Raw genomic sequence first — 144,179 nt, 5'->3', positions numbered from 1 at the left:
ATCGAAAGTTTGAAGTGAAGAAAATGAATCCTGGAAATTGTCCTGAAAACAGATTCCGGGACCAAAAAGGTATAGTTCTTGAAAACTGCCAAAATCACCTTCAATCATATCGAAAGACCTTCGATGCATCGAAGATCATATCGAAGGTGGAATCGAAAATTGCAGGATTTTTAAGCCAATTTCGCTGGACAGTTCTGTACCAATTTCGATGATATCGAAAGACCTTCGATATATCGAAGCTTATATCGAAGATCACATCGAAAGTCTTTCGATGCATCGAAGTTGTTTATATGGAGCCTACGCGGAGTAAAAAAATTCGAGGCGGTTTCCAAAATTTTCAAATCTCTTTGAAGGAGGGAGTTCCCCACTTATAAATAGGGCTTCCCAGGACATTCCTAAGGATCATTCAGAGCATTCAAGAGCAAGATTTACGGTTTTTAGAGAGTTTTCAATTTTATTAAAGTTTTGTAAAAAAAAAAATCTTTTAGATTTTTTCTATTTGCATTTATTTCTTTCTTGTTGCTTTTTTATTTTTTCAATTTAGTTATGTTTTTCTAGTTCCCTCTAACCCAAGCTAGAAGGGAAACACATTGGTTTAATAATATCATAATTTATGATGATTGATTATTTTTAATGATGAGATGAATGATATCTGCATGCTATCAATTATCTAAGTTTAGATTTTTTATTCTCATATGAGATCCATATGTTTTCATCATATGATATCCATATTGATGGATATGTTTAACCTAGATCAATTAGATATATTAGGTGAGAGATATTCTCAACCTACTATATTTTTTTAATTCATTATCTCACGGATATTGAATGCTTAAAATCACTAGCACTTGAAGAAAATGAATTAATGGTGTTAATTCATGATTTTCTAATCTTTTACATCATTTATTAAAATATTTAAACTGTTTTTTTTTTCCAATTAGACCGACCATAGTGCCCGGATCCTTGTTGTGTTATCAAAGTCATCATGACTTATGGAACATTAACTTATGTGTGGAACTTTGAAGCTTGGGTGTTGTTTTAATTTTGTTAAATTCCATACCTTCAAAACCTTCAAAATCATTTCATTTGTTTAGTTTCCATTACTTAGTTAATTTTATATTTGATTTTATCATCTCCCTATATAATCAACCTTGTATTCATAGAATATTATTTACGAATCTTTGCACTTGAAGACAAGCAATCACCCAGTTGCTATAGGACTCATGTTAATTGTGTCCACCCAGTCCATTATGTACCCCCCTCATGCTCACCTTAGAAACCAAAAATTAGGTTGATCCAAAACTTAAGTGAGCCACGATGCAAACGGCAGAGCAAAATTATGCGTAAGACCTCTAAATTCACAAGGCGTGCCCAACTAATTCTTGGGATGCGTATTTTTGGTACGGTACTTTATTCTACTGGGACACGTCTGATTTATGAACTAAATGAAACAATACGACGAGCGCCATAAACCATTGAGGAGGTTTCCTTAGCTAGATGTTCCCTCCCAATTGTTTCTCTTACTGTAGCTCACCTGAGTTTCCATTTTGGTTGGTATTTGGGCCATGGCCTAGCATCCAAGTGTACATTTAGTAGACATGGGATCTGATGCAAAGTTGACAGTGGCCCTACCAATACACCGGTATGAGTACCACACTAACATCCGTCCTGTTAAACGTATGCACCACACCATGGTGATAATACTAACAAATCATCAGGTCAATCAGATTATCAAATGGGGCACACTTGAATTTGTATGTTTTGAATGATATACATTATTTTTTATAGATTGGCTGACCTTATGATCGGATCCACCATCCATATTTATAGAGTGACCCATCTAAGAGTTGAATGGCCCTAATTTTTTGAATCAAAGCCCAGTAAGATGTAGCTTACTTGATGGATGGCATAGATTTTATGCATATTTAGTCATTTGCCCCATGTTAGTCAAAGAAAACTTAGAGGAATCCCAGGCAAGGTGATCGATGTGCTCATATGGTACAGCTGTGGTTACATCTTGCAGTGGTGCCCAACTGCCGGGGGGCTCATGTTAATTGTTCGTATTGTCCACCCTGTCCATCATGTTTGAGAACTTTAGTGGCCTACAATATTAAAAAGAAAAAAATTATGCCTAAGGCTTCTAAATTAGGGTGGCCCACGGTAAGTGAAATGGCTTATTTTTGTTATCTCACTTCATTTATGTACGAAATTTTTTGTTTTAAATTTTCAATTTTAAAATGTTAATGGGTTGGCCAAGTTACAGCTTTTAGATGACTAAGTCTAAGCCAACTTGCTAAAAAAACTTGCCCCGAGTTCTGAGCCTAATCTAAACTAAAAACAAGCCAAGCCCACAACCCATCAAACCATACCATCACATTGATAGCCCAACAAATAGGGGCATACATAAAGTTGAACCAAGTTGAGCTGGCCTCAGCTCGACTCGGCTCAGCCACTAGCTGATCCCAGCTTGAACTCGGCTCGGCTCGGTTCAGTCAGCAACTTGGACCAGTTCAAGCCAAGTTCGAGCCGAGTTCACCTGTGCAGCATTTTTACAAACACATAAACTGCACCTTCAAAATCTCACTGTATGTAAAACAACAACATTGGTTTTACAGGTATTTTATCAAATAACTTCTAAGCAACATAAAAATCAAGAAAAAAAGTATTTGTTTCATATACATATCTTCCTTACCACCTGCCACACTTCGTTGAGTCATTTCATCAAGCATTGGTAAGCAACATCAATATCAAAGTAACTGAGTCACCAAATTGGTTCGATCCAAGTTTGATTTGAGTTGGGGCCAACTCAAACTCATTCTCGAGTTCAAAAAATCAGCTCGGACTCAGCTTCGAACCGAGTCCAAATGAGGTTTTTCAAGTCGAGTCGAGCTAGCTCAATTCCTGTACACCCCTGCTAATAAACCACCTAGCAGGTTTTCTTAGATGGGCATCCCCTCCTAATAACTCATGAGGTCATAGGTCACCTGGGTTTCCATGATATTTGGTCCATGACATTAGTATCAAAATGCAAATGCGCATCTAATAGACATGAGATCTGATGCACGGTTGAGAGTGGCCCCACCAATAGCCCAGTATACGTATCACACTAATGCACCTTCATTTGGCATGCATGATAATAAATCTATTCTTAACAACTTCTCAGAGGTTTTATTGAGATAGTATCGGAAATATTTTGTAAAAAATAAAGCATTTATTATAATTTATAAATAAAATTTTAATTTGATTATATATTTATATTGTTTATTACGAGATTTTGAAAATATGGGGACACAGACCCTCAAGAAAGCAAATATTAGAATCCTCTCGAAGCTTCTAGACTCCTCGATTTATTCTAGACCCTTCGTCCCTTCTCCATATAAATTGCTCAACCCGTTCCCTCCAAAACCATCCGTCAGAATTCTAAATCGCGATCTACCATACCAAAGGCGCCTAAAATACAAAAAGGAAGGAAAAAAAAAATTCATGGTCCACGTCACCGCTCACTAAAAAAATTAAAAAATTAAAAAACAGCTTCGGACGCCAAACCATTAGGGTAACAGGAGCTCTCTGTTGACCTGATAACAGAGGATCCCGACTCGTAATTTTTGGACTTGAAAGAAAAAAAGCAGTGTTTTCTTTTTGTGTTTATTATTATTATTATTATTTAAATCGTCCAAATTGTGGACATTTATTTGTGAATTCGTGTTTTATTTGGGAAAATAAAGTTTTTTTTTTTTAACTTCATGGTCGAGGTTTTTTTACTTTATGATCCATCCGAAGTGGATGCAATGATTTTAACGGTACAATGGTGTCGACTGGTTTATCAGTCACGTTTGTCCATTTTGTGGCCCCACTTTCGATCGTCATCGGATGCGGATTGTGTCCTACCCCCAGCTGGGAACGGGCTGGAGCTTTGAGTGGCCACTGTGATGCATGGGTCTTATCCACACCGTCCATCCAAATTTTTTTTTTCCCTATCATTTTAAGATATAACCGAAAAAATAGCCAGATCCAAGGCTTAAGTGGACCACCTATAGTGAGCAGCAGTGATAATGGTTCTCACGGTTGAAACTTTTCTAAGGCCCATTGTCATGTTTATTTTCCATCCAACGTATTTATAAAGTCACAAAGACACGATGAAGAGAAAACACGTATGTCAGCGCTTTTGTGGCCCTAGGAAGCTTCCAACGGTAAGAGTTTAATCCCAATTGTATAGTCGACATATACCTATTTTGGGATTATATCTTAAAATGTTAGAAAAAAAAAATGGATAAACGGTGTGGATAAGACCATACCTGGTTAGATACGGGGCGGTCGTGTCAAGGGATTTGTGGGGCCACCGTAATATGTGTTTTGTCCACGCCATCCATGAAAAAGCGTGATAAGCCCATGATATATGTGTTTTATGCACGCCAAAAATGAAGTGGATCGAATGCTCAAGTGAACCTTATACATGCAACTTGTTTACTCACAGCTATAAAATTTTTTTTTAAAAAAGCTGATATTTATGTTTTTCATTCATCGATGTCCGTGTAATTTTATTAACAGGTTAGATGGCAAATAAACATTTTGTTTTTCATTCATCGAAGTCCATATTTATGTTTTTTTTTCTAGATGGCAAATAAACATAAGGTAAGTCCTGAGGTCTCAACGGTGGGATTCATTGTGTACGGTCACTGGTCTTTCAATCTTAACTCCTTTCTAGGATCATGCCCTAAAATGATCTTAAAAAATGGATAAACGGCTTGAATTAACTATAGATATCATAGTGGCCCCATGGAGCCCCTGACAGGACCGTCCGTTGTAGCTAGGTCCTATGGGGCAGTACCCAATCTCCCGTGTAACAAAAAGCTCAAGAGGCTTTTGTTATAGGGACCCCACGTGCAAGTATATGGTTAAGGGTTAGAATCTGGAAAAATTGATGCCTAAGAATACCTGATTTGATTTTTGGAACGGGAACCATCACAATGCCACTGTGCGGTGAAGTAGCATGTTCCTGTTTTGTTGGTATCATTTTCATCTGTAGATGGTATAAAAATTTAGAGCTGCGATTCTTTGTGTCCACAGTGATCAAAACCATGATGGCTTATGGCTCACTGGTAGACAGCACGGAGGTCATGAGTTCCAGTATCCATATGGTGTGTAAAAAAAAGAAGCGGTCGACAGGGATGGCCCAATGGTGGAACAATTTTGGGCTGGACAATGGCCTAAACACTTGGCTAACTAAGCCCATGCCTGATTTATTATGTCCGGTAATTTAGACCATTGGTCTGGTGTGAATTTAGGCCTCAGTCTGGTAATTTAGACCACCTGTCTGTGGTGCCTAGGGCCGATGGATTTTGGCTCAAAATAAGGATAATTGTAATCTACTTTTAGGGCGTGTTTGATTTTCTCAATTACACTAAAATTACTTACAAATGGCTGTTATGAGTTCTGTTGAGGCTAAAATCTGGTTCACCCTCACCGTGCTTCTAGATCCGAGCACCTGCACAAATGAATGACAATGGAGACCCTGGGTAGAGCAGGGGACCCTCCGATGCCAAAGTCAGGCCTGGAATCTGGGTCTAAGTGGTGTAGATGGGGTTTAGGGTGAGTGATTTTGCATACCTGTTCCATTAGGTTGAGCTCATATTTATACTGTTTGGTCGAAGTGGACGTCCGTTAATCTCGGCACGATCTCCGCCATTATGCGAGAACAAGCTTTCTTCAACCGTGCTCGGGCTACGCCAGCTCGACTGTGGGCGGCCCATAGCAGGGCCAGTAGGGTATGACTTGATTACTTACCTAAGAACGGTTTGGACTAACTCATCCGACCCCATATCTTTCCATGCCATAGCTCGGACCTATCTTGCTCGTTGGTCCCTTTCGATAAAGTATCTCTGGAAAGGTCGCTTGTCTGGTTGAGCCGACCTTGGAGGAAGTTCGGTTGAACCGTCCAAAGACATGGTTGGCTGAGCTGGCCTCTATTATGGTCAGATCATATTTTCCCATAACAAGTTCTTTTTCCTCTCCCCTTAAATAGTAAATTCCACATGTTTTAGTATTGATAAAAACCATGGGGCCTACTATGATGTATATATGTCATATCCATACCGTCCATATGTTCTACTAACTCATTTTAAGGCATTAGTCAAAAAATAAGGTAGATCCAAAACTAAGTGGACCATACCACATGCAATAAGGCATGAGTCCACGTGCTGTCCATATGCCTCATTTTTTTGATCTCCCAAAACATTTTTCCACTCTGTTTTGCACCCAAACACATTAGTTGTTGCTCGACATCAGCTTTGGAGTAGCTGCCATAATCACAAGCAACAACAACTTAATTACATTGCATTTATGGCGTAAATAAAAAATAAATATGTCACGCTCCAAACCCAGAGATCGGACTCACAAGAACCCCGATCGCCGAATCCGATGTCGACAGCCTCCATAGTATCTCATTCTCGGCTCCCAGCGCCTATATGCCAAATTCTGATCCTAGGATCCTACAAGGAGAATTTTTCAGTGTATATTTATCTCGTAATAAGTATAACCACAAGTATACCCAAATCATAAAGGCAACATTATCATCACATATCCACTAAAATAAACAGTTGAATACAGTACTGAAAGAGAGATACATATGTTAAAAATCAAAACTCGATAAGTTCGCTGCACGCTCCAAGCTCAATGCTACTGCAACCTAACGCCACCTGCACGTATCTATCGTGCATAAGCTTATAGAAAGCTTAGTGGGTAGTGAAAGTGTGTGCACAAGGTAAGTGCCAAGTAAGTAATATCCGAGTAATCAAAGTAAGCAGAAATACTGACAAGCCCATAAATCATACAACATCATAATTAATGTGAAAACATGCTACTATGCCCATAAATACCATCAGTCTTATCCATGCTATGCGATGCAAAAATATAATCAAACAATATCATATACTGATGAAGCAATGTAGATCAGTTATGCAATACAGAGACAGTAAGTCAAATATCAGATGCTGATGATGCAGTGCAATATGCGGTGCGAATAAAATGACCAAGCTGGAGTGAAGGCGGGATGACAATACGTAGTATCGCAGGCTATGGGGTCCATCATAAGGGACTTCTATCCAAACCAGTCCCATACCTAAATTTGGATAGCCAGACTCAATGTAATAGACTCCTAATCTCTGGTTAGTCGCGCGTCCAACCGAAATCCATACCATTACGAAGGTACACAACAAATAGTTGCGCATCATCATCCCAAGTGGATAGTGAATGAATGAATGAGTATGCAACTCCTACTCAATAAGTTCACATATCAGTATGGTTCCTCCCTGAAAAAATCACCGCGGTCTATTACACTCCAAACCAGATTACCACCCCATCGAGCGCAATAAGGTGAGTGGAAGAGACCTCACTATCCGCCTGCCAATATCGGACCCAGCTCATCGGTAGCGGACCCATTCCTCAAGCTGGTCAGACTCAGCCTAGCATTACCCCCTCCTCTCGGGCAGGCAAGGCCGTACCCCCTTCCAACCGACCACGACACAGTGGGAGATGCGGCCTAACGGTATGTGGCCCTCATGCGCTCATGCATCCACTCGGTCTAGACGTTGGAGCAACGTTTAGAACCAAGAGGGTTCTGGGACTTTCACCCAAGGATATCTATAGCGCCCCATGTAGAACAGAATTTCGGTGTCCCATCTGGCCATCCACGAAATACCTGTGGAGGCTACGACCCTGATGTCGCTAGGGCGTATGGTGGCCATGTCACACAAATATGAGATACATGAGTCACACAATCCAATCATGCATCAATCCTGTGCATACCATGCTCTCATGTGGGGCAACTCCGCCTATCAGGGAGCCCTAAGAATAACCTGCCTAATGGCATATGCAATGGTCAATCACATCTCATAACAAACATGCAGATGATGTGTATGGGCATGTATTATGATGCTATGCTGTCACATACTCATAATCGGCATTAATAACCGGCATCAACAATTGGCCTCGACAATGTGGACATTTAACCAACATTGCTCCCAAGGAATGGCCACATAGAGCTAAACATATAATGGGCCCACAGCCTCACACAAAGGCCTAATATACAACACGATGGGCCTTACTTAAGGGCCACATATACACAACAAGTGGACCCTGCTTATGGGTCTAATGCATATCACAATGGGCCTTCCATATAGGCCATGAATACCTCACAATGGGCCTTGCTCATGTACCATGAATACATCATAAAGAGCCTTACCCATGGGCCATGAATACATCACAATGGGCCTTGCCCATGGGCCTCAAATACATGACATGTGGGCCCTACACATGGGTCTTGAATATATTAAATGGGTCATGCATCATGGGCCTAATACGTGTCACAATGGGCCTCAACTACGGGTCGCATGTATATCATATAGGTCACGACAATCGGCCTTGACAATCGAGGTCGGCCTCAACAATCGGAATCGGCCTCGACACTTGGCCTCGACAATCGGAATAGGCCTATACAATCGGCCTCGACAAATCAGAATCGGCCTCAATATTCGGCCTCGACAATCGAAATCGATCGATAATTGGAATGATGAATCAGTCACGTCAATCGGAATGGACAATCGGCCACAACAATCGGGATCGATCGATAATCAAAATCTGCAAATCGGTCCCGTCAATCGGAATCGGCAATCGATCATGATAATCGCCCTCGATCGCTAATCGACAATCGGTAAATCGGTCATGACAATCGGAATTGGCAAATCGGCCAAGGCAATCGGAATCAGCAATCGGCCTCGATCGCTAATCGGCAATCGGTAAATCGGTCACGACAATCGGAATTGGCCTTGATAATCGACACCAATGATGGTATCGACAATCGACACCAATAATCTGCATCGATAATCAGCACCAACAATCAGAATCGGTAATCGACACTGACAACCAGCACATAAACAAGGCGGGGTCCATAGATGAACAGCTGATCAACCCTAATATTAAGATTGGCCCTCGGCCGTGGTTATATTAAATCCGGTAGCACAAAGCCAACCGTCTATGGTGAATGGGGCCCACTGATTAGGGTAACCCACAAGTGAATGATGAGAATGAGACTATCAAAGCCTAAGGGAAGGTCACGATGTGGACATTCAACCATCATTACCCATTGACGTGGACGTCTAACCAACATTGCTCCCAAGGAGTGGCCCACATAGAGCCAAACGTATAGTGGGCCCATGGCCTCACACAAAGGCCTAATATACATTGCAATGGGCTTCACTAATGGGCCATAAATACACAATAGATGGGCCCCATCACATGGGCCAAAAATACAACAGATGGGCCGCATCAATAAGCCGTACCAATGGACCATCATATACATCAAGTTGGCCGCACCAATGGGCCCTTAACCCATTTAGAGGTCAATCTAGCGCATTTCCAAAGGAATAAATCGTATCGAAAGATCATCTGGACCAAAACACAAATAGTAGTGGAGATAATGATTTTCACCGTTATAAAAATTCCAGGGCCCACCATCAAGTTCATTTCCCATCCAGTCTGCTAGTAAGGTCACAAGGACCTGGGTGGGAGGAAAAACAAATATCAATTTAGTCAAAGACTGCCATGGTCCAAAAGGACTTCAATGGTAGGCGTTCATCTCTCCACTGTTTTTTGTGGTGTGGTCCACCTGATAAATCTGCCTCATTTATAGTCTTAAGCCTAAGACGGGCTTGCCAATAGGATGGACGGTGTGGATCACCCAAAAGATGGACGGTTTGGATGGAACACAACCATCAGGTGGGGCCGTAAATGGCACCGTCCAAATGGGCGATGCAGATGAAATACATACACTGTGGTGGGTCCCACCAGAACTTGCTGACATCAACTTCACAGCAACGAGCTGTGTGAAGTACGCCAACCAAACCGTTCATCAGGTGGGTCCCACGTACGTGGCCCACCATATAGTATTATTAGTACAGTAAATATTAGATAATATAATATTATATATTATATACTGCATAATGGCAGAAGGCTGCCCGAACTCACCGTCCAGATTCATCTGGACGGTGCAAATAATATATATATTAAAGGTGGGTCCCACGTAGGAGTGGCTCACCATTCATTTATAATATAACATATTATATTATAAAAAAATTATATATCATATATGTATAATCACACACGTGTGTGCAAGGGAGGGTGAAAGTGATAGCATCCAGACGGACGGCTGGATTAGAATACATCCAGCAAGGTGGGCCCACCCCACACGTGCAGGGTGGGTCCCTAAAATGCCATAAAATGATCTCTTCAAGTGGCTGGACGGTATGGATGTAAGGTTGGTCCCATGTGCATAGAACACGTACACATGAGGTGGGTCCACATGTGTGGACCCACAGCTTTGGAGGAGGCTGATATTTGTGGTTTCCAATGTCCAGCAGCGGTGCGTGTACAGCACCAGAAAATGGTGGGGCCCACCTCAATGGACGGCTTGGGTATACATACACATCACGTGGGACCCACAAGACCTGCTACGTCAGTTGGCAGGTGGGTCCCACCGTCAAAACGGATGGTCAGCATGGTGAAACACATACGCCAGTGGGGACCCACAGAACTTGCTGACGTCTATTACAGCAGCAACATAGCTGGTGTGTGGCGTACAACAGCCAATCCTTTTCCAATCTAGGTGGGTCCCAAGTGGGGCCCACCATAACGTTTATATGTCATCCAACGGTTGATAAGGTCACACGGACCTGGATGAAGAGGTAAAACAAATATCATTTTGATTCACAACTTCTCTGACCTAAGAGGGTTTCAATGGCAGACTTTCAATACACTGTTTCCTGTGATGTGGGCCACCTGAGTCACGTATAAGGCTAAGTTTTCGAGGGACCCACTATTTAAAAGGGACCCATCAAATGCATGGTGTTGATGTTCAACTCACATCATGGTGGGGCCTGAGGTGGGGTCCACTGACCCTGTGCCAATCCAAGCTGCGGATGCTGCTTGCTACAACGTCCTCTGGACGCTGACAGCAGCAGCGTCTGCTATTTTTTAAAAAAAATTATATTTTTTTTATTATTTAGAGATTTTTATAGGGGGGCCCACATCAAGGGAATCCAGTCCGTTGGCTAGATTCCTTAGCTCAAGACGGGTTTGACAAGCCGGATATTAGGTAGGTTTGATGTATAGAAACATCGCAGTGGGCCCTATCAATTTCTCACTATTAAAATAATTATTTAGATGGTGTGGCCTACTAGAGTATCGGATTAGCCTCATTTTTCGGCTCAACGCCTAAAATGGGCTGAGAAATAAGGTGGACGGCGTGGATTTAATCTATACATCACGGTGGGGCCAGCACGAGTAGTCCATAAATTATTGTTAGCCACACCATGTCAGTTCACACTTCACTATGAGGCCATGTCCAGCGTCCTTAGACGCTGGACAGTTTGGATACCACACAGCATCATGGTGGGTCCCACATGTACGTGGCCCACTTGATGGTATAATATACATATAATATATTTATTATATTATATTTAAAAGGAAGAAAAAGAGGGTGGTTGGGTGGTACACACTCCACCATCAGATCTCACTTCTCAGTTAGCTACACCCCACTGTCAGTTAACACTACACTATTAACCACCACCACCAACAGACGGTGTGGCATATGCCTCATCAAGGTGGGTCCCACATGGACATGGCCCACCTGATTTGAATCAATCTGATATTTGTGTTTTCCACCACCATGAGGTAGGGTCCACATGACTTGGACGATTGGATAAAACATACATCAAGGTGGGGTCCATCCAAGTGGGCCACACATCACACAAAAAATGAGAAAGAGAGAGAAAGAGAGAGAGAGAGAGAAGCACCCACCTTAGGATCTTCTTCTTCATTCTTCCACCAATGCGTTGTAGAGCTTCAAGGGAACAAGATTCAACGGTTGAGATCGATTTTAGAGGTTGGGATTGGATGATAGGAAGGTGGGCCACACATGGCTTCTCCATGGAAGCCATGGACGATTCTTCTCTTAGGGTTGCTTGAGAGAACGAGAGAGATGAGAGAGAGAGGTGTAAGAGAGAGAGATGGGTGTGATGGGTGTTATGTGTACTTGTGTAAGAGAGAGTTGACTTTAGGGGAGGGGTGGTTGTACTTGGGGATGGGTGAGTGATGGAGTGTGATGTGTACTTTAATTGATGGGATTAATTCTCGGGATTGCAATGCGCGGCGTTCTCCTCGAACTGAACGCGGGCCCACATATCCTGGCACGGGTATTGCCTCGGTAAGCGAGACATGGCGTCGGAACCGCGGCGATGGCGCGGTCGCAAGGGTACAAGTCTCGGATCGAGCTGACACTGGAATACAGGATATGACTCAGGGTTGCACGCAAACGTCGATAACAGATCGCGGGTCACCGGAATTCGACCGGTAAGACCACGGAAGCCTATAAAACGGTACGGGCTAGGATACGGGCCTTACAAAACAATCCCTTATAATCGATGAGGGCACTTTTGGATGATAAGTTACTTATGCCTCAAGTAACTCATCTTGGTTTCTACTTAACAATAGATAAGTATATTTGGTAAGTATGTTTTTTACAACACCGTGTCCAAAAAGCTCATTTGCTTACAAAACACTTAATCCAGCAATCCTATGACAGTGGGGCCCACCTTAATGTATGTGTTATATATCTATTCCATCCGTCCATTTTGCCAGCTCATTGTAAGGCATTGGCCCAAAAATGGGCCAGATCCAAATCTCAAGTGGACCACACCATAGGAAACAATGGTCGTTCAATGCCCATGATTAAAAACATTTTAGGACCTACCATAATGTTTATTTTCCATCTACTTATTGATAAGGTAACATAGACCGGGATGAAGGGAAAATACAAATACCAGCTTGTCCAAAACTTTTGTGGCCCCAAGAAGTTTTTAATGGCAAGGGTTCAATCATCATGTTTCCTATCACGTGGTCCACCTGAGATTTGGATCTGCTTTATCTTTTGGCTTATGGATATATACAACATGCCCTAAAATGACCTGGAAAAATGGATAGGTGACATGGATATACAACAGATACATCAAAGTAGGTCCACCTTCACCACTTGATTGGAAATGTTGTTAGCCACTTTGCTCGACCTTGATTGCTGATTGAACCAAACTCTACATGCCTAGGGCCCACTTTGATACTTTCTTAGAAATTCACCCCGTTCATACATTTTACCGGACCATATTAGGAGGACACACCAATTAAAATGAGTTGAAAAATTGATGGGCATGGTGCATTTTTCATTAACATTATAGTGGGCCACATGACAATGGACAATGTGTGTTCAATAATATTGTTGCAGGTTGTAGCCCATTTGAGTGTTGGATCTACCTCATATTAAACCCACCCCCTCAAATGATATGAATAAAAAATTGACGGGATGGATTTCTCAAAAACATCATAGGAAATATTGCCCAACATGGCACATCCATTCATCAAGCTCGCTCCAGGACACGCATGCTGCTCATAATAACCTGGTATAAGTTACTTAAAAAAAAAAAAAAAGACAACGTGTCCCCATCCCTTTTGAGGCGAGACAATTCCATGTAGATACAAGCAATCACTCACAAACAAGTGTATGAGGTAATGCGAGGAGGCGAGTCGAACTCACACATGTAGAGATCAAACCTGCTATGATGGCCAAGTTGAAAAGGAAAATAAAAAACTTATTAGAATAAGTTACTGATGTTAATTAACTAAACTAACTAATTAAGAAAAGTAGCTTTTTTTTTTGAAGACACAGGGTGTCCCCACCTCTTTTTGAAGTAAGACTAATCCCTGCAGATACACGCAATCACCCACAACCATGTGTATCGGGTAAAGCCAAGGAGGCAAATCGAACCCAAAGTTTAAAAAGCTACTTATTTGTTGGTATCCAAACTGGCCCTACCAATTAAGTTACTTAACTTATGTTAAGTAATTAAGTTACTTTTTTACTTAAGTTAGTTTGGTAAGTATATTCTAAAAGTAACTTGTGTGTCAAAAGCTACTTATATTGGTAAGTACTCAAAAAAACAAAAAACTAAAAAAAACTAAAAAAAAAAAAAACTTTTAAACTAATGACTTTTCTACTTCTCTCTCTCTCACTATACATGTTAAAGGAGGCTCTCTCACACTTCCATATCAAAGGAGACCCCACGCAATAGACCATCCATATTGAATGTGGGGCTCACACTAGGGCTGAAAGTTGGGTGGGTTCAACCCAACCGACCCATGACCAACCCGACATTGGGTTGGGCTTGGGTAAGATGTATCGAGTTTGATCTCAGGTTTGGGCTATTCAGACACCAACCCGATAAAACTTGGGTCGGGCTCGGTTTAGGGTCTTCGGTTGCCCGACCCAACCCGAACCCGATCAATATATAAGTTACTTATAAATTATAATTAAGTGTAGATCGTCTGTGTTGAAGACATAGGAAATTCTAGTGTCGTTGGGTCTCATTAGTCCACATCATTTCCGATGGCTCAAGCTAACAAGATATGCTAGATTTCTCTCCCCCAAATAGATTGGGTGCTACACAACACGACTTTTAAATGAGTAGTTGTCATGTATTTTAGCTTGTTTGTTTAGAAAAAATAAAGTTCTTTACAATAAATAACTACATATATAATTAATAAAATCATAAATATAAAAAGTAAGACGTGTATTGAAGTATAATAAACTAATACAATCATGAAAATATTAACACGTATCCACCCGATCAACCCAACCAACCCGACCGAACCCGTTTGGGTTGGGCTTGGGTTGAGAATTCCCAACTCGAGGTTGGGTTAGGTTGGGTTAGGGTTAAGGTATAGGAACCTTGGGTTGGGCTAGGGTTGAGCACCAATCCGACCCAACCCAACCCAACCCAACCCAACCGACTTTTAGCCCTAGCTCACACGGTGGACGGTCCACATCAAAGGTGGGCCCCACAAGATGGATGACCCCATATTAATATGGGAACACAAATATGAATGGTCCACGTCAAAAGTTGGCCCATAATGATAAAAAGCCCATATCCAAAGCGAGCTGGTATGATGGACGCCTCACTTCAAGGTGGGGGCCTACATATGGACGGTCCACATCAAAGGTAGGCTCCACATGATGGATAATAGACATTGAAGCTAGGCCCTACATAATAGATGGCCCATATTGAGGTGGCCCTACATGTTGGACGGTCCACATCAAAAGTTAGCCCCTAATGATGAATGACTTGTATCCAAGGCGAGCCCTGCATGACGGGCAACCCACATTGAAGGTGGGGCGCAAATGATGGATGATCCACATCAAGGTGAGTACCGTATGATGGACGGTGCACATCAAGGTAGGCCCCACATGATGGATGGTCCACATCAAAGGTCAGTCCTAATGATGAATGGCTCATATCTAAGGTGAACACTGAATGGACAACCCACATCAAAGGGTGGGGCCCACATGATAGATGGTCCACATAAGAGGTGGGCTCCACGTGATGGGCAATGGATATTGAAGGTGGGTCCCACATAATGGATAATACCATTGATGGTGGGCCCCACTTGATGGATGACCAACATCAAAGGTAGGCCCTACATAATGAATTGTGCACATTCAAGATCGGGCCATAGTGATTAATGACCCACATCTAAGGTGGGCTCTGTATGGTGGACGACCCATGTCAAAGGTGAGGCCCAAACAATGAATGGTCCACATCTGATGTAGAGCGGGTTGCGAACACTTTCATGTCCAAGATGGATCAGAGAAGGCCTCAATTGGAGGCAGAAGTCATCAAGACCGTCAAAACCTTAAAACAGACATATCTTGCAAACCGGAATGAGTTACTCAACGTACCATATATGATATTGGGGTAGGACGAGCTACTTTAGCCAACCAACCCGACTATGTTGGGTTGACCAAGCCGAATTTGTGAGATTCCATAGTATCAGCAGTCAAATTCCGTGTTTAATTCCTTTTTTACTATAAATAGAAAGTTTTAGTTTGCTTATAACTCTTCACCCATTGGGCATTAGGAGTTGCGCTGAACATGAAAAGTGTTTAGAATAATTAGGAAAATAACGTGGTTAAACCACATAGGACACTTACTATAAATAGAAAATTTACTATTTATGGTAAGTTACAAATTTTAGGGAGTTTTAGTTATAGTTTAATTCCTAAACTTATTTCAAGTCTTGGTATCCCTATTTAAAGGGTTGTAGACTCATTTATTTCATCTATCAATCAGTCAACAAGTTTCTTTCATATATCTTAAAATTATTTTTATTTCTTTTTTCTCGTGGATTCGAGAAGTCTCTGTGAGGAGTCCGGAGAAGCTCCATGGATTTGGAGTAGTTATCCTTGAGGAAGACGGTGATCGACCTCATCATGTTCATCCTTGCGTCGGCATCAAAGGTTGGCACCCCATAATGGATGATGGATGTGAGGGGGACCAAATAAACTTGAAGGATGATTGCATATGACGTTGGAAATCAAACATGCTTTTCAACTTTTTGGTTGATAAGTATGTTGGTTACCAAACATACTTACTGGCTGAACAAGTAGAAATGAAGATAAGCTACTTATGGCATAAGTAGCTTATCCAAAGTAACTTAATATTTGGATCTAAATGAGAGGATAGTTAGTCATGTGTGTAACACCCTTATATACATGTTTTTATCATCGACGAATGACTAGGTAGTTCCTCTGGGAAATTTACAAGGGGTATTATACTCAACCAAAAGTCCTAAAATAATTCATGATTTAAAATAACAGGAAAGCTTAAAATAATTGATTTTGAAAAAAATATATATATAGTATCAAACATGAATTTAACCTTTCAATTGTTGACCCTTGATCACGGGCCTGCAAGCATTTGATCAAAAAGTAATCCTTAAGAGGGCATGAGCCACCAATGAAGTGTCCCGTGAAATTCATGGTCCAGATTGATAGTGGGAAATATTATATAATTCAATTTGAAAGCAAGCCTAAAATATATTCTACTGGCTTATTTACATCCAAAAGCTATTCTTTTTAGGCCATTCTTTTTCAAAAGATAATAGCAAGAAAGTCATTGTCTTACAAACAAAAAGAGGGGATCTGTTTAGAATATTTCTTAACCAGAACTTTTTTTTTCTTCTTTTTTTTTTAAAATAATTTGTTAGCTTGTTAGTACACACCCACTGTCAGTACACACTCCACTGTTAGCCACCCCCACTAGGGAATCGAAACCAAGACCTCAATGTTGAAACTTTTCTAACTAGAACTTGTTACCAAACATCATTTTACAATCCCATGCACCTAGGGTTTGAAAGACATCATATTGCTCATAATAACAATGATGGTCACTCTATGCAGTCCCATGTAATGCAAATTGGTTGTTAAATAACGGGTTTGATCTTGGCCATTTTATGATACCTTGTGCTATAAAATCTAAACCATCCTTTACCAAACAGCTATATATTTAATGATGATTTTACCCCCTAATAACCAAAGTTACTAAGACTAATTGCAAGAGCAAAAATGCAGATAACTGCCATTACATGTGCTCAGTGTTCGAATTATCTTTATCTCCAGCTCAGCGATACTGATAACACTGGTAGCGATACTAGTAATGCTGGTAGTATAAAAAATTCTGGGTATTAGCAATGTATCGCTAAGTATCGCCAACGTATTAATATAACTAATGTAGTCACTGGTATTTTCAACTATGTAATTCTAGGTGTCACTTGTATTGCCAATGCATCAATATTGCCAGTATTTTCGACTATGTAAATTCTAGGTAATGCTTGTATCAAAGTGTATCGACGATATTTCAATAGTAAATTTATATTTCAATTTTTTTTCATGGGCACATGGTTGCATGTAGTGTTCAATTTGTCATTGATAATATTGATAATATCTCGATATTATTGATATTGCACAAGATATTATCAATATCGCAACATGCGCGATATTGAGACCACAATCTTTGATTTCTTGGTGAAATATCATGTGTTGTTGATATTTTGCAATATTGATGGATGTTTGGATGGAAGGTTGGATGGTTAAACAGGCCAGATGGGATGGTTGGGCTAATTTCTTACAACAACACATGCTTTTAAGGCCTAATTAAATGAAAACTTGTTATGTATGTATTCTTTTTACAATTTTTTTAATTTCTAAATATGCAAATATATCCATTTTAACATCTCCTAAAATTTTGTTGAAAATTCCACCATTTTCCCCATGTTTCCCTGCATTTCCGGTTATCAGCGATATTATCGACGATATCAATATTGTTTCCATATTCCTGGCCAACAAAACTTGTAGCGATACCAATACTTCGAACACTGCATGTGGTATAGATAACCAAAGCCAATTGATGATGTAAGGGGCATTAGTGGTGGCTTTTACATACAAGTAAATAATTTTTCATCAAAATTTAATAAATAGAAATATCCAATATTTTCTGTGAAAAAAGTGTGGCATAAGAAGAGTTTAGTCATGGGTTTGTGGTCCATACGGTTAGAAAGGAATGATTTTCATTTTAGGAAATGGCAAGGAGAGGTCTTAGAAGTTTTCAAAGGGTTAAAATCACATGTAATGGATTGGGCGATTATATTGAAAGTTATTTTCCAATTCCCAATCATTTGGCTTGAGTTATAATTTTCCTTTCTTTAGTTTTTGGTTCTTGTATATTTTTTTTTACTCCGACCTTTCATTATTAAAATTTTCATCTCTAAAAAAAAAAAGTGTTAATACATTGAAATGTTTTTCACTCACTAAAGGAATAAACTTCACCTATAATTGACCACCTCAATTGTTGAGTTTGTTAACAGGTTCAATTAGGTTGATTTGGACACAACCCAAATGGAGAAAGGACCTACTCAGGATCCACCACAGAGAACCTTATTTTTTATTTTTTTAATCTTCAAATAGAAGACATAATAAGGGCCTATTTTGGTAGACACCTAAAAATGAGTTCCATCTTGTTATCATTAATCGCAATTATGTGTTAGGGATTATAATTCTTTTTGGTAAGGATTAAGACATAATTATGATCACTAAAAATGAGATGAGTGTATGCCAAACAGGCCCTAAATAAATATAAAAATTAAAGATTTGAAGATATGGTATATAGTTGGGAAAAAAAAAACTACTGGCTCCTTTACAAGTCCTCAATGAATAAGCTTATTCTACAAGAGTTGAGCATGAGGCCCACCTGGTGTGTGTATGGCATCCAACCTGTCCAGCAGGGTTGCCGCACCATGAAAGTTGCACACCCCAAAATTGGGGCGATTCAACCATCAGTAGGTCACCACGTGAACTTGGAGGTTTTTGTCTGGTTATCTATCTCTCTATGGTGTGCCCCCCCTAATAAGTTGGATAGGCCTGATTTTTGGGGGCATCCCATCATCATGGTGGGGCTTGCTTCATTTAATGCACAAGTTGGATAGCGCATGCACAACATGGTGGGCCCCATATGCAATATTGCATAAGCAAGTGAATAAGCTGATGAATAACCAGGTGAACGACTCTTACAGGTAGGTGAATAACTTTTAGAATAAGCCTACTCTACAAGGACCTATAGAGGAACCAGCCTCTTTTAAATATAATAATGAATCACGTATAATGAATAATGATGCGATTATGATAATAACATGACAACATATTTGTAAGGACTGTATCCTAGACCGTTCCGTTCCGTAGACTCTCGCGATCCTCCCCGTTGAATTTCGGCAATCCTTGACCTGTAATCGGCATTTGCACATGACCCTAAGTCGTATCCTGTAATTCTGAATTGACTCAACCCGAGAATTGTACCTTAGCAACCGCGCTATCACCGTGGTTCCGACGTTACATCTCGCACACCGATGCGATACCCAGGCTAGGAGTTGTGGGATTGCGTATTTTTCAAAGAAACGCCGCGTGTTGCGAATTCTGAGAGAATCTCTATAACCCATTACATCAATCAATCAAGTACGCTACCCATCATTCAATCCATCACACTCATACCTCACACATCACCTCTCTTACACAACCCATACCTCTCTTACACAACCCATACCCCTCTTACACAAGCTACCCCAAAGTCAACTCTTACATCACTCCATCCATCACTCAAATCCATCACTTCTCTCTTACAACCACCCTCTCTCTCTCTCTCTTTCTCTACTCACTTTTCCAAGCAACCAAAGAGGTTGGTCGTCCAAGCAATTCGAAGCTCCAAGAGAGCTAAGTGTGGCCCACCTCCTACCTCTCTCATCTCCCATCTCAACCCTCCAACCTCCATCATCTTCCATCAAAGAGAGAGCTAAGGAGTTTGACATTCCATCGGACCAAGAAGATCCAACGGTAGGTGTTTTTATAGGCCTAGATTTCATATTTTGATAATGGGCCAAGTGAGGCCTACTGATTGATGGTATGGATCCCACTTTGGACCATAGGTGTGGCCGATGGCCCACCATGACTCACATAATCATTCCATGATGGGGCCATTCTCTATGGACCCCATCATCATGTTTATTTCCTAGTATGAAAAGGTCATCTAGACCTTCCATTTTGGTCTAGATGATTTGATTGGTGGGCCCACATGTAATGGGACCCACTTGATGTATGTTGTAATGTATGGAAGGGATGGCCCATAGTGCCGGGTCCCTCCATCACATCGCTCTCTCTCTCTCTTTTGTGATGGCCTATGACCCACCTAATGTTTGATCCAGACCATCTACCCGTGGATCCCACCTTGCTGGCGTCCAGCAGCTGGCTAAACGGTCCAGCACTGCTGGTACCATCCAGTAGCCTTGGACAAAAGGAAAAAAACAAAGTTCAGCTTGATTCAGAATGTTAGTGGGCCACACGTGTGGACCGACCTTGATGATTGTATACATCCACACCGTACAACCTATGGACGGTGGGACCAGATTGGCTGGAGCATCTCACGCCAGCTGATATATGTGTTTTATCTACACCATCCACTAATTGGGATGGTGGGCCCCACCATGAGGCATGTGTTACATCCAAACCGTCCATCTGGAGGTGGAAATGTGAATCCCACGCAGATGAATAGCTGTTGTTTTGACATAAGCAACTTCTGTGGGTCCATCATGAGATGCATGTTATATCCCAACCGTCCGTCTGTAGGATGTGCGACCCAACTGTAATGTATATGTTATGCCCAAACCATCCATCTGATGGACGAGCAGCAAGGTGCTGCTATGCATGGACGTCAGCAGGTCCGTGGGAACCACCTGACCATGAAGTATGTGTTATATCTTAGCCGCCCGTCCGTTCTGGACGGGCAGGGCCCACATTTGGTGTGTTGTATATGCACACCATCCATCTGGACGGTGCTGCATGGGCCACCCCATGATGTATACATTGATCCACACCATCTATCAGGTGGACCACACCGTAATAACAGTGGAGAGTTGAACGCCTACCATTGAAATCCTTTAGGGATTACGGAAGTTCTGGATCAATATGATATTTATTATTTTTTTCCTCTTCAGGTCCTTGTGACCTTATGAACAGATTGGATGGAAAATAAACGTTATGGTGGAGCCCACCTTGATGTATATGTTGTACATCCATGTTGTTCATCTGGTGGGCCCATTTGGAATGTGCAGGGCCCACCCCAATATGATGTATATGAGGCCCGTTTGATGAGGCCCAGGTGATGTATTTGTGGCCTATTTGGTGAGGCCCAATATGATGCATTTGGGGCCCATATGAGGAGGCCCGATGTGATATATATTGGCCCATTTGTTGAGACCCATTGTGATGTATATGTGGCCCATGAGTAAGGCCCATGAGATGCGGCCCATTGAGATTGTATGTGGCCCATTATGATTGTATAAGGCCCGTTGTGATTATATGAGTCCTGTTGTGATTGTATGAGAACCACCGTGATGTATGTGTTATACATACACTGTCTACCCATTTTAGGCCATAAACCTCGTCGACTTATGTAGGCCCACCTTGTATGAGTGATGGGCCCACGCCGTCTATCCATCTCCTAGATATTTGGAGGGCTAAGGGCCCCATTACGATTCCAATTTCCAAATGGGCCACACCTTGGGAGCAACAGTGATTAAATGTCCACTGTTGGGAATCATCCTAGGGCCCACCATGAAGCCCATCTCCCCATCCTCTCTTTTACCCCAACCTTGAGTAGAGTCCCACCATAATGTATGTGTTATTTATATGTTGTTCATCCATTCTTCCAGATCTCATAGGGCCATGGACCCCATTGAGAGTTAGGTCTAAATCCCTAGTGGACTGCATCATAGGAATAGTGATGGTTAAACATCCACCGTTGAAAACCATACCTTGTAGGGCCCACTGTGATACCCAATTTTCAACCCATCTTTCCTTATTGGGCTATCCCAAATCATTGAGCCCCATTGATGCTAGTGATACCCATCCTTCCCTTGTTGGGCTATCCCAAACCGTTGGGCCCCTATTTGATATTGATGCTTTCCATCATACCCTGTAGGACCACCCAAGCCTTGGAGCCCATCTTGTGTTCGTACCAGGCCTTCCATAGGGAATTTGGCCCACCTAGATGCATGTGTTTGTCTAAGCTTAGTAACTCAAACCTGAGGCCCCACTTAAATGATGAGCAAGACCATTTGTAGGGTTACATAGTCTTGGATGTGTGGATCCTACCAAGGCCCACCTTGTATTCGTATCAGGCCCTCATAGGAAAGCCTAGTTGTTCATGATAAAGGGAGCAAGGAAGCTCACTTGTTGTATACCCGCTTAACTCACCCCGTGAGATGTATCCTACCTTGTAATCGATTGTAAGGACCTCGTGTTATGTATGTATCATTCCCACTGTCCATTTACCTTCTTAGGACGAGTGTGAGGCCTATCTTTGATATTAGTACATCATCATCACCTCCCTTGCCATAGACGGAAGAATATGCGAGATCAGATTTAGTATATCTACTGTGTAGAGCCTATCTCGATGTATGTGTTAGATCCACCGTCCCTCTATGGACCCCGCCTTAGGATATATGATATGTTAGTACCTTGAATAGGTTAGGATAGTTTATTGTGGACCAATCCATATAGACTTCTACATGTCTAGTAGGGCGTATCGTTCAGCCCCTACACTCGTAAGTGACATACCAGTTAAGACCGGTCGTTGCCTATTATATCTGATAATCATGCTAGTACACTTAGCTTAGTAGGACATACTGAGATCATGCTTAGTATTACATCATGATATATGTCCATATGCATCATTTGTATGCCTGTTGTGAGGAATGGTTGATCATAGCATTGCCATTGGGCTGAGTTATTAGGAGACTCCTTAAGAGACGAAGTTGCCCCACACGATCGCGCAGTACGCGCAGGTTTGATGCATGACTAGATGGTATGACTCATGCATCTCGCATTTGTGTGACATGATTACTTAGCGCCCTAGCGATATCTGGGCTGTGGCCTCCACAAGTTCATCATGGATGGCCAGATGGGATACCGAAAATATTTTGGTTCTAGTACTGTGGGCACATATGATGTCCTTGGGTGAGTCCCAGAATCATCTAGTACCGGAAGATACTCCAACGTCTAGACCGAGTGGATACACGATCGCTTGGGTGCCGAATACCAGTAGACGGCGTCTCCCACTGTGTCGTGATCGGTTGGAAGGGGGTGTGGCCTTATCCACCCGAGTAAGGGGGTTGTAAGATAGGCTGAGTTTGACCAGCTCATAAATGGGTCCACTATCGACGAGCTGGGTAGGTATTGACAGACTACTAGCTAGGCGGATAGTGAGATCTTTTCCACTCGCTGGTTATACGGCTAGGGAGGTGGCAACCATTGTGGAGTGTACTAAACCCCGGTGATATCCTAGAGATGAGTCATACTGACATGTGGACTTATTAAGCAGGAGTTGCATACCCAGCATTTTACTCATTCATTCATTCATTCACTATCCACTCAGGCTGGTAGTACGCAACTAATTGTTATGTACTTTCGCAATGGTCAGGATTTCGATTGGGGCGCGTGACTAATCAGAGATCAAGAGTCTACCACATTGAGTCTTACTATTCAAATTTAGGTATCGGACTGGTTTGGATAGAAGCCCTTGTGATGGACCTCATAGCCTGCGATACTACGTACTATCATCCCGACTTCACACTCCAGCTTAGTCATTTCATTCGCACCACATATTGCATTACATCCGCGGCATATGACATTTTGGGTTGCTATGTTTCTATATTTATATGGCCTAAATGAGGTTGACGGCAGGATTTGCATATTGCATTATTTCTTCAGTATATGATATTGGCTTATTATGTTTTTTTACATTGCATAACCTGGATAAGGTTGATGGTATTTATGGACTTACCAGCATGTTTCTGCATTGCTCTGATATTGCATACTTGACACTTACCTTGCACACACACTTACACCACCCTCTAAGCTTTCTATAAGCTTATGCACGATAGATGCATGCAGGTGGTGTTAGGTCGTAGCAGCATTGAGCTTCGAGCGTGCAGCGGTCTTCTGGAGCTTTGATTTTCGATATATGTATATTTTTCCTTTCAACACTGTATTCAACTATTTATATTAGTGGATATGTGATGATGATGTTGCCTTTGTAATTTGGGTAAACTTGTGGTTATGCTTCTTACAAGATAAATGTATGTTGAAAAATCTTCCTTGTAGGATCTCATGATTGGAATCTGGCGTATGGGCGCTGGGAGCCGAGAATGGGGTACTACGGAGGCTGTCGGCAACCGGATTCGGCGATCGGGAATTCTATGAGCCCAGTTTCTGAGTTTGGGACGTGACAATATCTAAATTTAAATTAGAGTCATGTACATGGCCACAACTAAAGGTAAAAAGAAAAAGAAAGAAAAGAAAGAGATAATAAAAGAATGTAAGAGTCTAAAATCTTTCCTGGAATCAATTATATTCACCACCTTACCCTGACTATCGATGGTGACAAGGTAATGAAGAAGATTTTCTTCATAAATAATGTTCCGCTGGAGCCAGCCCAACCAAATAGGAAAAGGAGCACGCCCCCTTCAAAATTTTGGACTTCAATCCTGGATGTTTTGGATGAACCAAACATCTAACTTTATGGCATTGAAATCTCCACGAATAAATTTTTTTTGAAACGTTAGGATCACCGACGTTGCGACTAGGCCCTTGTCAATTTTACTTTGTTTGATAAGAGAATAACCGTCGATGTCTCTCCTCTCTCCCTTGTTGCAAAGTTTGCACATTGCTGCTGAAAGGGACCGATGTAGCGATACAATCCTACAGGAAGTAAACCTCTCTATTTTATTTAACCATTGTTTATCAACTTCAAACAATATATGCAATTGGAAGCATATATTTTTCAATGGAAACAATATATTTCGGTGATAGATACATATAAGAAAGGATAATAATATAATAGAACAAGGATAGTGGTAGATAAAGATTTAAGGATAAAGTTGTAGATGTTAGGAGAGTAAGTGATAGGATTTTATTAATAAAACTTGTATTGGGATAGACAATAATCAATTTTATTAGTGCATATGCGCCATAGGTAGGATGATAGAATCAAGAGACAATTATGGGAGGATATGGATGGATTGGCAAGGAATTTTGAATAGAGAGAGGATATTTGTAAGAGGAGACTCAAGTGGTCGTGTAGGAAAAGAAAGTAGAGGATATGAGAGCGAACATGAAAGATATAGTTTTAGAAGACGAAATGAGATTAAGGATGCTATCCTTGATTTCACCATAATGTACAATCTAGATCTAGCAAAAACATACTTTAAAAAGATAGAAACATTAAATAACTTTCGAAAGTGGATCATATATAAGCCAAATAGATTTCTTTTACTCACAAAAAGACAACGATTAGTATGTAAGGATTGCAAGGTTATACCGAGAGATAGTTTGACTGCGCAAGATTGGTTATTGGTTATAGCTGTCTACATAAGATATGGAAGAAATAAAGTCAAACTAATAGGTAACAAAAAACTACGTGGTGGAATTTAAAAGGAGAGAAAACAATGTCAAAACATAAATTGATGGAAGAAGAAAAGTGAAATGTTGAGGAAGATATAAATGTTGTGTGGAATGAGATTGTTGGGTGCAAGCGACAAAAAACGTATTAGGAGTGTTTGGAGGGAAAAGCAAATCATGTACAAAAACTTGGTGGTGGAATGAAGATGTAGAGCGAGCTATTCACGATAATGTTTCAAACCCTAGCAAGGGTCTATAAATGAAAGTTTTGAACAATCTAGAAATGGCCAAAAAGCTTGCTAAGAAAGTACTAAGGGAGATAAACTTAAGGCCTATGGGGATCTTTACAATAGATTGGGGACAAGAAGGTGAGAAAGATGTCTTCAAAGTTGCAAAAATAAAAGAGAGGAAGGGTAGGGACCTAGATGATGTTTGATGGACTAAGAGCAATAACCAAAGCGTACTAGTAAAGGACAATGAGATCAATGAAAGGTGGATAAGTTATTTTCATAACTTGTTAAATGACAACCACTATGAGAGCATAGGGATATAAGGAACCAAAAACTCAAATGACATTAGAGACCATAGGTACTTTCATAGGATTAGGATATCTAAAGTGAAGGAAGCTTAGAGAAAGATGAAAACAGGAAAGGCCCTTGGACCATATAGCATAGTAGTAGAGGTTTGGATGTGTGTAGGAGATAATTGGTTATTTTTATTGACAAAGTTGTTAAACATGATTGTAAGATCAAATAAAATGTCAGACGAATGGAGGAAAATTACTATGGTACCGATTTATAAGAATAAAGGAGACATACAGAGCTGCACTAACTATTGTGGGAATAAACTTATGAGCTATAATATGCAACTTTAAAGGAGAGTGATTGAGCAAACACTAAAGCATGAGATAAATGTAGTAGAAAATCAATTTGGCTTCATGCTTGGGAGGTTGAAGCTATTTTCTTACTAAGATAAATTGATGGAGAAACACATTGCGAGGAGTCCACATGGTCATTATTGACTTGTAGAAAGCATATAGGTAGGGTCACTGGAGAGTTAATCTGAGGGGTTTTGGGGGGAAAAAAAGAGTTTAGGGGGATATATTGACATGATTAAGGATACACATGAGGGAGCAGTAACAAATGTGACGACCACTATTGGAGAGAAGTTAGTTCTCAATTATTGTAGGCTTGTACCATAGGTCGGCATTGAGCCCATACCTTTTTGCATGGGTTAGGGACGAGTTGATGAGGAATTCGGAGGAAGAGATCCCATGGTGAATGTTGTTTGCAAATGACATGGTTTTGATTAACAAGACGAGAGGACGTAAACACATAGCAAGATTTTCGGAAGGATGTTCTATGTTAAAGAAGAATTTCTATCTTTCTTAAGTTCGATTATGTTAGCTTATTCCAAGCTGGGCCTCATTAGGATGCTCCAGCTTAAGTGTGAGTGTTGAAAGATTGATAGTTGAATAAAGCCCATTGGACACAAGTCTCTCTCTTAGGTAAATGGATGTGGAGACTTGGGACCAAAAGCGATTCTCTTTGGAATATTCTAGTCAAAAGCAAGTATGGATATTCAGAAGGGGGATGGTGGATAAAGGAGACCTCCAATTAGAAAGCCTCGGCTTTGTGGAAAGGAGTTATATCGATCAAAGAGGAGATTCTTAAAGGCATTGGTATTGCGATTAGGAACAGTGAGCGAACCCATTTCTAGGATGACACGTGGGTGGGTGATGAAGCCCTTAGAGTTGCTTTTCCGCGAATTTATCGGCTTGCCCTCAATCGGGCTTCTACCATGGAGGCTTGCTATTCAGTTATCAGAGGAGCAGTGGTGTGGAATCCAAGGTGTAGAAGAAATCTTCGAGATATGGAGGTAGAAGAATACGTAGCACTTCTTAATCGCATCCACAACAGTATTCCGAATTAACATAGCATGGATAGACTTATTTGGCGTCCTGATAAATTTGGAAATTTCTCGATAAAGTCCTTTTACCGTTTCCTTTCTAGGGCCCTCCCTTCAATGGAAGAGGATTCACTTTCCTGTGTTTGGAAATTTCAAGTTCCCCCCATGATAGCGGTTTTTGGGTGGTTGGTGGGCAAAAACAAAGTTCTCAAAGTGGACAACCTGCATAAAAGGGGCGTGTGTATCACAAATATTTGCTTGTGCTGTATGGCAGATGAAGAAACAGCGAACCATCTTTTTATTCATTGCATTTTCATATATCAAATTTGGACTCAAATTCTATCTCGTTTTCAGGTCTCTTGATCTTTTACTGTTTTAGCCCGTGAACTTTTGTTGGCTTGGTACGGTTTGAGGGTTGGAAAGCTGAGATCCAAGCTTTGGAAAATGGCTCTCTTGGCAATTTAGTGGGTAGTGTGGGAAGAAAGGAATGGAAGATGTTTCAATAGTTTCTCTAATTTGGTCGAGTTTATTGTGCAAAGGGTGACTCATCTCATAGTGGAGTGGGCATCTTCCGCTGAAAAGCTTAACGATTGTAATCTATTTTATTTTTATTTTTTTGGCTTTTTAGTTGGTCTACTATCTCAGCAGCCTGCTTTCCCTTTCTTGTTGCTTTTATCCTTTCTTTTCTTATAATAGTATCATTTCCTTTAAAAAAAAAAAGGCCTATAGGCCCCATTCACATTCTATTATAAATAAGAGTAGAGGGTTGTGGTTTCAATAGACCCTAAGCATCTCTCTCTCTCTCTCTCTCTCTCTCTCTCTCTCTCTCTCTCTCTCTCTCTCTCTCTCTCTCTCTCTATGTAACGTCCTGGATTTTCACTGTTTAGGATTTCCAAAAATCCTTAAATTTTTTTTAAATGTAATTAACTTATATTATCACTTAATAACCATTAACACTCAATATTAGTTTATACACGGGTGGTACCAATAAAAAACCGCACAAGTCCGATTAATCAACCGTAGAAAGCCAACGAATCCGCCCGATCACTTAAACACCGAATTTAGCCACATGATTTGCTCACATAGAGCCTAAATCTAACCGACCTACCACTGATTAATCAAGACAATCGTAACTAAATTAAAAGATCTACTCGAAGCCGAATTAGATAAGGCCCAGATCTTGACTAATGGACCAAATCAACCCCATCACTCTTTTAGCGTAAAATCGACGATTTAGAGTAATCATGACCAAATCTCCACTTTCACTAGTTATAAATAAGCTACACTATGAACATAGTTAATCCAAACCCTAATCATTGCCCACGAGAAATTTCAATACCTAATTCATTCTAGAAATGCCTCGATTTTTCGAACAAGCTCTAGGCCGCTCGTTAGTGGGCCATTAGTTCTAAAACTATAGAATAATGTCTGTCTTACTGGGGTCAACGTCCATCACGAGAGTCGAACCTGGGTAGTTCCAGAACCGCTCAACTTGAGCCGAGGGACGAGTACATGAGAAGTGTAAATACCCTAAAGGAATAAGCTGAAACTTAAGTAAATTGGGTCATCCACTCCTACGCAAAGTTGAGAATTGGACCGTCGGTTTACGACCAAACTTCACATGTAGAGTAAAGATATTTTCCTTCTCATATCCGTATAGCCGCAGCCTCGATCGACCATCGGTGACCGTTGAATAGACTCCTAATCATATCTGTCGATCGGCGCATCCAAACGATAGGCCGATCATGTCCATACGTAGATCATCATTAGGGCTAACTATCCTACGGTGCATATCAATATGTACACCCATAGTGGGCCCTAAAGGTTAGAAAAACCCTCCCACAGGGCTAGTATAGTAAAAACCCAACCCTTGGGGCCATTTACACCAAATCTGGCATTATAAAAGGGCCTCATTTGGGCACCCCCTTCTCCCATACGAATTTCATGCCCTAACTTGGTGAAGGAAAAGAGAAAGAAGAAGCCAAAGGAGGTAGAATCTTGTAACCCCATCTTCCCTCTTCCTCAAGAAACCCCCTATGCACAACTACAAACACGATCTTCAATCGATTGGGTAAGTAACCACTCTTCTCCTTTATAAACCTATTATGTTAAGCTAGGCCTTGTATGTATTCTAACGTGCAAGTAGGTTTGACTCAGGATCTTTACAAATCGACCCGCGAGTTCGGTAACCCTAGGTCGATTCCTCAAGCTCTCAACGATCCATAGGTGCGAACCATTATCCTTAGGTGGCCAAGTACCAATTTTAGGCTAAATTTAATGATTTTAGATGCTAGATTGATGAACATACGAATTCTAAGGAAAAACCTTAAATTAGGAATCCATATGATAAGTACACCCAACATGCATGAAATGATAAATGGATTATTTGATCGTTATTCTCAAATTGTTTGGGCAAGAGATTCGTGTTGTGTGTACATTCTTGCATCTAACATCTTTGCACATTCTTCTATGTTGTATGCTTGATTGTAATTTCCTATACTATGGATAATGTGTGATCTTTGTTTCTTAAGTAGTTCAACGCCACCCGCACACATATCTAATTTATGCTATTAAGAGTAGTCACATGCATGTTAATATCCTAAAATCTTATGCTTGGATGTGTTGTACGTTTTATTCCTTCTGCACTTGAAGATAAACTCTTGACTGCTTATAATATTATTAAATATAGCCCACCCTCTAGGTTAGTCAGGAATCTGAGATTTGTAAGGGTAGTCCCGTTAGTTGGGCCGCCCTGTGACTAGACTGACTAGTGCGGGCGAACGCGAATGGGCGACAGTGGTAGGACTACATGGGTTGTTTGCACCCAATGTCGTGCGTTATGTGTTCGCCTGAATTTGGACAGTCTGGTCCACTGACTTACCAACTATGCTTGTTAACCATGTTTGCTCACACCTATCTGGAACCTGGAACACCCCTCGCCCACTGACAACAACTAGAAACTGATCCACAATCTCGTGAGCCTGGCATGGTGGAATGGGACACTATGTCCGAGTTGTCGGCCTACGCTGGGGTGACGAGCCTCCCCGCAGTGACCGCGAGCGATCCTGCTTTCCAACACTCCCCACGTGCTTGCAATCGGTGGTGGAGACTCCGATGGGATCAAGGATCGTGGGGTCTTGGCCTCGCACATTAAGGGGTCCTGGCCTCGCAAATGAATAAGGGCATTGATATCGTCGGGGTGTACCAGTTTTCCCAACCTACTGGATGAACGGAATTAACTAAATACTCAGTTAACATTATTCATACATTGCATTAGCTAGGATTTGACGACTCGGCAGTTGAGGTCACAATGAGGGAGTATTGGTCATGCGCAACCGTGAGATGAAGTTGCTCGACGGAGTGTTGTGGGTGAGGTCATGCATCATACATAACTCATGCATACGCATTAACAAAGACTAATTAGTGATTTATAAATTTATGTTTTTCATTAAATTCATCATGGAATTGTTATTTGATGTAACTCATGGCTAATGACACCCACTGAGTTAGCTACTCACTCTCACTCTGGGACGATATTTTAAAACAACAACCAAACCCTTTACTAGATGCAGGTGAGGTAGAGCTCGACGAGCCGAGTGGAGTGAGCATGGATAAGGAAGAAGAGCTTCCCTGCTTCCAGACTTTCGGCGGATCAATTCAGTTTGAGTTCGGGCTACCGCGAGGTATGGGCCAAGGCTCTAGTCACTTTGGGTCATGTATGGGTGGGACTAATTTCCTATTTAGATGATTTTGGATTTGTGGTTTGGATATTTTTATATTTAGTGGCACTTGATACTGCTTTATGACTTACTTATGCTTCATGCCTTGCTAAACTCTCCATTGTCTATAAGATCATCCAAATGTAATTAAAATTTAAAGCCCATTAGGGCACCTGTGGCACCTAGGAATTTGGGAGGCGAGTTCCTACACGGCCCCTGAAAACCCGGGGTGTTACTCTCTCTCTCTCTCTCTCTCTCTCTCTCTCTCTCTCTCTCTCTCATTGTTTCTCTTCCATCTTTCTTCTCATTTTTTTCCGTCTTCTCATTGTAGCTTCTCATTGGCACTCAAGATTAGCACGATGTAGCCGTTTAACATAATATCAGAGCCTAAGTGCTCCTAGGGTTTCTTCTTCTTCTCTCTTTTCTTTTTTTCCCTTCATTTTTTTCTTATTCTTCTTCAATTCTTTTTTTGAAGATTTTCTGAAGGACTTTCTAATTTTTGTATTGCCTTGACTAAGGTTTTTTCCAGTTGAAGCAGATTTTTATTTTTCCTATAAAAGCATATTTTTATTTTTCTTGTTAAAGAAAATTTTTATGTTACCTTGACTAGGGTTACTGGATTTTTTTCTGTTGAAGCAGATTTTTGTGCTGCCTTGACTGGTTTATTGGATTTTTTCTGTTGAAGTGGATTTTTTTGTTGCATCGATTAAGAGTTTGCTGGATTTTTCCCATTGAAGCAGATTTTTATCTTGCCTTGGCTAGAGTTTGCTGGATTTTTCCTATTGAAGCAGATTTTTATGTTGCCTTGGCTAGGGTTTGCTGGATTTTTATTTTTCCTATAAAAGCATATTTTTATTTTTCTTGTTAAAGCAGATTTTTGTGTTGCCTTGACTAGTTTATTGGATTTTTTCTGTTGAAGCAAATTTTTATGTTGCATTGGCTAGAGTTTGCTGGATTTTTCCTATTGAAGCAGATTTTTATGTTGCATTAGCTAGAGTCTGCAGGATTTTTTCTATTGAAGCAGATTTTTATGTCGCCTTGGGTAGGGTTTGCTGGATTTTTTCTGTTAAAGCATATTTGTGTGTTGCCTTGACTAGGATTTGCTTGAATTTTTCTATCAGAGCAGATTTTTTGGTATTTTTGTGTTTTCCTTCCTAAGTGGTTCCCCTCTTTCCTTCTTTTTCTTCTTCTTCTTCTTCTTCCTCTTAACTCTATTAATTTTATTCTTCTATTCTAATCCTTCTCAACAAGTAGCGTTTCCCTTCCTAATCTTCTTTTCCTCTTCTCTTCTCTTTCCCTCTTTCCTTCCCTACACAACTTCTTCTTATTAACTCTTTTCCAATTCATCCTCCATTCTTCTTTTTCATTTTTTTTTTAAAATTTTTTTTTTCTGTTTTGAGCGTCATGATGCCTTCTCCTCACTTACAGTCATTCATGAGAGGGGTGGCTTGGAATTTTTGGGGTTTTAAATGTGTGGCTGGATTTGAAGCCCATTTGTTGATCGGTTGAAGTTTTTGATGATCTGATTCATGTGTTGCTGGTTTTGAAGCCTCTTTGATGTGTAGTTGAAGCCCTTGCTAATTGTTCCATTGTTTGGTTGGAGGTATTTGATTGGATTGTCTCTTATTTTGTGACGTGTAATCACCTCTCCTCCACCTCCTCCCTCAACGACCTAGTAGCTTCTTCATTTCAGGCTCTCCTTGTCAAGATGTGTGATGTGTAGTTGAAGCCCTTGCTAATTGTTCCACTGTTTGGTTAGAGGTATTTGATTGGATTATCTCTTATTCTGTGATGTGTAGTTACCTCTCCTCCAACCAATGTTTTAAATATCATTATCACATAATGTATCGCACCCTTAGGATACGGATACATATCGGTTATCGCATACGATATATTGGTTGTATCACGTAATGTATCATTGTTGTTGGGAAACATGGGAATATTGGGAAATTGGTTGATTTTTTCAATGAAACTTCAGAGATTGTTGAAAAACACATCAATACACACTTAGAAATCAAAACATTACAAAAAGAAAGTGTACATAATAGGGGTTTCCTTTGTATGGGGTCCTAATATATGCGCTTTACTACTGAACTGATGGAAGTATATTCAAAGTCTATTCATATAATTTATAAACGTAAGAAAACATGTACGGAAACACAAGCAATACATTCAAAAGCAAAAGAAGAATCACTAGATCAGGTTACATACATGTTTAATTTTGTGTTTGGATATAAAGATTGCAACTAATTTGTGAGAAATTGAGAAATTCCAAATTTTCTCAATTTTTCGCAACTTGACCCATCTCCCCAAAATTTTGAAATCGAAGTTCCAAATCCATGATTTTTCATGAAAAACATGAAGAATGATAGATTTGTAACCATTGGACACTGGTTTAACGTGATTTACAACAAAAAACATGGATCTAAAATCGAAAATGCTCACTAGATCGAATAGGTGGGATATATTGGCACTACTCGTGCGTTTCGTATCGCATAGGTGGGATACAAGATATATCATAGGCTATATATCCGCTGATATCGTTGATATTTAAAACACTGCCTCCAACTCCTCCTTCAACAACCTGACAGCTTCTTCATTTTAGGCTCTCCTTGCCAATATGTGTGATGTGACCAGTATTTATTCATGGCAATTGGCCTTACTCATTTATGTACCTAGTTGGCACGAACCCACTTATGCATCGAACTATTGGTTCAAGCTTGTTTAAACTGGGTAATTGTCAGAACCTTAACTCATACTTATTGTACTGGGCTTGTTAATTTTGACCGGTTGGCTCAAATTCAGTGTTTATATTTGACAACCGGTCCATTCTTATCTGTTTCCGGGTAGTCGTCCAAACTTATGATTGTGTTGGGCAGTTGGCCCAACCTTGGTTGAGTTGGATAGTTGATCCAAACTCATTTATATTGGGCAGTTGGCCCATTCTTATTTGTTATGAATTGTTGTTTGAACTTATGATTGCGCTGGGCAGTTGCCTCCAACCTTGGTAAGCTGAATAGTTGATCCACGCTCGTTTGCGCCGAATGGTTGTTCGGGTGGCTCACATCATTGAAGTTACATAAGTGCCTGCTCACCTGAAGGTATTGGTGGTCTCATAGCCTCCACTTCTCATAAGCTCGTTCACCTCTCATCACAGCCAACGCTACTCATCTCCACATTCGTGCTACTTTTTTTATTTTCTGTTTTTATAAAATCTTTTATGCGCCTCTCCAAACTCAATATGCTCTTTTAAGGGGGGTGTTAGAGAAAAATTTCTTTCTTAGGTTTGATTACGTTAGCTCTTATTCCAAGCTACGCCTCACTAGGATGCTCCAGCTTGAACTAAAGTGTTGAAAGGTTGATAGTTGAATAAGGTTCATTGGGTCCAACTCCATGTAATAAGGCTCATATGTCCCATTCATGTTTTTACTATTATAAATAAGAGTAGAGGGTTTGGGTTCCAATTAGCCCTAAGCATCTCTCTCTCTCTCTCTCTCTCTCTCTCTCTCTCTCTCTCTCTCTCTCTCTCTCCATCTTTCTTCTTCTTCTCATTGTAGCTTCTCATAGGCCCTCAAGATTAGCACAATGTATCCGTTTAACACTCTAGAATCTAAAGGATTTAAAATTAGTCGGGCTATAGCAGAGTATATGGAGTGTAATTTCGGTAACAATAAGAGTGAAAACGAGGAATTTGTTAACATTGTTGTCAAGAAATTTCCCAAAATGACCACTATCAACACCTTGGGTCAATAATTCATGAGAGTGGAGCGATTGAGAAGGATGTTGCCCATATAATTCATAGTGAGTGGAAGAAATGGAGACGCGCCTCTAAAGTTTTATATGATCGTCATTAGAGCTGGGCATAAAGTCGAGTCGGACCGAGTTAGGGCTAACCCGACTCGATCCGGTTTTGAAATAGGCCTGACCCGAACTCGAACCGACTCAGTATCGAGTCCAGCATACCTGACCCAACCTAGACTAATCCGGACCGAGTCTGACCCAGTCACAAGTATCAAGTCGGGTCGAGTCCGTACCAAGTCGAGTCGAGTGCAGTGGTCAACGCCTGATTCACTTGCCAGAATTGCAGCCTCTCCATCAGCTACACGACATCTCAGATCTGAAACGTCATATCTGATTTTTATAATATATATGTACAAGTCGAGTTTTGGATCGAGTCAAGTCAGTACTGAGTTGGATTTCTGGTCAAGTCGAGTCGAGTTAATGGGTGACTTGAACTTGACTCGGTTTGAGTTCGGATTGGACGAAGTCAACTCAATTCGGATCAACTCACCCACTCGGTTTGGATCGAGTCGGATCTGAACGAGTCGAATGAATCAAGTTTTCCGAGTCGAGTCGTCCCATGTCTAGCTCTAATCGTCATGTACCACTCCAATTGAAAGGGAAGTTTTATAGGATAGCTACAAGACCAATGGGACAACATGTTCAAAGGATGAGTGTAGCTGAAATGACGATGTTGAAATGGATGAGTGCAAGATGAGGAAAGATAGAATTAGAAATGAATGCATTCGAAGGAACTTAGGAGTAGCACATAGCTAGGTAGTAAGATGAGGAAAAGTAGATTTAGATGGTTCGGTCATGTGCAACAGAGATCGAGAACTACGCCGATTAGGAGTTATACAAGTTGAAGGCTCTAAAAGAGAAGGGGGACGGCCCAAAAGGATGTGGATAGAGGCAATGTTTTAAATATTGACGATATCGGCTGATATATCCCACGATATATCTTGTATCCCACATATGCAATGCAAAACGCATAGGTAGTGCCGATATATCCCATATGTTCGATCCGGTGAGCTTTTTCAATTTTCGATCCTTTTTTTTATTGAAATTATGTTAAATCAGTGTCAAATGGTTATAAATCCATTGGTTCTTCATGTTTTGCATAAAAAATCATGGATTTGGAGCTTTGATTTCGATATCCATTGGTTCTTCATGTTCATTATGTTTTTTTTTTTTTTTTCAACCAGTTGTCAATTGATACTAATTTCGAAGTATTTAGGAGTATTTGATGAAACGATCATCACATACACTCTAATTTCAAATTTTGAGTGTAGGTGGTATGATTTGGGGAAAATTGGAGAAATTCGAAAATTTCCTAATTTCTCCCAAATTGCTTGCAATGTTATACTCCATACATGAAATCAAATATGTATGAGGGCTTATCTATTGATTTGTTAAGTCTTTGTCAATTTTTGAAAAATAAAAAATATTTTTAATTTAAAATATTATACATTTTTTTTTGAAATTTCCCTTCAACCAACTGTCAATTGAGACTAATTTCGAAGTATTTAAGAGTGTTTGATGAAATGATCATCACATACACTCTAAATGTTATGCATGACCCTATACAAAGGAAACCTATTATGTGCACTTCTTTTTGAGATGTTGATTTAAAAGTGTGTATTAAGGTATTTTTTTAACAATCCCTAAGTTTCAGTGAAAAATTCAACCATTTTCCTACTGCTTCCCCATGTTTCCCAAAAAGTGTGATAAATTACCCGATACAAACGATATATTGCGTGCGATAACTGATACATATCTGTATACCAAGGATGTGATATGTAACGCGATACCAATATTTTGAACACTAGATAGAGGTAGTAAGAAAGATTTGATAGCCTATGGTCCAACTAAAGGAATGGCCCTTGATAGAGAGGAATGGTAGAAAAGGATTCATGTGGCTGAGCCCAAGTAATTGTACTAAGGCTTAGATGATGATGATATTTTTAGTTGTTGATGGATGATTTCTGCAACCCAAGCGCCTTCTAACCCATGCAAGAGTGTGCATTGATGATGCATAGCAAGTGAATGGAGAAATGAGAAGATTGCCATCCCTCTCCCTACAATAATCCTTGAATCTACAAGGAGAGAAATCTCTTAAAACAAGAATAAAAAATAATATTCGTGAACGAAGTGTTGCTTACAACTTATCTGATGTGTTTGTACAAGAAAAGATGCCCTATGACTCCTAATCCAATGCAAACTAGACAACTTTCCCAAAACAGTAATGTTTTACAAAATAGTAAACTTACGAAAAATAGTAAAAGGCATCTAACCCTCCCAAACTCATAAAGAACCCTTACCAAAATAAAGACTTTGAACCACAATCAAACTCTTAAGACTCTAAAAATATCCAAAAAGGTACTAAAAGATAATAATTTTTGAACTAAAACAAGAATTTGACCCAAAGAACGCCTTTTTTTTTTTTTCTTTTGAGAAATTCCTCAACGCCAATGAACTCCATCAGCTGCTAGGTTGTAGAGCTTGTCAACAACTTCCAGGCAACATATTATACGTGTGAGTCAAATAACTAGTCACAAAGTTACGGCCGTCGGTAATACAGGGACATTTTCACACCAGACTCGAGTGGGATGGCCTGTGGGATGTAGGGGCACATTGGGGGCGAGAGGCCCATGTGAGGTGAGTGGCTCGTGTGAGGCGGGTCCTACTTGTGTAAGGCGGGTGGCTCGTGTGAGACAGAACCCATGTGATGTGGGGCCCACGAGGGAGGTTTGGCTGACGACCTAACCCATGGGATGTAAGGCCTGGGCTATATGAGATAAAGGGATTGATTCATCATGATCTATCGGCTTGAGCTTTTAGAGCAAGTGGTTAGTTGTCCTACATCAAAGTAGTATCAAAGCAGCAAGTCTCATATTCGAGACTCTTCACTGGGGGTGATTAATACAGGGGCATTTTCACATCGGGCTCGAGTGGGGTGGCCTGTGGAATGCAGGGGCACACTTGGGGCGGGTGGCTTGTGTGAGGCGGAACCCATGTGATGTGGGGCCCACAAGGGGGGTTCGGTTGAGGACCTAACCTATCTTCATGCATGTATCCACATGTATGCAAAACAAGTGCACATTCACACACTGTGCTCGTTACAATAGCCCCTATATCATTGGGAGTATTTTCCATCATGCAGTTTTTGTTTCTTTACTTTTCCATTATACAAGAACAAATTACAGTCATATACAAGAGCTAAGCCGATCCTTCTCTGATTGCCAATCTCATGCATATGCACATAAAATTTGAAAAACAAATAAAGATTTATTTTTTTTTTCCTTTTTTTTTTAAGATACATTACATATTAGATGACCCGAGGAGATTTAATTGTTTTGAAAATTTTGAATAATATACTCATCCACAAACCTGTTTGGGGAAGAGGTAGGTTAGCAGCATGCTTTCAGCAAATCCAGCTTTGCTCATCATGGATGGCCGGTGTCTCTAGATAAAGTGCCACAGTAATTCATCAGCCATGCAGATGCAGATTTCAGGACTCGAAGCTCTCCCGAAAGCAGATCTCTTGCCATTTGCCTTCGAAGAACAAATTGCCTGCTGTTGTGAGAGTTGGGGGAATCCAGCGACTACAAACAGTGAAAAATCCACCAAAATTAAGTGGTGTTTGTGGTTTCTATAAGATATGCCTTAATGTGATTTTCTATGGAATGAAAGCTGATGTCAAAGCCCTAAGCTGAAGCTTTTCTATTTTATTTAATTTCATGTGAGCTTTTTGTCTGGTGAAAATTGTGAGCTTCTGATGAAATTTGGGTGGGAATTACTAATTTTACGAGGTTAACTAAACTCCCGTGCATCTGGCATGTGGGACTCCAAGCCATATGCATCAGGTGGGCCTTACCAGTTGATGACATGGCTCAGGATCAGCTGCCTCGACCACAATGTAGGGATGGCAACTTCTCAAATTGTCCATTGTTTTTTGTACATGCTGGGCCACCTGGTTCCTGGACCAGGTCGCCAAGGCAGACAGGTTGGATGTGTCAGTTAAGTTTGCATGTAGAGTTGCTTGTGGGGTTAGCATAATATTTCAATCAACCAAGAAAATTTTGGTTGGTTGTTTACCTTAATGGAAGCATCATATTCTCGAATCATGTGTGTAATTTGTGAAAGCAGCATGTGATGTGCTCCAATCTCACGACTCATGTCCTTCAATGGAAGTCTTGCCAATCGACCATCATTCTGAGCAGCCTCCATGGCCAAATCTTTCAGCTCTGAGGAGGGAAATTTCATCAAGAAACCAAGTGCAAGAATGAGCATAATCATCAACAATAAATTCAACTGTCACTTAAAAAAAAAAAAAAAAACCAAAATGATAAGAAACTGAAAAGGAATAGAACCACACCTTGAGCAGAGGTGGCAAACAAAACGCGAGCAAATGCACGGAGTGCCTGCGGCATGCCCTTTCCTTTTCCCTTAGCAGATTTCACTTCCCTATTCACATGTCAAACTTAGGGCATGTTTGAATACGGGGAATCCAAGGGAATAGAAAGAAGGGGGGGGGGATTCCAATGTTGAGTTCTTGGGTAGCAAGTGGATATCTCATATCCCTCTCACAATGCTCACCTAGCTTCTTGTGCCATGAGAACTAGTAAAACAAGGATTCAGTTTAGAGTTCTTTGCTATCCAAATAACACAAATTGTCACAGCAAAGGAAAACCCTTTTCCATTGTTTGGCATGGATCCATGGTTCCCATAGCCTTAGGGAAAAAAACAATAATTATAAAGAAATGAAATAGAGCACATATTGATTATTGCAGATATAAAATGGAAAGCTAAAATACAGTGTCACACTAGTACTATGCAGCTCCCTCTTCACAGCAGACATTGCAAACGTGTTAGGTGATTGGGACTGTATATCTGAAAAGCCGCTACATGTGTCGGTGATTTTCCAAAAACACAGGGATTGGACTGCAACCCATCTTGGCCTGAAAAAGTAACAGTTACCTGAGTACTAGTGCTGCAACTTGATTCGATTCAACTCGAACCCAATTAACGCAACCCGATTTCAGGTCAGATTGGGTCAGGTTGTCAACGTCCTCAGGTTGGGTTTTGGTTGGGAAATGCCAACCTGATTTGAATTCGGGTCGGGTTCGGGTTGAGAGAATTCAGACGTGTTAGACCAGTTTGGGAATAATCACATGTATTTGGGTCGGATCAGGTTGGCTCGGCTCGGCTGGGCTCGACTATAGAGGACTTTGGGTTGGGTTCATGTTGGGCACCTCAGGTTGAAATTTATGTCGTGTCATGTTGCAGGTTAGGTCCTCTGAGGACGGGTTGGGCTCAGGTTGACCCTAAACCTGACCCAACCTGCCCAAGTTGCATCCCTACTGAGTACAGATATGAGGGATCCTCAAAACCAAAACTCTCATAAGAATTGTATGCCAAGGATTGGTTACAATTCATTAGTGTTAAAATGTTTCCGAATATTCCAGTTAAATATTTTCTTGTATTCCTATAAAAAAAAGTCAAACAAAATGATCTTATGGTTAAGATGGCATATGTCACATTTAATTCTAAACAGCTAGTAGGTCTAGAGTTCAAATCATGCATAGAAGGCAGAGACCACTCGAGTACCATAGTCTAGTACTCAAAAAGTTTCAAACAGTTCAACATGAAGATGAGCTTTATTGTCCACATCAAGCCTAAAGCGTCTTTCGGTCCTTACTCTTGATTATTAGTAGTTAAGAGGTTCATGTAACTTTCCTCTTTTAGTCTTTCCCTTTACCTTCTTTGTACTTGTAGATGAAATAATCACTAGTATACAGGAAAAGGTCCCTTGATATATGCTGTTTGCAGATAATGTGGTGTTGGCTAACGGGACTGGAGAGGGGTCAATGCTAAATTTGGAGGTTTGGAGGAAAGCTCTACTCTCTAGTCTAGAGGCTTCAAAATTAGCAAAATCAAGATAGGGTAATTGGAATGCAACTTCAGTAGAAACAGTTAATAGAGGAGACAAGACTTCAATTAAATGGGCAGGCGACTTCTCAAAGCAACTTCTTTTAGGAATTCCAAAATTTTATTCACTAGGCTAAAAAGATACAACTGGATAACTTTTAACAAGCAGTCGCAAACGCGCGCGCACGCGCACACGCATTCACACAAACACACACACAAACCCCCTTACGTAGGACATGAAAATTAAATATGATATGCATGATCTCGAGCTTTAGATTATACTAATTCAGAAACAATCACATAAAATTCCACATCCCACACAAAAGTTCAAACATTCAAACAAAGAGAATCTGTGTGGGTCCAGGCCTACACAGGCTAGGGCTAGATTAGTAAAATTATGGACCAAATGATACTCAAAGGGAAGTAATAATCATCCACACATGCACAACAATCAGTCTCTAATTCAAGGGATTCACCAATTTCAATTCAATGAACCTTAGGGTGAGAAAAGGGGCAAATAAATTAAGGATAATGCAATCTAGGGTTAGGGTTTATGATAAACAGGTATGAGAGGGTAAAATAAGAAGAAACCTGAACCGGAAGACAGTTCCCACGTGCGGACAGCAGGCCAGGCCTGACGCACTTGCGCGAGGGCCTGGCCGCACATGCGAGGGGGTTCCACACCTGGAAATCGGCTCCTTCGCTCTGGTCAGCCAGGGGTGGGCTCCAAACCCCCCAAGTTTCGGGTCGATCCAAGCTACGGGCTATGCGTGGTGCTCCGCCGAAGTTTCAGCCCTCCTGCAAGGCCAGATTCTCGAAACTAGCTGTAGGGAGAAAATCTGCTGCAAAAACTGATGGATTCGAGGCGAGGATGGCTGTAGAAGATGAGAAGTATGGACGATAGGCAATAGGGGCGGATTGGGATAGACGTGGCTTCGCACCACAGTAGTTAGCCCTTTGATGAAGGGAGGGCTTCACACCCAATTGGATTTTTCCACAACTCAGGAACTCAGATGAGTAGAAAAAACGTAGGAATTTTTTTATTAATCTTCTATTGAATAAAAAAGCTACAAGGGGTGCCTATTTATAAGAAAAAACCTATACCCCAAACTCGCGCCATGTGCGAAACCTATTACTTGGTGATGAAATAAACCAAAATAAAAACTAATTAAAGAAATTTAATCCATCCATGATATTCTAAATAACATTATTAAGCAAAACCTAAAATATGAGATCAATCAGACTAGTGGGCCACAATCATGAGATCTTATGATGGGCTTTACTTGACTATCAGGCCCCAACAAACCAAAACTCCGTCTTCTGACTAGGAGGCCCTCTCTGGACGTCGTCATCAATCCAGATCGTCGGTGGGACCCTCCTTCTCCTTGCGTACGTGCGTAGGAGGGGCGACATGCATGCGCGTGTGCACGTGATGTCCCCATCACCCCTCAAGATGATCAGCAAGTTGTTTTGTTATAGCTCTATAATTCAAAAGGATAGGAAGACTGAATAGCATGTTTCCAATAGAATTAGAGTCAGGTGGATGAATTGAGGATGTTCCTCTGGAGAGCCATGTGCTTGCCTCGTGCTAATCAAATTCAAGGGAACTTCTAAAAAAATGTTATTTGACTAGGTACGCTATATAGGGCAAAACTTTAGGCAATTAGGAAGTAGCATGAGTGGAGAATGAGCATTGCAAGGATGAAGGTGTCGAGATAGATGTGTGGTAAGACAAGGAGAGAATCAAGAATGAGACTGAAGCAGTGTAGGAGTAGCCCTATAGGTTATCAACTGATGAACTGCAAATTCAGATGGTTATATCATGTGCTACAAAAACAGAAGATACCGCCAATAAATAAGAAGCATTGGTCAGGGTTGAAGGGCCTAAAAGGAGGATGAGGGAAAGACCAAAAAGGATTGGGATCAAGGTAATGAGAAGGGAAATGAAGATGAGTTCATTTACCGAAGATGGGCCTTAGGAATGATTGGAAAAACATGATTCTTGAAGCCGCCCCAAATAGCTGGGGCAACACAATTATGATTATGATGACGAAAACCTGTCTCCTAACTAACTTAATATCTCTCATTTGCTCAATACAAATCTATTTACTTTGGTTCTTGAAGCTAAACAACATGTTTCTAATATTATATTCAAATAGTGAACACAAACTTCCAGAGAAGTAAAAACAAGCATGGAAAATAGTAAAGAGGCACGAAATCAATACCAACTTGATCGTAAATGAATTTCCAGAAGAGTCAAAGCCATGGCCTCGTGTAATGGATGGCTTCCAGTGTTTATGCAAAAGTTCCAATTTCATTGCACGTAAAGGATCATGTTGAGACACACTCATCCAAATTTGAACCTGGGAAGAACCAACATTGATTTGTCAAAGCTAGAGGCATCTTTTAGAGAAGCTAAAGGATAGATTCAGCCTCAAACACATGCCGAAGATAATGCATTAGATCATATAGTGTTGCTGTGCACAGTATGTGATTTACCATGAAAGGAAAGCAAAAATACTGGGAAGATCATAATAAGAAAAGAACTTAACATTGATGAAACTAACCGAAATCCTAGGAAGACATAATAAGAAAATGTATTAACAATTTAACATTGACAAAATTAACCAGACACCAGGAAGATGTAATAGGAAAATGAATAAACATCGAAACTAACCTAGATATGAGGAGGATGTAATAAGAAAATGAATAAACATTGATAAAATGAAGAACTCATATCGTTGATGCTGTAGTTATTTTCATTCAACAAACATTCCAAAACGGGACGTGAAAAGATAAAACCTATGGACCAACAAAAAGGTGCAGTCAAAGTCAAGATGAGGATATCATGACAACTAATCTATGAATTGAACTACTTTGAGTTTGAAGCATATAAGCACTAGTTTTTTAGCAACCCCTAGGCATCGAATTGCTATATTTGTCAGCAAAATTCAAGCTAGTCAGAGATTAGTTCATTTTCTGAAAGTTAAAAGTCATGGGGACAAAAGCAGCAGCCAGTAACTATCGAAAACTCATAAGCATTGTAGGTGTATGTGCATGTGGGCCTACAACTGGGCCCAATGTTCATAGTATCGGTATCGTTACATGTATTGCTGGCTGGGGAGACGGAAACATTCATCAATATCGCTGATAGCTGGAAATGTATCACTGGCTAAGGGAAACATTGGGGAAAGAAGAGGAATGGTGGAATTTCTCAATGAAACTTCAAGAGATGCTAAAATACACATATTTGCATATTTAGGAATCAAATAATTGCAAAAAAGACGCATACATAATAAGTTTCTCTTTAATGGGGATCTAAAAATATGTAATGCCAACTCAGGAAAACGTTAGAGAAACGTGAGAAAAATGGTGAAAATTTTCAATGATACTTAAGAGATGCTAAAATACACATATTTGCATATTTAAGAATCAAATAATAGTGAAAAAGACGCATATTTGTATATTTAATAATCAAGTAATAAGGTTCCCTTCAATGAGCCTAAAAGCATGTATCGTTGACTTAGGGAAACATTGGGGGAACATGAGGAAAATGGTGGATCCATCCATCCATCCATCCATGCACATACATACATCCAAACACACATGCATGATCCATCCATCCTTGCATGCATGTGTACACACACACACACGTGCGCGCGCACACACATACAACCATCCAATCATCCATGCACTCGTGCATAATACATGTACACACATACAAACATGCATTTCATCACAGAACTATGCTCCCATAAAAAATTTTGAAATGGAAATTGTTTTAATAAATAGTTTTTTTTCGATATCGAAATATCATCAACACATTGGCGATACAAGCAACACCTAGAATTTACATGGTCGAAAGTATTGGCAATATCAATACATTGGCAATATGATGCAGGAAAATTAACCACTTGCTCTAAAAGCTCGAACTGTTAGAGTATGGCGAATTAGCCCTTTATCTCATAGCCCAAGCCCCACATCTCATGGGTTAGGACCTCGGCCGAACCCCCCTCGTGGGCTCGTGGGCCCCAAATCACATGGGTCACTCACTCCGAGTGTGTCCCCGCATCCCACGAGCTACCCCACTCGAGCTCGGTGTGAAATGCCCCTGCATTAATCACCCCTGGTGAGGAGTCTCGAACACGAGACCTCCCCGCTCTGATACCAATTTGATGCAGGACAATTAACCACTTGCTCTAAAAGCTCGAACTGTTAAGAGTATGGCAAATTAATCCTTTTATCTCATAGCCCGGGCCCCACATCTCATGGGTTAGGACCTCGAACGAAACCCCCCTCATGGGCTCGTGGACCCCAAATCACACAGGCCGCCCACCCCAAGTGTGTCCCCGCATCCCACGGGCTACCCCACTCGAGCCCAGTGTGAAATGCCTCTGCATTAATCACCCCCGATGAGGAGTCTTGAACACGAGACCTCCCCCGTGGGCCCCAAATCACATGGGTCACCCACCTTGAGTGTGTCCCCACATCCCACGGGCTACCCCACTCAAGCCCAGTGTGAAATGCCCCTGCATTAATATACTTAGCAATGTATCGCCAATAACTGGAATTTCTGATATTACCAATGTTATTGGTATCGTTGAGCTGGAGATACGAATGATATTGGGGATATTATCGATAATACAAGGGGCCCACAAGTACATACACCCAGGCCTTGTGTTATGGGCCTTAGTCTTAGCCTTTTCTCTTTATTTTATGCTTTCTTTATTTGCCCTCTAGTCTTTCTTTAGTTTTTCCTTCATAAGAAGGGCATATATGTCATTGTACCTTCCCTCCTATTATTATAAATAAGATAGGTTGGACATCCCAACCCTATGTGCTCTCTTTCTTTCATATTCTCTCTTCCTCTATTTCTCAAATTCTCTCCTCCTTTGACAAGCACCCCCACCTCTGCCACCAATGATGATGACCATAATCATGTATATAGATGATTACATGTGGTTTGTTCACACCATGGATGCTATACTTTATGTGTGGGAAACTTACACTAGCTATGATTTTATGGGTTACAAGGAGGGATTCCCTTGGTTGTCCTAGGGGAAGGTGAGTTTGGATACAACAACCACTGGCTAAGGGGAAGTTGTGTTTCACATATCTTAGTACCCTAAATTGCATGACCTCAATAGCGGGATGGGCAAGCTGTAAAAGGTTAAGTGGTCATCCTGTGTGTAGGAACCACAAATGAGTATGGATGGAAGGTTTCAATCATTGGGTTACCCGTGTCTTGCCCTACCCCACATGGGAGTGTGAGTGTTCATGGATGCAGGCTCTTGTGTTTAGGCATGGGCCATGGCTAAGCACTTGTGTTGGAGGATTGCATCGTCTTTGATCTAGGAGACCCATAATACCTAAGGACATATGGGGAGTTCGAGCTCATGGTACTTTGAGCTTTAATGTACCCTACATGGCTACATTAGTGGCTAGCAAATAGGTGTTGTTGGGTACGTGTATCAAGGATGCAGTCATGGTCCATATGCTCCAACATGGGACCACCGGTTACCTAGGGAACTTATTTGTAGCCTAGATCTTAGTAATCAGACCATCTATTAGGTGGTTTTCTAGTTGTGCCTGATACTTAAAAAGGTTTTAAATGTTTAATCAAAGGTTTTTAACCATTGATCTTTTGTTTTAACTGTTAAAAGTGTTTTATTGTGCTTAATGGATATTCGATTGTTGAGATCTTGTAGCCCATCTCGTAGAATGGCATGGGATTATGATTAAGAGTGAATGTCACGTGACAGTGGAAGATTGAATCATCTCCCTTCCCCATCGGGACATCCGATGTGTGAGGGAAATGAGAAAGGAAAAGAAGGTTAGAAGAAGAGAGAAATCTCTCTCCACCTTTGATCATATGTGTGAATGTGTGGGGTCCCACCCTGTGGACAACTCTCTAATGCACGCGCCTAGCCCTATAGTGGCATGTGACACGGCTCTATGCTCTCTCTCGTTTCACTAGGATAGATCAAGGAGAAACCTCCTATGTTGGAGGATCGACATCAGTCTTCTGTAGCAATCACGGTACACAAATCTAAGTAACATCTTGGCCATTGGTTTGTGTGTTTTAGGAGAAGGGGATCATATATAGATTCTAAAATATGGAATTTTGCAGAGTTTTACGCTTCCATGTTACCACCACCACCACCCGTGAATTGTAAAAAAGAAAAGACAAACCAATCCAGCACCAATTGAAGATCATGAAGTCCTAAACACCATATATTTCTCGCAACTTCATTAACATATCAAAGGTGATTGACATAATACTAATCTGCAACACGAACTAAGGAGACCTCCCAAAGAAAATATCTAGATATGTGAAAAACCTAGGTCCTAAGTAGGCTAAGAATAAAATTAACATTGAGATCTATATGCCAACCCACTCTCCTAAAAAGTGGATTAAGATAAGCAAATCAATCATAAACATGAGATTCCATCACTTCAATATCTATTATTCATCATGGACTCAGTCCAACTTCCAAATAGACATTGAAGTCTCTAATAAATCGGAAGCAGCACAATAAGTTTTCAAGAGTTCAGTGCCAATTGACTAATAGCCCAATGATCCCATCAAGAAAGTCAGCACTTAACAAATGATCAGGACTAGAGAAAGAGGTCACTGTTTAGGGTTTACTCTTCTAATAGGTAAGTTTTAATATCAAAGTGCCCTCATCAAATGTTAAAAGGCAATAAATAGACTCCTTCAGCTTGTAATGACACGGTGGGTCAAAACTTGGCCAAGTTGAAACAACAGACCTGGTTTGACCATAACTCAGACCAAAAAAGTTTTAAGTTTGAGCCAAGACGTGAATCTCCATTATGTTTTCCCATTTTCCAAAAGTTTTGGTGAGTTTATTGAACCACATGACAGAATCAGGGATATTTCAATCATTTCGAAAATTTCTTAAGCAACTCCCAAGACCAACATAAAATTCTTAAAAATGCAGCAATACATTTGGATGATAAGCTGTAATTTTCTTTACTTAGACTGTTCCTTACTACATCCCAGAGTACCCACATAGTTTTGTTTATAATGACCATGAAATTTGAGCTACAACTCAGAGCATCACCTTGATTCCTTGCTTTATTTTATGATACCAAGTCGATTGATCCATTCTTCGCTGAAGAATAACAAGTTTTCAGTTGTCTTCACATGGTGACCAATCACTTTGGGAGGCTCCAATCCAACATTGATCTCAAAAAAAAATTAATTTCCTTTCTTTGTTGAGATAGTTTTCATGTTTCGTTCTCCTACAATCCAAACCCAAAAAATGAAAGCCATCTTTGCAACCCAAAATCCCAGATAAAAAACACTAGCCAGCATCAAATCGTGTATTCTAGATAAAACAACAATCATCCCACCAGAAACCACAAAAAGAGAAAGGGGAAAAAGCACAACAATAGAATGCGTCACTTTTGGAATTAAAAATGAATTAAGGAATACTAGAACTTCTGTCCTTGCATGAATCGCCTCTTGAATCTCTCCTTACACAAATCGCCCTAGAAATTCTGTCCAATATATTATTGATCAGGTCTAAGCATAAGCAGGGACAATCTGTTCCTGTTCCTGTTTCTTTTCTTTTTCTTTTTCTTTTGGAAGGGTGAGGACTCTGTTCTCTTCTCCTTGCTGGAGTCAGTAAGTACCGAAGTTGGAGCATTGTTGCACAACAAATCCTAGCCTACTCACAGGTAGTGATTAAAACAGTCGGAACCCAAGTAAAAACTTAAGTATAACCAGATATGCACATTGATAATAGTTGCGAAAAATAGAAGCTTGAGAACACTGATCTTTGAAGCACTTCTTAGAGTAGAAACTTGAGTCAAACCTGATCATAAACGTTATAAGGAAGGGTAAAACCAAAATCCAGTAAAAGTGTAGCATTTGGGAACTTCCCATAGCTTATTAGAACCTGAAAAGGCAATCAAAACGCTTTAACAGAATTTCCAATATGAAGAACCCATATTTTATCTACCTAGAAAAGCAACAAATAACTACAAGGCAGATGATGCGAAAACAGAAAGTACATGACAAGACTGGCATAAGATAATCATCGTGATTAACCTATTTGACAAAAAACACTGACACAAGATCCATAATGAAGAAGCAATGATGGTCAGCAGTTGAGCAAACCAAGTTTTTTTCTTGTACAAGTATGATGGTGATTAAAGTGGTACTAATTGAGGAATAGACCAAAATGGCTGGATGAGGAAAAATGCATCGATGTGGGACATTCATCAAGTAAGAATTCAGAGTTAGTCATACAATGAAAAGGAGGATCCATATAACATACCTGCACAAGATCATGTGGAAAGGAGCATCAGCCAAAGAGATTGGCTAAGGTAAATAGTTGTATATGGGGTTGGATAAATACTAGGAATGAGGAGCTGACTGTAGATAAAGACTTCACTTGCAGGATAAAATGGTGGCAGTTATGAGAATGGATTATAAACTAACTTAGTTAAACTGGTTTTGGGTAAGACAACATGAGAAAGACCGGTAATTTCTCAGCAGCATCGAATGATGTATAATTGAACCAAAGATTTTTCCAAGCATTATCTGACCTGTTCACCAGTAGCATAATCCCGGTCAGCGACAACCTGCAAAAATAGTAGTAAAGAATAAAACCAAGGAATTGCTTCTTTTTCCCCATAATAACTAATTTCATTGTACATGCACGGGGCACAGAACATGAAGAAACTATCCATTATGGTCAGTATATGGTTAGAATCAACTACAATAGATATCGAACAGTTCCAGAGTATACCTTATCTCAAGTAATTTTATTGTGAAACACACACACACACACACACACACACACACACACACACACACAGAAGCAACATGAAAGCAGGGCCCAAAATTCATCAAGCTTGGGTTCCTAAAATATTAGTCAAAGCCAAGAATCCATGAGGAATCAATTTGAGAGAAGTCAAACTTGTGATTACCGCCATTTAAGATCAGGCCCTTTTTTGGTGTAAAATTTTCACTTGAGACATTACAAATTCTGTAACATTCGGAACCTTACAGATTCACCTTTCTAGCAACCCCAAGAATGTGAAATTCTGCAAAGAGTTAGCTAGTAATGAGAAAATTACAGGCAAGTGAGGAGAATTACAATACTTAGAATCGTGATTCAATATGGTTAGGATTAGATTGATGCAGGGTTGTGATTGGTTTATTGTTCCGGAATTGGCAGGATTTAGTGGAACTAACTTTTACGAAAGGGGTTTTTTTATTTTGGGAGGGGTAGACCAGGCTTTGCAGCTCTGTTTGTTTGGCGGGGGGGGGGGCGGGGGGCGGAGACTAGCTTTGCAACACTTTCTGTGGGTATTTTTACAACTGATCTTCTCCCTTTTTAATTATTGCAAGTGGATGTTGAAATATTGCTGTAATATCCATTACTTGCTGTAAGACATTCAATTTGGATATTTTGTGGACTATTGCGAATGTTGCTCAATCTATAACCCAATTTGATCTTTGGCTGCATCAAAAGTCAAAAAAGAAGAAGAAAAAGAAGAAGAAGAAAAGAAAAGAAAAGAAAAGAAAGATGCAAGTGAATTCTGATAACTCAGTCTCATTTTGTGTATACTCTCTAGTGTATATTTAAACATCACCATAGAGAGCAGACAATAGTCTTCTTCTTTTTCCACAAATGTGTATATTTAAACATCACCATAGAGAGCAGACAATAGTCTTCTTCTTTTTCCACAAATGTGTATATTTAAACATCACCATAGAGAGCAGACAAATAGTCTTCTTCTGTAACGTCTCGGAAAAATCCGTACAAGGACCCGAGTACCACCTCAGACAGAAATCACCCAGGACCGAAACCTTTAGAAATTAGGTTAATATTAGCAAGTGCTAAACTAGAGTACTTATGAAATTAACACTAATCACTTTAAATATGATCTGCAAGACCCAAACCGTGCAGAATCATTGACGCTACATTACCCTGAAATCTAGAATCCATCCCTAAACCCGGTTGCTCTCGGGAGCACACCGAAACTCCGTATCGGACCTGGACCGTACGTCGAAAGTCCGATAACCGCAAAACTATACAGCTATGACCACATTATGGACTTGACAACCCCCTCGGAAAACAAGTCTTAATTGTGTCTAGAAATGCACAACTTGAGCCCGGAACAAAGTGTGTGAGAAACGTGAATATCTTTAGAAGTAAAATTCGAATTGAAGTAAACTGAGTCGTGTCGCTTGCGGGCCAAATATAAGGATTCAGACCGTCAGAATCTGACCCAAATACACCTTCGAATCAGGAAAAATTTCCCATACATGGCAATGTACTTGTGGCCCTGATCGAGTGACGGTGACCGTTGAACTGAAACTGGTCCGCCATGGTCGATCTGTAAACCCGATCAGAGCGAAAACTCAGCCTGACCTAGATCCATGGTCATAGAGCTTAAGTCCGACCGCACGTGGAAAAGGGGTCACCAGAAGTGCTCCGTTGGGCTGAAACAGACGCCCTTTGGATATAACCTAAATATACCTTGGCCCAAGGGCCATTTCCATCAGACCTGGGCCTATATAAGGGCCTTAAACCCTCCCTCTTATATTCCATACGAATTTTAAACCCTAAGAAAGAGAGGAGAGGAAAAGGAAAGGAAAGAGAGAGAGTTGGAGATTCATCCTGGGATTTGATCCCGTTGCTCCACGCACTTAGCCACTCCTCAATTGTCATCTCTTGTGGTAGATTCAGCAAGCAGCTGGTAGGCTAGTACTCAATCATTCAAAGAAGCATGTATTGGAGTTGTACATTCACCCATCCAACCAAAAAAATGGATGGGTTGTGTTATCAGATTCTCCACTGGCTGAAACAGAACTCTACTCAAAGTGTGCCCTATCAGTATGGTGGATTTTAAATCATTTCTTTGGAATCGATTCAGATCTGGACAAACACAAGGTGGGGAAACTTTCTACCTTTCTGGGAGAAGCCAAATTGGCGAAGCAGTCAGAATTCTGGAAGAGGGTTGGGAAGACAAGGAGGCCTGGTCTCCAATCGGCAACATTGGGATGATCAAGTGGGGATGTCAGGTAGATCAGTATGGCCAAACCTATTGGGGGTTCCTCTCCATGCCGAGGATGAGGAGACATTCAAGGCTCTAGACCCCTGCATTGGAACTGTTCTAGAGGTAGATTCGACGAGGGTTTGCAAAGAACATACAGACATAGGCAGAGTTTAGGTCATCATTGATGGGTCTGAATGTCCATCCCTTTGATTGTGTAAGGCAGATAATACACAGTCAGCAGGGAAGACAGGGAAAGCTCAGATTCCTGTTCTAGACAATGTCCATCTCTGGTGCCAGTGTAATTCAGAAGTGCCAGCGGTGAAGCAAAGGGTATTGGTATCCTTCCATGTGCAGGAAGGACAGAAGGGATAGAGACAATTAAGTGATGTTGCCAATGACACATTATCCTGGAAACAGGAGCAAGGAATGGAGACGTGGTTCAGACTCAGAAGAAAAGGCTGTTGTGAGTTGTCTCATGGGGCAGGGATAGCACCACATGATGATGAAGACGATCACAGGCAGATTCTCTATCACATTACAGGCACTAACCCTTACAAAATGGCAGACACGTGTCTTAGTGGGGAGGCTGGCAGCACTAAATTGGACCCATGTTACAGCAGTTATCTTATTTCATAACTCAATAAGGTTCTATTTTTAAAAGGCCTTTGTATCATGAGAAGCTCGAGATAGTTATTGAGGGTATGATATCAAAAGGAGTGCAGGATGATGGCAGCAATCACTATATTTTGGGATCGAGTCTGGGCTAACTTGCAGTTCCGAAAGCAAGCTCTCCTCCCCATAGATTCTCAATATCTCAATCTCATTGAAGTTCTTGTGAAAATGTCTTTAAATAATGTTCCAAAGGATGCCTGCCCGAGTTTAGAAATGAAGTAGTTATAAGATGAGGCCATACCCAAAGATTTATTTTTTTTTTTTTTGAAGTCATACCGGAAGAATTTTTGACGTACGTTGATGAAGACCTGTCCGTGGTAGTTCAACTTTCATCTATAGTTGCATCAAGCTCGAAGTGAAGTGGCAACAAATTTGGGTGCTGGAACAGGAAACGTCTCTTTCAAAATGTAGACATGTGTAAATAAGTAGGAAGCAGGAGCAAGATTGACAGTCAGAAGCAGGGATTCAAAGTGGCAGCACCACCTAGTTAGAAGGATTCCATGACTAAGTTATCATCTCCTTCCATTGATTGTTCTCCTCCTGCTAGTCATCTCATATCCGAGACCTCTTCGGGTGAAGTGGTGCCTTCCACTCCCTCACAAGGTGTGCTCCCAAAGATGGTTGCCGAGAACAACCTAGTTCAAGCTTTATCCTCCTGAAAGATTTCAAACCCTGCTATTGAACCTGCTTTTGTCAATAGGTCTCTCCTCCCACTAACCTTCATGAAGCTCCCTCACAAAGTGTGCTCCCAAAGATGGTTGCTGAGAACAACCTAGTTCAAGATTTATCCTCCGGAGCAATTTCAAACCCTGCTATTGAACCCAGTTTTGTCAGTAGGTCTCTCCTTCCACTAACCTTCATGAAGCTCTGAACATCTTTATTAACCCGGACCCATCTCCTGACCACCCCTTCGCTGCCACAAATAGAGGTGCAAACAGCGGCATTATCTCCGTCGTCTATTCGGCGCTACCACTCCATACCTCTGCCCCATCTTCCACTTGCCACACTGTAGCCACCGCCATTACGAACCCATCACGCTAGCAACACCGCCATTAATACCCACTGAGCACCACGCATCCATCAGCCAATAGGACCTTTGTAAGTCGGGCCTCCACCTCATGCCATCGAGACACCTACTAGATTCGGTGTCCCCAAACAGAGGATCGACTGCCACTACCCATGTATCCCAAGGGTGCAATACGTAACGCAATACCGATATTGCGAACATTGCTATGGACTACCATATGTTTTTCCCTTATTAGTTGATTAATGCAAATTGCGGAGAGAGGGGAAAGATGTAGCCCTAATTTCAATTAACCCTAACAATTTGGAATCGTCCGGCATCACAACTAGGCCATCATCTCCGTTCTGTTTTTAGAATTGGCATCTAGAGAATGATTTTTTTCTTCAGTCGCCTCGTGGTGGGAGAAATAAAAAGTCCAAGGACAAGTAGAACTCAGAATTATGGAAAAAAAAAAAAACTCAAATCGAAGGTGAAAAAAGGTGACATGAAAAGGGAGGATATCCTCAATAAGATAGAATCTTCAAATAGGAAAGAGCAAGGATGTAAAGAGAAGTTCTCAAGTTCATTATTAAGCGATCCTAAGGAAAGAGGCAGTGGCATGGACGCAAAAGGCTAGAGCCCTAGAGTTAAAGGAGATGAAAATGCCACTTTTTCCCAAGCCAGTGAACGGAAGAAGAAGGCAGTCACATTTATAAGGTTCATATGAATGTTGGAGAATCTTGCTAAAAAGTAGAAATTGTCAACTTTTAGTCCCAACTGAACTCTAAAGAAGAAACACCTCAAGAGTCGAGACCAAAGCTTAATGTCATGCCTTCGAAACAAATCTCCCAATATAGCATTGACTTGAAAGGGAGTTTGATGAAGAGGAAATTAGATTGGTGTTGTGGGCTATGTATAGAGGTTGTAGACACATTTGTGTAGCTCAAGTGGGTTGTGGATCTTGTCCCTCTTATTCCTCTTATTCTGTTTCTTTCTTTTTGGTTTTTTACTTTTTTCCCTTTGATACAAGGACTCTTTCCATCACATTTTGTTTAGCTAATAAAGAAGCAAAGGTCAAGTACAAGAAAATTTTGGAAATGGTCCAAGAATGGGAAGCAAAGGTCAAGTAGAAAAAAAATAAAAATGGAAGCGGTCCAAAAATGGGAAGTTTAGCTTCTGATCTTCCCCTGATTCTATTTCCTCTTGTGGTTCCAGCCTTTAACGCTTGTTGTAGTTTTGAGATCCCCTCCTTACAATTTCGGCTGCCGCATGTGGTGTGCCCTATTTCTATGTCAATTTGGGCCCCAAATCTAGCCATTGAAAGCTTATCAAAAAGTAGGTTTTTATTTTTATTTTTATTTTAAATAGAAGAAGAAGAAACAGAAAAAAGGTAGCACCAGCACCTCTAGCCGAATGTCTTTTCAAAAGATTTCTTCTTAGCATATGCACAAAGAACATGCTCATACATCACGACTTTCAAAATGCCTCTAAACCAGTTTTAGATCAAGGGAGTTTAAAGGGTATCCAATACAATGGACCAATCCCTTTCAAAGCATAATTGATCGAATAATTCTCTCCCATGCTTCATAATCAGTAGGATCAGTAAGACCCCTCTTATCTTTTTATTCATCAAAATTAGCTTGAACATAGCCAGCTATGTTGCAGTAGTGAGATCCTATAAATATACCTGCATACAGAGGCGATCTAGTCAATCATAGTAGTCTGTTTGCTAAGTGTTCAAACAGTGGGGGATCACAAATCTAGGGCAATAAACCAGCAAGATCGATTGTCCTGGATTCCCTGCCTTCATTGTAGGCAAACAAGTTATCTTTCAGACCGACCTGGGGTATCACATCCTACAATCATCTCATTTCTTTGTTCCGCTTTTTGCTTCCTTTTCTAATAAATTGAGTTGCCATTCACAAAAATAAAAGCAATCATCCCATCTCCAAGTCTTGAGTTGGAGATGGTTAGGAGTGAATTGATTCAAGTTGAAGGCTCTAAAAGGGCAAAGGGGAAAGCCCAAAAGGGCATGGTGGAGGTTGCAAGGCAAGACTTGAGGACCTATGGTTTAACTGAGGATATGGTCCCTGATAGAGTCACAAGGGGGAACACGACTCGTGTAGCTAACCACAGTGATTTGGGATAAGGCTTCGATTTGATGGTGATGATGATGATCCCATCTCCAGATCAATGAATTCAAACACTGAAAGCCGTTGTTCCAGTTTAGATCTCAATACCATTATGGCACAAACTTTTCTAGGATACCAATAATTGATGCTCATCCACACTCACATGCACTTGTTCATTTGATCAATGAATATAAATTATGTGCAACCAGTACATGTTAAAAGCCTATGATGGATGGTTAAGATGCTTTCTCTGCGACATGTAAATGATGCATGCTCGATGGCCAAGATTCCCTTGTTGTGACATGTAAAAGATGCATGCTGGATGGCAGAGATGATCTCTATGTATCCACGTGCCTTCCACAATAAGCTTGTATACTGTGTTCATTAATTTTGGAGTTTAAAATAGCACCACACAGTACACGTTGATATCAAGGTCTCGCTTAGTTCAAAGAATTTTAATCAGATGATTAAGTAGCTCATGTTGTGCAGATTGGTCTACCCACAGCTCTCAGTCCTGCTGACATGATGCAAGTCATTTGTTCATTTTGGTTGAAATCATTGTTTCATTTTTTCTCTTGAATGCATAGAGTAGGTTCTCTTGTATGATCGCTGACCTCACACATCTATGCCAAAACAGAAGTACCATACTCATACCCAGTGTTTTAAAAATCAACGATATCGGCCGATATATATATATATATATATATATTTCCCACTTGTGCAATACAAAACGCACAAGCAGTGGGATACATCCCACATGTTCAATCGGTGAGCATTGTCAATTTTCGATCCTTTTTTTTTCTTTTGTAAATCATGTTAAATCAATGTCAAATTTTTACTAAACCATGAAAAATCATTGATTAGGAGCATTTCGAGATTTAGAGGAGATGGATCGAGTTGTGGAAAATTGAAAAAAAAAAAATCAAAATTTTCCAATTTCTCGCAAATCGGTTGCGATCTCTGTGTCTGAACATCGAATCAAACATGTATGTAACCTGACTTAGTGATTCTTCTTTTGCTTTTGAATGTATTGCTTGTGTTTCCACGTCTTCTTACATTTATAAATTACATGAATAGACTTTCAATATACTTGCATTAATTCAGTTAGGCAGCATATAGATTAGGACCTCATACAAAGAAAACCTATTATGTGCACTTGTTTTTTGTAATGTTTTGGTTTATAAGTGTCTATTGATGTCTTTTTTTAACAATCACTGAAGTTTCATTAAAAATTCGACCAATTTCCCAATGTTTCCCCATGTTACCAACAACAACAATACATTACGCGATACAACCAATATATCCCATCCGATAATCGATATGTATCCGTATCCCAAGGGTGCAATACTTAAAGCGATACCGATATTTCAAACATTGATCATACTTTCTAGACACTACTTTAATTACATAATTTAATAGAGAGGCACCTCTGAGACTTCTTTATCATCATCACTTAATAAGAATGCCTCTGAAACCCCGTTATGATTTAGAAAATCTGCAAAAGGAATCTACAAAAGGATGAAAACATTATAATAGATGTGAATACCCTTTAGCTCTCTGTACCTAAAAAAATTGACGACTCAAAAATTATGAAATGAATGGTACCAAGGATTGACCCTTTGATGTTTCCCATGCACGAGATGCAACTGTAACATTGACAAATAACTCATCAGCTTACATCCAAAAAACATAACAAAAACAAAGTGAACAAAATAAAGAAAATATTACTTAAAGCGTCATCTATAAGCATAAGGAGGAACAACCAAAACAAAAACAAGAACATCGAGAAAGCTGTATGATTTTCATGTTAAACATAAGAGCATAAACTTATCGTATTAGGACAAGAACTTAAAGCGTCTGACTTGAAAATATATCAACTGAACATCAGTTGCGCATAAAAACACAAAATGGTGCTTCTTCATCAATGAAATATTTAAAAAGCGTGATGGAATAAATGATATCTACATCCAACTAACATAATGACTTATACAAACATGTAATATCAACTAAATGCTGCCACCATGGACACATAAATATATGACAATTGACAACAACAGCAGTAATACGTAGCAGATAGCACCAAAAAGAGCACATCACTTGCGACTGCTGCTCGCACCAGACAACTTGACAAAGAACAGAATGTTATAGCCCATCCTAAAACTCAAAATAACAGATAACAATTTAAAATCATATCAGATGGGAGCGTACTAAAGTGGTTGATGACATTCAGTGGGGCTGACCATCTCAGTGATGATAACTTTTCCAGTGTTAGTTCCAGTGAACCTTCTTCCATCCAGCAATTGTGACGTCAGTTTTGAGTAACCTCCAAGACGATTCATTTGTCAGAGAATGAAGCTAATAAGTGGGTGGAGTCTGTAATTGTTGAAGAAGGTCAAATAAGCAGTCGCTCGATTTGCAAAATCCTTTGATGAAGTGTGCTCTCTCTTTGTTTCCCACTTTCTGAAGGGATGGACAGAGATAGATTCTTTTGGCATTTTGACAGGTTTAGAAAGGTATTGAAGTTCCATTGCCGAAGAATATCAACTACTGTTATTAGGGGTTCTGGAGGCTGATCTATAGAGGCCCACACTCATCAACATATATTTTTTGAACTACAGTCATCAACATATATTTTTCCACACCAAGATTGCGATTTTAAAGGATGAAAACAGAAGAAAGTTGGATTTTCCCAATTTATTCTGTTTTCACCTTCAAAACAGAAATTTCCTTCTTGAAATCTATGACAATGCATGAAACTCATGCATAGTTATGGATTTCTACTCATTTTCTTGCTAATCTGTTTAAACAAATCAAATATTTCTCACCTTTGGGATTGCCGCCCGATATACACCCCTGGATTGTGATTAGGGCTGAAAGTCAGACAGGTTCAACCCGACCAACCTGTGACCGACCCGACATTGGGTTGGGCTTGAGCAGGATGTATCGGGTTTAGTTTTGGGCTTGGGCTATAAAAACACCAACCCGATAACACTTGGGTTGGGCTCAGGTTGAGGTCTCGGGTTGCTTGACCCAACCCGAACCCGATCGATATATAAGTTATAAATTATAATTGAATGCAGATACTCTGTGTTAAAGGCACAGGAAATTCTAGTGCCATCAGGTCTCATTGGTCCATGTCATTTTCGATGACTCAAGCTAACAAGATACACTGGATTTCTCTCCTAGATAGATTGCGTGCTACACAACACGACTTTTAAAGAAGTAATTGTCTTATATATTTATCTTATTTGTTTAGAAAAAATGAAATTATTTACGATAAATAACTACATATATAATTAATAAAATCATAGGTACGAAAAATAAGTCGTGTATTGAAATATAATAGACTAATATAATAACAAAAAGATTGGCATGTATCCACCCAACCAACCGACCGAGCACACTTGGGTTGGGCTTGGGTTGAGAATTCCCAACCCGAGGTTGGGTTGGGTTGGGTTAGGGTTGAGGTATAGGAAGCTTGGGTTGGGCTAGGGTTGAGCACCAACCCGACCCAACCCGCCCGACTTTCAGCCCTAATTGTGATTATCCACCAAATTCATGTTTTGATGCAAAACAACTCAAGCAGAGTTGTTAAAACACCAAAAATGCAATCCCCAAAACAGATATGGGAAAAAAATTAATTAATTTTTTGTCAAATGTCGCATCATTGATGTCATCAATGTTCGAAATATCGGAACCGTGCAATGTATCACACCCTTGGGATACTGATTTAGAAAGTGATTGAAGTTCCATTGCCAAAAAAATTTGACTACCGCTATTAGGGGTTATGGAGGCTAATCTATAGAGGGCACACTCATCAACATATATTTTTTTATAACTACAGTCATCAACATATACTTTTCCACACTAAGATTGCAATTTTAAAGGATGAAAACAGAAGAAAGTCGGATTTTCCCAATTTCTTCTATTTTCACCTTCAAAATAGAAATTTCCTTCTTGAAATCTATGACAATGCATGAAACTCATACATAGTTATGGAATTCTACCCATTTTCTTCCTAATCTGTTTTAAAAAGTCATATATTTCCCACCTTTGGGATTCCCACCCGATATACACCACTAGATTGTGATTATCCACCAAATTCATGGTTTCATGCAAAACAACTCAAGCAGAGTTGTTAAAACACAACAAAAATGCATTCCCCAAAAACATATATGGGCAAAAAAATAATATTAATAATTATTTTTTTTGTCAAATATTCAATCATTGATGTCATCAATGTTTAAAATATCGGTATCACGCAATGTATCGCACCCTTGGGATACATGTACGTATTGGTTATCGCACGAGATGCACCATTCGTATCGGATAATTTATCACACTTTTTGAGAAACATAGGGAAATATTGGGGAAATGGTTGAATTTTCCAATGAAACTTTAAGGATTGTTAAAAAAAAGTCCTTAATACACACTTTTAAATCATAACATCTCAAAAAAAGTGCACATAATAGGTTTCCTTCATATAGGGTCCTGAGCTATGTGTTGTTTGACAAAACTAAGGCAACTATATTCAAATATAATGCATAAAATTTATGAATGTATAATGTATCAAAACATGTATGAAAACACAACCAATTAATTCAAAAGCAAAAGATATAGTAGAAATTGAAAAACATACTTATCAATGATGTGACTGTCTATGGCCTAAACCCACATAGAGTTGCATGGTGGCTCGTAATCATTGTTTCCATCTCGATGGGGCTAAGAATAATAATGTTGCTCCACAAATCGACAGTATTGTGCCTAAGCCATAGTAGAATGGTACTAATTAAAATACTCCCTGACATAACATTGGTACTCATTCTTTCTGAACTAAACAAATACGTCCATTTGTAATTAGTCTGTGGCTAATATGGATCTAGGATAGGCATAGATACAGCTATTGGGTATGCATATTGCCGCTCATATACCTACCCATATGCAAAAGTGAAGTTTTGACTGTAATCAAAAAATGATGAGCCATAACCCCCTCCATATATCCACTAGCTTCATATCCATACCCATACTGTGGCACAGAACATAAGCTATTCTCATGTGTCTGTGATCCGTATCCATGTTGTTGCCTGTAACTCAAGCTCCCCTCCCTCATTTGAAATCCAAATCTAGATCCGCCTTGCTTCTCATGAACGCATGTGCCCCTCATGTATGTTGCTAGTAGCTCCTCAAATTTAGAGAGCTTCTAGGTCTGTTTTTTCTTCTGTAGCCTATGGCGCTCGTATGCCATATTGTAGATAAGATAAGGCCGTGGTTCTCCTAGAAGAGAACCATAGTCGAGGTCCTGTGTGGCCTCTGAGACTGACTCCCACCCTCGCTGCCACCATCAACACCATCATCGCTATTGTCATTAGAGTCAACATCACCGGACCAAACCCACCCCCTGCATTACTCTCGATGTCGGACAATGTCTCCCTACCACGTGTCCCACGTGATAATGATGGTCGCGAACTGCCCTCCGGACTCCTCGTCAATGAGTTGAATGCCTCATCAGGAGATCTCTACTGCTCCACATATATATCAATATCGATCCCTTGTTTCTCTACATCCGCTCCAACATGCAGCTTCAGTCACCCATCCGAAGTATCTAAATCACCCAACCTAACCCACTGATAAACTGGGTCCTCGTCCTTGTCCTCAATATATGAATGATGTCCGATCGCCATCAGATCCAGTGGGTCCTATGATTTTATTCTTCTTTTGGATCAAAGCAGCCTCTCTTGTAGCTTCATATTGTAGTGGCAATACAATAGCTTCTGAAGCCTATCGCACCACAGTCTGTTGTGCTTATTTATGTGGATGAGGGAGAATTTGCTCAAATTTCTTTCACAGGGTGAGGAGGAGACCATCTGCGCGAGTAAACAAACAACCAGCCGCTATAAAACCTCGCAATCAGTCCCGTACATGGCCCACCATTCGCTTACAAAATTTAAAGTTATTTCGTTAGTTTTGAATTTGCAAAAAATAATATGAAAACTAACTTTAAATGTAACGGCTCACATGACATCATGGTAGTCCTCGACATCCTTGCGGTCTAGTATCCGAACATTCCCGTCACGTCGCGGAATTTAACAATTTGTTGATGGCATATATCAGCCAAGGGCAAGTATGAAATCGTTAAGATGCAAATATGGAAAATGTAAGTGCGGAATATATTTACCTAAATATCTAATGTGCCTTTCCCCAGACAATCGGGGAATAAGTGTGCTCGTACATGTCATGTACAACACTCTGCAGTGTATTGTCAGCATAGAGTTTCCGACCGTAGTGGTATTTTGGATTTAGGAAATACACTGAAAATAAACATTATTCAAATATTTAGACATCAATAGCAAAGTACTGAAGGAGATAGAAAAAAAAAAAATCATATAAGTACTTACTAGGCTTATGTAGTGGGTGGGAAAGTGTTCGCTCCCAACGATTGTTTATTATTGCATGCACCCACTTATATGCATTGTGGGCTTTAACCTTGATAGCATCTTTCAACGATCCCATCGATGGATTCATCTTTGTCCACCATCATCAACACTACATAAATGGGCTCCAGAATACCCACTACACCACGCACGCGATCCCAGAACGTATTGCTCAACACAAGCTCTTCGATTCTCCAGGTTACTCTATTCCCTCTCCTATTTCAATCTGTGTAGTCCTGAGAGGTGAAAACGTCCCATAGCCCTTGCTTGTGTCTGAGGAGGCTATTTAGGGTGATATAATTTGTGGCGAACTATGTCGCCCCGGGGTGCACTATATCCCCACCACACTCCCCGCACATCGCGACTAATAACCATGTGTGGTTGTATATGAAGGTAGTGATGAGCCGTGAATCACTAATAACGGTCTTCACAGACGGCCTATCCCCGATCGCCTCTAGCATGAGATCAATACAATGTGCTGCGCATGGGGTCCAACACATATGATATTTGTTCTGTATGTCCTTCCCCGCCTTGAAAAGTGCACTCCCATTATCTGTAAAAAATTACACAATGTTCTTCTTCCCAACATCTTTGATGACACAATGCATTAATTTGTAAATGTGGTCCACATTTTTAATTTGATCGCTCACATTTACGGACTTTAGGAACATTTCATGTCCCGTGCAATAGACCACAAAATTTGTGACCGACATACTCATTGGTCCGGTCCAACTGTGACACATGACTGTGAAGCAGTGCATCTCCCATGACTACTTACGTGAATCCACATATTTCTTCATCCCCTCGTGTTCATCATCCAAATACTTCCCAACCTTTTTCCTTCCATTCCCTCCACTAAACATGTCCTCTAATTTTTTTAGTTTTTTTTCCCTCTCGCCTCCATGTACATCCTCGAAACTTACTGTAGATCTGGCATCTGCATGCTACCACTCGAAACGGACCGTTGGGAGAGGACTACGCAAATTAGAATAGGAGGGGAAATAGAGTAACCTGGAGAATTGAAGAGCTTATGTTGAGCAACGCGTTTTGAGATCGCATGCGCGGTGTAATGGGTATTCTGGAGCCCATTTATGTAGTATTGAGAATAGTGGACAATGAGACAGATCCATCAATGGGTCATTGTATGCCTCCATACAACTGATGAAAGATGTTATCCATGTTAAAGCCTCCAACGCATATAAGTGAGTGCATACAATCATAAACTACCGTTGGGAGAGGATAATTTCCCACCCAATATATAAGGCTAGTAAGTACTTATATGATTTTTTCTATATCCGTCAGTATTTTGTTATTGATGTCTAAATATTTGAATCATTTGGCTTTTAGCGTATTTCCTAAATCCAAAATACCACTACAGTCGATAACTCTACACTGACAATGCACAAGAGTTGTACATGACATGTACAAGCACTTATTCCGCGACTATCCAAGGAAAGGCACATTCAGTATTGAGGTAAATATATTCTGCACTTACAATCTCCATATTTGCATCTTAATGATTCCATACTAACCCTTAGCAATTATATGCCATCAACAAATTGTTAAATTCCGCAACGCAACTGGAATGTTCAAGTGTCAAGCCGCGATGATGTCGAGGACTACCATGATATCGTGTGAGTAACTACATTTAAAGTTAGCTTTCATATTATTTTTTTTCAAATTTGAAACTAATGATATAGCTTTATATTTCGCAAGCGAATGGTGGGCCATATACGAGACTGACTGCCAGGTTTTACAATGGTTGGCTATTCGTGTGCTTGTGCAAACGGTTTCCTCCTCACCCTGTGAAAGAAATTGGAGCACATTCTCCCCCATCCACACAAATAAGCACAACAGACAAGTACGATAGGCTTCATAAGCTAGTGTATTGCCACTGCAATATGAAGCTACGAGAGAGGCTACTCGATTCGAATGAAGAAGAAAAGCACAAGACCCACTAGACCTGATGGTGATAGGACAACATTCATATATTGAGGATGAGGACGATGACCCAATTTACCAGTGGGTTAGGTCAGATGACTTGGATACTTCTGATATGCCATCAAAAGATACTTAAATTCCGCAACACGGTAGGAATGTTTAGATGCCAAGCCGCTATGATGTCGAGGACTACCATGATGTTCTGTGAGTTGTTACATTTAAAGTTAGCTTACATATTTTTTTTGTGAATTTGAAACTAATGAAATAACTTTAAATTTTGCAAGTGAATGGTGGGCCATCAACAGGACTGACTGCAAGGTTTTATAGCAGCTGGTTGTCCGTCTACTCACGCAGATGGTCTCCTCTTCACCTTGTGAAAGAAATTTGAGCACATTCTCCCTCATCCACACAAATAAGCACAACAGACGGGTACAATAGGCTTCAGAAGCTAGTGTATTGCCACTACAATATGAAGCTACGAGAGAGGTTGCTCTGATCTGAAAGAATAAGAAAATCACAAGAGGACCCACTGGACCTGATGGTGATCAGACATCATTCATATATTGAGGATGAGAACAAGGACCCAATTTACCAGTGGGTTAGGTCGGATGATTTAGATACTCCGGATGGGTGACTGAAACCGCATTTTGCGGTGGAGGCAGCGAAAAAAGGGATTGATATTGATGCACATGTGAAGCAGCAAAGATCTCCTGATGAGGCATTCAACTCATTGACGAAGAGTCCGAAGGGCAATCTACGGCAGTCACTATCACGTGGGACATATGCAGGGGAGACATTGTCTGACACCAAGAGTAATGCAGGGGGTGGGTCCGGTGATGGTGACTCTAATGACAGTAGTCATGATGGTGACAGGGATGGTGGCAGTAAGGGTGGGAGTCAGTCTCAGATACCTCTTAACCCTTTCACTGGGGAGGGCGATATCAGTCATGCCACACAAGACCTTGACCGTGGTTCTCGTGTAGGAGAACCACGGCCCCATCTTATCTACAATAAGACATGAGCGTCAGAGGCGACAAAAGAAAAAACAAACCCATAAGCTTTCTAATTTTGAGGAGCTACTGGCAACATGCATGAGGGGCGCAATCATTCGTGAGAAGTGAGGTCGCTCTAGATCTGGATTCCAGATGAGGGAGAGGAGCTCGAGTTATAGGCCACGGCATGGATATGGATCACAAAGACATGAGAGTAGCTCGAGTTATGTGCCATAGTATGGGTATGGATATGAAGCCAGTGTTTTCAGTGGCGTATGGATATGAAGCCAATGTTTTCAGTGCCGCTCGTAGCATAGCATGTAGCGTAGCTAAAATGCTATGTAGCGTACACAGGTAGCGTAACTCCCTGGTAGCGTAAGCTACAGGGCATGTAGCGTACAATACATGTTCGCTCGTAGCGTAGCATGTAGCGAACGCTAAGTAGCGTAGCGTACGCAGGTAGCATAACTCCCTAGTAGCGTAAGCTACAGTGCATGTAGCGTACGCTAAATGTAGCATAGCGTAGTGTATAACGTAGATAGCGTAAGCTACTTGAAATCTCCTTCTTAAAGTGTTTTTCTATATTAGTTTATCACATATTTTAAAATGGTGATGACTTATCCCTATCACACGTAGCACTATATTAAATTAATCCAGACCATCCAAATTATGGTCCATATCGTGGATAGAGCATTTAGATCAATCCGGACCATCCAAATGAAAAAAGAGGTCACACTTAGATGTCTAAAGGTAGAGAGAGTAAAAAAGATTTTGCATGGAAATATGTGGTTGATGATTCAGATTCGTAGTCAAGAACTCATAGAAATTATGCATTTTGTAAATTTCATCATATTTTTCTATTATTTTAATTAAAAAATATTAAGTATTATGTAGCTTACGCTACATGCTATATAGCTTACGCTATACACTATAGAAGGCCAAACGCTACATTATATGCTACACATTATTTAAAACATTGTATGAAGCCAGTGGATATGCAGGGGGCAACTCCTGCAGTTATGGCTCATCATTTTTCGATTACAGTCAAGACTCGCATACGAGCAGGGATATGAGCAGCAATATGGATATGGAGGGCGAAATGGATAACCCAGTAGCTGCATCTATGCCCATCCAAGATCCATATCAACCACAGACTGTGACTATTGCACAGTACCCACGGATGGGAGTATTGGTTCAGTTTGGAGAAGATGAGTACCAATGTTATGTCAAGGAGTATCTTAATTGGTACCATTCTACTATGACCTAGGCACGGTAATGTTGATTTATGAAGCAACATTATTAATCCCAGCCCCGTCAAGATGGAGACAATGATTACGAGCCACCGTGCAACTCTGCGGGTCTAGGCTATAGCCAGTCACATCATTGATAGGTATGTTTTTCAATTTTTACTATATCTTTTGCTTTTGAATGAATTGGTTGTGTTTTCATACATGTCTTAATACATATATAAATGTTATGCATTATATTTGAATATAGTTGCCTTAGTTCAGTCAGACAGCACATAGCTTAGGATCCTATGCAAAGGAAACCTATTATGTGCACTTCTTTTTTTTTTTTGAAATGTTATCATTTTAAAAGTGTGTGTTAAGGTCTTTTTTAACAATCCTAAAGTTTCATTGAAAAATTCAATCGTTTTCCCCATGGTTCCCAAAAAGTGCGATAAATTATCCGATACAAACGATATATCCCATGCGATTACCGATACATATTTGTATCCCAAGGGTACGATACATTGCGTGATACCGATATTTCAAACATTGGTGATTATCATATGTAAAATCGCTAAAACACAACGGCGCATATTGGCAAAATGGAAATCATCATGACACCATGGCCACCGTTGTGTTTATTATGCAAAGCGGATACAAAGCAAAGGCTTGTGGAAGCCCAAGTCTTTAGAAAAAAGTTTAAAGTATCAACTAAGAAGATGTAGTTTCCCAACCAATCAATGGCATTATAGGCATGTAATTTGCGTAGTACTACCACTACATGTAACTCTAACCATTCCTAAAGCTTTTAAATTTTACCAACCAATTATTTTCTTACCTATGCCTTGATTATAACCCTCTTGTAGAGTTTCTCACAAAACATGTGAATTGATATTTGAATATGGACACAGAACACAAATCTGAAGAAATTGTAATCTTAAGTGATGCTGATGGGGACATCATGCGCACACGCACACGCACACCCCCTACGCACCTACGTACGCAGAAGGAGGGCCCCACCATCGATCTGGCTCAATGACGACGTCCCGGGAGAGCCTCCTAGCTAGAAGACGAAGTTTTGGTTCAAAAGGGCGGGCCCGATAGTTAAGAAAAGCCCATCATGGGATCTCATGATCGTGGCCCACTCATCGGATTGATTTCAAATTTTAGGTTTTGCTTATTGTTATTATTTAGAACATCGTGAACGCTTTAGATTTCTTTGTTTGGTTTTTATTTTAGTTTACTTCATCGTCAAGTAATAGGTTGCACACATGGTACGAGTTTTTGGGGTATAGGGTTTTCCCTATAAATAGGCACCCCTTGTAGTTCTTTTCATTCATTGAAGTTTAATAAAAATTTCTGTTTTATTTTTCTGCTCTCTTAGTGAGTTGTGGAAGAATCCAAAAGTGAGTGCGAAGCCCTCTAACTACCGTGGTGCGAAGCCACATCTATCCCCATCCTCCCCTACCCTCTTCCATCCATATCTCTCATCTTCTATCATCATTATTGCTTTGAATTTCTCAGCTTTTGCAGCTATTCATTCCCCTACAGCCAGTTTCCAGAATCTGGACCTGTGGAGGGCTAAAACTTCGGCGGAGCACTACGCCTCGACCTTACGTCGGATCGTCGTCAAACTTGGAGGGATTGGAGGTCTTCCCTGGTCGACCAAGGCCTAGGCGTCACTTTGGGGAGGCGGACTTCCATCACACGTGCGGCCAGCCCACCCGCGCACGTGCGTCAGCCCCGGGCCACCATCTGCATGCAGGAGCTTTCTCTGGATCAGGTTTTCCTCTGGTTTTCCTTTTTTCATTCCTATTTCCTAAACCCTAGCCTTAGTTTGCATTAGCCCTAATTTATTTGCCCATTTTTTCACCCTAGGGTTCCTTGAATTAAGATTGGGGAATCCCTTGGATTAGGGACTGTTTGCTATGCATGTGTGGCTGATTTCTATTTCCCTTTGAGCATCGTTTGGTTTATAAATTTTATTGGTCCAGTCTTAGCCTGTGTAAGCCTGGACCCGCATAGATTCCCCTTTACTTAAATGTTTGGACTTTTTATGTGGGATATGGAATTTGTGTAATTGTTTCTGAACTAAGGTGATTTTAAGCCTGAAATCTCACACAGCATGTTTAATTTCATGTCCTGCATCGAATTTGGTATCAGAGCTTAGGGTTCTTATAGGGGAATACATTACATGTTTAGGGTTAGTTTGTTTGAGTCCATCATGCATTCAGTTCATCATATGCAAGGTGTCCCGTATCGGTATCGGTTGGCGTAATGGTGACCTCGGGGTCATAACGGCGATACGGGGGCGTAACGGCCCGAAACGGCGTAAAAAAAAAAATTTGCCAAAAAAATATAAAAAAATATGTATTAAATCCGGAATATTCTAAGCATTCCAAATATGCATTCATTTATAAATTGGAACATGTTTATGGTGGTGTAACGGTCCACTCTTTGGTGAGAAGCTGTATCGGACTGTCTGATTAATTTTTGAACCAAGTAACCTGAATTTGACTACAAAATGTATATATTTAATTTTCTAAATATCTAATTTATATACGTAACAATTTAATATCTTTCTCCTTGTAGTTCTTTAAAAAAATGAAATTAAATTCAGGTAGATGGCGTTGCCAATTTCGGGCTGACTTGGAGGACCAATCTATGCCCCAAATTAGCCTCAAATTCATGCAATTTATTGTCATTATCCCACTTATGTATTAGTGGACATTTATTGGATAGTGAATCATGAAAAAAATCAAAAGGCCCTATTTTAAAAAATAAGAGTACACAAAATAACAATTAAAACTATTCAAATAATTTGATTTTGGCATTGTGAGTTAGCAATTACAGTTTATAATTTAATTGGTAAATTTTAAGTTAATATATGTCTTTCGTACAATTTTTTAAGGGCACAAATTAGGCGGGACTCGGATTGTGAAGTGTAGCACACATGTCAAAGTTTTTTGGGCCCCACCCATGATGAATGTGTTATATCTAAACCGTCCATTCATTTGAAGAGATCGTCTTAAGGCTTGACACGAAAAATAATACTGATCTAATTATCAAGTGGACCACACTGCAAAAAGCAGTGAGGGATTGAACATCTACCATTGAAAACTTTTTTGGGATCACAGAACTTTTAGATCAATGTGAAATTTGTTTTTCCTCTTCATTCAGGTCTTTTTGACCTTATGAACAGATTGGATGGAAAATAAATGTTACGGTGGGCCTACAAATTGTTTAATGGTGAAAATCATCATCTCCGCTGCTATTTTTGGTGTGGTCCAGACGATCTTTGGATACGATTCATTTTTTAGGTAATGCTCTAAAATAATATTTTAAAATAGATGAACAGTGTAGATATAATACATACATCACTGTGGAGCCCATAAAACTTTGATCTCCTTTGAACCGTTTGTACAACTCGGAGCTTGAGGAGTGTCAACGCTCGTCTCAGCGTGACACGTACCTACAGCAGCTTACACCTACAAAAAAAAAAAAAAAAGAGGGAGAGAGGGAAACCGAAAAGAAAAAAGAGGGAAAGGAGAAGAAAAAAGAGGGAAAGAGGGAAAGAACAGAGAGAGAGGAGGAGGAGGCCGCAGCCGCAGCCGTGGCAGGGCCGTAGCAGGCCGAGAAGAGGAAGAAGAAGAAGAAGAAAAAGAAGAAAGAGAAGAAAAAGAGGAAAAGAAAGGAAAAAGGTAAGGTTTTTTTTTTTTTTTTTTTTACGCCCATAACGGCCGTTACGTGTACAAAAACGGGACTCGGCCGATACGGCCCCATATCGCGTAACGGGTACCACCGTTACCATTACGTATCGGCCGTAACGGCCGATACGAAACCGTTTTAGGACACCCTGATCATATGTAGCTTTTAAGAGTCCATAGTCCCTGATATTAGTTGCTGAAATTTCTGTTAGCAAGAAGTTAGCAATTTACATTGTTATAACTTTCTGTTATTCCTTTATTTTGACAACTATATTACTGGATTTTAGTAGCACTGCGTAGTTTCCCTCATATAAAGTCTCATAGGATCATTTAGTCCCATATAGTCGTCATAGAAAGTCCTTAGGTGGAGTTACAAGTTGTACGCCCACATGTACGGGTCATGGTTTTGGATAGCACCCTACACTAAACATGGAACAACTGCTAGAGTCACTAAACAAGCTGTCCCAGCAGATCGAATCTTGGGGTAAGCGCTTGGAACAAGACATAGATCAACGCCCTGACCAAATAGAAGCCTCCCTCGGGACAAACCCCACCATTAGGGAAGATGGCCAATCTCAGGCAGGTGGCAAGGAAGATAGACTAATGAATGAAGGTGGTCAATGAATCAGTCATGGGCGTGCACACGTACCCCCACCCCATGAGGGACATCAAGACCATTATTTTGAGGGGTACAACATGTGCGGCCTCGTGGCTAGAGAGAGTGCACCAGAGGCTAGTGTAGAGTTACCTACTGAAGTCATTCTGGTAGTGGATGAGTTTCATGATGTCTTTTCTGATGATCTACCGGATGAGTCTCCCCCTAAGAGGGATATAGAGCACACCAGAACATGGTAGACCGTAATACCTACAGCCGAGTTTGTGTTTAATAGTTCTGTCGATAGGTCCACAGGTCTCAGTCCTTATGAAGTCATTACTGGTTATAAACCTGAGAAACCTATTGATCTTGTCCCTATGTCACTATCCCATAGGCCGTCAGAGTCTGCAGAGTCTTGTGTATCACATTCATTCATGGCATCAAAAAATCAGGCAGAAGATCACTACTAGTAATGAACATTACAAATTTTCTGCAGACCAACATAAATGTTTCAAAGTATTCAATGTAAGGGACTCTGTGATGGTCCGCATCAGGCCCGAGCGGTATCCTCCAGGGGCCGTTCATAAGTTACACGCGCATAGTGCTGGACCCGTCAAAATTATAAAACGAAGCAGTCTCAATGCGTATGTGGAAAATCTTCCACCCTCCATAGGAATTAGTTTTACATTCAATGTGGAGGATCTAGTTGCATTTCAAGGGGTCATTGATGCATTGTTCAGCCTTTCGCTTAACCATCCTAATTCATCAGACCTTTTCATTGATCCATGGCCCCCTCCCGACCCATTTTTCCAGCCTCTACCTCCCATACCTATCCGTCCCGACCCATCTTCCCAGCTACTACGTCCCATACCTATCCCTCCCGACCTATTTTTCCAACCTTTACCTCCCATAACTACCCGTCCGGACTTATTTTCTCAGCCTCTACCTCCCATGCCTATTTGTCTTGACCCATCTTCCCAGCTACTACGTCTCATACTATCCTTCCCGACCCATTTTCTCAGCCTCTACCTCACATACCTACCCTTCCCACACCTAGAGAGGAAATAGAGGATATTCTGAACCATCAAATAATATCCACGTCGGACAGCGGGTTTCAGAAGCACCTGGTTAAATGGAAGTCACGCCCAACTTCAAACAACACGTGGCTCACTGAGGAAAAGCTTGAGAGACTTGATCCTGACATCATTGATCGGTTCAAAAGTTTTATTTGGCCAGTGGTGAAATCTTCGCAGCCGGGAAAAATTGATGAGGACATCATGCGCACGCACGCACGCACACCCCCCTACGCACGTATGTAAGCAGGAGGGCCCCACCATCGATCTAACTCGATGACAACATCCAGGGAGGGCCTCCTAACTAGAAGACGAAGTTTTGATTCAAAAGGGTAGGCCCGATAGTTAAGAAAAGCCCATCATGGGATCTCATGATTGTGGCCCACTCGTCGGATTAATTTCATATTTTAGGTTTTGCTTATTGTTATTATTTAAAACATCGTGAACGCTTTAGATTTCTTTGTTTGGTTTTTATTTTAGTTTACTTCATCGCCAAGTAATAGATTGCGCACATGGTGCGAGTTTCTGGGGTATAGGGTTTTCCATATAAATAGGCACCCCTTGTAGTTCTTTTCATTCATTGAAGCTTAATAAAAATTCCTGCTTTATTTTTCTGCTCTCTTAGTGAGTTGTGGAAGAATTCAAAAGTGGGAGTGAAGCCCTCCCTTTTCGAAGGGCTAACTACAGTGGTGCGAAGTCACATCTATCCCCATCCTCCCCTACCCTCTTCCATCCATATCTTTCATCTTTTATCATCATTATTGCTTTGAATTTCTCAGCTTTTATAGTTATTCATCCCCCTACAGCCAGTTTCCAGAATCTGAACCTGTAGAAGGGCTGAAACTTCGGCGGAGCACTACGCCTCGACCTTACGTCGGATCGTCATTAAACTTGGAGGGATTGAAGGTCTCCCCTGGCCGACCAAGGCCTATGTGTCACTTTGGGGAGGCAGGCTTCCATCACACGTGCGGTCAGCCCACCCGCGCACGTGCATCAGCCCCGGGCCACCATCTGCACGCAGAGCTTTCGCAGAGCTTTCTCTGGGTCAGGTTTTCCTCTGGTTTTTCTTTTTTCACTCCTATTTCTTAAACCCTAGCCTTAGTTTGCATTAGCCCTAATTTATTTGCCCATTTTTTCACCCTAGGGTTCCTTGAATTGAGATTGGGGAATCCCTTAGATTAGGGACTGTTTGGTATGCATGTGTGGTTGATTTCTATTTCCCTTTGAGCATTGTTTGGTTTATAATTTTTATTGGTCCAGTTTTAGCCTGTGTAGGCCTAGACCCGCATAGATTCCCCTTTACTTGAATGTTTGGACTTTTTATGTGGGATATGGAATTTGTGTAATTGTTTCTGAACTAAGGTGATTTTAAGCCTGAAATCTCACACATCATGTTTAATTTCATGTCCTGCATCAGATGCTTTTGCCAAGAAAGAATCGATTGATTCAGCTTTGAAATCTCCAAATCTCAAGAACTCTCTAAGTTCTTTGACATGTTGAAAAGTTGACTTTATTATTAACAAACTAATGACATTAAAAAGAGCACTAGGATACGAAGTACAAACTAGCTCATACTCCATAGGCAACATAGCAGAACGGAAGCAAGGCCCAATTTGAGTTGTTTATAATGCATCACACCCAAGTCATGGTTGTCTAGAAAAACCACTACCAAATTTATCTAGATGTCACATGCGACGAAAACGCAACAAGATTCAAATGAATCTTAATTCATCCAGAACATAATAATTAAAACATCTTGCAATAAGAAGAATGAAAGATTTCACCATAAGTGAAAAACTTCAAGAATGGATACAAAAGCAAATGAAGACAAGGATGCAAGTGGAGGAGACAAGTACTATAACAATTGCATGCCTAGAAAGGAATCGAAGAAGATTTTGAATTCCATGTGCAATCACATAAAGATTCATACCTGTCGCATATGCATGCATGAAGCTCTCGATTGTTACATCTTCGAAATTTTGATGGAAGTGTTCAAGAGCCTGAAGCATAGGACATGACTTAATACTAAACCAATTTAGTTTGCCATTTGCCACAAAAATCAATTGAGAAGTGAAAGTTCATGATATAAGAGAAAGAGAAGAGGCAGCATGAGGAGGGAAAAAAAAAGAATGGAAAAGAGGAGAGGTTAGGGTTAGACACCTCTTGTTTTTATTTACTCAAGTCATAAAACCAAAATACCAAAAATACCCCATACTTTATACAATTTACATTATAATCCCCTGAAAATATAAAATATGCATGAGGAACTAAAGGATGGAAAGAGAGGATTAGTTGTGTCGTAAGACCATACGACCCATATTACTTAGCTTTAACACTTCTCCTCAAGCTGGAGCATAGATGTTATCGAGGGGATACAAAAACCCAAAAATCTAGTAACTTCCAGGTTTCGCCCGATATATCGCATTGTATCAACAAATATCGCTGCGATATTGAAAATATCACAGTCAAATTCTCCCCCGTATCAACGATACCATGCGATACATTCCAACCACAAGTCCCCTTTATAGCTTAAAACAATCTCAAAAATGATAGTTTTTCCTAAAATCTTTTGCTGGTAATCCATTCCTAAGCTGACTTTAACCAATCCTCTTCCATTTTTTAGAGAAATGGGGATATTTGGGGGCGGAAATTAAGATTCAAGAGCAAGTGGGCCTGAATTGCAAACAGTGGAGTTTTTTGGATTTTAATCTTTCTTTTTACTGTAAATCAGTTGGAATCAGTAGAATGAAGAAGAAAATCCATGACTTTGCATGTTTTGCATGCTCAATCATGGATTTCAACCTCCAATTTCCAAAATTGGAGAATTTTAGAAAAAATCCAAAACCCCAATTTTGCCCATTTAACTTGCAATTTGAGAGTGGAAAATCACATTAGAGTGGCTAAAGGCTGATGTATAGATTGACGGAAGTTTTTGGAATTTTAGAAAAAATATATATATTTTTTTTAATTAAAAATATCAAAAGATAATTAAATTTTATTTTTTAAAATCAAATTGATTAGGGGTTATTTAGCCTTAATATTCAAGTGTTTTCGAGTATTTTCATAAGTTTTAGATTGATCAATAACTATTCTCAAATTTGGGGAAATTGGGGAAAACTGGGGGAATTCCGAAAGCATCGCTTTAGAAAAAAAAATATTTTTAAATTAAAAATTTTAAATAAATAAATAACTGACAAAAATTGGATTGACCAGCAATGACATATGCCTAATATTTACGTATTTCGTATATTGAATGTGCTAACATCATGTTTGCTTAATGTAGTTTTGCAGGTAGAAAATGTTTGGAAAAGGGAGTCCACCCAACATAGACTAACCTCACTTTTTGACAATCGACACGGATCCAACAGTAAATATTGTGGGTATGGGTCAAAGAGCAGAGGGGTGTCCTTTGAAGGAACACCTAGTTGGGAGTTTGAAGGGGGGGGGGGGAGGGGTTGGGTTTCGGAATGTTGCCGAGGGGTTCCAAAAGAGGTGAGAGCGAAAATAAAGGAGGTATTGAGGAAATGGGTGAAAATCATAGATGACCATGTTGGGCATGAGGGGGAGGTTAGAGAGGAATTAACATGGCTACGGCAAAGCCTCAAGGAAGTAGAGGAGGTGGACAAGTATAAGGATCCCAACCATAGATGTGCTATTGATGAATCGCTATAGGAGAAGAGGGGTTGGATCAAATGAGGCGGTGTGAGACGAGTGTGCCACTTTTGAGGGGTCTATGTAAGAGGTTGGTAGGGGTAGTAGCAAGGAGCAACAATCGAGGGAGTGATGGTAGTAGGAGGGGGGTTCAAGGGTTGGGTAATTTTTGCCGCGGTGGTAGTAAGCAATGTCGGATATACCTTTATATCTAGCAATGTATAGAGAGGAGGGAGGAAAGCAGAAGTAGCTGAAGGATTTTTTTAGTGGAGAGAATGTGAGAAAGAGGATAAGGAAGTTTGTGACAATTTTTTTTTTTTAATGACCATGTTCCAATCAATGCAATAGAAAGCCCGCACTTCAAGAATATGGTCACTAAAGTGCAGCGTGGGGGTGAGGGTGTGGTGTCACCTATGGCACGTAGGATTATGAGGCAGTACTTAAACAACAAGGTTGATGACATGCGTCGATATATTAACGGGTTGAGCCATCTGGGAGACATGAAACAATGCTAATGTGTGACGGGTGGAAGGGAACAATGAAGATGTCCATAATAAATTTTATGGTCTACTACAGGGGAATGATCATATTCCTAAAGTCTATTGATGCATCAAATAAGATAAATAAATAAAACTCAAGTTGCATCTATGGGCTGATGGAGGTTGAGAGAGAATGTGGTACAGTTTGTCACAAGCAATGGGAGCGCATTTGTGTCACAAGCAATGGGAGCACATTTGTGAAGGTGGAGTTTATGAAAAACTACAACCTATACTAGAACCCGTACACAGCCCACTGTATTGATTTGATGCTTAAGGAAATAGGTCAGAGGCCTACAGTTAAGAATGTGATTGTCGATGCTCGAGCAATTACAAATTTCATCAACAATCACACATAGCTGTTAGCCGAGATGCAGGAGAGGTGTGGTGGCAATTTACTACGTGACACGGTTCACCATAAATTTCATCACCTTAGAAAGCCTCCTAAACACAGGCAGGGCTGAGAATTGAGATAGCACTTTAGCTCTATGGTGTATTCGCAATGAATTCAGAATGCCAAAAGGGAGCATGGAGGATTGAAGAGATTGTTCTGAGACCACATGTGTGATGTGGTGGGTATTTTAGAGCCTATATATAAAGAGCTAAGGACGGTGGATGATAAGACATCCATTGATAGGTTCCACATATGAGTCCATGCAATACATGAAAGAGGCCATCAAGGCTAACTCCCCAAATTCATATCAATGGGAGAACAAAATAATTGATGACCACTATAAAAGGATTCCCAAGCACCCACTGCATAAGGCTGGTAAGTAATTAGATTTAATTTTCTATATGTTTCAATACTTTACTAATTACTTGCATAGTATCGACTTGTATTGTTCTTTTCTTGACACTAATACGTAAGTATGTGCACCATATTGGGTTTCAGCATACTTCCTGAACTTCAAGTACAACTACAGTCATAGGCTCAACGAGGATAATAGCTTAAATGGGGCGTTGCAGGAAATCTACAAGAAGTTGTTCCCCAATTCTATGGGGAAAGCCCATTTCAAGAACGAGGTAAACATTTTTTTTGCATTTAAGTCTTTGCTAAGTTCCTACAATGCTTGACACTGACAATTACTATTAAACTTCATCAAAAGGTTATCACCTTTCAGGATTGCAGAGGGCATGTTTAGGTGCGAGGCCGTGAGAGAGTTAAGGAAGACGATGATGCCATACGAGTTGTTGCATTAGTTAAAAGTTAGTTTTCATGTTTTAAAATTACATGTGACTGTAATAGAAAAAAAAAAAAATGATCAATTCGATATTCACATACTAGCACAGACGGTGTCTTCATCACTATGTGAGCAAAACTAGAGCACATTCTCTCTCATTCACACGAAGGGGGGGAATGGATTGGGTTATGAGAGGCTCTAAAACTTAGTATTATGCCACTACAATATCAGGCTTCAAGAGGGGTTGTTATGGGCAAAAGGTGCAAGAAAAGAAAACGAGAGCCTGTTGGATTTAATGATGATCAGTCGTCATACATTCTACGAAGGAGATGAAGATGGCCCACTTTTCGAGTGGGTTAACTCAAATGACCCGGATCAAGCAGCTGGTCGACCAGAATCGAATATGGTAGAGGAGGCAGCATCACAAAGTATCGACGTTGATGCAGTTGTAGAAGAGCCTAAATCTCCCCTAAAGCTTTCGCCCACTGACGACAAGTACAGAATGCAGCCAGCAATAATCACCATCTCATGGGATATGTGGTGATCATACTCTATCTGACACCGATAGCATGATATGAAGAGCAACGGAGGAGTCGGGCCTGGTAGTGGTGATGAAGTTGGTGGTTGCAAACTTGCAATGACGTACGTGATGAGAGTCAAACTAAGAGACTCAGAGTCGGACTTGGACTCGGGCCTCTTAGCTCCTTCACTAGGGAAGAGTGATTTTGAGAATGCCACCCAAGACGAAGACCATGGTTCTCATTCTCATATTGTCCAAAATAGGGCTTACAATCATCATAAGAAGAAGTAACTGAGTGGCACTAAGGACTTTTTAGCATGGAGCATGGAGTCCATGGACATCGATAGCGGGGCAAGGCAGCTCTAGTTCTATGCCACAATATGATTATTGATCACATGGTTATGGACCACATGAATATGCGACAAGCGACTCCATTATAGTACACATTATTTGATTACGGGCAGTAGAAGTATTTAGGAGCTTCATATATGCCCACCTCATATCCAACTCCAAATTCATACCAATTATAAACGGTGATGATTGTGTGGTGCACACAGATGGGAAAACTAATCCAGTTCGGAGAGGATGAGTATCAGCACTATGTCAGAAAGTATCTTCGTTGGTATCATTCTACTATGTCATGTATGATTATGGATCATATAGATCATATGGTTATGGACCACATGGATATGCAATGAGCGACTCCAATAGTACACATTATTCGATTATGGGCAGAAGTACGCTTCCACATACGGGCACGGATATCCAGTGTATGGATATGGGCAGCAAATGTATTCAGGAACTTCATATATTCCTACCTCATATCCAGATTTAAATCCATATCAGCTATAAACTGTGACGATTGTGTGGTACACACAGATGGGCATACTAATCTAGTTCGGAGAGGATGAGTATCAACAGTATGTCAAACAGTATCTGTGTTGGTATCATTCTACTATGGCTTGGGCATAGCATTGTTGGTTAATGGAGGAGAGATATTATGTTCAGCCCCGTCAAGATGGAGATGACTTTGAGCAGCAGCGCAACATGTGGGTTTGAGGCACAAATGCACATATGCATTGAGGCACATCACAAGTATATTTCTACTTCTTCTTTGGCTTTTAAATGTACTATTTGTGTTTTCATGCCTGTGTTCTTAGATTTATAAATAATATGAACTGGTTTGAATATAGTTGCATCACTTCTGTCAGACAACACATTGTTTAGGACCCTATACAAAGAAAAATCATTATGTGCACTTTTTTTAGCTTCGATTTGATTTCTAAGTGTGTAATGATGTCTTTTTTAACATCCCCTACAGTTTCATTGTAAAATCGACCAACTTCTCAATGTTTCCTAAAAACAGTGATAGATGTGTATGCGATACCTAATATGTTTCCGTATACCAAGGGTGTGATACATCTCTCAATACTGATATTGAAAACATCGATCATGTGTAGCCTACACTACACGATACATAGCTTATGGTACACTCTCCTCAGCTTATGTTACAATTTATTTTTCACTAAAACATTAAAATCAATCAATGTTTTCTATATTTGTTACATTTTTTATTTTTTAGTAAAAAGTAGTTAATCTTTTCAATGATTTTAGTAAAATAATATAAGTAAAAGTATTAAATCAGTTAGGTTGATCTTTCTTTACCTTTATGCTTAATTTTTGCTTATTCTATGATTTTATATTTTTTTGTTGCACCAAATGTCATAAAATTTCATTATTAATCAAACTAATTTAGTGCAAAATATCATCAAATTTCACAATATTTGGCACAACCTCAATAAAAATCTAGAAATAGAGCACTTAAGCCTCACACTTCAGAGGAGGGAATGCTATGCTACACGCTATTCACTATTTAAAACACTGGTTTCCAATATGAGCTATTGCTTATCATAAAACAATCGTATTGGCAAAGTTAAACAAAACCCATCTGTTATAACACCTTTACCCTTACAAGCTCACATATGGTATGTGCCATGGCCTTATATTCTGCTTCTACATTGTATTTTGCTACCACACTTTGCTTCTTACTCTTCCACATGATCAAATCTCTTCCCACAAACGTACGATATCAAGTTGTAAACCACCTATCAGAGAAAGAACTTGCCCAATCAGCATCAAAATAGCCGGTAACCTAGAGATGATTTTGTCACTAATATAAAATTCCTTAACATAGAATTCCCTTAAGACACCACAAAATCCGAACAATTGCGTCAAATTGTGAAATTCTTAGAAAACTCATGAACTGACTAACCACACTAACAGCATATGGCCTGACAATTGTCAAGTAAATAAGTTTTCCAACCAATCTTCTATAACTTCTTGGGTCTTCATGATGGGGACATCTCGCGCATACTTGCACGCACGCCGCCTCACCTACGCGCGTACGCATGGAGTAGGAGGGCCCCACCATCGATCTGTCTCGATGACGACGTCCAGGGAGGGTCTCCTACCTAGAAGGCGAAGTTTGGTTCAAAAGATTGGGCCCAATAATCAAGAAAAGTCCATCATGGGATCTCATGATCGTGGCCCACTCGTCGGATTGATTTCATATTTTAGGTTTTGTTTATTGTTATTATTTAGAACATTGTGAATGCTTTAGATTTCTCTGTTTCGTTTTTATTTTAGTTTACTTCATCGCCAAGTAATAGGTTGCGCACATGGTGCGAGTTTTGGGGTATAGGAATTTTCCTATAAATAGACATCCCTTGTAGTTCTTTTGATTCATTGAAGTTAATAAAAAAATTCTTGCTTTATTTTTTTGTTCTCTTCGTAAGTTGTGGAAGAATTCAAAAGTGGGTGCGAAGCCCTCCCTTTTCGAAGGGCTAACTACCGTGGTGTGAAGCCACATCGATCCCGATTCACCCCCATCCTCCATCATCTTTTTTTTCCATCTTCCCCCACCATCCGTACTTCGAATTCGTCCTTTTGTTGCGTCAGATTTCTTCATTACAGCAGGTTTCCAAATTTCGGCCCACAAGTGAGCTGAAACTTCGGCGGAGCACCACGCACAAACCATACATCGGATCGAGCTGAGATTTGGGGGTTTTAGAGACCATCCCTGGCCGACCAGGGCCAAGGTGGCCTTTTTCTGAATAGTGGGCCCCACACACGTGCGGCCGGGATCACACGCACGTCCGTTTGGGCCATTGTTGCTATCCACACGCGGGATAGTCGTTTAGCTTGGGTTTTTATCCTCTTTTATCCTCTCATAGCCGTTTTTCATGAATCCTAGCCCTAGATTACGTTTTCCCTAAGTTATTTGTCAATTTTCTTACCATAGGGTTCCCCGAATTGGAATTTCTGAATCCCTTGGATTAGGGACTGATTACTATGCATGCGTGGATGATTATTTCTTATCTTTGAGTATCGTTTGGTTCATAATTTTTATTGATTCAGCCCTATCATGTGTAGGCCTGGACCCACATAGATTCCCATAATTGAATGTTTGGACTTTCATGTGGGATATGGAATTTGTGTAATTGTTTCTGAACTAACGTGATCTTAAGCCTGAAATCTCGAATATCATATTTAATTTTCATGTCCTGCATCAAATTTGGTATCAGAGCCTAGGGTTCTTGTAGGGGAATTCACCACATATTTAGGGTTTAGTTTGTTTGAGTCATTCATGCATCCAGTCCATCATATATAGCTGCTAGAAAACCGTAGTCTCTGATATATATATGGCTAAATTTTCGTAACAGTGTGTAGTCTCCTTCATATAGAGTCTTGTAGGGTCATTTAGTTTTTAGACGCATATAGTCGTCATAGAAAATCCTTAGGTTGAGTTAGCCAGTGTATGACCACACGTACAGGTCATGGTTTTGGCTTGCACCCTACACTAAACATGGAGCAACTGCTAGAGTCAATGAACAAGTTGTCCCAGCAAATCGAGTATTTGGGTAAGTGCTATGAACAATATATAGACCAACGCTTTGATCAATTTGATGCGCGCATTACCCAACTAAAGGCCTCCACCAGGACAAATCCCAGCATTGGGGTAGATGTCTAATCTCAGGCAAGTGGCCAGGAGGATAGACTAATGAATGGAGGTGGCCAAGGAATCAGTCATAGGCATGCACCCGTGCACCCATCCCAACAGGGGCATCAAGACCACTATTTTGAGTGGCACAACACGTACGGCCTTATGGCTAGAGAGAGTGCCCCAGAGGCTAGTATAGAGTTACCCACTGAGGCCATTCCGGTAGTAGATGAGTTTCGTGATGTCTTTCCTGATGATCTACCGGATGAGTCTCCCCCTAGGAGGGATATAGAGCACACCAGAACATGGGACACCGTGATACCTACAATCGAGTTTGCGTTTAATAGTTCTGTCGATAGGGTCCACAGGTCTCAGTCCTTATGAAGTCGTTACTGGTTATAAACCTGAGAAACCTATTGATCTTGTCCCTATGTCACTATCCCATAGGCCGTCAGAGCCTGCAGAGTCTTTTGTGCATCACATTCATTCATGGCACCAAGAAATCAGGCAAAAGATCACTACCAGTAATGAACATTACTTCTGCAGACCAGCATAAATGTTTCAAAGAATTCAACGTAAGGGACTCTGTGATGGTCCGCATCAGGCCCGAGCGGTATCCTCCGGGGGCTGTTCGTAAGTTACACGCGCATAGTGCTGGACCCATCAAAATTATAAAATGAAACAGTCTCAACGCGTATGTGGCAAATCTTCCACCCTCCATGGGAATTAGTTCCACATTCAATTTGGAGGATCTAGTTACATTTCAAGGGGCCATTGATGCATTGTCTAGCCTTTCGCCTAACTATCCTAATTCATCAGACCTTTCCATTCATCCATGGCCCCCTCCCAACCCATTTTCCCAGCCTCTACCTCCCATATCTACCCGTCCCAACCCATTTTCTCAGCTTCTACCTCCCATGCCTATTCTTCCTGACATTTCTTCACAGTCACTCCCTCTTATACCTAACCTTCACACACCCAGAGAGGAAATAGAGAATATCATGGACCATCAGATAGTTTTAATATCGAACGACAAGTTTCAGAAGTACCTGGTCAAGTGAAAGTCACGCCCAGCTTCAGACAGCACGTGGCTCACTGTGGAGGAGCTTCAGAGACTTGATCTTGACGTCCTGGAGTGGTTTAGGAGTTTTATTTCGCCAGTAGCGAAATCTTCGCAGCCGAGGAGAATTGATGGGGACATCTCGCGCATACATGCACACACGCCGCCTCACCTACACAAATACGCACGGAGTAGGAGGGCCCCACTATCGATCTGTCTCGATGACGACGTCCAGGGAGGGCCTCCTATCTAGAAGACGAAGTTTGGTTCAAAAGATTGGGCCCGATAATCAAGAAAAGTTCATCATGGGATCTCATGATCGTAGCCCACTCGTCAGATTGATTTCATATTTTAGGTTTTGTTTATTGTTATTATTTAGAACATTATGAACGCTTTACATTTCTCTGTTTGGTTTTTATTTTAATTTACTTCATCACCAAGTAATAGGTTGCGCACATGGTGCGAGTTTTAGGGGATAGGATTTTTCCTATAAATAGGCACCCCTTGTAGTTCTTTTGATTCATTGAAGTTAATAAAAAAATTTCTGCTTTATTTTTCTGCTCTCTTCGTGAGTTGTAGACGAATTTAAATGTGAGTGCGAAGCCCTCCCTTTTCGAAAGGCTAACTACCGTGGTGCGAAGCCACATCGATCCCAATTCACCCCCATCCTCCATCATCTTTTTTTTTATCTTTCCCCACCATCCGTACTTCGAATTCGTCCTTTTGTTGCATCAGATTTCTTCATTACAGCAAGTTTCCAGATTTCGGCCCGCAAGCGAGCTGAAACTTCGGCGGAGCACCACGCACAAACCGTACATCGGATCGAGCTGAGATTTGGGAGTTTTGGAGACCATCCCTGGCCGACCAGGGCCAAGGTAGCCTTTTTCTGAGTAGTGGGCCCCACATACATGCGGCCGGGATCACACACACGTCCGTCTGGGCCATTGTTGTTGTCCACACGCGGGATCGTCTTTTGGCTCAGGTTTTTATCCTCTTTTATCCTCTCATACCCGTTTTTCATGAATCATATCCCTAGATTACGTTTTCCCTAAGTTATTTGTCAATTTTCTTACCATAGGGTTCCCCGAATTGGAATTTCTGAATCCCTTGGATTAGGGACTGATTACTATGCATGCGTGGATGATTATTTCTTATCGTTGAGTATCGTTTGGTTCATAATTTTTATTGATCCAGCCCTATCATGTGTAGGCCTAGACTCGCATAGATTCCCCTTAATTGAATGTTTGGACTTTCATGTGGGATATGGAATTTGTGTAATTGTTTCTGAACTAACGTGATCTTAAGCCTGAAATCTCGCATATCATATTTAATTTTCATGTCCTGCATCACTTCAACTACGTCTCCTTCATCACTCTCCAGATTATGATCAAGATCCATTGTTATATTGGCTGACTTAACTCCAAGAGTACTTGTTTTTGAAAGTAAATCTAGGATATATTTTCATTATGATAGATTAAGCTCATGAATTGACAAACCACACTAACAACATACAATAAATTAATCAAAGTTTGCTTGGATTATGGGCAAAAACAGGGTCCTCACGGTGGATAATCTCCAGAAGAGGCAGTTGATCACTCCCAATGCATGTGTCATGTGTTTGCAGGATGTGAAGGGCCCGAGACAATCAATCATCTATTTATCCATTGTGCTTTGGCCAAGGAAGTCAGCCATATGGTTTTAAGCCTATTCAAAGTGAGTTGGGTGAATGCCCAAAGGTATAAGCAAGATGCTTCTTGCTTGGCATGGTGGTGGTGCGGGTGATAAGTGGAGAATGTTGGGAAGGCCTATCCCTCCTCCCAAACCACTAGGCCATTTGGGTAGAAAGGAATGGTATGTTCTTTCAAAATAGGTGGAAGGGTCCAGAGGCAGTTTTCAGCAGGGAAAAAATGGATATTATAGCATAGGCAGGCGGTTTGGAGTCTTTTAAATTTGTCGTTGTATTTTCTTAGGCTATTTGGCTTTTGTTTCTTTTGTTTTCTTCTGGTGTAGATTCCTCATCCATGCCTTCAATAAAATATGTATCTTTCTTAAAAAATGCATGGCCCATTTCTTTTGCAAATTGGATCTTGCATATCAAATTGTTCAGCACCAATGCGGGGTCATATCACCCCGTATCGTCCCCGTATGCTATATCAGGCTGTTTTGGGCCAATGTAACCGTATTAGACGATACACCAAACCTTGGTAAATATATTACCCTACTTTCAATTAAAAACATATTACCCTACTTTCATTAAAAAAAATATACAAAATCAGAACCACAATAAGTAGTCCAAGATGAAGGGGAAAAAAAGTTCCAAAGGTAAGAAAGTGAGAAGCCTTTCACCTTTCACAACATCAATAATCTAAAACCAAGTAACCAGCACAATCATGAATTCATGATAACACAACTGACCCTGAAATTCATCTGAATGTGAATAAATGAAGTGACATGAGGCAGGGACACATAATCCAATACACATACTGGTTTGACTTTCGAAAATTCTTTCTCAATGTAAGCTCGATGGTTGATAGTTTCTTGATATATATGACTCTGTCGAACCATCTCCAGTTCATCTTTGGTCCAAAATATCTGAAATCAGTTAACAATTTCTTGTCAATATCTAACATGGAATGATTTACATGAATTTTATTGTCAAATATCTAGCAGAAAGCTCTCATCCTTCAAAGACCCAAATGGAAGGTAACGATCTCAGGTGATAACATGTTGATATATGGGTACAGTTCTTGAAAACAACTCTGTCAATGTCTCTTTTTATTAGTCAAACTAGGTACAAGACATCATTATGATTATCATCATCACAGCCTTGTCCTAGCTAAAACTGAAACAAATGGAGAAGAGGAGGATAGTGGCTATCCAATTCCAAAAACATATTGCTACTAAATGCAAGAAAGCACTTCATAAGGATTTGAAGTGTTGGCCGCACCAAGTGGTCCACACCAAAAGAAACAGTGGCCCCAAGAAGTTTTTAACGGGAAGTGTTTGATTCCCTTTTTCTTGTGGCGTGGTCCACTTGAGCTTTGGATGTACCTCTTTTTTTGGCTCATGCCATAAATTCAGCTGGCATAATGGATGAACGGTGTGGATAAGCGACATGCATCACGGTTGGACCCACAAATATTTGGCAACGTTCTTGGTTTTTGCGTCTAAAAAGTAGGCAGTCAAATCAAGCATCGGGAAGAATGCTATAAATACGTAAGGAAATAATTATTACCCATTTACAGGGTATTTACCAAGGATTTGGAAAATCAAACAGGCCCTAAAAGGAATTTGGTCCGTTAGTGATATGGGGGTGAATCAGTCTGTCATGAACAAAATGGACCGTTTCAGCCCGTATAAGAGGATATGAGCCAATATGTCCCGCATCAGCACCATTATGAGGCGATACGGCCATTACATTCCAGTACCACCATGAAGGGCCCATTCTGAGAACTTTTGTTTTCAATTATTTTCTCGTTATCCACTTCTTTCCATTTCAACCATGAAGGAAGCTTACAAACTAATGTTGAACTAGATGATGATCTACACCTATTTTGAGGATCAAAACACAAATTTTGAATAGGATTCAATGAATCCAAGTGGAGTGACCATTTTGGGAAATATCAAAAGGGGCAAACCATCACTTTCTTCATTTTTTCACCTGGTCGACTTTCAGCAGGTCAAGCTAACATTGTTCAACAAACAACATTCTTACCAAAGAATAGCCCGTTACACCATCAAATACATGTCCAAACCGAAAAAGAATTCATATTTGGATTTCGCACTATCTTCTTTTTTTTTAGATTTTTCTTTTAAAAAATTGGCCGTTACAGGGCCTTATCATAGTGGCCAGCAAGCTACCGATACGTCGGTCGATATCGTTACATAATACCTTGGCTGGCCCTTCCAACAATGTCTACCATCAGAATTTGGAGTTCTGCTAAGCCCACATGCACCTTTACATGTGACCACATACAAGCCATACATAAGGTGGATCCCAATGTGCAGATTACCTAACCCCAAAATCAGGCTATTCCACTCATCAAGTCGACCACACATGTATGTTGAACATGGATCCTTGGAAAATTTTAAAGTATTCACTTTTTTTACATAAATATGTGGCCAACTAATGAGTATGCAAAGATTGTGACAAACATGGCAAGGAGAATGTTAGGCACACAAAGGAAATAAAGTGATCTTGAAAGGAGATTTTAGAGGATTCTTTTCCCTCTACTTGAAAATCTTTGACCAAAGTTAGGACATCAAGGAGTTCTATTAGATCCTCAGAAAGGCCAAAAACTTCTTGTTATCACTCCAAGAGATAGGGTCTCCCAAAAGCTGCGTGGATTTGCTTTCTTCGTATTTGAGTATGTTGAATAGAATTCAAGCTGGGTGGAAGAAATGGAGATATGCCTCTGGAGTTTTATGTGATTGTCATGTACCACTCAAACTGAATGGGAATTTTTATAGGATAGCAAATAGGATAGCAATAAGACCACCAGTGCTTTATGGGAGAGAATGTTGGCCAGTTAAGAACAATATGTTCGTAAGATGAGTGTGGCTGAAATGAGGATGTTGAGATGGATGCGTGGCAAGACAAGGAAGGATAGAATTAGATATGAATGCATTGGAGGGAACTTACGAGTAGCACCAATAGGTAATAAGATGAGGGAAAGTAGACTTAGATGGTTTGATCATGTGCAACAAAGACCAAGAACCCTGCTGGTTAGGAGTGAGCTGGTACAAATTAAAGGCTCTAAAAGGGCTAGGGGAAGGCCCAAAAGGGCTTGGATGGAGGTGGTAAGAAAAGATTCGATGACCTACGGTCAAACTGGAAGTTTGTCCCTTGATAGAGTTGAATGGAGGAACAAGATTCATGTGGCCAACCCAATTAATTGGGATAAGGCTTAGATGATGATGATGGTGGTGGTGATGGTGATGGTGATGGTGTAATGGTGATGGTGATGGTGATGGTGATGATAATGACATTCGAGTATGTTGATTAAGCTTCAAAGGAATAGTTTCAATGAGAGGAGATTTGCAGGAAATTCAGTTGGTTGGCCTTGCAAAGTAGGGTGCAAGATAGTCAGAGACGCTTTTAATAGCCAACCAACCAGTGCTCACCAGAACCAAATCTATTTTGGAGCTTCCTTCAAGGAAGCTCTACAAAAGGGAAGTTGCTTATCATGCCAGACCCTGGTTAGAAGATAGGAAAAGTTGACTAGGAAGTGACAAAGTTGCAACAGGGACAAAGGGTTTCACTTGAGCTTGCTTGATTAGAGTAGTAGTTTTGGAGAAAGCCTATAGATAGTCAATTACTCAGAGCGTTAATCAGAACTGGATGTCTGCAATTCTAATGGGAGTTCTCCAGTTGAAAGAGTTCTTCTCAGATTGCCAATTGTGGGTGAAGCGCAACAAATTCCCCCAGGTGAATCTGAAATGATGGAACCCTTCATGTAGACAAGGTGGAAGAGCAACTTGGGTCTGTTATTTCACTACATATGCCTGGGAGCCAGACATCATCCAGACACCGAGTTCTCGGTGTGGAGAAGTCTTCGAGGTAGACTCTAAGGTGATCTGCAGTGAAGAGGTGGAGGTTACCTGCATTAAGATATTAGTCACTATGACAATTCAAAAGTGGATCCCTCTGTCAACAGAAGGGAAGCTTAACCTATCAGAATGCTTGAGGGAATACGAGAGGCCAAGAGCACTTGTATTGAGGCAGATTTCAGAGAATATCAGGGAAGAAGATCAAAAAACAGGGTGATGTGAAGGCTCTTTAGGGGAAAACACCATGGCCAACAAAAGTTTATTGCCAGAAAACTAGTAAACAACCAGTAATTTGTTTTTAACATACACAAAAACTGTTAAACATGACTACAAACCACATCTAAGAATGGGGGTCACAGAAATAACTACAAATACTTGATGAAAATTGGGCAAATTGCAAGACCATACATATTAATCTTTTACAACCTGACCACTCTTTTCATGGTGAGACACTCTTTTCATGGTGAGACACTCTTTTCAGTATTGAGTCCCTATCGCTCCTCCCATGGGGAAACCTAGACTTTTACCTTAGTTCTATGATTTTTGCCATTTAAACCTGGGTATACATTCTATTGCGGAACTTTAATTTTCCATTTTTAGTGACTCCTATAGCATATTAATTAAAGAATAAGGTCGTTTTACTCAAGTTTAGTGCATAATACATATACTTGCATCCAAATACATGGCACAAACATGGAGTTCGGGTTTTTCTCTCCAAAATCCGCACTATACACATTGTGCAATTACGAGTTAAGATCACCCTTTAAGCATCTGTAGCATTACCCTACAGTATATATGTGTGTACCGTGCTATGTAGCTCCCCAGTCCGAGGGAGACAATTGATATAGGGAGCCCATTCAGAATCCTGCGCAAAAGAAGAAATAGAATTGCTCAGTTCTTCAACTCTCTCTGGCATTAACATTTTATTTCCATGGCATCATATTCCACATTTAAAAATTTTCCCATCATTTCCCATCCTCAAAATTATGTCTAGCTACTCAAAGAAAGTTCAGATAACAGCTCAGAAAATTATACCTGACCCTTTTTCTGCTCTGCTAAAATAACCACAGCAAGCCGTGCAACACCACCAATGTCATCACTTAAGAAAGAAGCAAGTTTGGGAATGATATTATCTGGTGTGATCTGCTGTAGAATCACAAGGAATTGATGATAAATTTTGGGATCTATACAACTGTAGGATGCACCTTATTGCAATTTGCACCTTTATCAAAGTTAACCAGGATAACATACAACACTGTAGGGAACTTTCAATATGCAATCTCCAGCTTGGATAAACTTTGATGCAAATAACGACCTACATTTCAAGAAACAAGTTCAGAATGAAACCTATATTAGAAGTGTTTAAAAGCAGTTTGGCAAAAGCATTTAGATATTAAATGCATATCTGCCAAGATTTAAACCAGGCACACACCCACGCGCGCATGCACACACAAACATGTGTGTATATGTATCTATATATCTATGTATGTATATGTATATGTACATGTACATATAAAATATGTGAGATGATTGTTGGAAATTAGACAGGTGACATCAGAATGATCTAATTGAGATATCAAGTTTTCTTTAAGCTTAGAATAAGATATTAGTGGATGACATAGTAGAATGATTTTGTGTTACGAACTTAAAACAGATAAAGGAATGGCCCAAAATAATGGCATGGCATAATCCTTGGTTGCATGACCATTCTGACTAGGAGCCACTCCTGCCTCGAATCACGCTTCAAACTCACGCTCCTGCAAGCAGGCACGAATCTGCTGGCACTTTGCTTCACACTTTGTGAAACTAAAGTATAATCTTACCACTACTGACAAATTATTCACCTTTAAAGATTCTACTTCAAAAGAAAGCTTAGAGGATTTTCCATTTTCGAGCTTGAACCAGACACAAAACCAAGAAATGAATAAAATTTTGGGTTAATTGCATTTGCCTAGAGATGAATCCCAAACAACCATCAGACCTTTTATGTTTTTATGGCTACCAAGAATTTCATTCAAACAGCAAACTCAGACATTGTCAAGTGAAGTAAGCAAGTCCATCAGTAATGGTATTCTCCTTCGCAAAGATGCATCTATTGTTTTAAAAAAAAAAAATGATAAACCTACATAAATATATGTTTCTTCAAACAGGCCGTGGATTTCCATGGAGGGAGCAATAACCCCATCCGGCAACCACATCAAATCACAAACAGCTATGAGATTATGAAGATTGTTTGCTGCCCAAGAAAGAATAGTAAGAAACTAAGAATCCATAATTTGGTTGGATAGTGGTGAAACGTGAGTCCCAGTGGTAACATTAATATTACTGCAACTTCTATTCCAGTCTCTCACACCAAGCCAACAAAACAAAAAAGAACCTCTTAGTGAAAAGAACCACATCCTATAACCAGTATGGAACAGCTTACCTCATTTCTACAATCGAAGTTCAGGTTTAGTTAGTCTTGAGAAGGGACTACCAAATATCTAGGAAATCAGTAACCATCAGGAATTGGTGTAGACACCCTTTAACATCTTGAAAAGGGAGGAGAATCTATCATCACTAGCTACTAAGAAGAAAACCAAAATTGCTTACAACATCAAATTGCGTCTATTGTGAGCGCACTAAAGACACATTTTTTAACAACTTCCAAACTCAATGTAGAGAGTGTGCATCCTTTCCCAAAGGATTTTGATCATTAAATGAGAAAAAGGAACGATGGACACTTTGAAGGGAATTTTGATCATAAAATGAGATAAAGGAACGAAGGACTCTTTGAAGGGATTAAAATCACTTCTTCTGAGAGAAAAGCACCACAGACTAGGTTATAGTGCAGCTCAAATTGTAAGCCGTAAGTGTGCTTTCAACTCGATTTTTCAAGATCTGGATTGTAAGGTATATGTTAATGCTCTGTAGAATGAGAAGTAGAGGGTCAGTTTCAAGTATGATTCAAAACCAAATGCAAATAGCAGATTATATCTTCTATTGAGGTTCACATTGCAAAAATTAGGAATTGGAGTTTTAGGTCATGTTGAAACAAAATTGGGGGGAATGTATATTTTGGTAGACTTCTGGCACCTTGTAAATGATGCTGCCCAGTAAAATGAGGTGCACGTGAGTATCTAAATCAATGTTATAAACTGAGAGACCTTGTCAAGTTTAGTTAATGTTATAGTTTCAAGAATCCTCGGTAATTCGGTGAACCAAGAAGTTGTCATCCTGCAGACATGAGATGCATGAAAGTTTCAGAAAATGGTATCAAGCATAACAGAACCCAATATAAAGCTCCGAAACATGGAATCAATAACTTCTTTGCTGACACAAACAGACACATGAATCCAAAGATGCAAACACAAGGGTGCGTGTGCACACCAATGCGCAAGTTCAAGCAAGCACGAAAAATAATAATATTTTGCAGCAGGCGGCAGAACTAACGCCTGTAGTCCATTTATAAACTGAACTAGAGTGAAGCTGTGATATGAGAAAACCTGCCATAAACGGAATTCCCAACTGAAAGAGCTGAGGATATTTCAATGCCGGCCTTCTGCTGTAACCATGACAAAAAATCAACGGAGTCCACATTTAAGCACAGGGAAACCTGAGGTAATGACATAAAGATGAAGTTAAAAGATTTTGCCATAATATTTCAAGAAATAATAAAGGCATAAACCCATTCATATGTGCGTGTGTATCATCAATAGTGGTCATAAAATCCTAGAACATACACATTATATCATGCAGTAAAGTGTCAGTAATAATAGAGGGATGTACTTAATACCAATGACAAGAGAACCAATCCATATTTTACATAGGACAGGCATCATACATCAGAGAACATGCACTAGTGGAGAGAAGGGTCTCCATACGATCTTTATTAACTTATAAAAAGCTTATGATAGGGTCCCTAGAAAGCTAATCTGGTGGGTATTGGGAGAGAGGAGTTTCAAAAGGATATGTTGATATGATTAAGGATATGTATGAGGAAGGAGTAACAAATGTGAAGACCACTCCCAATAGTGGAGAGATAAGTGGGTTCCCAATTACTGTAGTCTGTAGGCTTGCACCAAGGGTCAGCATTAAGCCGTATCTTTTCACATTAGTTATGATTGAGTTAAGGAGGCATTTGCAGGAAGAGATCCCATGGTATATGTTGTTTGCAGATGAAATAGTTTTAATTGACAAGACTGAGCAAGGGCTAAGCATAAAGCTAGATTTATGGAGAGGTGCTTTAGAATCTAAAGGATTTAAAATTAGTTGGACTAAAGCAGAGTATATGGAGTGCAATTTTAGTAACAAATAGGAGTGGGAACGAGGAATCAAGAACATGACCACTTTTGATATCTTGGGTCGATTATTCATGAGAGTAGAGAGATTGTGAAGGATGTTGCCCAAATAATTCAAGCAGGGTGGAAGAAATAAAGATGTGACTTTGAAGTTTTATGTGATCACCGCATACCACTCAAACTAAAAGGTAAATATTGTAGGATGGCTATAAGACCAGCCATGCTTTATGGAACAGTTGGGCAGTAAAGCATGTCCATAGGATAAATGTGGCCGAAATAAGGATGTTGAGATGGATGAGTGGCAAGACAAAGATAGAATTATAAATGAATGCATTCGAGGGTGTTATAAAATGTGAATGTAGGCTATTATATGGCCCATTCTTAGGCCCATCTAGGTTTTAGGATGTAATATGGTGTTTTCTGCTTTTGTTATTAATGGCATTCTTGTAAATATTGAAAACTATGTTAATAGACTTGAGAGAGGTGGGATGTTGTGAACCCTAATCCTCATTCTCTGTCCCTCATTCTTTCTCCTTTATTCTATTTTTCTTCTCTTTCCTCCTTTCTCAATCCGTCCACATGGTATCAAGGCTAAATTGATCCAGGCACCGATCTCTTCCTTCCTCTTCAGCATATCCTCTCTTTTCTTTTTCCTTTTATTGTTTTGAGGTAAAAAAATCAAAGGTCGTTGGAGGTTGATTTAATAAAATCTCTCCCAACAATTGTGTGGTGAGCCATGTAATCGTGGCCCATGAATGTGTGTAAGGCCCACTTTCATATAGGCCTACCATGATAGATAAAAGTGGGGCAATGTTTATGGCCAGATTTATGATCGGATTTTGGATCAAATATGTGTTGAAGGTGAGCATTGCAAGGGTAAAGAATCAATGTATGTCTGAAATTGTTGAAACAAGAAGTTCCATCAAGTGATCATATTCATTGATATACATCAGTTTCTGAAATACGTGCTGGGTAAGTTAAAGTTATTCATTCCTCCTTGGGCGTTTGATTTCTCTTTAATCAATAGATGTCAAAAATGACGCCAAGAGTCTTTTTTTTCTCCTAGTCAATGAACTTTCATACTGCATCAACTAAACTCAATGGGGCAAATTACTTACAGTGGACCACATCAGCAGAGGTATTCCTTACAGGTGAAGGAAATTAAAATATTTGACTTCCCCCAAACCTGATGAAAGTTCAACAAAGTACGAAGATTGGGTAGCAAAGGATGCTCAAATTAGAGCTTTGTTATGAAATAGTATGGACCATTAGATTAGTAGTTAGTACAAATGTTATCTTTCTAAGACAACGAAGAAGTGTAGGATAATCCAAGGAGTTTTAGTAATAATAGGAGTATATGGAGTGTAATTTTAGTAATAATAGGAGTGAAAACAAGGAATTAGTTAAGATTGTTTTTTTTCCTAGAGGAGAATTAGTTAAGACTGTTTACCACAAAGTTTCCCAAAATGACCACTTCTAATACCTTGGACCAATGATTCATGAGAGTGGAGAAATTGAAAAGGATGTAGCCCACAGAACTCAAGCTAGGTGAAAGAAATGGAGATGTAACACGTGCACACATGACTTTCTCTTTTATGCATACTTTGATTCATATGCACTGCCACTTCACTTTCGTTTCCTTGCGTGCATGTGTGCACACACAACCTTCTCTTTTATGCATGCTTTGATTCGTATTCACTTCCGTTTCCTTACAATTCTGAGAGCCTATCAAATCTTTCGTTCGATCCATTCAGAACCCCACTACACGTCCACTCGCCAGTCTTCTCTTTTATGCATGCTTTGATTAGTATGCAGTTCCATTTCCTTGCGATTCTAAGAGCCTACCAAATCTTTCGTTTGATCCATTCAAAACACTTTTACGCCTTCACTCGCCAGACAGGTAGGTTTATCGTTGGTTTCCTTGCAATTCCGAGAGCCTACCAAATCTTTAGTTTGATCCATTCAAAACCCAGTACGCCTTCACTCGCCAATCAAGTGGGTTTATCGTTGGTTAAGGTATGTGTTTACAGTTGATTCCATAACAAGTGAGTCTCGATACGGCACGAACATCTAACTTCCTTTCTCATAAATCCCTTGTCCCTAAATCGAATGAAGAAATCCTTTGACAAGCATGCTTGTCAGAACAACTTTGATCCAAGAGACGATGGTCCCACTCTAGGAACATCATGAGCTGTCCCGTAATAAAACCAGTCATTGTTGATACCTCCTTCTCGGTTCCTTCTTCCATAAGGACCATAACCTAAGCTCGGTAATGCAGGGGCATTTTCACACTGGGCTCAAGTGGGGTCGCCTGTTGGATGTAGGGGCACACTCGGGGTGGGTGACCCATGCGATTTGGGGCCCACGAGGGAGGTCTGGTGTTCGAGACTCCTTACCAGGGGTGAGTAATGCGCATTTCACACCGGGCTCGAGTGGGGTAGCCTGTGGGATGCGGGGACACACTCGGGGTGGGCAACCCATGTGATTTGGGGCCCACGAAGGGGGTTCGGCCGAGATCCTAACCCATGAGATGTGGGGCCTGGGCTATGAGATAAAGGGATTAATTCGCCATACTCTAACAGTTCGAGCTTTTAGAGCAAGTGGTTAATTGTCCTGCATCAAATTGATATCAAAGCCAGGTGGTCTCGTGTTCGAGTCTCCTCACTGGGGGTGATTAATGCAGGGGCATTTTCACACTGAGCTCGAGTGGGGTCACCTGTTGGATGCAGGGGCACACTCGGGGTGGGTGACCCATGCGATTTGGGGTCCACGAGGGAGGTCTCGTGTTCGAGACTCCTTACCAGGGGTGAGTAATGCGCATTTCACACCGGACTCGAGTGGGGTAGCCTGTGGGATGCGGGGACACACTCGAGGTGGGCAATCCATGTGATTTGGGGCCCACGAAGGGGGTTCGGCCGAGGTTCTAACCCATGAGATGTGGGCCCTGGGCTATGAGATAAAGGGATTAATTCGCCATACTCTAACAGTTCGAGCTTTTAGAGCAAGTGGTTAATTGTCCTGCATCACTCGGAGAAGGAAGAGATAAGAGGGCCCCATCAACAATGTGGTCAGAAATCCATAATAGAGTCTAACCACAATGATCGAATTTATCACCTTCATGTATAAGGATAATAGATTACCTAGTAGGTTGACTCTGTTTGGCTGGGCCTTTCGTCAATGAGTAGGCCAATCAGAGTGATTCCTAAAACAATCAAATGAGCAATGTCAATGGAGTAATAACATTATAACAGAAAACCAACATTTCATTAAGAAATTGTTCACCACATCGTCCAGAAGTCGCGGGATTGGTAAGGCTCTTCTCCTTCTAATGCTCTACAAATCTACATCGCTCAAAAAGAACGAGCTAGGGTAACGAAAAGAGAGAAGCGTTATGACTCGATGACTAAGCGTGATGATTAGAGACTTCATTGATTATAAAAGGGGGGGTGGGTTAGTGGCTCCATACTTTATGGGAATTTTGAAAAGGGCTGGGCTATTTGATTTATAAGTAAGCATCTCTTGTGAAATATGAGCAACACCGAATCCCTCTAGAGCCCAAACTTCTATTTCCCCTACTCGTTGTCCCCCTTGCTTGGCACTTCCTCTAAGCAAATTAACTACCAGTCTCGTTTTAATTTAAATTAATAGAAAAAGTGTACGCTATTATTTTCTTTAATTAGGTAAGGATTCTTAAGCTTTTCGATTTATTCAATGGATTCTACTGTAGTGCCACAAATTCGCAAGTCGATCTACGTAATTGTTGTTATTCATTGGATTTTGGAGGAACTTCTACGTTAGGATTAGAAAATTTTGTTGATAAATGAATTCCAAATTGTTGAACATTACTTGTCAGGTCATATTTCTATAATCTGGTTTGATCTTGTAGTCCAAATAATTCCGTACCATGAAGTATCTGAGATAGTAGTAATTAGCGGAAAAAGAATACTTGTACAAACCAGCGAAGTAACTCCATTTCCAACTATATGTATGTGTGTGTCTGAATCTCTGGCTAATTCTTCATGAATTTCCAAAATGGGCTGTAACTGTCAATTTAAATTCAAATGCTCAAGTAATGTGCTTATGGATAATACTATTCTCAATTGAACTTTGGGGTATTGGTAGGAGCAAAATACAAGGTTCTCAATGGGTTTCATCCAAACATCGTCGTTGCGTTTCAACATACCATTCTCATAGATTCTGAAAGAGTGGTTACATTGGGGTGCCGTGCGTTAAACAAATTCCATCATCCAGCTACTATGGACAAGTGGGTATCCTAGAACCAACTACCTTAGGGCATTTGGGTGTTAAAACTACATTTTGATGATGCTCGCAAGAGGGGTTCAAAATAATCTATTGAGATATTCTCAAAGGAGAAAGGCTCCATAAGATTTTTTTATTTTCCTTGTTGGGTTTGTCAGCACAAAAAATGCACTGGGACAAGAGGGTATCCTAGAACCAACTACCTTACGACACTTGGGTGTTAAAACTATATTTTGATGATGCTCGCAAGAGGGGTTCGAAAGAATCTATCGAGATATTTTCTAAGGAGAAAGGCTCCATAAGATTTTATTTTATTTTTTTACCTTGTTGGGTTTGTCGCCACAACAATGCACTGGGAAGCTCAACATTCGTCCCTCTTACCTGAAGTAGATCTTCCCACAAAACTCATGAAGCAACCATGGATTGATGTTCATTCTTTGAATGCAAACAGGTAATGAGCTAGACTCCTATGTTAGCTTTTCACCATTTAAAAGAATGGTGGTGGCTTATCCTCCTCGCACATGGCACTACAGCCATCCAGACCATCCAGCTTGTGGGTCCCATTGTGGACGGACCATATATCTAAACTCATGATGATCAAGCAATCCCAATAATCCAAGTAATGGCAATTTGAAGCATCCAAAATCAAAGGGGAAAAAGCGGGCAGTTATCAGTATCATCTCAGTGCAAATTTTTGGTTATGCTCCATTGACAATTTGGCCGGCAATTTGGACGATTCGGATGTCCTTACAACTACATCACCACGTGTGCGTTTGAGTCACCACCATTTTTGGAACAGTGCTAAACTAAGGGGTCATTTGGATGCCTGTAAATGGTGTACCTATAAATCATTTACATTTACAGCCTATCCGTTTGGCTTTGCTAAATCATTTATAGTGTTGGATAGCCTGCGAATGGTTTATATCCTGTAATTGGGTATTCACACCTGAGATAGTTTAGAGAAATAATTCCTCAAAAAACATTCAAATGGCATAAAAGAGTGGATTTTAAAGTGGATCAGTGAGTTAAGCCCATCTCAATAAAGCTTAGGCCTCGTTTGGCACCATGGATTTAGAATACTCGGATTAGAAATCCATGCATATTATATTTATGGGGGTTTGAAGTTAATCACTAAATCAACTTTAATATCCCTAATTAGTGTACATGTGTAATGTTTGACACAATGATTACAATAAGCCCATTGAAATATATATACTTTGGCCGAAAATGATGAAATTCCAAGTCTCGGATGGGCCACAAGCATAGGATCACAATCGAGCGACTAACCAACGATTTTTAATCGTTGATTTACATGGACAATGTTTGGACTGCGCGGATCATCCTATTGAAGTAATTTTAGTGGTGCATTTGATAATTTGACTATTTTGGAATATCATCAGTGGGTCATGTGCCCAATAGATTAGTAGCCTAGTGACACACATGTTACACATGTGACTCATTGGAGGATTTTAGGTGAAATCATAGCTTCCACCTTTGATTTCAAACCCTCTCTTTGGGGGGATTTGAAATCCCCAGTTACTTTATGGCGCCAAACAAACAGGGGATTTGAAATCCCCCCAAATCCATGGTGTCAAGGGTAGATCCTCGCAGAAAAACAAGCATTAGGTGAGCCATAGAAGTGGGGCCATGAATTCAAATGCTCTTTTATAAGGCCAAACAACTGATTATTAACACTCAAACCATAAACACATTAAGATAAATATAGTTAACATGTCTTCATAAATCCAAATACATATCAACTCTAGACAACAATACTGAAAATAAGTCTACCAATGAATGGTCCTCTCAAACCATTCAGCTTTAAGCTCAGGTTCAATTCCAAGAAAAAGCTTGGATAAACCCGGTCGCTTTGCAAGATAATTGGCAGCCTTTCACATCAAATCATTGTTGATGGTTGTGAGGTTTTGTAACTCCTTCCACACCTAGACCAGAAAATTCCTCTCATTTTTTTGGGATTCCTCAATTGTGTCACAAAGGCGATCCACTCTTTGCATTACACCACCTTGGGGAGTTAGCTTCTTCTTCTTGCGTACTGGAGCGGACGTTCCCAAGTTTGCGGACTGAGTACCTGTCCAATCTTGCTAATGAATTTGATGCAGGACATGAAAATTAACTATGATATGCAAGATCTCAGGCTTTAGATCAAACTAATTCAGAAACATGCACTTAAAATTTCCACATCCCACACAAAAGTTCAAACATTCAAACAAGGGGAATCTGTGCAGGTCCAAGCCTATACATGTTAGGGTTAGATCAATACAAATTATTAGCCAAACGATAATCAAAGGGAAGAAAAACCCATCCACACATGCTCAACAACCAGTCTCTAATCCAAGGGATTCACCAGTTTCAATTCAGAGAACCCTAGGATTAGAAAATGGGCAAATAAATTGAAAGTAATGCAATCTAAGGCTAGGGTTAGGGAAAATAGGTATGAGGGGAGTGAAATAGGCAGGAAATCTGAACCTGGAGATAGTTCCCACACGCGGACAGCGGGCCAGGCCTGTCGCACGTGTGCAGGGGTCAGGCCGCACGTGCAAGGGGGCGCCGAACGCGAAAAGCACCTCCTTGGCTCTGGTCAGCCAAGGGAGGACTTCAAAACCCCAAAGTTGTGTGTCAATCGGATGCGCGGTCTATGCGTGATGCTTCGCCAAAGTTTCAGCCTTCCTACAGGGCCAGATTCTGGAAACTGGCTGTAGAGAGAAGAACGGCTGCAAAAACTGACAGATTCGAAGCGAGGATGAATGTAGAAGGTGAGAAGTATGGATGATAGAAGATAGGGGCAGATCGGGATAGATGTGGCTTCGTACCACGGTAGTTAGCCCTTTGATGAAGGGAGGGCTTCGCCCCCAATTGGATTTCCACAACTCAAGAACTCAGAGGAGTAGGAAGACGCAGAATTTTTATTAATCTTCAATAATCCAAAAAGCTACAAGGGGTGTCTATTTATAAGAAAACTCTATACCTCAAAACTCGCGCCATGTGCGCAACCTATTACTTGGCGATGAAGTAAACCAAAATAAAAACTAATAAAAGAAATCTAAAGCGTCCATGATATTCTAGATAACATTAATAAACAAAACCTAAAATATGAAATTAATCAGACTAGTGGGCCACGATCATGAGATCCCATGATGGGTTTTACTTGACTACCGGGCCCACTCCTACGAACCAAAACCCAGTCTTCTAACTAGAAGGCCCTCCCTGAATGTCGTCATCGATCTAGATCGACAGTGAGGCCCTCCTCCTTACGTACGTACGTAGGGGGGCGTGCATGTGCGTGCACGCATGATGTCCTCATCATGCTCCTGGAATTTCTTCCATCTCTTCATATCAATTTGCTACCATTGTAGCAGCGGTGATTGCGGCAACCATTATAGTATGGCGAATATCCACCTGACCATCCGAAATGTCAGATACTTCCAAGACGAAGCAGGAGGTGCCAAAATTGGAATCATCTGACATGTTAACCTAATGTTGGAGAAACAATTATTATTGAATTTCAAAAGGCACTCCAATACAACATCCATAAAAACGCCCATGATCTGGATGGCCTGGATTGATGAGCATGGTCAATTGGGGCACCGCATGTGAGTTGCCACATTTAGTGCATTGCCATGTTTAGCCGCAACATCGATGATTGACCTTCTTCGTTTCCACATCAACACTAGAAATTATGGGTCCTAGTTTACATGCATCGTGGATCAAAAATGAGTGTACACGAATGAAAGGTTCTAATTTCTCAACCAATCTGATTTTGGGATGTGATTGAGAGACCACGCTTTCCACAAATTAGTCAATTTAATTCTACTTAATGCATAATAGGTGTATAATTTCCAAGTGCCTACATATCAAGTGGCATATGATGCACAATCAAGATGTGGGCCCAAAAAAATATTATCAAGCATCCTATAATTCCTCCTTATTTTGAATTTTGTAAAATATGTTGGGCCCCAAAAAATATTATGGTTCAATCTGTATGTGGGCCCACTAAAAGATGTCCAAACAAGATGTGGGCCCCCAAAAAAATCTGATCAGGATTTGGGCCCACAATTATAAAATCTGGTCCAATCAAATTTTAGGCCTAAAAAAAGGTCTAATCGAATGTAGGGATTTTATCATAAGAAAAACAAAAAAAAAAAAAAAGGAAATATTCAATTTCTTTGAGCCATGAGCCCACCTTAATGTATCTGTTTTATCAACCCCGACCATCCATTTTTTCCAGATCATTCCAAAACCATAGGTGGACCCCACCATAGGTATTTGAACGCCCACCATTAAAAACTTCTTGGGGGACATGAAAGTGTTGGATCAAGTTTAAATTTGTGTTCTACCTTCATCCAGGTCTGTGTAACCTAAACGAAGCAGTGGGCCCCATGAAGTTTTAAACGGTAGGCCTTCAATCATAAAAGACAAAAGGGAGGAAAATTCACATTTTTTTGAGCCATGGGCCCCACCCTGATGTATCTGTTTTATCCACACAGTCCAACCATTTTCCAGATCATTTTTGGGCCCCACAAATGAGGCAGATCCAATTCGTAGGTAGACCACACCACACAGAAAACAGTGGTATTTGAACGCCAAACATTAACAATTTCTGGGGGACACGAAAGTGTTGGATCAACCTGACTGTAAATCATTTACAACTTGCCTCATTTACAGGCATCCGAACGACCCCAAGGACAGGAGTCTACCTCCTTGGGAGAAATGGAAATTGCAGAATTAGAGAGAGTGAGAGCGAATGAAAAAGCGGTAATCTGAGAGAAGAAAAAAGAATATGGAGAGGATTTTGAAAGAAAACCTGAGACAAGGAGACTGCATTTGCGAGCTGGAAGCGAGGGCAGGGAGTGAGAAGGATACTAGAGCGATGGAAACGGACGGTTGAGATTCGTGACACGCACCACATCGGGCTTTTCTCCTCCGCAGCTTCCTGGTAGGGTTGATGGCGCTCCTGATGAATTACGTAGGGCCTGTGATGCCCGTAAGTTCTTTTAAGGTGTGAGTGACTTTAGCTGAAAGTTACATACAGGTAGCTTATTTGGATGCAAGTTTAAATCACTCTAAGTTAGCTTTTCCGTTTGGATTACCCGCAAGTTACATACGAGTAGAAAGCTATATATTCACATTGAACAGAGTTTAGATTGGGGAGTTGTTCTAAAATGTTATAATCATATTTTTTAATATATATATATATAGGATCAAATATGTTATTTTGTTAAGCTCATCAAGATGAATATTTAAAATAATTATTAAGCTAAACTAATTATCAAGTGGGCTATAAAAGTGGGCCCACGAATTCAAAATATCTATGATATGGAGTAATAACTCAATTTGTCATTCAACATGTTCATAAGATCACAAACACCTGGATGAAGGGAAAAAAAAATAAAATCATCTTGATCCATAACTTCTGTGGCCACCCAAAAATTTTCAACGGTATACACTCAATTCACACTATTTCCTATGTTGTGGTCTACCTGATCTTTGGATATAGCTAATCTTTAGGATCAGGATTTAAAATTAAGTATTAAAATGGATAGACAGTGTGGATCAAATACATATATCATGGTGGATCCCACAGCGTTTACGCATTACTCAACACGCAATCCCTTCCCGCATAATACTTAGCCGTGCACCAGTTGGCAAGAGTTCTTTTGAGAACTCATCATATGTGATTTGAGTCCAAAATCTGAACGGTCAACGTGATGCAGAACCCCATGAAAACCCCATTACCCACCTTTTACTTTGATCTAAAATATTTGGTGGGCCATGACAAAAGAAAACATTTTCCTACCTTCATTTGCATCTCTCTTTTCTATCGCCCACCAGAGTTTTAAATCAGGGTGCAATTTGGTCCCTAATGGTTTTATAGGATGTTGTATCATATGGTCCGTTCGGATTAGAGGCCCATCACTTATACGCAGGTGTGCAAGTGTGCATAAGTGACTATTTGGATGCCAACGTGCCTTATAGAGTAACGTCAAACTACTCCCGTTTTCAAAGGAAAAAAAAGGGTAGATGAAACCCTACCGTTTTAGGAGGAGAAGAGACGGAAGGCGGTAACTGCAATGAGTGATTGTAGAGATGGAGAGAGATTGGTGGGTTGGTGTGTTTCTCCCTCTTCCCCTCTTTTTAAAAATCTGACCGTTGAGCTTGTAAGTGACTTACAGGGAAGTGACTTCCCCACCCCCATCCTCCTGCAGTTTTTGGGTAGATTTGCCTGTAAGTGACTTATAGGTGATTTTTCTCCCCCAAACACCACCTATAAGTGACTTCCCTATAAGTCACTTCCACTTACCCAACTTATAGGCATCCCAACAGACCCTTACAAGAGGGGGCCGTTTGGATGCAGTGAATGCTGGTCCCAGATGCCTATGTCGAGATCTTGTGTTTGGATGTGTGGACAGGGACATCCATGGATGTCGTTTTGCCAGGGTACCATGGCCCCACATCACAATGCATTTTAAATGATGATTTGAACCGTTCATATTCTGGATTCCATGCTACCAAGTCCATAATAAGAAACATTTGTTGAGGTGATTGAAAATGAAGATGGATATTTAGTGACTTACAATCAAATCCAAAATTCAAAGGTATGGATAATCAATGGAGATGATTATGTAAGTGCCTGTTTGGAAGCGTGGATTTGGAATCCTTGATTGGAAACCCCCTGGATTTCAAAATCCTTGTATTATGTTCGAGGGAATAAACTTTAATCCAATTGTAGCTATATCCAAAAGTAGTTATGCATGGTCTGTCCACACGGGCACAGGCTTGAATGTAATTATTAAATCAACTTTAATATCTCTAATTAATAAACGTACATAATGTTTAATACAGTGGCTGCAATAAGCCCGTGGAAATATATGCTTTGCCCAAAAATGATGAAATTCCAAATCTTGGATGAGCCACAAGGGAAGCGGATTGGCAGGTGCACCTCACACAGGCTATATAGTTGTTGCATTGACGTCAGTGAGTTCTGTGGGCCTGATCATGAGGTATGTGTTATATCCAAACCGTTCATTCATTTGGTGAGCTCGTCTTAAGGCTTGAGATGAAAAATAAGACAGATATAACCATCAAGTGGACTACACTGCAAAACGCAGCGGGGGATTGAACGTCTACCATTGAAACCCTTTATGGGGTCACAGAAGTTTTGGATCAATATGAAATTTGTTTTTCCTCTTCATTCAGGTATTCGTGAAATTATGAACAAATTGGATGGAAAATAAACGTCATGGTGGGCCCTCGAATTGTTTAACGGTGAAAATCATTATCTCTACTGCTATTTGTGGTGTGGTCATGATCTTTGGATATGATTTAGTTTTTAGATAATGCTCTAAAAATAAATGAACGGTGTAGATATGATAAATACATCAATGTGGGGCCCATGTAACCTTGATATCCTTTGAACCATCCGTACAACTCGGAGCCCGAGGAGTGTTAGTGCTCGTCTTTGCACAACACCTGCCTACAGCAGCTATATAGCTGGTGTGTGGTACACCAGCCAATCTGCTTCTGGCCACAAGTACAAAATCATGTTCAAGTGATTAACCAACAATTTTTAACCGTTAGTTTACATGAACAATGTTTGGACTGTGTTGTTTATTATATTAAAGTAATTATAATGATGCAATTAATCATCTAATTGTTTTGGGGCATCATTAGTGGGCCATGTGCTGGATAGAAAAATAGACCAAGGACATACATGTTACACATGCAACTCTTGGAAGAATTTTAGATGTAATCTAAGCTCTTTGGATTTGAAACCCTCCCTTACTTTATGGTGCCAAATAACCAAGTGATTTTAAATCCCCAAAAATCCTCCCAAATCCATGGGGCCAAACTACCCAAGGTTATAGCTTCTCTGCTGTTGTTTTAACAACATGAATGGTTCTTGTCAATATAAGGATTCTGTACGGTGGTTTTGGCAGCATGAATGGTTTAGATGTAACACGGGTGCAGATATCAACGATATTATGGGACCACAATGCTCTGACAAAACCAAGTGCTCTTCCATCCCCTCACCTGTCTAACCTCACCCCACTTCTTTTTCTAAGGTCTTGTCTGTGCCTCAAGTTTTTTTTTTTTTTTTGGGTTAGCTTGTTAGTACACACCACTGTGAGTTCACACTTCACTGTGCCTCAAATTTTTTAAGTCGTGAGATAAATCAATCATTTTATTTTCATATGAGTTTGTAAGTAATTTATAAATAACATAGATAAGCTTTTTTAAAAAAATAAAATTAATTGTGGGTTAGTTATTCATAATAAATTATATATCAACACCAAGCATAACTTAAAATAGAGAATCATTTTAAAATTTTACTCAGATAAGTTTGGCACAAATATATCATTTATTAAACTTATCTAAATGAATATTTAAGTCAGATCTTTCGCTAAATCAATTATTCAGTGAGCCAACATATTCAAGTGAAATCAGGTGACTCATATGTCCACATATACAAAATCATATACCGGACCAAGCCATGCAATCATTGAGGATCAAAACGTTATCATAAAAAAAAATAAAAAATGTTTCTACCAAGAAATAGGAAACAAAGTTGAGGATTAAAATCTTCGAATAGTAGCATTCATCACTCATCATGTTAAAGATTGACATCATATGCTATAACAAAAGGCGAAATTGTTCAAATTATTTACTCTCCATCGTAGCACACATGGAAAAAAAAAAAAAAAAATTCTTTAAATTTTGTTAGTCTATGTATATCCAATGTACAAGTGTAGTTCACATATCGTAAGTAATCCGTAGCACATAACAATAATGCAAAAATAGCATAATAAATTAGTAATGGATATAAATAATCAAACAACAATGACACTTGTGTATGAGGCCCTTAATGGACTGGACTACACTCGAGATGGATAAATAAAATAAAATTAATCCACGTTGATGAGCAATAATTAAATAAAATAAAATTTTTAGGCTAGACTATGGGGCCACCCTGAAGTATGTTTTGTCAGCTCAGTATAGGGCATCAGCTAAAAAAATCAAATCTCACATGGGTTAAACCACACAAAAAAGTGGTGATTAAATCCTGCCAATAAAACTTTTTGTAGGCCACAAAAGAGTTGGATCAAGCTAATATTTATGTCTTCCCTTCATTCAGGTCTATATAGCTTTATCAATGTGTTGGATAAAAAATAAACAGGATAGTGGGCCCTAAAAAGTTTTTAATGGTGGATGTTCAATTACCACTGTTTCATTTGGAATCAAATAGTCGGACTGCATCACTACGGTCTCCTTTTCCCTAGTAAATGCAAGCCCACCCCTCCGTTTTGCCCTTTTCATGGTTTGCGGCAATGAGACCTAATTTTACTTTACCTTTTTTTTATCTTATATACTAAGGTTTCATCACGATGCTTTCACACATGATAGGCCTCACTAAACCAGTTTTTCAATCCAATAATGGCCATCTCATTTCTTATCTCTTATTTGTTGACATTGTAATGATTTACTGTCTTATTTGTTTATGGACAACTAGTGTAATCAAACAAGCCCTTGATCTTTATTGCCAGAAGCAAGCCCATCTCTCTCTCTCTCTCTCTCTCTCTCTCTCTCTCTCTCTCTCTCTCTCTCTCTCTCTCTCTCTCTCTCTATATATATATATATATATATATATATGCACACACACACACATATATTGTAACACCCCGTACTTTTCAGTATTCGGGTGTTACCATGTGAACAAAGTCTCACAGATCAACGGATAGGATTATCAAAATAACCTTAACTCTAATGTCGAAGCTACATTTTAAAACTGTATCTAGCCAGCGGGAAGAAGGCATCGACCTTAAAACAATCCATCCATTGATTTTCAAAATATAGTGTTACGTTATCTGGAGGACCTATTTCTTTAGTAAACCTAACCATCCACTAGAAACATATAGTGTTGGATCATCGAATCCATCAATCCATACCCTTAGAAATGGGTCATGAACGATACACGATTAGACTATAGGAATTGGGCCTCAAATTCAGCCATAAACCACTAGGCGGATGGTCCTTGGACCCCTAAAACCTTTGGATCAGTGACTATCAGGTCTAGGAGAAAATCTGACCATCAGATTAGCGTAAATTTGTGATTAAAGTCTCATAGATCAACGGATAGGATTATCAAAATAACCTTAACTCTAATGCCGAAGCTACATTTTAAAACTGTATCTAGCCAGCGGGAAGAAGGCATCGATCTTAAAACAATCCATCCATTGATTTTCAAAATATAGTGTTATGTTATCTGGAGGACCTATTTCTTTAGTAAACCTAACCATCCACTAGAAACATATAGTTTGGATCATCGAATCCATCAATCCATACCCTTAGAAATGGGTCATGAACGATACACGATTAGACTATAGGAATTGGGCCTCAAATTCAGCCATAAACCACTAGGCGGATGGTCCTTGGACCCCTAAAACCTTTGGATCAGTGACTATCAGGTCTAGGAGAAAATCTAACCATCAGATCAGCATAAATTTGTGATTAAAGTTTGAAATTTTAAAGTGTGGCCCACCGGAGATTTTGTTTTGCCTGATCTTTGGTCAAAGGTCATACCTGGACCCATGAAATCTGATGAATGGGCCAGATTCCAAATGGCAACATTGTGGGCCCCACTATAGAGTGCATGTACATGGGAAGTGTGGGTGCACCGGTGCCGCACCGGACCTAGAAACCCGATCAACCGGGTTTGACCCGATGGAAATGGGAAAAAGCAGGAAAGCTTTCCCACCCAAGTCTGAATCAAACGGACAACCTCCGTTTGGCTTGAATGTGGCCCACCATTAGGGGCCCCTTTAAATATCCAAATCGTCCATTTCATTGAGAAAGCCATGGACGACCATAAAGATGGTCGATCCACCCGTTGGATCACGCAAGTGTGCTCACAAACTCGAGCGCAACAGTGCTGTGCGCGGACAGATCTGCCAAAAATGGAAAGATCCATTTTTCTCTCTCTTTCCACGCTGGCGATCCGCGTGGGTTACCTCTGCAGCATCACAGTCCTCCACTTAGAGCCATCGGAGCCCTCCAAACTAGGCCTTTCCCTATCAATGATTCAGGTTTTCTCTGGCCGCCGCCGCAAGACAGAACCGAGCCCATTAAGCTAAGATGTCAATCACCTTCCATTCGGTGGGTCCCATAGCGATCATGGGACCCATCCACACCGTTCATGTGCCTCAAATCGAGGGATGGGCCACCCGATCAAAATCTGCCATGATTATGGCCATCCTCTTCTCCGGTTGTCTAGGAAACCTAACATCATTTAGTGGGTCCCATTTCCTGATCGGGATCATCCATCTAATGGACCATGGTGTCAAAAATCTACTTGTGACGTTAGATCATAACTATGCACAAAGAAATCCACACGGTCAACAATTCTTGAGGCATTTAATTAAAATGAAAATACTATCTTTGGCTAAACCATTGATTAGCATTCGAAAGTTCTAAAGGGATTAGAGTGGCTTATAAAAGCCACCCTTTTAGGGCAGTCCTTGTCCAAAGAAGAATACGAAAAGGAGAGAGAGTGTCGTTCTTCTTGCTGTCCGCTGCCACACTGGATTGTAGACTCGATCGAGCCACGGTTCAAGTCGAGGTTCCTCCCCTGTCCAAAGAAAAAGAAGAAGAAGAAGAAGAAGAAGAAGAAAATGTAGAGAAAGAGAGCAAGAGAAAGGGAGAGAAATGCGAGAGAGAGAGAGAGAGAGAGAGAGAGAGAGAGAGGGAAGAGTAGTGTCGCACTCCTACTTGAACGTGAGTAGGGGGCTGCTACACTAGGACTCCATCTGAGCTTGGATGTGGTTGGCCCCTCTTAAACCTTCAAATGAGAAGGAAGAAGGAAGAAGGAGAAGGGAAGATGACAAGAGAAAGAATGAAAGAGAGAGAGGGAGAGGAAGAATGAGAGAATGGCGGGGAAGAAGGAGAAACGAGGGAGAAATAGAGAGACAGGGAGCTGCTACTGTTGTCACACTAAGCTTAGCTAACCCAGCAGCTGAGTTTGGGTCGAGTCTCACACGGCATCATGAAATCAAGTCTAGTCTCGGGTCTGATCTATCCAGGCCCATTGTTAGGTGTGGCTGGAGAAAGAATAAGGAAACAGAGGAGAAAAAGGAGGAAGGAGAAAGGGAGCTCGGGTGTGGCTGTTGTCGAGTTGAGTTCGAGTCGACTCGCCGACTGACTCGGCTGCTGTAACATTTCGAGTGGCTAGTTTCCTTCTTGGGCTACCACATCTATCGGGTTAACTCAGTCGATTGCTGAGTTTAATCGAGTTAGATCTCCATTCTTTTTGGAGCTGGGGTGTCTCATTTGATTATCAAGCTGATCTATTCCTCCCTCTATCATGTTATCTGTGAATCCACCCTATTAAGTATATCTTTAAAACTCTTATGCCAAGTCGCGTAGCTTGTTACCATGTTGACTCGGTCGCATGCTTAACCAGGATGGATTCACGCTAGTATCTAATATTTGTGAACACGAGCTCGATGGAACCTTGTTATTCCATGCTCTAGCTTTAACCCGCTAACTAATTAGAATCGATTCTCTTCACGATAACTATAAATTTATCCTAATTAAGGTAACCCATTTGACTCAACCCTCACTCAGTTCCAACCCAATGAATCTTAGGGCTAACCAAATTCTCCACATATTTTCAGTTGATTGCCTTAGAATGGTGGGATTGTGGAAGATTCGAGTTGGGAGCCCGATTGACAAAGATTTGAGTCAAAATGACTCAATGCATGGTGCATAGGAAAACTCATTTCCTAACCACTCCATTGTGCCATTTGAAAACCTTTCGTTATGTCAAAGTTCGATCGATCTAGCGAATTGAGAGATCTCTACATTGAAGCTTGCGTGATCAAAGGAAATCTTCTTGGAGGTAAGGACTCACCCTTTGAGCTTCTCACTTAAATTTATTAATCTAGTCATAGATGATGCTTGATTTCTCTCATTGAGTTGTTTACCTCATTGTGGAATATGCTAAATTATTACGCAAATTATTTCTTGTCTTAGATGATAAACATCTTTCTTTAATTATAACAAGCATATATGTTTATGATTTGATAATAACATGTTATCTTTAGTCGTACATTTGTTAATTAATTGTATGTTTATTGCTTGCAATTAAGTGATGGATTGCACGGAACCTGTTATGAACTTACCATCCTGCGGTCCATATTTAACTTAGTGGTTTGGATCGCACATCCGCCTTATATGGCTTGCATCGCACATTGCCTTACATGGCTTGGATCACATATTTGTCCTACGTGGCTTGGACCGCTTATTTGCTCGTCATGGCTTTGATGGAACATTGACGCCTTTTTATGGCTTGTTGGCTATATTCATATATCTTATTGATTTTCGAGTCATTATGCGGAGTTCGTTATCATTTCTGGGTAGAGCTGAAGTTTGCTTATTGATTTTCTAACCATCTTGTGGAGTTCACGTACGATGGTCATATGATTTTCGAATGAAGTCGGAGTTCCTATGTCGATTTTTTAGCCATCTTGTGAAGTTCACATACGATATGATTTTCGGGTGAAGTAGAGGTTTGTATGTTGGTTTCCTAGCCATCTTGCGGTGTTCAATCATACTATGATTTTCGAGTAGAGCTAAAGTTTGCTTATTGATTTTCTAACCATCTTGCGGAGTTCACGTACGATATGATTTATGGGTGGTCTAGAGTTTGTAAGTTGATTGTCTCTTATCTTACGGAGTTCAGTCGTACCATGATTTCCGAGTGGAGCTGAAGTTTGCTTATTAATTTTCTAGCCATCTTGTGGAGTTCACGTACGATATGATTTTTGAGTGAAATAGATGTTTATATGTTGATTCTCATTATGTGGAGTTCTTATGATTTTCGGGTGGAGCAAGAGTTCGCTTATCAATTTTCTAGCCATCTTACGGAGTTCATACGATTTTTAGATAATGTTGGAATGCCCCTTGTTGATTCTCTCTCCATCTTGCGATGTTCAGTCATACTATGATTTTTGAGTTGAGCGAGAGTTCACTTATCTATTTTCTAGCCATCTTGCAGGGTTCACGTACGATATGATTTTTAAGTGGTCTAGAGTATGTATGTTGATTCTCTCTTCATCTTGCAATGTTCAATTATACTGTGATTTCTGGGTGGAGTGGAAGTTCTCTTATCGATTTTCTAGCCATCTTGTGGTGTTCACGTATGATATAATTTTCGAGAAGTAGATGTTTATATGGTAATTCTCTCTTCATCTTACGGTGTTCAGTCATATTGTGATTTTCGGGTGGAGCTGAAGTTCGCTTATCAGTTTTCTAGCCATCTTGCGGCGTTTACATATGATATGATTTCTGGGTGAAGTAGAGGTTTAAAGCTTGATTTTCTATTAACTTTGCGGAGTTCACTTGTACTGTAATTTTCAGGTGGAGCAGGAGTTCGCTTATCAATTTTCTAACCATTTTGTAGAGTTAACGTACAATGTGATTTTCGAGTGCAATAGAAAGTCGTATGATTGATTACTTGACTATCTGGATACATTCACTTGTATTGCGATTGCTATTATATTTTGTTAATGATGAGATTATGTTAATTGACTTAATTTTTTCAAGTATATAATCATGAATATGAATTGCGTTGCTTTACATATCCATTCTTATGACTTGCGATCTATTATGGATCATGAATGATGAGTGTGTAATCTTAGAGGGTACTCCTTACTGCGATAGCCATTGACGATATCAAACTGTATCAGTAGATGCAGGTGTAGAGTGAGCTGATATTGTTCACTAGGTTGCTAGAGCAGATCGGGTAGTTGAGGAGTTAAACTGGGTCCATGCGGCCCATATTAATCTCCATCATCAGATGATAGATTTCTTTGTTTAACAAACCTTGTTATTTGGAATTGTATAATTCTTGTATGAGCGCTACATTTGGAATTTTGTAATGATCAAAATGTTTTTATACAATGCATGATTTACTCCTCCAACATTTGATGCTAACTCTAATTAATGATAAGCAATTCAAATTTAGACTAGATTTTAGAAGCTGACACTTAGGTTTTTGAAAAACGAGTCATATAGTCGGGTTTTAAAAAATCGGGGCATTATATATATATATATATATATATATATATATATATATATATATATATATATATATATATATATATATATATATATATATATATATATTGTAATTGTTTAATTTGGACAAATGACCACACGCAATGTTTGAAATATCGGTATCGCGTTACGTATGGCACCTGTATCGGTTATCACATGGGATATATTAGTTGAATCATGTAATAAATCGCAGTCGTTGGAAATATGAGGAAACATTTGGAAATTTGTCGAATTTTTCAATGAAACTTTAGTAATTGTTAAAAAAGACATCAATACAGACTTATAAATCAAAGCATTACAAAAAAGTGCATATTATAGGTTTTCTTTGTATGGGGTCCTAATCTATGTTTTGTATAACTAAACTGATGCAAGTATATTCAAAGTGTATTCATATAATTCATAAATGAAAGAAGATATATGAAAAAACAAGCAATACATTAAAAAGCAAAAGAAAAATCACTATATTGGGTTACATACATAATTAATTTTATATTTGGACATAAAGATTGCAACCGATTTGCGAGAAATTTAAAATTAATTTTTTTAAAAAAAAATTTTCGCAACTCAGCCCATCTCATCCAAATCTCAAAATCGAAGCTCTAAATCCATGAATTTTCATGCAAAACATGAAAAATCATGCAAAACATGAAAAATCATGGATTTGTAATAATTTGACACTTATTAAACATGATTTAAAGAAAAAAATAATTGAAAATCGAATATGCTCACTGGATTGAACATGTGGGATATTGCCCACTACTTGTGCGTTTCGTATCGCACAGGTAGGATATAACACTCGTAAGGAGTCCTTTTGATACCAAGAAATATAGGCCTGCCTGCCATCGACACCATAATAGATGGAGTTTTCTGAAAAAACTGCTAGTGGAGGAAGACCTCCTATAGATAAGAGACATAAGGTTGAAGAGAGAGCCAAAATGTGTGAAGATTGACCTGACTATTTAACTACTGATTGTTACAGCGATCGGGTAATTTAGGAAGGAGAATGTTAGTCATTCTAAACGAGTCATTTTTGCCTTCAAGACAAAGGATTTTTCTTTCAACAATGATGGTGTAGATGGTGTTTCTTAATAAAAAATAGTAAAATATGAAAAGAAAAAAATGGCTTCAGCATAGATTTTATTAATGAAAATATTAATATAGTCAAATCCACAAAGAAGAAATGTAAATAAGCAAAGAGATTACCCATGGTAGTCTGTGCTAGCAAAAACGACTATGGTCTTAACAATGCTCTAAACCCAGACAATTATAAGACGGTCGCGCAAAATACCAAACAATTGTGAGACGATCGTTGCATGAGGTCAAAAGGATGTTACTAGAGATGTACTAAGTAAGAACTCGATAATCTAGGGATCAAACGATGAGGTCATGGATATTTATATTACTGGCACATTGTAGTGGTGCATTGGACAACAGTGAAACTAAACTGAGAACTCTAGTCTTATTGTAGTATGGCACTGGACAGAAATGGAGAAAACTAAGCTAAGAAACTAATAGATGTCCATGGACGACGAAAAAGATAAACAATTTATAATTGAAAGTTTGTATGTGAATGTATTAATATGTAGTTTAAAATTTTTATTCGCATGTTGATTTTATAGACTTAAAAATGTGGTGACCATACGTAGCATTTGGCAACGTAAGAGATCTCGTGCAACTCTAGTTGATCCTTCCACGTAAGTATAGCTATTGCATTCGGTCATTTGTACAAGAGAGATAACATAATCATCTTGTTATTATAGTCAAGCAACATGATAGAAAGTTTAGTTGGAGTCTTCGCATCATTAAACTCTTACATAGGAAGCTTTGCTTAAGTCTTTACATTACTGGAATATTACCTTTGAAGAGAGTTATTTTTTGTGGGACTCTAGCATTTACACATTTAATACTTATTAAATGTTGCTTTGACGGGACTCTAGCATTTAATGCTTCTCACACACGTCTTTAGTTCATTCCTTTTGAAGTTCGTCTACACCACATAGTGTACATGGTTGTCATGTGGCATCTTCTGGGCTATCTAATCTAGTTGTGACAAGCCGAGTGTAAACATATCCAACCTAAAGTAAAATAAGGTACTCACTTGGAATATCTTTTGGAGGGAAATCGACCCAATACCATGGTTTCTCAATCCTATATTGCAAAATCAAAAGGCATGACTATCAATCTCTCTTAGACAACATTAAGGCTCACTTAACGGGTTGAAAAGCCATGTTATACCCTGATACCCCGAGTAAGACTATCCAAGATCGAAATCCTGAGAACACATGATTTATTTAACACATAATTCTAAACATTGCATTCATCCATTATACATAAATAAACATCCACACATCAAATAAAAGAATAACCATCGCCATCACATAAATGACTTAAATATTTCAAAATATTTAGTATCAAATCCCATCACTAGTAATTCAAAATCAAAATATTAATTATAAAATGAAATATCATACTACATCAAATCCTTGTGACAATTTAAAATAAATCATAGAATAATAAGCAAACAAACTAGTAATAGCCTTTATACACGCACTTCGAAATTAAACATGAAATAGTATTCAAAATAAGACGAGCTTACACGCATTTATTAGGATAACCCAATACAGTGGAATGCCAACCTTATAAATGCAATGTGACCAAGATAAGTAACACAAAACATCATCTAAACCCTTGCCCGTAAAGAGAAAACGCCCGTATTATTAAGCCTTACACTTAGGAATTAAATGACCTGATTTCCGCAAATCTGTGTAATATGTCCAGTTGGACCGAATAGACCTTCAATCGGACCAAACCAACCTGACTACATTTTTGGTTGAACCGAAAAAGTGCAAATCTTCACAACGTTTAAACTGAGAATCCACTTATTTTCAGTAAGTCAAAAATAACTTCGATTGAGCCGAAGCAAGATTCCTTTACATAACATATTGACAATTTTTAAGGCATCCTGCACAACAATTACCCCATGTAATTCGATAGTTAGAAGACGTCGGTGATTCACTTGTTTGTGATCTTATGCTTATGGCCTAGTCGAGGTTCAAAATTTCATCATGTTTTGCCATGATATATATTTTCATGAGGTTATTATAATAACATATGTACAGTAATTAAAGATATTAAAGCTGATTTGGAAATTAAATTCTTATTCAATAAATATATTATTGAACTTCATTGTATTATTATTTTTGGATTCAAGTGTATTTCAAATATAACCTATGACACAATTGGGGATTCAGAGTCACCTTAATTTGTGATTTAAAATCTAATGCATTTTAAATACAAGCTCTTTAAAATGATAAAGGTTAGCATAGCTATCATTTAAAAGCGGGTTCGACCTAATGGAAGAACCAATCATTAAGGGCAAAAATGTCAAATCTTGGCAATCTTTCTTAATCATTGTAGAGACGCAGACTGACGAAATGTGTTGATGTGAAAAGGTTATGTGGACCCTACCATGATATATGTATTATATATATACTATCCATTCATTTTGCGAGATCTTTTTATGAAATGAGCCAAAAAAATGAAATAGATTCAAAGCTAAATTGGACCATACCATAGAAAGTAGGGGTAATTGAATGGCTACTATTGAAAATTTATTGGGATCCTCAAAAGTGTTGGACCAAGCTAATATTAGTCTCTTCCCTTCACCTGGGCCTGTGTGACATGTTAGATGGCAAATAAACATTATGGTGGGGTTCTAGAAAGGTTTCAACAATGGTAACGGTTGTTTACATATATCCATGGCTAGAAGTGCACCTTGTGAGAATGATGTAACTAATGGGTAATCCAAGTAGGCATTGAAGGACCTTACCAATTGTAATTGATATGGACCATGTTGGGATTTGTGTTGCGGAATCACACAAAGATGGATCTAGGATAGCAATCCAAGAGCACTAAACAAACTAAAGAAGAACACAGAGATTTAATGTGGAAAACCCTTATGGGAAAAAACCACGGCACAAAGCAACAAAATTCCTCTATGAAAGAAGAGATTACAAAGATAGAGAACTTACCCGGCTTGAGCAATCCTCCAACCTCACCTTTTCCACCCCTTGAAACCCTAATGGCCCCTTTTAGAAACCCTAGAACCCATTTAGAAACCTTAGAATGCCTTAGAATATATCACAGTCCGTATACACCCCTTTGTATAAGTTTGCAAAGAAGCTAAAACAGAATAGGAGACAAATTTCGCAAAATCCGCGTTTCTAAAAAATCTATGTAAAACCTTCAATGACATCGAACTAGCTTCAATGTCATCGAAAAATGACAAAATATGTCTAGCAAGCAGGGGTGAAAATTCAAAAAATACTCGATGCCATCGATCGACTTTGATGTCATCGAATTGGCTTCGATGACATCGAAGCTGGTTCGATGTCATCAAACCCTCATTGACAGATTTAACACATCTGTCAGCAACGATCTCCACCATGTCTTCAATCTTTAAACGTATAACTTTTTATCCTCTTCTCTTATCTCTGTATTGCATCATACTTTCATCAACGCTTCTCGTGCACACTCCGTCCTTCTTTTACGCCATCGCCAAGTTCAAAGAAGCTGCACAGAACTTGAACTTCTCCGTAGGAACGACCTTGGTGAGCATGTTTGCTGGATTCACGCTAGTGTGAATCTTCTCCAGTGTTACACCTCATTCCTTAAGCACCTTCGGATAAAATGGTAACGAACATTAATGTGTTTAGTACGTGAGTAATAAACAGAATTTTTAGCCAAATTGATAGTGCTTTCACTATCACAGTTAACTGGCACGATCTCCTATTAAATTCCCAACTAATTTATCATGCCTTTGAGTCAAACACCTTCTTTAAATACTTTCGTCACTGCCATATACTCTGCTTCTGTTATGGAAAGAGCCACCACAGACTGAAGTTTCGACATCCAACTAATTGCTCCACTCGCTAGTACAAACGAATATCCTGAAGTAGACTTTTTAGAATCCACACTGCCTGTGTAGTATGAATCCATATACCCTACTAACTTTGCTCCTGTCTTTTTAAAAGTTAAGACGTAGTCTTTCGTACCTCGAACGTATCGAAGTAGCCATTTCACCGCTTCCCAATGTTGCTTGCCGAGGTTTGACACGTATATGCTCACAACACCGACAGCTTGTGAAATATCTGGTCTCGTACAGGCTATGACATATATTAAACTGCCAACCGCATTCGAATAAGGGACATGAGACATGACTTGTTTTTTCTCATTTGATTTAGGACATTGTTATGAGAAAAGCTTGAAATGAGCCACATGAGGAACACTCATCGGCTTTGCTTAGTCCATCCCATACTTGATCTGTAAGACCCGTATCCTAGTCCGTACAATTCCCTAGGTTTTCGCGGTCCTCCCAGTTGAATTCTAGCAACCCACAACCTGTAATCGACATTTGTACACGACCCTACGTCGCGTCCTGTATATTAAAGTCAACTTGACCTAAAACTTGTATCCTAGCGACTGCGCTGACGCTGCGGTTCCAATGCCGCCTCTAGCGCGCCGATACGATGCCCATGCCAGGAGTTGTGGGCCTGCATGTATTTCGAGGAAAATGCCGCGCGTTATAAATTTCAAGAGAATCTTTACAACCCATCACATCAATCAATCACCTCAAGTTAAGTACACATCCTATCACAAGTACAAGTTAAGTACAAGCAACCCATCCTTCTCTCATTCTCAAAGTCAACTCTCTCTCTCTCTCCACCCTGACCTTTCCATCCCATCTCTTATACAAACTACTCCACCCGTCACTCACACATCACTCACCTATCTCATTTCATCCCATCACTTCTCTCTCTCTCTCTCATTTCTCTCTTCACTCCCAAGCAACCCAAGAGAAGCCAACGTCCAAGCCTCCCAAGGAGAAGCTAGGTATGGCCCACTTCCCTACCCCAAAAGCTCTCATCCCCACCATCAAAACTTCATCATCCTCCATCAAAGAAGGAGCTTAGGAGATTAGCATTCCAAGGGACTAAGAAAAAGGTCAATAGGTGGGTGATCCACTGTTGATTTTCAATTTGACGACTGTTGAGGGTCAAATATTGCATATCAGACCCCAGTTATTGCCTTGATTTATGAACATGGTACTGTTTAACGGCCCGATTTAATCGTGTTTACGATGCAGGGTGTATTTACGAGCTTAGATTGAAAAAGGATTCTAAAAGTATGGATTTAACACTTAGGAATCACCAAGGCAATGGATGGGACTCCAGGGGACCAAGATCGATGCCAGAAATTCAAGAAAATTGAGAAACCGAAGCTCAAGTGACCCGAAAATCGGCCAGAATGCAAGATCACAGGGTTTCCACCATCCGTTCAGCTCGAAACTTCATACATGGCATAAGGACCATAAATTAACCGTACATGTCAAATTTCAGTCGTTGAAACCCTGTGAAAATGACCGAAAGGATGGATCAGCCCATAAACCATTGATTTTGGGCCCATCTGTTACTTGGATATGCTTTAAAATTGGTATTGACGGTTTAAATGATATGAAAGAATGGATGGACGGAGCGGATTTCACGAAAACATCAAAGTGGACCCTATGATGTAGTGCATGTACACCATGTACACGAGGACTCACCGTGCACCGAACGGATGAAACGGTCAGCAGGCGAAGACCGACTTCCTCTTCAAAATTTCTAAAAACGCAAACAGAGTTCGAGCGACATCCACCGGTTGACCATAGTGGGTCCCATTCATCGTCCAAATTACAGATCTGGACCATCCATTGGTCTCCCATCGAGCCTCTTATCACTGCCTAGGTGGCAGAAATACAGAATATTGCGAGGATCTAAACCCAATCGTTCAAACGCAATTCAGACGGCAGTCTAGAAAAACTCAGTTGGCCACATCGAAATCAGTCAAGAACCATTCACGTCCGAGTTATTTTCCGTCCTTCATCTAATGGACGGCATGGATTTCCCATTAGAATTCTATCGTAGGTCCACAGACACTACCGACTTAAATAGCATCCGTGTCTTTGTTTCTTTCTACGAAACAGAGGCTATGGATGATCTTAGTGGGCCATCATCATGGACCAAATGATCAATCCGAGTCGTCCATAATGCAGAGGGGTGAGATCTGGTCAAACCCATGTTAATTGTGTACTCATGCATGCACACGTGCTGGTTTCAACAGTCATAAACGGATAGCCCTGCACCGATTGCAGCGTGATTATTACCTTTGGCCGCGTCAATAACATTCCAAAACTAGTCATCTCCGGTCAAAATTTTGAGAAGCTGGTGAACAGAGTGGATCTCCTATCTGAACTTAAGAATAGGCCCCACCAGGAAATCTGCGTAAGAAATCTATTTCTGCTGCATAAGAAAAGGTGCGAAAGCAGAGTCGGTTCATCCGACTCTAGCCGACCTAAGGAAGACCTATTTAACTGAGAGAGAGAGGAAGAAAAGGATCATCCAGGCATCCATGACTGGGACGTCAGTGAGAGAAAGAGTAGTTGTAGAGTTTTTTTTTAGTTATTGTTCTTTTTATTATTTCTTTTTAGATGTTTAACTTAATCATGTCTATTCTAGGCTAAACCTCTTAGCTAGGGCTAAGAGGTGAAGCTTGTAGCATGATGGGAGATTTTTGCTTGTGCCTTTTGTTTAGACTGAACTGATGTTGATTTTAGTTTAATTAAGGGAATGTTTTTAGTTTTTAATGGTCTGTTGTGACTAAAATTACAATGGGTCTGCGATGGCTTTGAGCATGTTCCTTTCCTTTTTATGTTTATGACGTCAGGAAGCCCTATTGTTCACCATCGTCTCCTGGGCATGGTCGGATGACGGTACCCTTCCTAACCTTCATACATTATTGATTGGTTGGTAATTAGTTTAATTCTGTTGTTTACTTTGTCTCCTGGGCATGGTTTAGTGATAGAATCCATTCTAATTCATACACCTTTCATCTCTTGAAAAACTATATCAAATGAAGTTCAGTCTTGATTTCCATTGTTATATTCTTCAACTGGATGAAGATGGGACTCTAAGTCCAGTTGAGTAATTGAATCAAGCATAAGATCTCACTGATCTCTATAAGTGGATCCTCTGAATCCCTAGTTTACTTTTCCTGAATTCTTTAAGTTTTAGATGATTATCTCACCATTATTCCTTAAATTTATTCGATTTAGATTTCGTCTTAGCCTAGTTCTAGTTCTACTTAATTTCAGATAACGTACAGGTATCAGTCCCTTGGGATTTGACCTCGGTCTCACCGAGTTTATTACTACATCACAACCCTATACTTGGGGAGTGAACAATGACCCACTTGTGATGGGACCAAATTTGATATATGTGTTGTAATCATATGAGGGGCCCATAGTAGTGGGGTCCCTCCACTACACTGATCGCTCTCTCTCTCTCTCTCTTCTTCTTCTTCTTCTTCTTCTTCTTACAGTGATGATGTATGTGGCCCATTTGATGTGTCCAACAATCTGGATCATCCAGATTTTTTGGATGTCCAGCAGATGTGGCCCACTTACTGCCCGTTTTCGGGCAAGCCCGGATGGAAGAAAAACATAAATATCCGCTTGATCAAAGCTGCTAGTGGGTCCCACAGGTGTGGACCCACCTCATGCATGCGTTAAATCAGGACAGTCCATCTGCTGGACGGCTAACAACACGCGGCTGTTGAGCTTGGTGTCAGCAAGTTTTGTGGGTCCCGCTTGATAAATGTGTTTCATCTAACTGTCCATGCGGTGGACCCCACACACAGGGTATGCATTAAATCCATACCGTCCAGCCATTTAAAGAGATCATTTTATGGCTTGTGTGGGACCCACCTTGATGAATATGTTGCGTCCAAACCGTCCATCCAATTGCTGGGGACCACCATGATTTATGTGTTTTACATCCAGGCCGTCCAGGGCCTGGACGCTAGAGGTCTTTTTAAAAAAAATAATATAAAGTAATAATAATAATATTATATATATATATATATATATATATATATATATATATATATATATATTATACGTATATATGGTGAGCCCCATGTGGGACCCACCTTCTTGGACGCAGATTGGCTGGTGTGTCTCACACCAGCTATTTAGCTGGAGTGGTGACGTTACCAAATTTTGTGGGTCACACCGTGATGTATGTTTTGTATTCTATGCCATCCATCTATGGAAACCCACCGTGATGTGTGTTTTGTATTCCACGCCGTCCATCTGCGGAAACCCACCGTGATGTATGTTTTGTATTCCACGTCGTCCACCCGTTTAATCCAGAACGTCCATATGGACGGTGGACCAGCGAACCCACAAGCAGCAGTAGCTGCTGTATTGACGTCTGCAAGCTCTGTGGGTCCCGTATGATGTATGTGATCCACCTATCAGGCGGACCACACTGCAAATAACAGTGGGGGATTGAACGGCTACCCTTGAAACCCTTTTGGGCGCACAGAAGCTATGGATCAATATGATATTTGTTTTTCCATCTAATTCAGGTCTTTGTGACCATATGCACCAATTGGATGGAAAATAAACGCTATGGTGGGCCCTGTGGGGTTTTAACGGTGGAAATCATTATCACCACTGTTATTTGTGGTATGGTCCAAATAATCTTTTGATATGATTTATCTTCTTGGAAATGCTCTAAAATGATCTTTAAAATATAAATGAATGGTGTAGATAGTGCGGTCCACTTGATGATGATGTATATGAGGCCCATTGGTGTGGCCCATTGATACGACGCATTTAATGTATATAAGGCCCATTGGTGCGGCCCGTTGATGCGGCCCATTTAATGTATTTGAGGCCCATATGAGGCCCGACTTGATGTATATGAGGCCCATTGTTGCAGCCCATTTAATGTATATGAGGCCCATACGTTGCGGCCCATTTAATGTATATGAGGCACATATGATGCATCCCATTTGATGTATATAAGGCCCATATGATGTGGCCCATTGTAATATATTTGTGGCCCATGGGATGTGGCCCAAGCGGTGTATGTGAGGACCGATGTGATGCGTGATTCCACCACGATGTATGTAATAATGTTTATGATCGGTCATGCCTTAGGAGCAATGATGGTTTGACGTCTACATTGTAAAGCAATGCTGGTTAAATGTCCGCATTGTAACTCTCCCTAGGGCCCATTATTAGGCTCATACTTGTTGTGTGTAAGCCGTCTAGGCCCATCTTTGTTGTGAAAAGAGTTCATCACCATATAACATGCTTAGTATAGCTCCATGATTCATGCCCATATGCATCATATGTATGCTTGATATGAGGAGTGACTGATCATAGCATATGTCATTGGGTAGATTGTTTATGGAGCTCCCTGATAGGCGGAGTTGCCCCACATGAGCGCGTGGTACACATAGGATTGTTGCATGACTGATAGTGTGATTCATGCTCCTCGCATTTATGTGACATGATTACTGTATGCCCTAGCGACATCAGGGCCGTAGCCTTTATGGGCATATCATGGATAAGGGGCACCGGATTGGACACCGAAAATACTGTTATTAGTATTGGGGCGCCATAAATGTCCCTGGGTGAAAATTTCTAAACCTGACGGTACCGGAAGACTCTCCAACGTTGAGACCGAGTGAATACATGAGCACACGAGGGCTAAATACCAGGAGGCTGCGTCTCCCACTGTGTCGTGGTTGGTTGGAAGGGGGTGTGGCCTTACCTGCTGGAGGGTAGGGGGCATTACTAGGCTGAGTATGACCAGCTCGTGAATAAGTCCGCTATCGACGTGCCAGATAGGTATTGACAGACTATTGTCCAGGTGGATAGCGAGGTTTCTTACGCTCACTTGGACTGCGCGCCTGGAAAAGGGGCAGTGTCATTTAGAGTGTACTAAACCCAGGTGATTATCCAGAGTGAGAAATGTACTAATATTTGATGCTCTAGTGATGAGCTGCATTGATATGTGAATTTGGATGAGAATTGACATGCTTGAGTTGCATCTCACATCGCCTGGTCTTGATATGACTGATAGCATTCATGTCTTACACCACATAGCCTTGGTACGGTTGATTGCATTCATGTACTCATCACCATGATTCTACATTACTCTGATATTGCATTCTGAGCACGCTCATATTGCGCACATACTTACACCACCCTCTAAGCTTTCTATAAGCTTATGTATGATTGATGCATGCAGGTGACGCTAGGACGCCGTAGCAACATTGAGATTGGGGCGTGCAGTAGACTTCTGGAGCTTCCGATTCTGTTATTATATTTCCCTTTATGCGCATTGAACTCAAAGTTTTTGATCATAGTGTTGTGATGATGTTGTTGGTGGGTTATGCTTATGGTTATACTTACTGTGAATCAAATTCATGTTGAAAATCCTCCTTGTAGGATCCCAGAATTGGAACCTGGTATATGGGTGTCGGGAGCTGAGAACGAGGTACTATGGAGGTTGTCGGCACCAGATTCGGTGATTGAGAATTTTATGAGCCCAGTTTTCGAGTTCGTAGTGTTACATGATCAACACCTTTTCAAGGTATTCTACCTGTGAGAAGTAAAGCCCGCTCCTCTTCCTGTCTCTATGAATATCTATGTAGAGAACCCTCTTTGCAGCCCCCAGATATTTCATCTCGAATGTCCTTGATAACTGAGTCTTCAGTAAGTTGATTTCAGACATATCATGATTAGCAATCAACATATCATCAACATACAATACTAGGATGATGAATCTCCCATTACTCAGTGTCTTGTAATAGATATAGTGATTGTATTCACTTTGAGTAAATTTCTGACTCAACATGAAATAATCAAATTTTTTATACCACTGCATAGACGATTGTTTCAGGACGTACAATGACCTCATTAACCTACAAACTTTTTTCTGTCCCTTTAATTTCATAGCCCTTTAGTTGTTTCATTTTGATCTGCACTTCCAACTTCCCGTTTAGGAATGCAGTCTTGACATCCATCTGTTCCAGCTTGTGATCATATTGGGCAACCAGCACCAACACGAATCTGATAGACACTTGCTTAACCACCGACGTGAATATCTCTGTGAAGTCGATTCTTTCTCTCTGAGCATAACCCTTCGTTACCAATTTAGCTTTGTATTTATCCTATTTTCTTTTAAATAATCACTTGCATCCGATCGCTTTTCGGCCCACTGGAAGCTCCACCAGCTCCCATATGTGATTTTTGTGCAACGAGTCCATCTCATCGTCCATGGTTGCCTTTCACTTTTCTACATCAGGCTCACCGAGACCATCCTGAATAGTAGACGGGTCTCCCTCATATGTAATGAGGACATATGCAATATTAAAGTCGTCCCTGTATCTTGCCGGTAACATGCAATCAAGCGGTGAGTTTCTTCTCACAGGTGGCTGCTCCACTTGTTCATGTACCTCTGTTTGCGCATCTGTCTCTGCGTGAGTATCATTTATGTCAATCTAAACGTCTACGATCAATCTTTCTGGTTCCTCTTACTCCTCTTGATCATTCTTGTAGATATAAGGAGCTTTCGTTGAATCTGACATCACAACTAATGATGACCTTGAGTGTGACCTTGTCGAACAACCTAGAACCTTCCACACTAACAACGTAGTCAGCAAAAATATACTTTTTTGACTCTACGGTCTAGCTTATCCCTCTTAACTGACGGTATATGAGAGTAAGCTTCACAACTAAATATGCGCAAATCTTAGTAGTCAATCTTATGACCACTCCATACTTCCTCTGGGATCTTACATTCAATTGCCGTAGAAGGAGACCGGCTCACCAAATAGCAGACCGTGTTGACGGCCTTTCTCTATAGGTCATTACATGCATTGAGCCTTCTCCAAAGAGTCTAATTTATTCTTTCAGCCACACCATTTTGTTCGGGCGTGTGGTGCACTGTGTTGTGCTTAATGATCTCTTCATCCTTGCAATATTCATTAAACTCAATGGAAGTGAATTCTCCACTGTTGTTAGTCCTTAAAACCTTTATTTTTCGCCATAATTATTTTTTCACCATTGTATTCCATTATTTGAATATGGTGAAAACTTCGGATTTATGTTTCATAAAGTAAACCCGAACTTTCCTAGAGTAGTCGTCAATGAATAAAACAAACCATGATGACCCCCTAATGGAAACCTCTGGCGATGGCCCCCATACGTCATAGTGTACATAATCAAGCACTCCCTTACATACATGTTTTCCAGTTTTAAAAGATAATTTTGATTGTTTACCATATATATAATGCTCGCATATATCTAAATCAGAATTCTTAAAAGTTGGACTCAAACAACGATCAGATAGTACCTTCATGCCAAGCTCGCTCATGTGGCCCGAATGAGCATGCCACATACTTATAAATGTAGAATTTACAATAGTTGTTGTTGCTCCACCTACTGAAGTGCTTCTGATCAACCTGTAAAGATTTCCATGTCTTTGTGCTCTCATAACCATAAGTGCCTCTTTTGTTACTTTAAGGACATCATTGACGCCGGTGAACTTACACCCTATAGTCTCGAGTGCACCGAGAGAAATCAGACTTTTCTTCATATCAGGAATGTGCCTGACATCAGTCAAGGTATACTCTATACCATCAAACATCTTGATTCTCATAATACCAATAACCACAATATTACAGACATTGTCATTGCCCATAAAAACCTGTCCACCATCGCATTCCTTGTAATTGGCAAACCAATTCCGATGAGGAGCTATGTGATATGATGCTCCTGTGATAAGGGTTTATTCATCTTTATGATTGTCGTGCAAATGACTAATCATGGATATAGACAGAACATCACCACCACTTGTCTCTTCATCAAATGTGACAACATTGGCCTTCTTGGAAGAAGCCTTTGAGTTTTCTTTCTTCGTTTTAGGATTGGTACAATCCTTTTTCATATGTCCAGTCATCCCACAGTTACAGCACTTTAGTTTTCTTTCGCCCTTACCCTTGGATTTGGATCTAGGTCTTGAATATCCTGTACCTGATCAGTATTCCTACCTCTCGTAATCAATGCATCAGAAGATGTCTCCATGTCGTCGTTTAGGTTTCTCATGACTTTCCCTTGAAGGGCCGAAATAACGATGTGGACACTTAGGGTTTTATTTGCGGTATACATTGTGTCCTTGAATGACTCATATGATGCCGGAAGATAATTCAACAACATACATGCTTGTTCCTCATCTTTGATCACTTTTTTCATATCCAACAATTTGCAAACCAATTTATTAAAGTTGCTGATGTGGTCTTCAAAATCTTTACCTTCTGCCATCTTGAAGTTATACCACTGTAGCTTTAAGTGTAGGTGATTTTCAGAAGATTTTTTCGCATATATATCCTCTAATTTTGCCCATAAACTAATTGCAGTTTTTTTCCTCAAAACATTATAGAGAACCTCATTTATACGACATAAACAGATTGAGGATAAGGCTTTCTTATCAAAGTATTCCATTCATCATCAGTCATAGTAAACTTTTTCGGCTCAAGAGCACCATCCTCATCTTGCTTGGTTAAAGAACTAATCATTTTGATCTTCTATAACTCAAAGTTATTTTTGCCTGAGTACTTCTTAATATCATACCTAGTATTTTCCATTATTGCCAATCCTGTAGATCCAGATCTGTGCCCCAACAATACCTTTGATACCACTTGTTAGGATTTGTGCTGCGGAATCACACAAAGATGGATTTAGGATAGTAATCCAAAAGCATTAAACAAACCAATGTAGAACACAGATTTAACGCGGAAAACCCTTGTGGGAAAAAACCACAGCACAAAGCGATAAAATTCTACTATGAAAGAAGATATTACAAAGATAGAGAACTCACTCATCTTGAGCAATCTTCAAACCTTAACTTTCTCACCCCTTAAAACCTTAGAGTCCCCTTTTAGAAACCCTGGAACCCTTTTAGAAACCTTAGAATGCCTTAGAATACATCCCAGTCCCGCATACACTCCTTTATATATGTTTAGAAAGAAGCCAAAATGGAATAGGAAACAAATTTTGCAAAATTTGCGTTTTCGTAGAAAATCTGCGTAAAACTTTCGATGACATCAAACTAATTTTGATGTCATTGAAAAATAACAAAATATGTCTAGCGAGCAGGGACGAAAATTCAAAAAATACTCAATGGCATCGACCGGCTTCAATGTCAACGAACCCTCATTGACAAATTTAAGACATCTATTAGCAACAGACCATCCATTGGATAGTTAGGATCATCGAATCAAAGTGCTCGTTTGAGACGAATGATTAGTCAAAGGTAGGCTCCACACGATGGATGGCCAAAACCATGGTTCATCCAACCTTCTCAATTGTAGTTAAATATGGATTATCATTTATAACCATTGATTGGATGGCTAGCGTAATCTAAATCAAAGTAACTTTTAAGAGAGACATCAATCAAAAGTGTGTCCCATGCGATAAACAGTGAAGACCAAGATGGTTAGGATCATTTGATTAAACTGACCTAAAAATGAAGTGGGTCTGGTCAAGACATCTCGGAGTCAGTCTCGGGTCTGAATATTTGGTTGGACCCGTTTAGTAAATGGGTGGGGCTCGGGCCGACCATTGCTCGTTGCGTAGGCGGTTAACCCATTACCGCTCCTCGTTTCAAAACAGAAAGCTGCGTTTTGTAAAATGCGCGGGCCACCTTGAAAAATTTCACGCCCCTAGCCACGTCATCGATCCGCACCGAAGTTACAATGATAATCTCGCCCGTTCACAAACAGCAATCAACGGTTGCCAAAGCGTCCGAAAATTCATCTCTGAATTCGATCCCCGCCATTTCCCGATCCAACCACCCTCTATATAAATCTCCCAAACCCATTTTCCCAGCACCGCATCTTTCTCCGCGCTTGATAGTTCGAAGCTTTGAAATTTCAGGTCAGCTCTCTCTCTCTCTCATATTAGGGTTTCGAATGCTCTATCGATCTCTGTTTTCTGTTCTATATGCTTAATCAGATCCCTCTAGGGTTTGCAATAAGGCTTTCAAATCTATCAAATTAGTACGCGTGACTATCCAAAATGGTAGTCCACGCGGCTTCGCCTTACTGGGCGGCACGGCTCATCGATTTTTAAATCGGCCGCGCGAATGGCTGTGGTTCCGCTTGATTGATCAAACGGTGGATCTTGATACCATTAGACTGTCCACAGCAATCACTGCATGATTAATGGTTCTGATTTCTATTTTCTTTTCTTAAAGGTAGAAAGAGAGACAATGTCTGGCCGTGGAAAGGGAGGAAAGGGGTTGGGCAAGGGCGGCGCGAAACGCCATCGCAAGGTCCTTCGAGATAACATCCAAGGGATCACAAAGCCGGCGATCCGGCGGTTGGCAAGGAGGGGTGGTGTGAAGAGGATCAGTGGCCTGATCTATGAGGAGACAAGGGGAGTGCTGAAGATATTTTTGGAGAATGTAATTCGAGATGCAGTGACATACACGGAGCATGCGAGGAGGAAGACAGTGACTGCGATGGATGTGGTGTATGCACTGAAGAGGCAAGGAAGGACTTTGTATGGTTTTGGGGGTTAGGAGGGGGATTTTCTTGATGAAAGTCTTGCGGTCAAGAAATGGGAAGATGGATGGATTTTGGTGGGTTTGTTTTGTTTTGGTTTTTCTTTCTTTGTTTTAGTTTCATGTAAGTATGGGAGAAGAATGGATGCATGTGTGTTGGATTTTATCTCGATGAATACAAGTATCCTTTTATATTTTGTTATTATTTCCTTTCATATTTCTGTTTTTCTGTTCTTTTTGGTTCTTCGTTTAGGACATTATAAAAGAGCTAAAAAAGGCCTTGGTTTCCCATTTCTTTTTAAAGTTGGTTGCCAGTTTGGATTTTGGGCATTTGTAGATTTGAAATTCAAATCTATAGTGGTTTTTTTATTTTTTGAATTTTCGTAATTGAAATTTATTTGGGGTTGTTTACTTGCTAAAAGGTGACTTTTAGCAAAGTTGCTTATGGAAGTTTAGTTGGTGGTAAATGGTTTATATTGTAAATAATTTACTAGTAAATCACTCATAGGCCGTAAATGATTTACAGCCTTTTTGTTAGCTTTAAGTTGTAAATGATTTATTAGTAAATTATTTTCAATGTCTGGATAGCTTGTAAATAATAAATTAAATTTGCTTTGCAGGCTTTCATTCAAAAAATTAAGAACCATTGCCAGCTCATTCACTAGTAAATGAAAACTCACTTTTTACTGGTAAATGAAAAGTGGGCTTTGCTAGTAAATTATTTATAAATACTGAATGATTTACAAGTGAATCGGAGCATCCAAACACAAGTAGACACATACAGGAAAGTGACTGCTCATCAAACATCATATGTAGGTGGTTTGGGAGGGGAAATTCATTTGAAAGTCACAACTTTAAAACTTACAACCATCCAAATGACACATTAGGATTGAAAGTCTTCTAGAGTTAGGGTTTTCAATCCTCCCCGATTGTCTTTTTAAAAATTCAAGTTTCAGTCACAATGCTTCCTACCCAATGTGTGTTGATACAAGCATGCTGAAACTTGGTGATAGTTTGTAATGAAAACGAGACCAGCCCATATTTGGTTTGCTTTTTTTTATGTTTTAGTTCATGGCATAAGTAGTAATTTGACAAAATGTTTGCCATGTGCATGAATGTTTAGAAATTGGAAGCTTGTGCTCAAGGTTGTATCTTGGTTTAGCTTGAAATTCAATTGCTTTATCTTTGTGGGTGTTAATAGGCTATGTTTGTGTTGGGTCCAAGGTACATGCGAAGCTAAATTAGCAGGAAGTTGTACACGTTAAAAATGTAGCCCATGCGGACTATGCTTGATTTGTTATATGAAGTATGTATGTGTTTGCTAATTGGATTAGGTTGGGTGTACCTTTAACTTAGCTTGAGTTTGATTAGTTATACCCAATCTGAGTACGATTAATCAGGTTGTGTGTTGGAATTGGGCTTGGTGAGTAGTAAATCTATACAGTTGGGCTACTGGGTAATGGGTTCTGTGTACTATTCAGTGAACAGGTTGGATTTGGCTGACTTCAACCCCAACTGGGCCCATTAAGTCATACCAGTAAAGCGTGCAAAAATTGGAGTGGTGTCGAATGTTAAGTGCTATTATCTTTTCTTTGGTTATCAAGAACTAAAAGGAGTCTCTTTTGAACTATAAATCGATTCCCAAGAGAAGCTAAGCATCCACTGGGCCCATTTCCTTATAATAAAAATTGAGTCATTTTACAAGGACCAGTAAAACACACATGTTGCATGTGAGAGGCATTTGAATTGTAGGTGGGGCTCAGCAGATGAAAAAACCTGCATAATTCTTTGGATGGGCAAAGATCCAGTTGGACATGGGCAGCACATGTCCCGGCACCATTTGTGAGCGTGTAACATATATAGGACATCCAAACCATCCATTATGGGGGCCTATAATATGTTTATGGTGTGGGCAAAAGATTATAAACGCACATCCATGATTTGGGCTACTGTTTATGAAAAACAACTTCATAACTTAAAAATTGGCCCAAGATTTCTAAACCTCCACTTGTTTCTAACATCATGGCCAGGGGTGACAATGGGCCGGAGTTGGCCCTGTCCCAACATTAATCCCTTAAGCCCTGTCCCTTGGCCCTAATCAGAGTAATATGATCCAAGATTTAAAACTGGTCTGAATTTAAGAAATTTGTTTGTAGTATCCTTTCAACAATAAACATGACCTCAAATTGGGTTCGGCTCCATGGCTTAGTGGTAAGACAAACTCTGTTTCAACTGATTAAAAAAAGGACCTCAAATTCAAAATTACTTTTAAATTATACACGTAGGTTAAATGAGACCACTTACAAGTGTCCTCAAATCATCCATTCTTCTTTATAATAGTGACTCACTTGATCATTGGACCTGGCCACGGTGCTGGGCCATTCATTGTTGGCATGGGTCCAAACATTAGGCCTAGGCCTACGTTTTAATCTCAGAGTTGGGCTCTAAGGCCAAGCTCTGGCCCCAGCCAGACCCATTGCTGCCCTTAATCATGGCCCACCTGATGAGTATAACAATTTAATGCTTTGGCGACTATATCTTCACAGTTGGACCTACTTGATAGACAACTTTGATACCGTAGAGTCTGCTGTTTTGAGATGTGTGGTGTGTGTTGTATTATATTTTTTACTATTCCTAAAACAACCAATTAAGAAAGGACATGAATCATTGCACGAAAGTATAAAGTACATCTAAGATCTTTGAGGATATCTCAAGTGCGTGTTGCGGAATTATACTGCTGGTGCTGCTCAAAGTGCTACATGTCATCAATAGACACAGCGTGGCCAAGAAGCTCAAATACAAGACGTGATTAAGAGAAAAGCGGTGTTGAGGAAAGAGCAATTTGATGTATCTGCATATCTTGGTACTTAGGGTCAAAGTTGTTAAGTTGGAATCGAGCTGCAGAATCAATTCTAGTACGCCCGCAAATATTACACGTTACCGAATTTTGCATCCGAGTAATGTTTTTTCGTACTCCCAGTAGGACACTTGATTTGGTATACATGCCAGTGTGCCATAACAGTGATTAATTAATCCAAATATAAGTCGAAGGGTCACCTGAAGTTCCTCTGGGACTAATGATCCTGTAACACCTTCTGTATTACCTCCACTCAAGGAGATGCATATGCAGGCAACACCTGAACTCCTAGGGTCACCATCAAATCTAACGGCTAATCTTTCAAACCAGGATCAAGTACCTACGTCTTGGACTGACCCTCTTGAGATTATATCAGTTAGGATGTGTGACATGCAATTGGGAATCCAACATATCATAGAGCAAGGGAGGGCTCAAGTCCAGAAAGCACAAGCTCAGGTAGAGCAACCAAGAATTCAAGTATAATCCTTCAACAAATGGATGACCAGGTGTATGGACTGTGCCTCTGCCTGTTGAATTTAAGTGACATGAGCAGGAAGTTAGAAACTTCATTCCTGAAGTTCAAAATCAAGGAATGCCTAGGGGGCACCCTCTCCTTAGGAATCCGCCTTACCGCAGGGCACAATACCTAATAGGTCCAGATCCGCCACCATTGGTTGAAACTCAACGTATGGATTGTTACTAGGTTATGCAACTAGTTCAAGAAAGTGGCAGGCCAAGTTCTCGGCCACACTACTACCCCAATATATCACAAACCATGTCCGGAATGGATTGACTAACAACATCCATTACCTAGAAACTATTGACTAGACTTTACACTTTTCACTGGAGACATTAGTTAATCGACCATAGAGCATATAGGTCGATTTACCATGCAATGTGACAAATTAGACAACAATGACTATCATAAGTTATAATTGTTTGACCATTCCTTAATTGGAGTGACTTTTACTTGATATTATAACCCGTTGCCAAATTTTATCTAAACCTGATCGGAGATGGAAGAGAAATTCCACGCCTAGTTCTTCCACAAGGACAAAGAAATTTCCATGGTCGATCTTACACATTTCAAGCAGTTGTTTGGTTAATCGGCCAAAAACTAGATGTCCAATTAAAGAGAGAAAATAGTCGTTGCAAGGTGGTCATAGCTGAGGCTGAGTTTATACAAGTCACCCAGGATGGTTTGAAATACAAACTCTGCAAAAAGTTTATCGGGATGGAGTTTGTAGACTTATATGATTTGATAAGAAAAATATCTCGATATGAAGCCCTTCTTCAAGAGAGAGCGATACAAAAGAACTCATCAGCTGGGACATATTATTACGATCCTAACTATGAGGTGGCTACAACCCAGTAGTGGCCAAGAAGTCATTTGTGTGTTCGGCATTGGTTAGAATTGAGGCCATTATGTCGACTATACCAAAAACTCATAAGATGTGTACGTTTAATATTATCCGGACTAATGAAATCTTTGATATCATATTGGCCGGGAAGTCCATTAAAGTTCCCATTAACTAGAAAAAATCCACGGTTGAAGAGTTAAAGAAGATTGAATATTGCAAGTGGCATGGAACCTGTTGCAACTCTATTAAAAATTGTGTAGTTTTCAGGAATATCATCCAGGAAACATCGACCGGGGATTGCTGGAATTCCCTAATAAAGATAAGGAAGGAATGCTGATTAATACTAATATGTTTCCACCTAATCTAGAGGTTAACATGTCCATAGTCAATCTTTAACAACTAACTTGACCGCGACAGAAAGTCAACCTTGGTCCATGTGATCGCTAGGTTGTGGCACCGCAATCCAGTAAGAGAAGCTACTGTCTTGGCGGACGGCCACAAGCGCAGAGGCGTGGCCAAGAGTAGCACCGCACATCGACCGTGAGCCACATTTATGTAGTCGATGCATAAGGGCGATCTGGCCAACCAGGCTGTTATCAGGATCAGCTAGTCAGATCAAACCTTAATTTTTGTGCAAAGTCGAAGGATCGAACTCCTATCAACCGTAGAGAACATACCAGCCTCATTTCAATCAATCTCAACTGGTCCCATCACTGAGACAAAGGATGATTAGACCTCGCCCTACTCAGGAGTAGGTCTGAAGGAGGGTAAGTCACCATAAATTTTCAGCCATTCCTGAAATGATGAATTGCACTTAGAAATGGCATTGGTAATGACAACATGCTGCCATGCGAAGAGAATTGGCCTACATGAAACATGAGCTGTAACCATAGGCCATGAGCAAGCCAGACATTGATAATTCCTTAGATTGGAGATGAGCAGTTGGATGTGAACACGATCGATTTGGTCATGAAGCCTTCCTTGGATGGTTCAGCTGCAACAAGCCAGCCAGTTAATGCAGAGCATAGTAGAGACACTGAAGATCTTAAGGGCTTGGTCAAGTATCTCAGTGACGAGTGCTTCTTGGATGATGACCTATTGATTGAAGAGCTTCTGATAACATCAAAGTTGTTGGAAGAAACCCCACTTAGTCTTGAAAAGGCAGAGATAGCTCCAAGGGAGAATTAACCAAGTACTGTACCCGTTAACACATATGCTAAAGGGCAATCGAATTTGGAAACGCTTGGGGGACAATGTCGAAATTCTGTAATAAGGTTTGGATCATTGCCACTAGTCATGGTGGATTGCAATATGGTTATCACACTCCCATCTAGTTTTCAGGCCAAGCCATCTCAGCCCAATGAGATGATAGGAGATGTGGAGAAAATTGGTCCTCCAGTGATAATACAATTTGGTTCATTCTACCTAGAGGGAGCCAAAAATATATTGACTGTCATTGTTGAGTTAGGCGTATCTTCTGAGAAGGTGGTCATAGAAAGACCCACTATTATTATGACCCAACACCTAAAACCATTGTACATCTCAGTTCATTTAGAGAGATGACTAGTTACCAGAGTCCTGGTCGATAATGGGGTAGCTGTGAACATTCTTCTTACCAAAATGATGGAAAAAGTGGAAAAAATCGAGGTTGACTTAATTCCAGCCGAGGTCACGGTTAGTAATTTTACTGGTGGAATAACGGAAAACATGTGGCATCTTTGCTGTTTGAGTTGACGGTTGGAACCAAGAAAGTGTTGGCCGCTTTCTTCGTGGTTGATACCTCGTTCAGTTACAATGCTTTGCTAGGGAGGGATTGAATACACTTTTTCTCATGCATCTCGTCATCTCTACACTAATTCGTGATTTTTTGAAACCAGGATAAGTTTGAGTTGGTGTTGGCCGACAACAAGCCATTCTTGGCTACATTAAATGCAATTGAGGGATACCTTTATGGAGATAAGGTTGGGCTAATACGTTTCATTGGAAGGAACAAATATGAGCACTCAACTGGAATATATACTGCAATTAATCCAAACAGTATAGTGCAAGATATTGCCACCGTGATACGCCTAGATCACGAGTTGTCGAAGGCTATAGTACCCTATCGGGTTGTTCTGCGCTGCATTATAGAAGAAATTACATGATAGGTTCACCATCATTAGATGGGAGGGCAACCAAGTTCACAACTAGAATAAAGAAGCTCGAGAAAAGCTCGTGTGAGCATTGTAGTGGCTACTTTGTCAACCTAGCTGAAGTTATAGTACTGACCGATGAGGTGGCGGAAGATTTAGATATCAAAGATTTGAAGAAAGCTCCAGAAAAGCTAGAGGATTCTCTCGTCCGGGTCCACAATCCCCTAGCTGAAATAAATATGGGGATAGAGCAAACCCCAAGCTAACTTTTATAAGCGGTATGCTAGAACCATAAGTCTAAGCCGAGCTTACTAATTTACTCAGAGAATTTACTGACAGTTTTGCATGGGATTACCATGAAATGTCTGGTTTAGACCAAAACCTGGTCGAGTACAGGTTACCAATAAAGAAAGGGCATCGATCACACACGTAGCAACCCAGGTGGATGACAACAGAAGTTACCTAGAAAATAAAAGAGGAGATCAAATGATAGTTGAAGGCATGATTCATCAAGCCTATCAAATATGCTGAATGGATTTTCAATGTGGTTCCAGTCATCAACAAGAACTGTAAGTTCTGAGTATGCATTGATTTTAGAAATCTAAACCAAGAAGTTCTGAGTATGCATGGATTTTAGAAATCTAAACCAAGCTACGCTTAAGGATGAATATCCAATGGCAATAGCCGATCAGTTGATTGATTGAACAGCTGGGCATCAGATGCTCTCATTTGTGGACAACCATTCAGGATATAACCTGATCAACATAATGTCTGGTGATGTGCCAAAAATGGCATTTAGATGCTCGAGACCTTTGGGAACTTTTTATTGAGTGATTTTGCTGCTTAGGCTAAAAAATGCAAAGGGCTACTTATCAAAGAGTAATGAACGCTATCTTTCATGATATAATTAGCCATTTCATGAAAGTATACAATGATAACGTGGTGGTCAAATCGACCGATGTTGCAGAGAATTTCGCCCATTTGCGCAAATCATTTGAGCGAATGAGGGTCCATAGGTTGAATATGAGCCACCTTAAATATGCTTTTGGGGTTTCGATAGATAACTTCCTAAGATTCCTTGTGCATCAGTAGGTGATCAAAATAGATCAGAACAAGGCACAAGTATTCATAGACGCTTAGTTGCCGAAAAACAAAACGAAGTGATAATGTTTTCTCAGTGGAGTTAACTTTTTGCACAGATTTATTTCCAATAGTGCATGAAAGACTAACATATTTTCTTTGTTGGTGAAGCTAAAATAGGGACATTAATTTAAATAAGCAGGTAAACATCAATTGACTTATGATAAAATCAAGGAATACTTGATTAGGCCACTAGTGTTAATGCCATTGATCAAGGGTCGATCGCTCAAGCTGTATGTTGCGGCTTGTATAGAGTCGATTCGATCCCTGCTGGCGCAAGATGATGATGATCAAAAAGAGTGTGTAGTCTACTACCTAAGATGTTGCTTGATACTGAAAGAAGTTATTCTACAGTAAAAAAGTTGTGACTATCATTGTGCTTTTCAGCCACTAAGTTAAGGCATTATTTGTTGGCTGAGCCAATTAATGTAAGTACAATTACTGATTTAGTAAAATATATGTTAAATAGGTTGATTTTGAATGGCTTAATTGAAAAATGGGTTTTAACCTTATCTGAATTTGATTTTAAGTATGTGCCTCAAAGAACAGTAAAAGGACAGGCTATAATAAATTTTCTGGCCAATCATTCATCTGATATAGAAAGTCAATTTCCTCTAAAAGTGTTGGACTTATATCAGGTTAATTTGATGCCATAAAAATTAAATTTTGATGGTTTGAGGACTAACAAATCATCGGGAGCAGAAATCACTTTAATATCTCCGGATGGAAATAGTTAAAATTTGGTGATCCAATTAGAGTTTAAATGTACCAATAACTAGACCGAGTACAAAGTCTTGGTGATTGGCTTGGAAATGCGGATGGAATTAGGTGCAAGGAATATATCAGTAACAATTGATTCCCAATTAGTAATAAACCAAGTAGTTGGTTTGTTTAAATGTACTAGTGCCGCACTACTGCCGTATTATGCTTTGACAATCCAGCTAATGGACAATTTCGATGAGGTCGAATTGAGACATGTGACTTAAGAATGTAATGTTGGTGCTAATGAGATGACACAATTCACAGCTAGACTTCCGATTATCCAAGGGTCAAGTGAGAGAATGATCGTTATGCAAAAGAGATTGTTGTCAGTAATTTTTCAGAGGGAACCAACCTTGGAAATCTGTCAGGCCGAGATAGGTGAAAATGATTGGAGAATCCCAATCACGAGCCATCTTCAAAGTCCTCGGGCTAAAACTAACAGAGATATCAAAAGAACAACTCATAACTATGTCATGGTCGACAACGAGCTATACAGAAAATGGGTAGATGGTGTGTTATATTGTAATGCCTGGGCTAAGAAGAGGCCATGTTGGACATGACCGAAGTACATGAAGAAATATGTGGAGCTCACCAAGTAGGAAGGAAAATGAAGCTCACACTTAGATGTTATGGTTATTTCTGGCTGAAAATGATGGCCAATTGCATTTGGTATGCCAAGGGATGTGAAGCATGTCAGAAACATGAGCCAATATAAAACGTGCCTGCGATCGAGCTTCATTCAATTGTTAAGACTTGACCTTTTCGAGGATGGTCTATCAGTTTGATAGGTCAAATTCATCCACCTTCATTGAAATTATATAGTTTTATTATAGTGGGTGCCTATTATTTCACCAAGTAGGTAGAGGCAAAGTCCATGAAGGGAGTCAACCACAGAGAAATTATTGAGTTTATCGAAACTCATATTATCCATAGATTTTGAATTTATGAGTCCATTATCATGGACCAAGGTACTACGTTTTTGTCCAAGTGAAGGCGATGGTCGGGCAATACAAGATCAAAATATTGCATTCGACGCCTTACTATACTCAGGCTAATGGCTAAGCCGAGGCTAGTAATAAAGCCATAAAAAATATCTTGAGGAAGATGATCAATGATAACTTGCGTGAATGACATACTAAGTTATTCAAAGCCTTATGGGCTTATCGGAATTCGCTTCGATCTAGTATTAGGGTAAGTGTGATGCAATATTATCTTTATAAGTTACTGTGCCACCCCTAAGGGTTGCATATCAAGCTGGCTTAACCGTGACTGAGTTTATAGAGGCCATGCTAGTTGAGTTAGTAAAATTAGATGAAATGCGATTGAAGGCCTTGGATTCCATTATAGGTGACAAAGCTAAGGTCGCTCAAGCCTATAACAAAGAGGGTTTTCTTTTTTTTTTTTTGGGGGGGGGGGGATGGTTTGGAAGGTGGTGTTACCACTGTAGTCTAGAGACATTGCTTTTCGAAAATGGTCACCTACTTGGGATGGGCCATTTACTGTCGGTCAAGTTCTCCAAGGTGGATCTTACATCTACGGGAAATGCAAGGAAAGGTCACAAAAGCTCCCATTAATGAAAAATTTCTTAAGGCTTATTATCTCAGTTTGTGGGAAATAGTGCGAAGCCAGGCCAAGTGAAAGTGTTTGTAACAATAAGTCCTTGTTGCTAGAGAATAGACGGAGGTCTAATACAGTCGAGAAATGAGAAGCATGGAAAGAAAGAATATTTTATTGACGCGGAAAGGAAGGAACATAAAAGGCCCCCTAACCGACTACAAAAAAGAAGAAGAATAAGTAACAAAAAAAGAGGAAAAAAATAGAGGCCCGACCGAGAAGATATTTTAAGCGTGCACTACCTTGATTTCCTTAAACTCGTGCTTTGCATGAACTTTGGTCTCCTTCGCATGACGCTTTTTGTCCTTCTAGGACTACTCCTCGGCCTAACATGCTCGAGGAGGTGTACAATTTCATCCACGTGATGACCGAAGATGATGGCATTGGTCTCCGCCTCTCTTTTGTGAGTGCTACTCTCTTTTGACCAAGTTTGTAAGATAGCAATCTGGGAGTCCATGAAATCCAGAAGCTCCTCTGGGTTACTGCGGTCTCTCCCATGGTAGATGTGGTCAGTTTCTCTGATGTCATCATCATGTCCTTGCGTTGAACTTGGAGAATTCGGAGCACTATCTTTTCAAATTGGTGTCACTGACTCCAGTGGAGGCATTCATTTGGCTTCCTCGTACTTGTCATGTTGGTCGCGGGCTTCATTCTGAAGGGAAGCTTTCTTCTTTAAGAAGAAGTTGACTTGTTGCCACTTAAACTTCACCTCAAAGTAGGTGCTCCTGAGGCAGTGAAGTGCTTTCAGGACCTCTAGGATCTCTCCTAGGGCTGGATCAGTCAGGGAAAATTCCCTACTATCCTGGATGAAGGCATCAATATCGAAATCATGGAGGATTGATTGTAGAAAGTGAGATCATTAGAGAAAATTTCCCTTAGGTAATCCATAGCTTGGGAAAGACTGGAAGAAGTTACAGTTGAAGACATGGTTGGCTAGGAGTTAGAAGAAAAAGAAGGTTTAGTCACAAAGGAAATCTAGAAACGTGAGGAATTGAAATGAGAAGTGCTGTTTAAATAGGAATCAAATTGTAGGGATCATTCCCATATTCATTGCATCATGACAAAGATTACTCCTAGTAATGGCATGAAAGGTGCCGTACCACCTTTCGAGGAATTTGGGACGTGCAACTATAATGGCATTTATTTCAACTAAGAAAATGACACATGACTCCTCATTTCTATGCCATGTCACCATGGCAATTACTCTCTTTAACGCAAGTGGAGTAGAAAAGAAGGAAAAAAGTTAAGTAAAGAAGAACTATCGATAAGTAAAAAGAGAAAAAAATGGCACTCTGGTCGATTTCATAAATTCAAATTGTTATATAGGCCAACACAAGAATTAAAAATCAAAAGAAAAAACATAATAGTTTTCTCTAGTATTTTTGCCTACCTAGCTTCCAATTGATAGAGAGTTACTTGAGTCTTCAAGGCTACACACCTGGCTTGGCCGACAGAAGAAGTTGTCTTAGACAAAGGTGAGCAACGAGCTTGCCTCGTTTGCTTTTTTTTTTTTTCATAATCTTTGCTAGCCCCTCATGGCGATTCTTTAATGCCTCTAGTTTTTCCTTCAGCGCTACAATTTGAGCAGTAAGATCAATCATTTTCGTATCAGACTCTTTCAATTTGGCATGTGCAACAGAGAGTCTTGCTCCAACATCAGTGACCTCAATCACTTCAAGGGTTGTGGCCGAATGCTCAGCTTGGATCTTATTAACCATAGCATTGATATCTTGATACTCTTGCATGAGGTCCAGGAATTCATGAAATGTAGGCATTTGGCAGAGAGAGTTTCATCCAAGTGAGAAAGCACTTGATAATGATGAATGAGAAGTGCGAGTCTCTCAACCAACCCTGTGGAGATGATTCAATAGCCCCTGAGCGTATAAGAGCTCGTTATTCATCTTAGAGTTATTGAAGTTTTGAGGAAGGCAGTGGGGACCCTACCATGGTGATGTCACTTTTGAGAACTTGGCCGAGGGAAGAGAGCACTTCTTCAATGGTTAGTATTTTCTTGGTTGCCGGAGGAGGTGCTAATGCTATTGACATTTGAATTGGCAGAGAAGGTAATGAAACAACAACGCTGTCATTCACAGGAGCTTTAGTAGTTGGTGTTCGGCCATGAGAAGTTGTAGATGACCAAGATGGTTCTTCTTCTTCGTCTAAAATCAGTACACTTTGCTTGACAATTGTACTGGGGACAAGTTGTTTAGGTTGTTCTAGGGATGGTGCAGAGTCACTGGCTGATGCAGGAGTGGAATGGGAAGATATGATTTTTTAAGAACTTTGTGGTGTTACCACAATGGGTTCATCATCTTCTTGATCAAGAGCGAACGATAAAGCCCCAGAGTGGATAGAAACATAAAAAGGTTCCACCAATTGGGCAGTTTCCTCATCCCCTTGAGCTTGATAATTAGGTCGAGGGACATCGCTCGTAGTCACCTCAGAATCAGAGACATTGAGTTCCTCCATTGGAATGATAGGCTTGCCAACTACAACAACAATATTAACACTCTTAGGTTGTTGAGGTTGTGGTATTGTAGAAACAATTTGTTTTTCAGCGGCCGGAATTTTCCTTGTCACTGCATAGATGAAAGATATCAGAAGAAGTGGACAACATAGAGCAAACAAATGGGAAAAAAAGAACACATCCACCTTAGTCAAAGCTAACAACAAGACCGGAGTATTGGTTGATTTTTGATTGAATTTGGGTTGGATCACAAATAGCTATCGCAAGAAGATGAGCAGAGATAGGAAAAGGCGGTGGATTAGGTTTGTAAGGTGTAAGATATCAGTTGAAAGAGAGGTTAGGATCATTCAACCTTTTCTTTTCTTTCTCCCATTTATTCCAAGCTTAATTGAAGTAGGCTTCTGCATGTCTTTTATGAGCCTCTTCCATTTCCAAGAATATTTCGAAGACAATATTTTCGGCCAATACTTTGTATTATAATATTTTTCGTAGATAAACAACATTGGTTGTAAAAGAAATACTTGGAGTTTTCCTCATGGTTCGGCTAGCCCAAGCTGTTCTGGAGGAACTCTTTGGGATAGTTGGAGCAATATGAGGTATAGGGATGGGACCTGGAAGTGGTCCTATATCTGAAATCCTCTTGAGAATGAGCGGAGCTGTAGATGTCGGAACCGTTTGAGCTATTAGTTCCATATTAGCAGATCTTGTAACTATAATCTTTTGGTGCTTTGGCTTGGAAGATACTAGGTTGACCACCTTTATTGTTGATGAAGGGGGGATGGTCGAAGTGACTGATATCGTTCTTCATGACCATGTCGTTCTCTGGCCAGGGGACTAGGGCTGTACGTCGAGTCGAGTAGAGCCGAGTCAAGGTGGGACAAGCTTGGCTTGACTCGTCTGTGCTCTCCTCGAGCTCTCCCTCGAGCTTACCATTGGAGCTTGGCTTGTTTGCCAAACCTTTTGAGGCGAGCTCTAGGCGAGCTAGTGGATCGAGTCGAAGTGAGCTTACCTCGAGTCGAGGCGAGCCCGCTCCTACCTCTACTTATTATATTTTTTGATACAAAATACAAATTAAAAGTCAACAACATTAAGTTCAAAAAGTCTCATATGCCATAACATAAAGTAAAAAAAAAGTCTCGAACCAAATGTTGGTGGATAGATCATCTGAAGACATTGTTGCACACCCTTTTATTGTAAGAGAAATATTTTTATAAGAAAATAAAGAAGATCATGCAAATCTAGTCCATAAGTGTAATCCATAATATCCATTCATAGATTTTGTGATTCACAATTAAAATTCAACTTTACAAAATTCAAATATAATATAATTACACAAATGTAAATATCGATAAATAAAATCATGCAAATCTAATCCAAAATGCCAATCTAATCGAAAATGTAAATCTAATTTAAAATTCAACTCGACCAACTTGACCCAACCTAGCTCCACCCGACCCAACCCATCCCCAACTCGACTCAACTGACCTAACTCGACCCAACTGACCTAACCTGACCCAGCCCTAACTCAACCCACACTCGACCTAATCGGACCCACACTTGACCCAACACAACCCTAAATCAAACCACACCTGACCTAACTGGTCCCGACCCGACCCAACCTAACCCAACCCAACCCAACCCAACCCTAACTCGACCCAACTCGACCGACTTAACCCAACCTACACCTGACCCAACCCAGCCCTAACTCGACCCACACTCGACCTAACCCGACATAGCCCAACCCTAGCTCAACCCACACTCGAGCCACCCCTGCCTAACTGACCCAACTCGACCCTAACTCGAACCATGCCCGACCTAACCCGACTCCCAAATTAATGATTCAAAACTCCAACTCAAATTTGGGATTTGGAGTTTTTTCTATTTTTTAAAAATTAGATAGATAAAAAAGAACCAAAGATTAGAGATACCTTGCTGTTGAGAGAGAGAGAGAGAGAGAGAGAGAGAGAGAGAGAGAGAGAGAGAGAGAGAGAGAGGAGCTCAAGTGGGCGTGGCGGGTTGGGTAAGGAAAGGAAAAGATAAGAAAGGGATGGCTAGGGTAGGGTAGGGTTTTTTGTTTTTTTAATATATATATATATATATATATATATATATATATATATATATATATAGATTATATTTGAGTTGAGTCAAGTTCGAGCTTCTAGTCGAGCCGAGTTCGAGTCAAGCTCCACTTTGTTTGACCTCAACTTGTTTTCAAAATGAGCTGGTTCATATGAAACTTGGTTCGCCTTGAGTCACTGTTCAAGCTGAGTTAAACTGAGCTAGATCGAGCCAAGTTGAGTGAGCTTTTTGAGCTAGCCTGTCTCGTGTATAGCCCTATCGGGGACACAATTGGTTTCGATACTGTTGTCTTTTTATTGCCCTCAGTCGTTGGTCTCTTCTTCTCGGTCACAATTTTTTTTTTTTAAATCCTTATTACAAAAGGAAAGAGTCGATTGATGATGAGTTCAATGGGTTTAGTAACCAATCTCTCATAATAACTCTTCCACCAATTACTAAAAGTGAGCATTTGGCGGGGACAACTGGGGAAGAGAGGAGGTTGGAAAGCAGAACTTACGGTTTCAAAGTTGCTGTGGAGAATTTGGAAGGTACTAATCGAATTCATGAGCAAGTGATGGTTTGGAGGTTGATTGTAAGTTCTGTGGGTGAATGGGTAAGGAATGCATTGAGTTAGGCCGAATTGATGAGTAAGAAAATTGGGACAGTACTATTCGAACCCAGCTTTAACATTGACACCTGTCTCCATAGTGCTGCCATAGGAGAGATCTTTACAGATGAGATAACTCTCCCAAGCTTTATTTACGAGCTCGACCATCTTAATATTGCATGTCTCGTATTCCTCTGTGAACCAGTCTGGACCAAATTATTTATTGTTAAAAGCACAAAAAAGAATGCTTGGTTTTATTTATGCAAAGAGAGAAGAAGTTCATATAGTTTGCAAATGAATGAGTAGACTTAGGGTAAAAGATGTTGGGCTGGCTGAAGGAAGTATAAGACTTCGAAGGAGTAATAAGATTTATAAAAGTAGAGCGAAAATATTTGTAAAGCCATATATGAAGAAGCTATAAAGGCCCTCCACTATGGTAAAAGCCTTCGGAGGTTGCTT

General features: G+C 40.1%; 2 protein-coding genes across 5 annotated transcripts; one reads left to right on the top strand and one right to left on the bottom strand.

The window, feature by feature from the left end:
• Positions 1-38,462: 38,462 nt before the first annotated feature.
• Positions 38,463-102,084, bottom strand: LOC131253085 (fructose-bisphosphate aldolase-lysine N-methyltransferase, chloroplastic). Of its 4 annotated transcripts, none has more exons than XM_058253912.1 (16): positions 101,950-102,084; positions 92,073-92,131; positions 89,839-89,902; positions 89,623-89,733; positions 89,393-89,452; positions 85,453-85,629; positions 74,020-74,089; positions 57,727-57,767; positions 57,549-57,629; positions 49,852-49,887; positions 49,116-49,199; positions 48,780-48,968; positions 43,504-43,637; positions 39,722-39,810; positions 39,442-39,590; positions 38,463-38,948 (listed from the first exon to the last, which is right to left on the bottom strand). In XM_058253912.1, exons 1-16 carry the CDS (start codon positions 102,052-102,054, stop codon positions 38,790-38,792), a joined length of 1,608 nt encoding a protein of 535 aa, XP_058109895.1. In that variant the 5' UTR covers positions 102,055-102,084; the 3' UTR covers positions 38,463-38,789. The 4 variants fall into 4 exon arrangements, with proteins under 4 accessions (XP_058109895.1, XP_058109896.1, XP_058109897.1 ...); XM_058253913.1 differs by having other exon boundaries at positions 85,522-85,629; positions 92,073-92,187; positions 101,955-102,081; XM_058253914.1 differs by lacking the exon at positions 48,780-48,968 and having other exon boundaries at positions 92,073-92,187; positions 101,955-102,081.
• Positions 102,085-127,936: 25,852 nt separating this feature from the next.
• LOC131253084 (histone H4) lies at positions 127,937-128,924 on the top strand. The gene is made up of 2 exons (XM_058253911.1): positions 127,937-128,091; positions 128,411-128,924. Exon 2 carries the CDS (start codon positions 128,426-128,428, stop codon positions 128,735-128,737), a length of 312 nt encoding a protein of 103 aa, XP_058109894.1. The 5' UTR covers positions 127,937-128,091; positions 128,411-128,425; the 3' UTR covers positions 128,738-128,924.
• The last annotated feature ends 15,255 nt before the right edge of the window (positions 128,925-144,179 follow it).

This window comes from Magnolia sinica, chromosome 8, assembly GCF_029962835.1.
Source record: "Magnolia sinica isolate HGM2019 chromosome 8, MsV1, whole genome shotgun sequence".
Taxonomy (NCBI): domain Eukaryota; kingdom Viridiplantae; phylum Streptophyta; class Magnoliopsida; order Magnoliales; family Magnoliaceae; genus Magnolia; species Magnolia sinica.
Note: the sequence above shows the minus strand (reverse complement) of the source record. Positions and strands in the feature narration are given on the sequence as shown.

What these genes read in the sequence shown, in the direction of transcription:
- LOC131253085 (XM_058253912.1), bottom strand. Translation starts at nt 102,054, where the DNA reads ATGTGGTGCGTGTCACGAATCTCAACCGTCCGTTTCCATCGCTCTAGT. An exon ending in CATCAAAGGGTCAATCCTTG is followed by an intron (nt 57,630 to 57,726) that starts GTACCATTCATT and finishes ATCCTTTTGTAG; the next exon opens with ATTCCTTTTGCAGATTTTCT. An exon ending in ATGATAAAGAAGTCTCAGAG is followed by an intron (nt 49,888 to 57,548) that starts GTGCCTCTCTAT and finishes CTATTTTTGCAG; the next exon opens with GTTGTCGCTGACCGGGATTA.
- LOC131253084 (XM_058253911.1), top strand. Translation starts at nt 128,426, where the DNA reads ATGTCTGGCCGTGGAAAGGGAGGAAAGGGGTTGGGCAAGGGCGGCGCG.